At 38.6% G+C, this 124,212-nt stretch overlaps 1 protein-coding gene across 3 annotated transcripts; it reads left to right on the top strand.

Moving 5' to 3' along the window:
* Positions 1-47,891: 47,891 nt before the first annotated feature.
* ARHGAP28 (Rho GTPase activating protein 28) lies at positions 47,892-121,207 on the top strand. Of its 3 annotated transcripts, XM_061448765.1 has the most exons (16): positions 48,070-48,191; positions 73,800-74,127; positions 90,429-90,631; positions 95,195-95,412; positions 100,910-100,997; positions 102,978-103,135; positions 106,709-106,874; positions 106,989-107,080; positions 108,398-108,475; positions 111,526-111,688; positions 113,145-113,227; positions 114,498-114,695; positions 115,717-115,860; positions 117,721-117,875; positions 118,441-118,505; positions 120,474-121,207. In XM_061448765.1, the coding sequence occupies exons 3-16, from the start codon at positions 90,463-90,465 to the stop codon at positions 120,563-120,565; spliced, it is 1,869 nt and encodes a 622-aa protein (XP_061304749.1). In that variant the 5' UTR covers positions 48,070-48,191; positions 73,800-74,127; positions 90,429-90,462; the 3' UTR covers positions 120,566-121,207. The 3 variants fall into 3 exon arrangements, with proteins under 3 accessions (XP_061304748.1, XP_061304749.1, XP_061304750.1); XM_061448764.1 differs by lacking the exon at positions 73,800-74,127 and having other exon boundaries at positions 47,892-48,191; XM_061448766.1 differs by lacking the exons at positions 48,070-48,191; positions 73,800-74,127 and adding an exon at positions 60,991-61,132.
* Positions 121,208-124,212: the final 3,005 nt, after the last annotated feature.

Raw genomic sequence — 124,212 nt, forward strand, 5'->3', positions numbered from 1 at the left:
ATGTTCAGATGTAGTAAAGAGTCTATTTTAAACCTTGCATTTCCTATCTTGGCATAAATGACCAGAGTACAAAACTTACTACACTTTCATCTTGGTAGTATATTAGTGTTGTAAACTACTTGATTATATGCCATAAACTAATTGTTTGCGGAAATAGATATCAGTTTCTTAGTAAATGCGAATTCTAACCTTATGTATATTTCAATATTCAGTATTGTTTGTCGACTGTTTAGAGGAAAAAAATAACATCTTAGTACAATATTTACTTTGCAAATCATTAGTAGGTGCTAGAAAATACTAACGGTTATAATGAATGAAGGTTAAGAGATATGAATAATTATAATTCAATTTAATGGTGATTATGACTCAGGAAATGTGTATTCCAGGCAAATTGTAGGTTCTCTGTTTAATGATGCCTATGACAATAGAAAAAATTGTTATTACTTAGATAGCTCTGGAAAATGTAATGAGAATCTCATGCCTGGCAAAGAAATTACTCATCTCCTGTTGTTCACATTGTTTCTTTTTAGATGAAGAAAAAAAAATAATTCTCTTTGAATTTAGGTTACTTCATTTTCTACATTAAGTGGAAATAAAAATTGCAAGACCTGTTTTGTTTTCCTGTGAACATGGTATTCCATCTCCTACTTTGCACACTTGCAGTGAATAGAAGGAACTCAATATCATATCTACCAGCATGCAAAGCAAATTTTTTCCTTCATTTCTTGCGCTTTCTCCTTGCTAAGCTGGTAGCAAAGAATATTTAAAAATAAAAATAAAAATAAATAAATAAAAATCCCTAAACTTTCATTCTACAGCATTATTTCTACAGATTGAGTCATGTCCTTGAAACTGAGAAGTTACTTAGATTATTTTTACAATTAGTTGTTAGCTTAATTATTTACTTTTCAAATCAGTATTGATCTTACTGGAGTTTTGGAGTTTCTGATAAAGCCTTATTTATCTCCTTCACCCATACATGACATTCATAGGAATTTTGATGAGCTAGGGGACAACAAGGTACTCCAGCTCCCTTCTTTTCTGTGTGTTGCTCCTGTCAGTGTTTTCTGAACCTATATTAGGAAACAGATAAACTTAGCTGAACCTACTGCTATTAGGAGAGTTTTAGCAACCTCTTGCTTGGAGCTAGTCATTAAACTGAGGAAGATGTTGGTCACTTGGGAGGAATAACAACCTATGTTCATGTACCTATGTGCCTCAGTGCATAATAAAGCACTTTGCTTATAAAACCCTTCCATACATTTCCTCTACCTCTCAAGTGCAGGCAAAGCCATCTCTGAGACAGAAAGTCTCTAGCCTACATTAATGCTATTAAGTCATCCTGTCACTAATGGAAGAGGAACAGGCAAGCAAAAGCCTCTTCTGTTTTGTCACAAAAACACAGGCGCTGAGTATGCTGGTGGAAATTACCATAATTGCATATTCCTGAGCCAAGAATAATAGAAACTCTCCATTTTACATCACATATGACTTTAATATAAGCAGCTCAGGTTTCTGTAGGGCTTACACATTGTTTAGTCTCTGATAGAAAACTAGTACTTTAATTAGTAGAAAAATGCCAATCAGTTTTGTCGTAACATATTGCATGGCAAGTTAAATCAGGAAATTCAATGCTTCTACCTGAGAATACCAGTTTACTTTTTCATTATTTCTCTTGTTAATAAACTGGTGTTTGAATTAACCCTGTGTTCAATTAACAGTAATATCATGAAAGAGTCTTAGTAAAAGCAAGAAGCAAAAGAAGTACAGAATTAAAGGTCATATGTTTTCCAAATATAGGTACTTATATGTGAGTATAAGTGTCTGTTGTTAACATGTTTCTCAGAGACCATGAGTCCATGCACACATGCAAGGGCACTGAAAGATCTCTGCAGAATATTTTGCAACACGGAGTCCTATTAATCTAAGATAAAAGTTAATCACAGAACTATTTTGTAATGCTCACATTGCTCAACACAAATTCAACTCATCTTTAACCAGATTCAGAGAGTTTCTCGCCATTTTCTCTCTCCCTCTTTGACTCCAATGAGCACTGGAGGCTTTGGACACAGACAACGATCATAGCAGCTGTGCTACTAAGGGGCTGTTGATGCAAGCGTGGGCAAAGCAGACTAGCAGGAAGGCAGGTGGGAAAAGCATTAGTGTCAAGGCCGTTGAATGTGTGGGCTGTTAACTGCGCTGGCAGCAAGAAAAGGGTTGATTATAGAAAGGAGGAGGAAGGTTAGGGTTTAGATGTGGCCTGGGTTTTATCTTACAGCCTTAATGACAAACCATTTTACCCATAGCCTCTTCTTTAGGTACTCTTCTGCAAGGTTCATGTTGGTCATGTCTATGCATAGAACATCTTTACTGGTATTTTACTTCAGCCTACTGGTTTGTGTCCACCAGTTAGACCAGCAAAATCTTAAATTCTCACTCAGCCTCCTTCACTCAGTGACATCTCTACAAGCTACCCTGGCAAAACCCACACTGTTGCCAACACAAGCTGTCTTAATATTAGAAGAGTTTATTACAAGGGCAAAGGCAGGGCTGACCTCCCTGGTCCTACAACCACAGATGATTCAAGTGAGAAGGGAATTCTCACCACATCAGCCAAGGCAGAGGGGAGAGGAAAGATGAGAGAGAGGTCAGCCGAGTCAGCTAGCTGCTCACAGATGACAAGGTACCTGAGCAACTGCCTTTCTGCGACCCAAAGTACCTCCACAACAATATTATTTAGCATAGCTCATATTTACATGGCCTCTGTACCCATGATTTATAGGTGGTGGAAGAATGAGGAGTACAAAGAATTTTACTACAAGCCAGCGATAAATTTTTGACAGCAAACATAGACTTTGTTTGAGCTCTGATTATGGAGGACAGAGTTCCTATTAGTATATTCTCCTGAAAGGTAATGAGACATTCAGAATTATTTCTGCAGCCCATGCAGAACATTGGGATATCATGATTTTAAAATACCACTGCAAGAACTCCCTGGCAAGAAAGAAGTTATTTTCTTACCTTCTGAACCTCAGGGAAGCTAGAAAAACAAAAGCAGACACGTTTTCAAAGTGTAGGGATGCATCTCTGGTTAGGTCTCTCGCTGAAGCTGCTGCAGAACTGTGCTGCTTTCCTCACTCCTAGCCTGAAGCCCTCCCTGCAAAAACTTTGTTGAAGCTAAAGCAAAACTCACTAACTTCTGCTAAAGAATATAATTGCTAGAATAAATACGCTGCAATGCAAGTTTCTGAATGCTGTGTCTTAAATGTTCTTTTGCTTGGAGTGTGTCTTTATTATTAAAAATTGAGATTTTAGGTTTTCAATATAAAATTAAAACATGTAAAACGTTGTTTAAATTGCAAATTACATGCAGTGGGTCCAGCAGCACTCAGGAGGCCAAGGTTGCTGTGTGTAACTTCCGAAATTAAACCAGGAAGGAAATCTGCAGTTTAACCCTGAGAGAGAGCAAGACTGTGTCTGGGCCTTGGAAACGTGAGTTGGGTGGTTACAGCACTGCACTGAAAACAAGTGAAACCTTACATAGAGACCATTCTCCCTAAGAAACAAACTTTTTACTTCATAGAAAAGCTTCCTGTTAAACGTTGAGACAGAAACAATTCTGAGCTCAAAAACTTCTCTCTGTTAATGTCATTTTATATGAAATGACCATGTAGCTCCATATAATTAAAATGATTAATTGAAAGACAGATCATATTATGGTAGTGAATAAATAACCTTGATAGAAATATTATCATGCAAAAGGACATGTGGAAGATCATCATAATATTTTCTAGTATTTTCTGGTACGATAAGTCAGAGGTGGTCCTTAAGAAATTAAAGTGTTTCTGTAGGAGAAAAAAACTGCTGTCAACTGCACATGTAAGTTTTTCAGATAAGAACGGACATTTAGTGACAGTGACCAGATGGTATGTCAGCTACTAATGTATCTTTACCATTTCCTTGTAGTCTAAAATATTGCACCTTAATTTTTAATATTTAATCATAAGCATCTTGGATTTTTAAAGATAGATAAATAATTCAAATGTTATTGAAAGAACCTTGCACTGTAAACTACCCATAGCTTTTTTTCTGAACATTTTTTCTTTCCAATGGTATAGCATAAAAATGCCATTAATGGAGCGGTCAATGTAATTTTACTCACAGGATTTTTGAAGACCTGATTAAAACTCACCAGTCTTGGGGATTCATCCTCGATCATTCCAGATATTTAGATATATAAACAGTTATTTTGGTTCATAGAAAAAGTTAATAAAATACAATCCATTAATACTTGCCATTAGACTTCATGTCCTGTAAATCTAATGTTTATCTATCTGTGAGTAGATGTTATTCTGCATTTAAGCCTATTCAATAACCCCTTTTTAAATAGTTTTTGCAAGTAGTGCAAGGGGTTTAAATGTCAGTCAGCACACCTAAGCATATTGATAAACATGTATAAACTTATACATATATATATACACAATACATTACTGTGTCTTTGGTGTTTTGGCATACCACAGCAACGTTGAAGCAAGAGCCTGAGTGAAATGTAACTACAAAATAAGTAAAGACAGTTTAAATTAATAACTTAATTTCTTTGCTGGCTACTGAATATCCTTAGAAGTGACAGAAAATATTAGTAATCCATCCATCGGAAGAATGATCTCCTGCTTTGCTTCTTTCCCTGTCACTATAGACATCACTAAGCCCTGCAGAAATAGTCCTTGAAAGAGTTTTGTTATTAGTTATCTAAACTAAGTTGTTAGGACTAGATTGGTGTTATGCACACCGCTGCTCCAGATATGCTTAAAAAAAATCGCACTCTGTTTCATTATTTTATTGCACATTAATACATTGATTAAAAAAAACCCAAACATTTTCATCAGTCTGACCTCCTCTAGAGCACACTTCCTCTGTTCAGCAGAAAACCTGACTAACTTGCTGTTACATCAGGTTAAACTGTTGAAATGTCACATTGTTGAAATGTCAATAGGTCTTTCATTTGTTATGCAGTCTTTCTAAAATGGTTGGGTTTGAAAGTCCTTTAAGATGTGCATTCTTTCAGTACTGTAAATTAATTGATAATCTACTGAAGTTTTGTCAGTTACTGATACTTTGTGGGCAATTGTCATTAAAAACTACTAAGAATTTCCACCCCTTCTGTTAATTATTTGGACGCCTCTAGGCTAAATGACCATCTCTATTGCAGCTGTAACACTCAGAAGTTTTCCTCCTGATTGCCCCCGTGTAAAAGCAGTTCCTTAGTAAAGGAATAAAAAGGTGTATAACAATCAGTGGCACCTGTCTGTCATATAGAGCAGCTGATGTTTCCCTCTTGACTGCAACCTCCTGATTTGTGGAGTGCATGTCATTCACAGTTCCTGAGTTTGGAGCTTTAAAGGGTTTTTTTATGACAAATCTTTCCTGGAAAATGTTAGATTGAAAAGCACATATTCTACTAAAAACAATACTATACTTCTTACCTGCATATTCATATTTTTTAGAAAGGGCTTTTGTTTTAAGCAATCTATAGGTTTAAAAGGGGAATTGAGCCTACATTTAATTGACTGTTTTTTAATTGTTAAACTTGCACATATTTAGTTTTAATTTCCGGTGATCATCATGTATAATTCAGTGTGCCTTGCTCCTGAGTCAGTAACATCGATTTACTAATGACTGCATTATACAAGTTGTACCACATATAATTAGGAAATTCTGCCAGTTTGTTAGCACAGTGCTTTATATAAGCAGCACAGCACATTAAACTATCGAATTCCTCTTAGAGAACCCACCTAGAAATGTTTTATCTGATGTTACAATATTTATGACTGCAATAAGTAACTAGAGTGAGTCATTAAAACACTGTAGATTTCAAAGCTATGAATGCATTCACACTGCAAGGTATAAAATGTATATTCTGGAAGTTCTGAAAATTAAATGCACACTTCCTCTAAAATCATTTTTCTTCCGATTTTTAAATTGTTAGCAGTCGCAACTATAAAAGATCTATTAATCCTCTAATATGGGAAGGAAAGGGAAGGAATCCAGGTAAATGTCTGATGGAAGAAGGATTTTGTAAAAGAATGCATATTCTTTGTATAAGCTAAATAGATAGTTTCAAAACTTTTCCAAAACAGGAATTTTTTTATTTCTTTTTTTTTTTAAAAAATGGTCCAGACATAAGAACCTATAAGTATATTTAATTATATACCTTATTACACATAAGTGGTAAAATTGGTAAAATTTTCAGTCAACACTGTGGTCTGGACTCAGCAAAGATTAATCATGTGTATCTGCCTGGGCTATGAGTTAAGTCTATATAGTCAGTGTCATTTCTTTTAATAAGACATTTGTGGGTTTAAAATCAAGGTAAACCTGCTAATAGTATTGTTAAGGTCAATGGAGTTATCCCTGGGTTCAAGTAAAGTATTTGTTTCATGTGTTGGCTGAATCAGGTTCTGCATATGAAATCTGGTATGAAACTGAACTTATGTATACCTAAATAATCAGCATGTTTTGACAGTGTCTTTGGAGGGATTATGTCTATGTCAAAATTATTATGTATAGAAATTATTGTATTTTGGGGACATAAAAAAAAATACGCTTGTGTAGAAGAAGGAATGAGAAACTAGAGGGAAATAGAATTTTTAAACAAAGATTCCTCCAACTAGAAGTGGCCATTATAATGTAACAGACTTTTCTTTATAGGAAAAGTCTTCTCTTAAAAATATTTTTCTTATATTTTCTTCAAAAAAGTTTTTTTTCTTTTCGATAGTAAAATGCTATTGTCTTATTGCAGCTGTGTTTTCAGTTTGAGTATTCTACTATTCCTTAACCTTTTCTTAAAGACTTTGTTACTGCAGTTATGTGAGAATGTGAGCCCTTGTTTACTTAAAACTATGATTTATCCCTTACCATAAGAGCAAAAATCTTGTGAGTACTAATTTTAAGTAAAAAAAAAAATAAGGGGGGGGGAGATAACAAAAAGAACCTTTGTTTCTCTGGGGTTCTGCTATGAAGATAGCAGTATGGTCTCCTGTGCAGTAATGCGCACATTTGAGCAAGGGCAGAGGAAGATGGGCCTAGAAGAAACAGTGGAGAAAAAGGAAAAAGAAAGAAAGATTAAGAACTAGGCAAGGTGCAAGACTTTGGAGTCAATAAACAGAAGTGGTGCTTTAAACATTGCACTTCTCTCACAATTGCAAGGAAACTCATTTATTTAACAGATATGATGATAGCTGGTGTGGAGTGATATTCCTTACAACTCTGCTATGCACTTGAGTACATCCAAGGCAGAGCACATATTTCCTGGGAGCCTAAGCAGACTGTGCATAAGATATCGGAGCTATTAAAAATATCACTGTGCAAGCTGACTACAGCTTTATAGGCAAACTGACAGAACTGGCTCAAGACTTCACAGAAAATGTGGAAAGATATAAAGGCAGTCTTCACATCCTGACAAAAAGCAAGGGAAAAATCCAGTACTTCTGAGAATTTTTACCAAAGTAAATCAATTTCTCTGAAAAAAAGCCTTCTTTTTACGAAAGGCTGGACCCCAGAGGGAAAACTGAATCAGCACTGTAGATGTTGAAGTATGCGTGTTGTTTTGGATATCTGCTCCCAAGTTACTTACTGCAGGGCTGGTTATAAAATTTCCAATGTTATCCTTCCTCTTGAAGGGAAAGATGCATACAAACTGAATCTACACAGTAAGTTTCCTACCAGGGACATGCCAATTTCCGAATACAGGCCAAGCATCAATGCGAGAGATCTTTCAGTAAAAGTACTGAGTCTTTCCTGTAACCTAAGTGCTCGCTGGATACAATGAAATTGATTTGGTTCCAAGCTGGCATTTTCACAGCATTGTATTTAATTTAAACACAGTTTTCATCTCAGCTGTGCTACTCTGATCAGAGTCAGGTAATGACTTTTAAGAATGATCAAATTTCTCCTCCTCTTCATAAGACTAAATATGTTTGTAATTCTGATATACATATGAATGTTCTAAATCTATTTATTAAAATTATGTTATTCTTTTTATTAAAATCAGTATAGCTTTGTGGTTAATAAACAGCAAGAAGACTTGTCTTCTGAAGCAGTTTGGAATGCATCGATAAGCATATAGTTAATAATTAAAACTTACTGTGTAATTCAGAATTTTTACATTCCACAATGGGTCAAATAAACAGTCTGTCCCAAATCCACAGGAATAACCAGGGGAGCAAGTTGTATGGGCAGACCATCAGAAACAGCCTACAACCACAACAAACTGATCACCACCAAACAGTTTCAAGGTCAGTTCACATTTATAACAAAATGCCTTTCCAAAGAAAGAAAAAAAAAAGCTTATGTGTGTCCATTGCTAACAGGATGAGAGCTGGGAGAGGCAACCAGGCTCCTTCAAGGGAAGAATCATTACTCAAGATACAAAAGTGAAATCAAGCAGTGATGAAGCTTAGTAAAGTGTGACTGGGAAGCATGTAATTGAAGATAAAAACATTTTTATTTACATCCTGTTTTTACCTTACTTTAAAATTGTAATTTCTGCATCTGATTTTGCCTTAGTGGTTTTTTATAATAAAATATGCAAGAGAACACCAAAGGCGGTAGCCTTTCATTTCAATATAACCAAATCTCTTCTCATATGCCAGGAAGGACTTGCCTACGAAATAAAGTTCTGGGGAAACCTTACTCTCTCCAAGAAGCATTTCCTTCTTAACAGGTTTACTTTTTATAAAAACAAGCATATGGATTTATACCAAAAAAGCCATTTGCCTCAATATCCTGTCTTGGACAGTGATTGGTATTCTTAAGGAGGTATATATAAGATGGAAAATGCATAAAAGGTAATATTTCCCCTGGTACACCATCTCAGTTTCCAGAAATTAGGTAACGACTTCCTGAGCTGGATATCACATCTGGACCATCATTCTTCATCACAACTGATTAAACTACCACTAAAGAAATTGTCTGGCCCATTTCTGTTGAATCATGTTTTTCTTAGCATACAGGAATCGGTGCTTTGGAACACAAACAATTTGTAGCCTCACATACCTTTCTACTAATGTGAAAAAGATTCCACATGCAAAACAGTTCTTCCAATTCCTGTGCTATTTCATGCAGTCATGCAGAAAAAGAACTATATAAAAATAAGGGAGCCTGTGAAAAGGCAGACTGAAAGACAATTAAATACTTACAGGTGATGTGCATATTATATTGCAACAATAAAGGCTTAAATAGGGGGTGAAAAAAATGGCAAGGAAAAGAGTTTGTTAGAAGCAGAAAAATATCTTTCAAATTGCTGGAAACATGAATATTCAAACTAATATAACAAAGGGGATGATAGAAACTCAGGCATATCAAACAAAAAGAAAAATAAGGCAGACAAAACCAAAATTTGAAGCTAATAATTAGCAAAGAAAATAGAAACTAATACTAAATCCCTCAAACACATCAGGGGAAGAAACCCACACACTTTTAGCAGGGACAGCTGATGATCAGAATAAAAGGTTACACATTTTTTGCCTTTACATTCAGTGTAAAAAAATCCACCTCCATAACCTTCTTGGGTTGAGCTCAGCAAAGGGTCTGTCTGAAACAGAAGTGATTGTAGGAGGGAATATGGAACAACACACCACTAAAACACACCAGCAGGCCTGGATCATGTGTCCCAAATGCTCTAAGAGATCTCAGGGATGAAGCAGCTAAATTAATAACAGCATTATCTAAATTCTGCTCAAGACTCTCATGGCACCTGAATTCTAGAGTGTACCAAATGTGATATCGGCTATTTTTTAAAAGCTCCAGTGAGACCAAGAAAATTCTGACTTCTTTAGAGGGAAATTAGTACAAGTGCAAACAAAGTGTAGGATTATTGGATACCTTGAGAAATATGGCCTGCCTGAGGAAAATTAGCATGGCTTCAGGAAGGTGACTATTTACCAAGTACTTGATCAGTATTCATATGTCACAAAACTTCAATTCTCATTTGATTTTCTCCTAAGAAAAATCCTAAAAGAAAATAGACATAAACAAAATAAATTGAAATACTTCTCTTCCTTTACCTTTTCTGCTGATTGCTCTCACGCACCCTGGCCAGCACAAGCAGAGCTATCCTGCCTTCACTTGTGCTAAGATACCTGAGTCTTGCAGCTGGGGACACATCAAGAGCCTTCCTGTTTGTTTTGAGGTAAGCAACTCTTCAGCATTTTCCCTGCAATAAATCTCTATTAAAATTTAGGATTCTTAATTTATTGAGGACTCCTTACTGTATATAGGTTACATAGGTCACACATATATTTTTTCCCTACTTGTCTATACTCAGTGTTTCCTTTCAGACGGAATAGGCAAGAGAAAACTGGCAATGCATTATTTCAAAACATTAAAAGTTTATGTTATTACCCTTTAGTTGCATCAATCTACTCCTTCTTTCAATCAATCTGCCATTATAACATTATTTACTTACATTTATTATTCCTTCATTTAAGTAGCCAGTCTTCATGTTTAGTTGTCATTTTTTTGTCATTAATTTCCAGAGAAAATCAACTCTAGGTGCCAGCTTTTGGTTTTTTTTGGTTGGGTGTTTTGTTTGTTTGTTTGTTTATCCAGGAAATCACACTTAAGCTGTTGCAATTCCGCCTTACAATATTATTACCTCAGGTTTAAGAATACAGAATAACTATTCTTCATTTCTGCTTTCCTTAAGCATTCAGCTAGAGTGGGCAGCTATAGCTATGTTGCTTCCAGTCTGCAGCACCCCTCCAGCTGAACTACCCCGGGCAAGAGGAAACAGCTTGAAAGAATTCATAATTACGATCTGTTTGGCCTGTTAATGAAATGTTTTGCTTCTAGCTTCTTTAAAATTATATTTTCAGAAACAGCATGTTTTAGCTATGATTTTGAACATTTCAGGCCCAGTTTCTGTTGCTTTATTCTGAACAGTCTTGTGTCTTTCTGTGTCCGGGGCTGGAGCTGGCTATACTTTCCTGCCCAAAGCCCTTTCTTTTTCATAGGTATTATCCAGAGTGAGTTCCATCAATAAAAAGAAGCAGCAAAGATCTGCATCAGAACACAGCTGCTGTAAAGGGGCATCAGACCAGAGGACCTGACAGGTACTCAGGTGTGGAGTGAGGCTGAGGGGTATTGTCCCCAGATCATGCAGAAGCAAGAAAGAGAATTTTAAACAGGGTTTCTGCAGCCTTTCTACAAGAATCCCTCCTAAGAAACAGTAGGATATTGCAGTGGACACAGTGCCAGGAAGATTCATTGATCACTGGCCCAAAAGTTTAATAATACCATGACACTTACTAGTAGGATGTCTTTTTATATCAACTGGTGTTGCCAATTGATAAACACTAGCATCATTTCCCTTATCTAATCCTGAAAAAGGGAGATCAAACAGATTACACAGCCAACTTGAGGGACAATTCAGTGCTGCTAGAGAAAGAGGACAGGACATTTTTTGTTTCAAAACCAGGATTTTAAGATATTTTTTTGGTGATAATTTTAAGTCCTTATGAAAGCTCACATTGCCAAAAGCCCAGGGAATCCTGCATTTTATTTTCCTCTGTTGATTCACTAAATAGCTCAAAGGGAGCATATGTTCTTACTGCTTCTGTAACCCAGGAACATGTGGGTGGTTTCTCCCTTACCTCTGTTTCTCATAAAGCACAAGCTGCTAAAACAGCTTTGTTTCATCCTTCTGTTATCCTTCACCAGTACAAATTCACTTAATTGATATTTCCTGTAGTGGTTCTTATGCACTAAGAATCTTTATGAAATAACCATGTGGATTCCAAAAGGGATCCAAAACCATCTCAATATAATAAAAGTTCAAAAGTTCTTCACTGTATGCCTGATGTATGTTATGCAATTAATCACAGGTGAAAACTCCAGCTTGAATAGTAGAACCATAAAATGCAAAATCACTGTGAGGAACTACCAAAATGTTGTGGATTAAAACCACCACCTAAATTAGAATTATGGATGCTAACCCTCAGGTTTTTTTTGTTTAAAGGGAAGAATTTTGTTAGAGGGTAAAATGAACCAGACGATCATTAAAAGACAGATTATAGTAATGGGATTCAATGATAGTTGTTCTGAAAACAAGGAAAAGACATTTATAAATGATTCTCCAAGGTTGCATTTGTATGATTCATAAGAATGTAAGCAGACTTAGTTTTGTCCTATTATTTTTCTGCTCCAAAGCAGCTATCAGTAGATTTACATAAGCAAATTCTGCTGCAGGATACTTCAGTGACTGTCTAAGAAAAAACAGACGAGATGGCTTATTTGCCTCATTAAGTAGAAATCAGTATATCAGCTACAGCACAAACTTGCATCATCAAGTTCATCTGAGAGAATTTATATTTGCAGACATCTGAAAATTTCCAGTAGGTTCTTAAATGGGATTGCTTTATTTAAGCTCTTTTGTAGACCTCTGAAGTCAAGTTTCACCTTTATCAACCAAGACAGAAGTTGACTATTATATCTAGAAATAATTTATTTATAGATTCCAAAAATGGTCTTCCCAAAAGTCTTTAGAATATTTGAAGGAGATTGTTAGATTCTAGAAAATTTACAGTAAAAAAAAAATATGTTAAACGCTATAACAATAAATACTATTTCTAACTCCAAACCGCTTTTCTTAAGCATTTTTTCCTTCCTATATTGAAGATTAATATTGAATTACTTAATTTCATAACTCTTCATAGCTCATTTTGTAATTATCCACTTTGGGATCTTCAATATCTTTTTTCCTTCAGGAAGAATTTAGATTTTACAGACGACTTTACCACTTTTTATTGAAAAAAAAAAGTCTGTCCATCTTGGGTTAGTGTTGCTTATTATAGTTATGTCATTCTTATTTTTCTTAAATGATTCTGTGCTCTATTTCAAATATAGAATAATGCTGGAAGAGCTGTAGAATGGATTAAGTAGGATCAGACTGTTGAGACAAATATTGAGCATATAAATAATTACTCAGTCATTACTGCATCTGTGAATGTTGTACTTGTCTTTCAGTTTTGTCAGCCATAAAACCTTGACTAATAAAGTTGTCTGGTTGTTTCCCCAGCAAGAAACACCGCAACTTGACTTCCCCTATGGTCATTTTTGAGACCAGGAGATAATTCAATTCATCAACAGCCATTGTGACTTTATACAGACATAACCATATCCTTAACTTCTCCTTTTAGCACAATATTGCTTCAAAAGAGAACTTCAAAATTTTGTTGGCCCCAAGTTTTTGGCCCACACTTCCTCTCATGCCTGCAGGTCATGTCAATTCATTACCCACAAGAGAGCATAATATCACATCCAGAGCAGTCTTTCCCAGCTTTAGGACACAAATACTGCCAGCAGCCTCTTTTCTCTTCCTTGAGTTTTAGGGGGTAACACAAAGAAAAATTATTAGCTCAATGCATGCTCCAGAGCTAGTGCACCTTCTGAACTGTTATACCTGAGTTCTATAGATCCAGAAATTTGAGACTTAAAGTATTAAGTTGAAAAAAAACCCAGACTCAGAGGTATAAGCCAGAAAAAAGTGTAAGTTCCTTGTATAGTTATTGATATACTACTTGACAATAACCAGAAAAAGTCAATAATGAACATATCTATGCCAGTAAGGTACAAAAACTTACAGAATGAAAAATTTAAAAAAAAATTGTATCAATTCGTGAGTAGAAACATCTTAGGAAAATGCATGGGTTTTTCTCAAAATATAATTGTTGGATTCTAATAATGGACAGAAGAGTAATTCTTTGTAAGATCTTGCAGATTCCAGCTAAGAAGATGTGATCATTAGTATGCCAAGTTGTTGGTATGGCAGTGAGAGAGTTCTTATAGTTAATGCATCCCTGAGTCCCCTATGAAGATGCATTAGCTCCTACAGCTTGTAGAGAATATGATGATAGTTTAATATTTATGATTTTTTAAATTGCATTTTATATTTCACAGCAAATTACCTTGAGGCATCTATTCAACCATGTTAATTTACTCTCAGGTGTTCCAAATGTTTCACACAGTTCCACAGTAGAAGGGCAGGTGGTTGCTGACTTTTTTCTTTTTTTGCAAAATTATTTATTTTTACCAGGGATATTCCTGAATATTGTATATGGCTGTTGTATTTTTTTTTTACAGTAATACCCAATATATGTATTTATAATACCCAATACTTATTTCATGCCTGACCAATTTGATGGCCTTTCACACCTGACCAGTTTGGTGGCCTTCTACATCCTTGTCTCTAAATTGGACAGGCATCAATTTGATAGGTGGACCACTCAGTGGATAAATAACTGGCTGGATGGCTGCACACAGAGAGTTGTGGCCAATGGCTCAATGTCCAGCTGGAAACCAGTAACGAGTGGTGTCCCTCAGGGATCGGTGTTGAGAACGGTCTTGTTCAACATCTTTGTCGGTGACATGGACAGTGGGATTGAGTGCGCCCTCAGCAAGTTTGCCGATGACACCAAGCTGTGTGGTTCAGTTGATACGCTGGAGGGAAGGAATGCCATCCAGAGGGACCTCGACACGCTTGTGAGGTGGGATGATGCCAACCTTATGAAGTTTAACCAGGCCAGTGCAAGGTCCTACACCTGGGTCGGAGCAATCCCAGGCACAGCTACAGGTTGGGCACAGAAGAGATTCAGAGCAGCCCTGCGGAGAAGGACTTGGGGGTGTTGGTTGATGAGAAAATGAACATGAGACAGCTTCAGTGTGCGCTTGCAGCCCAGAAAGCCAACCGTATCCTGGGCTGCATCAAAAGGAGCGTGACCAGCAGGTCGAAGGAGGTGATGCTGCCCCTCTCCTCTGCTCTCGTGAGACCTCACCTGGAGTATTGTGTGCAGTTCTGGTGTCCTCAACATAAAAAGGACATGGAACTGTTGGAACAAGTCCAGAGGAGGGCCACGAGGATGATCATGGGACTGGAGCACCTCCCGTATGAAGACAGGCTGAGAAACTTGGTGCTGTTCAGCCTGGAGAAGAGAAGGCTGCATGGAGACCTCATAGCAGCCTTCCAGTACCTGAAGGGGGGTTATAGGGTTTGCTGGGAATGGACTATTCATTAGGGACTGTAGTAACAGGAGTAAGGGATAACAGGTTAAAACTTAAACAGGGGAAGTTTAGATTGCATATAAAGAAGAAATTTTTTCCTGTTAGGGTGGTAAGGCACTGAAATGAGTTACCCAGGGAGGCTGTGAATGCTCCATCCCTGGGGGTGTTCAAGGCCAGGTTGGACAGAGCCTTGGGTGGCATGGTTAATGTGAGGTGTCACTGCCCACGGCAGAGGGGTTGGAACTGGATGATCTTGAGGTCCTTTCCAACCCTAGCTATTCTATGGCTCTAGAGTGCAAAAGGTTTAAGTGCTCAAACTGCATCAGATTTTTCTGTAAATAAGCTTTATTTTTTGAGGGATTGTGATTAATGTTCAAAAAGCATAATTGTGTACATATTAGGATAAATGCCACAACTATAAAAAAGGTTCCCTAATTTGTCATGGATTTGACACTATTACACATTTTAATGGTCTGCATGGCAGGGTAAGATGAATTTCAAAGAAGAGTGAGAGTAAGAAAAATTTCAGATTGAGCCTGTAAGGGGTTTCAAGTAAGCCAGAAGGCAAAATTTGAGTTCAAAATGTTCTTATAATATTTTTCAGCAAGGAAATCACATTGCAGTAGGACTGCTTAGTTACACAAATGGAGACACAAAAAGGACTTCAAGAAAAAAGGCAATGTAGCTGGTTTGGAACATAAACTAAATTAGCAGTGTTATACTCTTGAAAGACATAGGGAGCTATCCTTTCACTCTTTTCTATCTGAGAAAAATCTTAGGTGAAATACTTCATCAAAGGCATGAACGAGCCAATCAAAATTCCTTTTGGATTTGTTACAAGTACTATTATTGGTTTTGTATTTTTATTATTGCAACACAGGAACTATTTTTTGTGCTATTGCGAAATCTGCCTGGCCAATGAAATGCATATACAGACAGCTATCAAGTCGGACCATTTTTTCGCAAGTGTGTCTGTACTATACGAGATGTGGCAGAATATTTTTACTTGTAGAACATGTCATGTTCAATAAGTCTTTGGGAATCAGGATGTAGGCAGCAGTGATGCTTCTTCACTTTTATGAACCATTCAAGCACTAAACTTGGACCAGTCAGTTGAGTCTAAGTTCAGATTTCTAGAAACAGTAGTTTATTTCTATCAAATATAGTTAATTTTATATGTGTTTATCTACACTCTCTTGTCTGATTAAAGGTGCATCAACACTTTTACACTGAGTGCATCACACATCACTGAGTGACCTGATGAGAATTCAGGTTCCATCATGATTTGGCACATTTGGCACACAATCCACACAGATTTGGCAATACTGGGGATTTTGGTCTTTTGAATAATTCTGTACCTAGGGGCCATGACAGTACTGATGCCTGCAGTGATTTTCCTGGCACGGACTGTATTCTCTTATTATCTGTGCCTCACAGAACTGCAGTTTTACCTTTTCTGCTTCCATCAGCAGTTGCCTGAGATTTCTCAGCTATATCACCTATTGCTCATCCTTTTATCTCCTCTTAAGCTGTCATTGCTCAAAATAAGTCTCTAATAGATAAGAGTGTGGTAGACTGATTTCTTAGACTGATTTTTAACTTCTTGCTTTCCTCTTGCTCACTGAAAAATCTTTCTCAATTCTTCAGTCTGTCTTTAGGGTTCCTAATTCATATTGTACCTGTTTTGCTGCAACTTCACTGTCTACTAGCACTTCAAGATCCGAATGATTGCTTTTTAATATATTTTATATCTAATAAAAATACCAAAGGAACTTCGTTTAAATGTAAAATACTTGAATAATATATGCAAAAATCTAGAATGTGAAAGCTGTCTTTCTAAATGCAAATCCTGTATTCTACTTAGATTTACTGAAGAGAATTCTCTTTCTGGGAGTTCTGTCACAGGAAATCAGAGATAATATTTAAACTGTAAGGTTTTGTTAAAGCCTGTGTGCATCACTCAGGCTTATTTTGTCTTTGCAAAAACAATCAGCTCTTCTATCTTCTCATTCATAAAGGTCTCTGCTTTCTCCTTTATCACAATTAGCATTTACTTTGCTGGTTGGAGGAAATTAAATTCTTGTTTGAGAAGGATCACTGGTGTACATTACATTTTAGGATTCAGAAACTATCAGTATATGTGGAATATGGCTTTTGCATATTGAACATGATTTTTTGGCATTTAAAGTAAACTCAGTTTCAACTGCCTTACTAAAACAGAAGTTTAATAACTTAAGAGCAGCAATGCAGCTGCATCTCCTGTTTAGGTAGTGATACTACTTAAAAATATATATTTGAACAGTAACACCTAATCTTACTGTTTTTATGTCCAGAACATTAAGTAATTTTTTTAAAACTTCTCTATTGTTTCCATAGTTAAAATATTATTTCCTTAGAATAATATTACATTGTACTTTTGTATACACTTTTAAATCCTATGGTTCTGCAATTAATGTTTGCTACATTTTGCATTACCCTTGACAGACCTGAATCATCATTGCATAGTTCCTTCAGCATTGATTTTAAGACTTAATGTCTGGAAAAATTTATCTTTTGCCCTTCTGAATAAACACAGGGTGATCCTGTGGCTCACTTCCTGACCCATCTAATGGAAATTTTGTCAATTCAGAAATCGTTCTTTTCAGCTGGGAAAAATTGCTCCTCTGGATGTACCTCTCTCTCCTGTCACTGACTTGGAGAAATAGCAACTAATTTAAAGCAGCTACACTGTTTTAGCAGAGCTAACCGACTTAATGCATCTATTGCCCCTCTGGATGTACTTCTGTCACTTACTTGGAGAAATAGCAGCTAACTTAAAGCAGCTACATCTTTATTTAAAATGAGATATCCTACATCCTAATATATCGCACCTGGAGAACTCAGGTAACATTTCTTAGATATTGTGTTTTCAAATGATGGTTTCTTATTTCTGCTGATTCTGTGGGTTTCAGTTAAGGTTAAACAAGCTTCCTTTTAACAGCACTCAGCTGAATGTAATCACACTTTGTAAATAAACCCAACTTAATCTTTCCTCCTTTCAAAAATGAGAAAAATGGGAACATTTCCGGCAAAAAGATTGTCATTTTTCAATCTGTTTTAAACATGTCGCTAGTGGAAGAGTTGTACAATTACCTAGGATACCATTGGTAATGTTGTACTTCATTATAAACATTAGATATACAATACGTTTTGGGACATCGTTACTTCTACTCTTACCTTAACAGATCTTTCTTTTTAATATATTTCCATGGTCAGTATTGGTCTGGATGTCTGTGCAGATTCAGCTCCGATATTTACCAAAGTGAGTACATTTTTGTTGGCATGGTTGCTCTCAGAGCATATTCTTCTGCTTCAAAGAAGGTAGCTACCCCTGGTGACTTATTGTTTAACACTATAAATGTCACACAGACCAGTTATTTATGTTTCTGTGTGAGTTTTATCTGTTTTTTTTTTTTAAATCAGCTTTTAAAAAGCCCGATTCTAAATATAGACAGTCCTATACTGAAAGGTGTACTTGTTTCAAAGACTGAAGTCCCAGAAATTATTTTTCTACTGAACAAGTATGTGTGCTCTACAGCAAAAATATAGTCTTACTACAAAGACCCTATAAGCCCTGTATGTGTGTCCAGTCTCCCATTCAACCAAAGATGGAAAGGGACCATCAAACATTCAGGCAGGATCAAACAGATATGCATCCTTACTTAAAACCTCAGAGATACTCCCAGATATTCTTACACTTCAGATAAAATTTAAACCAAATTCCGTGTGCCAAATGGCTGCAAGGAAACATGAACTAAACATGTTGTGTGGCCAGAAAGAGCTGGAATCTACAGCCAGTTTACTCCTGAAAAAATATGCTTTTTTGTTCTAAAGCAGAAAACTGAACAATATCACCTGTAGAATTTTCCATCTTCCTTTAGCCCCTTTTAGTTCCCTTTGGCTGCATCCAGCTCCATCATAGATCATGAAAAAGCATTTTGAAATCTGTCCAACATTGTTTAACTAAAAGATAAGCCATTTCCTTGCTAAAAAGAAGAAATATTTACCAGATGAAATTATGATGGTATGTGCACCATAACTACCTAAATAAATGCAATGACTTTAACAGTACTATTAAATTAACTAATCAAAGATAAAGATTTGATCTGCAAAAATCCAGAAAAAATTTTCTACCACACCCTTCTTAAAGTCCTATAAAAGAAAATTACCTTTAAATAAGACTTAAAATTTAACATGCTTTAAAGCGCAACAAATTCTGAACAGTAAGAAAATCTAACAAAATTTAACTCTAAGGTACAAACCTATTAGAAACACTGAGACATCAGATTAGTTGGATTTTATTACGGGCCACAAAGAGTTTATTGCCAGAGGTGAGACATTTCTTACAAAATTTTATCACTGTGAGGATATGAGTGCTTCTTATATGATCATCATTTTCTGAAACTTGTGAAGCTTTAAGTTTTTATTTATGCTTTGAGGAAGTGAATTGATATTTCTCCAGTTTTTCAAGGCATTTCAAAAGCTAAATACCGAAATTCTTTTTTGAATTCTGGGGAGAGAAACACTGGCATCTAATTTCTAAAATGACTTAAAATGTAAATATATAAAAACAGGAAAAGAAAACAGAAGCTCTGCTTCACAGAGCTTCACAGAGCACGATGATTAAGTATCATCCTGCAATGATACTTAACGAAGGATGAAACTTAGATGACAATTTCTGCAATTGACACCAGTTTCTTAAAGTAGCTGAACATTCAACTGAGTCATATGGGCACACAGTTGTTGTAAATCCATCCTGAAGTTGTGTTTACTGGAAAGAGGTGATCCTCACAGTTTTAAATTAATGCAGGGCTGTACATTTTAATCTCAAGTATCAGACTGACACTTTGCCTGTTAGTTACCTACCTCTGCTTTTTGATAGAAAGTTTGTAGCTTCCTGTAAAATCTTAGTAAAACTCTCTTTCTGGATGGGATTTTTTATAAGCTGAGTTTTATATAACTGTCTACAAATAACCTTAAAAACTAAGTATTTTTACATGCAGATTTTATGTAAAGTAGCTCTATATTGTGTATAGAATTTCAGCAAAAGAGAAAAAGCATCTACTGATGGACAGCAGTGTAACTGTATTATTCAAAACATCTCTGTGGGAAATTCCCAGCACATGCTTTTCTTCCTGACACAGTTGTTTTTTTAAGAGCCATGATCATTCTCTTGATTATCTAGCTTGTTATCCAAGTGTGAAGGAATAACATCAAACAGAAGTGATTCTGTGAACAAATCTACTTCCCAAAGCGCCTATGCCTCCTCCTGCAAATCTGCAGAATAAAATCAGAGCTTTTTCAATTGAACATCTGTCTACAAGAAAAGTTTTGAAAACACCCTGACACATCATCTGGCTTCTTTTGTAAAGATGCCACTGCTGTTTCCTCAATGATTACCCTGAATGATTTTCTTCTCAGGACTCAGCCTCACTTTTAAATGTCACTAGGATATCAAGTGCTTGATCAAGTTAAGAGCAGGACAGCTTGGGATCGCCATTTGTTAGTACCTGAGCTAATTCCTCTCAGAAATGTGCTGTTCAGCATAATTTGTTCTGGGATCAATTGGTTCCTGTAAATTAGGGTATGAATCACTTAATCGGGATACAGTACTTCTGAAAAACATTCTAGCAGTTTGGAAATCACATGCTGTGATTTTTAAGTGCCTGGAGTTGCTAATGCCATATTCAAATTTAATTGACACAGATACAGCTGTAAGATTCCATGTGACAGTATGTTTTTTTACAGCAGCCATAAATAACAGCCTATAGGTGGTAAAGTGAGGTACAAAGTAGAATTACACATACAATAATTAGTCCTGAGGTTCTGGGAATAAAAAAATAAAACACCAAAACCCTACCCTGTGTGAAACAGCAGACTATTTAATAGGTTTCTCAAAGTGAACATTGACCAAGTCTGTAAAAACTTTGGTGTCTTCCTACTTTCTCATCCTTTATCAACAACTTTTCCCTGTTATTATCTTTCTAGCTACCAAAAGTCAAAATAGACACAGTGTTGGTCTAAATCTAATTCTTTTGGTCAGAAGACAGACCCAGGATCAAAGAAACTCGAAGAGATCTAAGCGTTTGTATTGGACCAACTTAAGCCTTGGTTTGGCAGCAAGCTTTTGGACATCTGCTTCCTGGTCTACTGCCCTAATTTCACGTTTGCATGTTGAATTCAATGACAAAACTACTATTAACTTCAGATATACAAGAGCTAAAATAAAGTGGTATATGCAAACTAAATTGGGAATTAAAAATGAAGTATCAAGTTAAGCAACAGAAAAATAGCAGCCTTGGGGATTAACAGCTCCACTCACAGTAATCTAAGGAAGAAGAAATATCATATTCAGAATCTATTTCCTTATGACACTTTGCCAGAAAAAAGTTCCTATGATCGTTTGAATGATAGCGAGATTATGACTTCTTCATTTTTTACTGAAAAATAATCAAAATCAACTATGTTTGTTCTGAACTAATGCAGTTAAATGAGTTCTGAACATTCTCAAACAAATGAGTTTGTTCTGAACTAATGCAGATCTCAGACTGCTTTAACAAAAAGCATGATAGTGCTGGACAAGCCTGTATTCTGTGACTAAAAGGACCACGCTCTTCATTTGTCCTGTGTTGGTAGATCATGTGAATATATCAACATTCGGCGGATTCATTCACAGTGCACCTGTAAATATTGTCTCCTAGCGAAAAAAAATATCCCCCGCCTACATTATCTGTAAGCCAGATTCCCTTTGGGGGAGGTTGCTAAAATTCTTGTTGGTATTTCTGTGGAATTATGTTCTCCTAAAGCAAGCCCAGGAGTGCCAGCATGCTCACTCCAGCATGCTTGCTCAAGTGTGAATAGATCTTCAGTTTAGCTCTCTGTTTCTGAGATAGGAGACATTGCATTCATGCAAGAAATGACCTTATCAATCTTCTGTACTTGACATTATCTGTGCAAAGGGCAATAGAGGCCCTAAAATACCTCGTGCCTCTGGACAGCCCTGTCATCAGCTGTGGAGTGAGCCTGTTCTCACTGTTCTTCTTTGCTGTAGCTCTTTGAAAATGTTTAACCCATAATAGCTACAGCCATCCAATCTGGACCATACGTTCAGTAATGCTGCCTGCAGCCTCCTCACCTGCAGGTGCTCATCACAACCAGACATTCTCTGTGACAACGAAGCGGAGGGAAAATCATCTTCATCAAAGAAACTGCCATTTTCCCATCAAGATACTAACAAAAAATAGATCAAATCATTTTTTTCCCACAAATAGCTTAAAATGTATTCCTTAGCAGAAACTTGGATTAAACTTTGATCTCACTGGCATCAATCTGCATCTATTCTATTAACAGCCCTGGATTTACTTTTATGCATTGGGCCCTTGATATATTAAGATAGCCTTGAGCTAGCTTTCAGACTCTAATTAGGAAATCGCTGAAAGGGAAAAAATGTTTGTTATGATAAATACTGACAGAAATGTAGCTACACAAGCCAAGCACTCCCAGTGTAATAATACTACCCTCCTGCACCTCAGCCAAAAAGAAAGCTAATGCCAGACAGGGAAACAAAGGGGGATCAGGAGGCTCAGACAGAACAGGAACAGAAGGACCATTTGTCAAGCAGTGGCCTTTTTCTTAGTCAAAAAATTGGCTAAGATAAATCCTGATATGTAATAGATCTATAAAACAATTAGGGATGAAAGCTTTGAATGATCTAGGTCAGCTTCATAGTTCAATCACCTTATGGAATCTACTCATCACTGCAGTTTCTCCTCTGACTGCTGAAAATAAGAGCCAAGGATTTGTGCCCTGACTTTTGAAGTCTCACTCCTTGCCTCAGATATTCACAATTACCAAAAGTTGCAAAGGAAAGTGACGGAAACTCAAGTTGGTTTAGGAATAATGCCACAAAAGTTTATTTCTACTTTTTCAGAGTAGAATAATTTATTCCTCAGAGCATGGAGTTTATATTTTCTTTAGATTAGGTTTGGTTTTAGCCTATTTCTTTGGAGACAAGGTGTGTTGTAATCACATCTTTTATGTCAAACACCTTCCAATCGATTTGATCAATTGGCCAATTTAAGTGGGAGTGACGGAAGAATGAAAATCTTAAAGATAGCTAAATTCATACAAATTTCATCAAAACTGTCACCTGACTAGGGAATAGAAACCCAGTTCATGTTCCTTCTGAGCAAAAGTGTGAGTTAAACAGTCATCTCTTGTGTTTTGCCTCTCATGATCCAACCAACACATAAGCTGCCAACCAAGCTATGGCACATACCTCACAGACCACCAATGGAGAAAAGAGGGCAGCCAGAATTGATGAGAAATTCTGAGAATCCTCAGAAAATGTGAAGGAGGAGGATGGATCTGAAGACATTGAGGGCATCGGTAGGCAGATTTCTGAGGCTGAGGACATGAACCAGTGGGAAAGCAAGCTCAATAGTTTGATTGCCATAAAAAGTCACAGGGTAATAAGCCATAGGAAAAGATCAATGTCCATTCTGCTTTCAGTTCTGCCACAGCTCTGTTGGGTGTAATACCAGGGCAGTCATCTAATGAGCCAGTGCATCAGATTCCATAAAATAGGGATAAAATACTTACTCTACGGTTTATAGGGCCGTCATTCATTCTTGTTAGAAAAAGGCTTTGCAGCATTAAAAAACCTATAGAAGTGAAAGTATACATGTATGGAACAGAGAAGTGAATGTACATAGACATTATGCCACCCACTGAATGTAATGAATTAACACTAAACTGGGACCAGGGCTGATTTCTCATCAAAATTGACTCACTGAAAATCTCCACTTCAGATCAAGCATTTCTTTTTTGTGGGCCTTCTTGTTTTTCAGGTGTGGACCCTTGCCTGTGACCTCCTTTGACAGCTAGGCCTTTGAGATACAACTGAATGACACTGAAGCCAGCACAGATTTCTCAGAGACAGTTTATCCATCCATCTCATGATCCTCATACAGTGTTGGAATGTTTCTGCTTTACACACATGCTACTCACAAATGTCTAACTATAGCACTTTGTCTAAAAACAGAATCCAAATACGTACAGATAATTTAAAAAAGCAACAGGCATCTTGAAAGTAAAAAGTAACTCACCCTTCCTGAAAGGAATCTTTGAGGGTACAGCAGCTATACTTAGGAAGGAGACTCATGTTGTCTTGGCTGATATCAGTGACATTGTGAAAGCTGGGCCATTTGCTTCTCTTCTCCTTCTGTCCAAAGTTTTCCATGTCTGCATGGAAATTACTTCTTATGGATCCTAATTAAATTCATGCTTTACCTCTTGGCTTTTTCATGCAATGTTTGTCAACTTCAGTAGCCCTTACAAACCCATTGGCCATTCTGATTTGTGTAGGACATGTCTATACAATTTTCTAGATATTCTTCTCTCAGTAATCACAAATTAAAATATGATATCTGATTATTATATCCAAATTCGGGACAAGTCAAATCATTTCTTTCAGAAGCAATTTCTACATATGGATGTAGAGGCATTTAGGAGACAGTAGATGTCAGAGAAGCAACTCCAGGTTAAAATCATTAATTTAACTTAAAGTTCAAAATTCACTCCATAAGTTCACCAAAACATTGCATTTTGCTCCATCTTTCTGGTCAGTTCATTACATTTCTGATCTGATCATTGCTCATGCTTGGCAAAACCCCTTCCTTTTATGTTTGAAATACTTATAATGCTATCATAGGAGTATTAACAACACATAGGTTCTGACAACTGGGGTATAGAGAACCAGGCTTATACTACATCCTTATAGGCTTACCAAGTATGTTTGATATGGTAGCCACTGACAACTGTTGGCATGTTGTGTGGGTTGTAATTGAAGCTTTGTTAATAATTAGAGTAGTCCACTCTAGAGTGCTTCCCTGCAAATTTTTGAGATTCTGTGGGGCTCATACCTCATACTATTAGAACTGCCATAAATACCTTTGGTTGTCTTTCTAGCTCTCAAATTAGCAGCTGTTTTTCCCTTTCTAAAATGACCTTCTCCACTCCAGAAATACCAATACTTAAAATAGCAATATGGGTTAAAGAATTTAAATGCTTTACATTTTAATTTTTCCCTCTCAGTGGCAAGGGTGTCTCATCTAGAAAATTTGGTTTTGCTATGGCTTTCTAGTTCTTTCAGCACATTTGGAAAAGGTTGTCAGGTTGTCATTCTGGTACTTCAAGAAAGATCAAGTTAACAATGTAAGAAATCACTTCTGGTCTCAGAGCAATCTGATTCTAAATTCTTCCAAAATTATAAAATCAGAATAATTACATAAGGAATAATAAAGTCTGTAAAGGTTTGTCATCACTAATTCTTTTATAGGATGGGTAAGCTAAGTTAAATATATGGATCCCGTTAAACGTCAGATCACTTATTACAGAAGAATAATATTGTTACTTTAATTAATGCTTTCATCATAGTCACTATATTTCATTGGTCTCATTTTGTAGGTTATTCATATAATAACTTTTGTTCAGTTTGACAAAGTTATTTGATTGATCTCTCCTACATTCAGAGCCATCTGCCCACATTGTTATAAGCAGCAGGATAGCATAAATTGACCATTTGTTACTAAAACAAATGGGAAATACTGTGCTTTCATTATGTCCTTACACCTTACATGTATACTTCTGTCCTTTGCAAAATGCAGCATATTGGACTACTGTTCAGTATTCATTATGTTCAGATCAACTATTTCCATATTTTATTACAAGCTCAGGTTTCTTTTCAGCCCAGGGAAATTGAAAAGTGTATTAAGCTTAATATTTCATGCAAAACTAGATTATGTAATGGTTTCACATGTAAAGTAGGTGAACAGATGGATTTCTGTTCTTGTGAGATGAACTCGATTAAATTAGAACTGGATTTAGCTAGATTATATTACATGGTCCTAATAAGGTCATTTAGAAGTAGAAAAATTAAATAAAGAGGCATGAATACCCTCACAAAAATTTTATCAAAATCAGCTTTTTTTTTTCTGAAGAATAATTATTTCAACGTTCTAGCAAGAATCTATTTCTATTTCTTTCTAAGTAGGGATAAGAAAAGTTTAAGAATATATTCTGTGTTCAATAAGCTATCTTTTAATGTTAGAATTTTCTCCTGCAAGATGAATTTCTTCCAATTACTTTTCATACCCAATGTGACAGAGCATTAGCAGTTGCTTCTAAACAGATGTTTATATTTGTCACAGGTATTTCGACCCACAGTCAGCAGTAGCCAGACAGGTGTTTTGGGGAAAACCCACATCTGCTTCTCAGGCAGAGGTTAGTGCCTCCTGGCTGGCTAATGGCTGCTCCTCTCAGACAAGATCAGTATTAATGCTACATCTGGCGCTTCTCTTATGTTCCACTAGCTGCATTTAAAACTGAGCTACTTTCTACATCAGTAGGCTATTTTTGGTCAAATCCTTCAGCATTTTTTTCATGCACCATGTATTTGATGCATCACACTCCATTATACATCAACTGAGTTGTTCTGGTTAACATCAGCAAAATAAGAAACAGATTTAAATAGTTATGTAAATATATATATCTTTAACTAGAAATAAAAACACCTTTTGTCATTATTACTGTTCAGAATATTGACCTTAATAGGAAGAATAATAAACAAAAAAAATTATGCATGACAGACCATAAACAGTGATTTGTGTTGTTCAAAAGCTTAGACATTAATTTTTTCACACTACAGCAAGCAATGAACAAGCAGACAAGAACAGAAAACAATCCTGTACAAAGCAAAAGCTAATGTAAATCAGAGTGTATAGGCAGATAATATTAAGCTATTTGAAAAGATAACTATTTTCTAAAGTTAACTATTTTGTAAAGATAACTGTTTTCTAAAGCTATGGTCCATGGCCAAATGTTTCTCCCTTCATTTTGCTTTTAAAAAAACCTTCTAAAATCAGTGCTCTGAGTTTCAAAACTTATTCAGATATGCAAAAGGGGTATATAAAAGAAGAGCTCCAGATTACAAAGTACTGTTCGTGACTATTTCTCCAATAACTAAGTTCTGAAGTACCCAAATTCTACAGCTAAGCCTGGCAACACTGGTGGGACCTTTAGACAACCACAGCAAAACACATGAGAAATAGCAAAGTATACAAGAATTTTCTCTCTTCTAAGAAAGAAACAAGTAATATCGATATCTTTTAGAAGCAGAGCGAGCTCTTTTAGTTAACTTACAATAGAGAATTTAACAAGAAATTAAAACCAAATGTAAAAGGGAATTTTTATGTCAGTTTTATCTTTTTCCACTGGTGTTTTGGGGGATTTCTCTGTGGCAAGGAAATTCTGCTTTTTTTTTTTTTTTTGGTGTGTTTGAGAACATCATCAGGGGCAGAATTAATAGTTTAAGCATTAAAAAGCAAAGATAATATCTCCTCTCCCTTCCAAGAGCTCTTTCTCTTTTTTGTACTAAGTTCTTTAACCAGAACTACTTTCATAAGAACAGTGAGCTGAAAAATCCCTGTTATGCCAAGATTGATTTGTTCTTGTTTATAGAGTTTAATTTTGTTTTGGCTGGCTATTTTCATGAGGAGCTTGAAAATCAGATGTGAAAACAACGTTTTAAAGAAACTGTATCTATGTGAACACTTTTGTTTGCCAGCTTTTTGTGCCTTTGACATCTCATTGGTCTAATTTAGTAAAAGCTAATCAAGCCAAAATTTTTTGCACATTATTATAGTTTTTCAATAAGATCTCTGTGATTCCTCTGTTATAGACAATCAGATTTCAGGGGTTGTTGTTAAAATTTTTAAAGCTATTTCAAATATTCAGGGGGGTTCCATAAATTCAATTATTATACGTTTTCTTGTATTTTTTAAATGTATCCTCTCTTGTTACTTAAGCATCTGTTACAAAGAAGATAAGGAAAACCTAAATGTTAGGAAACACAAAATCAATCCTAACTTTCTTAATTCTTCCTCTTGAAGAGAAAACCAGAGGAATTCCAACTTTTTTCATGACTTGTTTTCTGCCTGTGGTAGCCTTTCTTGGAAATTATATCTGTCAGTCATTGCTGGACTCGAACATATAAGGTGGCAGGTTTTAATGCAGAAGGAGAACCTGAATATCATCACAGATAAATGTATTCATCAAAGGACAGAAAATCCATGGATTGCACAATAAAGTACTTCAGGTACTGACACTATTTTAATTTGTATCAAATTTCAGAAGAGAAGGAATGGGGTTAGGAAAGATCCTAGTAAAGTATGTCATTTCTGGGTACTGGAAAGGCGTAATCAAGCCTGTTAATGTTCCAGAGACAGATACTCCTTCTCCTTGTCAAGTCTGTAATCTACACGAATGCATCAGAGTATGGAAAAGATGAGAAACAGTAAGGTATAACATGTAAGATTTGTGGTATGTCATTCCACACATGTCTATATTATTCCCACAGGCTTTAGTGATTTTTTTTTTTTAGTTTTGTGGTTTTATCTCAGTTGCCAGTTTTAACTAAGTTCAGAAAACCTCATGAATTTACACCATCTAGAATGAGTGTGGTTTTTTATAACAGGGTTTAAAACGCTGTATGGGTGATGCACTGATTGAAAGCCAGTTCAGCTCCATGACCTGTAGCTGCATGGACCAGGGCTTGTGAATTCCCTTTTCAGGAGTGCCTGGAGACCCTGGAAGAGAGTAGCTAGGAAAAAACTCCCCTACACATTGAAGAAAGCAATCAGTGGAAAAGTACTTGACAGTTGGACGGGAACACTCTGTCCTAATTAATATAAATCTGGGTAGAAAGCAGAAACCAAACTATAGTCCACCACATAGAGCCTGTGCACATTCTGGTGGGAAAAATGCATGAGTAAATATCTTCTGCAGTTGACTTTTAGAGTCAGATTTCACATAGCACTTTGTCAACTCACGTGGTACCACGTTAGCTCCACAGCAGTCCATTGCAGTATAGAATAGTGAGCTGTGAACTTCTGCTGCCTTTTTTTTGGTATATGAATCAGAAATAGTAGCTCGTAAGACTAAACTAAGTAGAATTGTATAGGTGAATAAAAGTAATTGTGAGACCATAGTAAAACAAGAACATTAATAGAAGCATTAAGGAAAAAAAAAAAAATCCACACCAAAAAAACAGTTGTACCTGCCAAGAATGACGTGCTGAGCTTTTATCATTTTGCTTCAGCAAGGTATTTGGCACAGGAATGCTTAATGATAGTCAGTGTTGGTTTCTGGTTTATGTTTAACCTCTGAATGTGCTAACCAGGAATGTAGGGAATCATGCATGTTGAAATACAACTGAGCAGTTATGTGGGAGGGACTCTACAGAGTTGTGGTCATAAGGTGGAAAAATGATATGGGGTGTATTTTGCTGTGGAATTTTCCTTTAACACCATCCTGAAATATTATTCATCTATGCCATCACAAACAAACCTAAAAACTGCAGATGATGCTCAGGCAGCAGATTCTTAGCAACAACCGAGAATAGTGTATAAGATGGGTTAAGGTTTAACTCATCCTGAGCTCAGCCTAGCTCTGTTCCTTACTGCAGAAACACCATACACTGGGACTGTCATTCTAGCACTGTTAGATCAGTTGTGCAGGGCATCATTCAAATGCTGCCGTGGAGCAGCTGTGTCACTGCAGGACAGGACTAAGACCTCCCTTATGCTTTATGTTTTAATCAATGAATACACTTGGTTTATTTCCCTTTTATACATCAAAGGTTCCTCTAGCTGAAAAATAATTACATGAAGAGTTACTGTTTAATAATACTTTTTGTCTGTCACATAAGAAGGCTTCAAAGAAATAGTACATTTGAAAGTAGCAAATCATGCAGTTTTGTAAAACCAGCATTTGGTGAGATTCAACTGGGAATACTGAAGGAAAATAAAGAAGATTCAAGCACAAGGTCCATTTCAGGATTTTCTCAGTAATACCTCATTTATCTACCATAAACCCCTAACAAATTTCCTCCTCAGACGGATGAACTGTTAAGAGATGTAGCTTGGTGGGAGATTTGAAGGATGGAGGTTTTTTACTTCTGCTTTTTGTCTGTGTTACAATTGACAGAAGAATGTGTTATTAGACTCCTAGTACATTTCTTTCAGCTAAAACATCCTTGTGGAGCCCTCTGTGTTGTTTATATTTAAGATGATGCTTCAGCTCCCAGAACATCCTAATTTTGTACCTGGGCCAGAGAAAGACTTCATGGTGAAGCTGCTATTTATCGATGCAGTCTGATAATATTGTTTATAAAGTCAGATGACATGTTGTGAATACTGGTTTCAAGGACTGGTTAAAACTCTCAAGGTTATGGCCTCCTTGAATCTTTGAATTCCCAAATAGGAAGATTATTAAAAGAGCATGGTCAAGGTTAGTGGCCCCTAAAATTAGACCTTACAGCTGTGTTTTGATTCCACTGTGTGTGTGTGAACAGAGATCATTTGTGCATTTGGCCTCTGCACAATACAAGAAAGATCTTTCTTCCTTCACAGACTACCCTTCCCTTCAATAGAATGTAGGAACTTTAATGTACAGTATTTATATTATACATATATTCCCCTACCAGTTCATGTTGCATTTGAACTGATAACATAGCCATGTTATTCCTTGAGAAAGATTTTTTGCAGGCAGATAACCAAAACTCTTTTGTAATTTCAGATTTAGTTGATTATTTTCAGTTTAGTTTATGCTAAATGAGACTGTAAAAGGGCAACACATCCTATTGACATGAAACAATACTTCTAGATGCATTACCTCTAAACCCCAAAGAGATAAGTCATTCTGATACTTGTTGATCTTTATTTCTAATTTGAAAGTTTATATATCACTCTTCTGCTTTTACAGAATTTTCACTTTTCAAGAAGACATAAGGTGTCTTATAAATTAGTGTCTTCCAATGACCCTAATGCTGTATAAAAAGTGAGGGTCTGCTATGCTGCATCTGTTCCTTGCCTCCATTGTGCCCTCTCCAAGTCAAAATCCTTTATTTGGCAGTGGACGCCAGTGAGCTAGGACTGCACTGAGCAGACCCAGGCTAAAACAAGTAGTATTTGCTTGCAAAAGGGTACAGAATGACCTCTGCAGAGGATCTGACACCTCTCTTGATGACAGAGTCTAGCTGAACCATTCACACAGTGTGACATCCAAAAAACAACATTAATTAAAATGAGTGACTTAAAAATTTCAATTTTAAGCCAATAAAGTCACAATAAAGTGAATCTTACAATTACACACAGTGAATTTTATAAATGAAGAGGACAATCAAGTAGTAGTGTTTTTACTTCCATAAAGTGATTAGGCAGCTTGTTCACAGTATGGATAAGTGAAATTCTTTGAGGCAGCTGAAACCACTGTCAAGTTTTGGAAGTGTTCTGCTCTCAGAGCTGGTTAGCTTGAGGTCTGAAGTAGAGCACAATCAAGACCATGCTCCTGAAATCCTTGTAAGAGCTAAGCCACTGCTGCCACCTCAGCGCTTTGATACTCCTAGTTTTCCTAGAAGCCACCCACCAGCTATCCCTAGATTCCTGTATTCTGTGCCAAAGGAAAATAATGTGGCCAAACAGGATTTACCAGGCCAGTTTTACCTCTATTCAAATGTCAGGAGAATTCAAATTTTTATTTTCAGTGTACTTTCTCTTGGACATACTGTGGTTAAGAGAACTTTGGACTGCAGAAGTTTTAAAAACGTTTCAAAAGCAAGAACCTTGTGTGCAAATATGAGTATATATAAATATATGGTCTTTTTTTCCAAAGGTCAGAAATGTACATAGTCACGTGAGAGAAGGAAGTGGTAAAAGGCACCGGACTGGAACTCCAAGCTGGGTTCAGCTCCTGGCTCTGCTGCAGCTTGTGACTGCAGGCAGCTCTTACAGGTATAGTATTTCACTACCTCAGTGGGCTGTTACTAATTAATCTCTGTGGCTGAGGGCTGTGTTAGGAGGGATGAGAGGGAGAAGTTCCCTCTGTGAAGCCGCAGCTGTGTTGCTTTTTGTGTTCAAGGCACCTCTTTCAAAGTTGACACGGGTGTCTCCATACAGCTCTCCACAGGTAGTCCAGGCAATACCCTGATCCCTGGAGCTGAGCTTCACTCCTGCACTCTGTCAGCTACATTCATTGTAGTCATAAAATTATAATTTTAGACTATGAAAATCAGTTACAGGACTGTGAAAACCAGTCCTGGAGGGAAAGAAAAAGACCTCATGGTAGAAAAATGAGGGGATGGATTATTTTTCTCCAGCACATATGAATTCAATTTTGGAGAGAAATGAATCTCAGTCTGTAAGCACATGAGGAGACATCTGAGGAGTCAGAACAAAGGGTCTCTTCAATGATAATCAGTCATTCTATCAGCCCATGATTGTAGCAAAATGTTTCTGTTGTAAAACATTCGTCTGACACATGCTTGTAAACCTGCCAGAAAGGATATCCTACTTAAACAAAACAAACGTTAGCCTCAAAAGCAGGTTTTCAGTTCGATACCCCCGATTTTTTCATAACTTTTGTTTAGTTCATGCGAATGACTGGAAAGTACCATTAAATTGAACAACAACATAACTAAAGTTCCCATGGAATGCTTAAACAGAAACAATTACACCATCCATGACATGGCAGCCATCAGGTGAGGAGGCCCCCACAAGCCCAGCCAAGCTGTGCCCTGGAACAGCAGAGGAGAGAGCAGGGCTCATGCAAGCCCTTAAAGAGGGACACTGGTGAGGGGTTTCCCCCCTCCTTTAAAACCACTGTTTAAATTGTGCCTGATGGCCATAATTTACAGGGCTCCAAAAGTCTCTGGTTAACTCATTGCTGATGGAAGTACAGAGCTTTACTGTAAATGTGGAAGGTGTAGAAAAGGAACCGAAAGGTCACTGCGTGCTGGCAGGCACCAGGCAGCAGCAGAAGTGGAGTCAGTCTAGCTGGCCCTCTAGCTCAGGAGATCCAAACGCTGCATAGCTTCTGTGCAAGAACAGGCAATATTCCTAAGAAAAATGAAATTATTCCAGGGCAGTGTAAACTTAAGACATGCTTATGGTTAATGCAATTGAAAAAGGAGTTGGCAAGCCAGGACTTCCAGAATGTTATGAAAACAAAACAAAACAAAACCCATCTATATATTAAATTTGAATGTTGATTGCAATTTTTAAAAGAGAAAATTAGGAGATTACCGTGGGATTAAAAATAATAGAATTATTTAATATTTATTATGTTTTCATCATTTGTAGAGGAAATACAAAGCAAACTGCTTTCAGCTAGGAATCAGTCTTCAAAGTCAAAGAGGAAAGAATATATTCCATTATGTAGATAATGTAAGTGGTTAGTAGAACTTCACTGAATCAAGATGATACCCAGGAGCACTGGTAGGTCAGAGAAGAAAGAGAACCTTTGAACATACATTTTATTTTATTTTTATTTTGATATGAAGTTCACTAACTTACAGTTAGGTTCTTGTATAAAAAAATTATGATAGAAAATTTAAGGTCAATCGTCAAAAAGGTTACATGGAGATATATGATAAGAGACTGATTCAATGACTTTTGAAGTCTGTTTTAAGAATTTATTGAAAGCTATGTTAGAGAGCTCTCTGTTTGGGGGCTAAAGTTGCAAGACAGCCTATATTGAAGCAAAAGACTTCAACTTTAACTAACTTGTTGAAATTCTTTGAAGATATTACTGCCATGATAGATAAGGAGAATTCTAATTTAATTAGGTTTTCAGAAGATAGTTAGCATTTTTCTACATCAAAGATTACTGGATAAAAGGTGCAGAACAAAGGCTAAAAGCTTGTATAGGATAAAACTATCTCCTGCAGAAAAGAACAAAAGAAAATGATGCAGAGTTATTAGTAAAGAAGAGAAGAAGTTACTTCTTATGGAAGGGTTAGCTGAAGAATATGCTTTAAACATTCTAAAAATATTGAGGTATGATTAATTTGAAAAGGACTATTAAAAATTAATGGCCATGGTTTCTGACTGAGCATATTCACTTTGTCCCTCACAGTTAACATGAATTTACATGTCTCATGCAATGTTACAGAATTTTCCAAGTTGATTAAAGCCTGATGGCATAAGGAAAATTATAGATTTCTTGCAATATTCCTTCATCCTGACAGCGCTTAAGTGGGAAAATTAAGACTGATGGGTAAGCTCCATGCCATGCTAGTTAAAAATTATGGCCACAAGCAACTGGTTATTTAAAAGTTTATTAAACAGTTTTCATGCTAATCTAATTTGGCACAAGAATTTTAAAACTCAGTCGCAATGTGCATACAGCTATCAGATGAAAGCTCTGTGTTCACCGTCTGCATGGCCCTTTAAAACTACAGGCAAATAGATTAGAGCTTCCCCCAGGTTCAAAACTTAGAAGAAACTGGGAAATGTTTCCATCACAACTACTTTATGCCAAGAGTTTACGCAGTGCTAATGGAAAAAGTGCTGGAAATTAGAGACAAGTTCAGAATGTGTTAGAGGAGCAGAGTGAAAAAAAAGAAGGGAAGTTTGTTTCAGATAAACAAGGGCACAAAGAAAAGACTGGGCATATTGAGTTGGACAGGCACTTCCTGTACTTTTGCTGAACATTTCTCATGCTGCCTTTCTCTGTTTTCTAATCATACACTCCAGGTGAAAGGGCGTATGTTTCTCTTGTTTGTTTTTTTTCCATAAACGTGATGTTACTGCTCCAGCCCTTCCCTAAAAATTAAGTTAGTAGTATCTGACTCAAAAGCAACAACACACAATTCATCATTTGCGGCAGTCAGAAAGCTAATACTGGGAGCCATGCACCATTTTCGGAGGTTGCACCTCCCCTTTTGCAACTTTGCTGCTCTGTGAAGCATAACTCTACAAAGCTCTTTAGGGTATTACCTGCAATTTAAAATGGCACATATGTATCATAACTGTATTCCAATAGAATCAGTACATCATTTTCAGTAAGAAATCTCTGATCCTTTCTACAAACAAAGAAAAATCAGATGAATAGGCTTCTCTGAGAGAAAGGTGTTTTATTGATTGATTTGCTGGAAACAATCTCCCTTGGCTGGTGCAGTGACTGAAAAGTAAGAAAACCTTGGTAGCTACCCATAATCAGAAAGAAATATTTGAAATTATTTTCTTTAACTTGTTCTAACTGATTTTCATCACATAGGCTGCAATAATTTTGCAAGCCAAAGGAGTACACAGTTTTTAGGCACATAGTGAGAGCAAATAATGAAAGGGTGAATTATCAAAGTTTGAGGGCAAATTATGAAAAGGTCTGCAGCGCCAAGATTTGCTGTCAGTGCAGAGAAAGCCCTGTATGTGTTATACAGCAGACCACATTTGGATGGTTGCCCTCCTAGCTGCTGCGAGCACGAATACCCATTTTCATCAGCTTATGAAGGAAAAGTTGGCATCCATAGACGCCCATTACTAGAATGCAGGCGGCAGCACAGGAAATGCAGTAATGTTCAATCCTTTTCCTGTGTTTAAGTCCACATGTCCAGTGGCCTGTAGCATTTGCTGTATTCTCATTACCAGTTGTAAACACTGTGATGTTCTTTGCGGGGCACCAAACTGTCCTTTTCCTATTCGCCTGAAGAGAATCGCCTTGAACTAAATTCACCATTGAGACAAAATTAAGAACAAAACCAACAAAACAAATCAGCATCTTTGTCTATGAACCTTGAGAATTACTGGAAATGGAAGAGAGCCAAGAGCCTAGGTGGGTGGTCTAGCAAATGGCTGAAACTGTAGCTGAAGTTTAGGGTATCAAACCTTTGTACAAAGAAGCCTCTTTCAGAACAGTGCAGAATCACAGTCATAGTTCACAGCACCCATCCAAACCCAGCCATTATAAGGTAGGGCATTTGCTTTGCTTAACCATTTCTACTAACACTGTTTGCAGTGGCATAAATACAGAGTAATTCTATTTTGGTCAGAAAATTCTTAGCCCAGAGTAAAACTGTAGTGACATCAATATGAGACCACAAGGATCACAGTCTGCCAGTACACAGAATAGTTGTGATCCCACGTAGACAGTGTTTCGCAGGAGATGTCCAAAATTCATTATTAAACTTTCAAATCCTCAGAAGAGGGACAGTATTCAGTTTATTGCTAGCTCAAAGTCAGATTTGCTGAGTGTTTATAATCCAGATTACTCTCACAGACCAGGCTGGGCAAACCAGCTGGTAAATCTACCAGAAAAACATTGTGTACACCCTGGGTTTTCCAAAACACAGTTTTACAGTTTCATTTACAATGAACATCCCCAGCATCATGCAGCTCTCCTGACTTTGTTTCCATCACATTTTCCATTAATGCAATGCCCAAGATTAAGCAGATGGCTCTGCCTGAAAGAGTCTTTCCATCGACTGCCACAAGGGATATTGGAATCCCAAGCAGCAAGAGCCCAGGCTGCCTAAATGGGCAAGCCCAGGCTGACACCAGAGGATGGATCCAGACAGAGGAAAACTAAAGACTTGGCATCACACCAGGATCTGTTAATGCAAAGAACATCCAGGAAGCTGTTGCTGACATGAATGCAAGATTTAGGAATTTTTTTACTAGTAGGATGGTGACTGCAAGTTTGAGGTCTGTGTTCCTAAAGACAGAAGAGTGGACTGTCCCTGTGATGTGTTTTAGACATGTCTTCGTGCTGCAGTTGTTCCCCACAAACTGAAGCTATTTGCAAAAGACATTTATATTCCAAATGATTCTTGGTGTTTTCTAAAAGTGTTCAGAGGAAATTACTGGCTCTCTGACTGCCAGATGCCAGGGCATGGAAACAATAGGGGTCCATATTAAAAAAGGAAAAGGAACATTTCTTTTCAGGCAGCTTTCCGACTTACTACAAAATATTAAAAACTTCTTCCGTTACTCCAGAGTCTGAGTCTAATGATGTTCCTTGTGAGGGATAGGGATTTATTGTAACACCAGAGAAGCCAGGGCTTTTCAGACAAAAGTTCATTTGCTGTCTGCAAACAAAAAACACTCATTTTCAGCTTAACCTTCTCTTTCAGTTTTTTGCATTCTCTGCTCCTTGTTCCACGTATACTTCTAGGTAGAGCCCTTTCCTAATCTTTGAGTTTATCCCTAGATTTTTCTTTCAAGAAGTGGGTGGCATTTCAGTAGGCTGGGCTCACTTGCTCAGTCACAACAAAGGAAAATAAAAATAACCAGCTGAAAAACTGAAGTTTCTGGAATGTGTAATACTCAGCATTAAAATGACACAAAGTGGCTGACTCTTTATAGCTCTTGTTTTGAGAAAGAGAGGCACACTTTGGGCATTAGATACAATGGATCACCCAGGAAAATGCACGGCCTTGCATTCTGCGTGTTAAAGCCTTTTTGTTTGTTGCAGTACTAGTAATTTCCCAGGAAGATGTGGTTTAGTCAGAGTTTCAGTAATCTATTTCATGCAAACAAATGTTAGATTTGACATGCCAGTTTGGTTGCTGAGTAAAATCTATATTTGCTGTGATTGAGATTTATTTATACATCTTTGTCATTATGTCTTTGTTGAAACATGTATGCTCAGCATGATTATACAGGAAATGTGTTTTCAGTACAGTAACAGAATCTCAGTCTGAGACATTGAGGACAAAACAGTCCCAATTTACCAGTATCATTTTTTTTAATATGCTTCTCTCTCCTTATTTGAGTCATGCTGAACTACACTTAATAAATTATGAGTTTTCTAGTTTCTCTCTTTCTTGTCAAGCTTCACTTAATAGTATTTTTTTCTGGCTCAGTAGAAGGTAAGACAGATTGAATTGTCAGAGAACAGAACAAGTGGAAAGATCTAATTAAATTTCTGTTCACAAGAAATAAAAGAAAATTATGCTGCATATAGCACGCAGAAGACATACGCAAAGAGACAGCACTACTAGTAGCAGTCCAGAGATTTTTGATGCTGTGTTTAAAAGTAAGCCAAGCCTTACTGTGAGCCATGTGGGATGACAGCAGACAAAAGTCTTCTGCACAGGAGCACTGCAGTCTTGTAGTGCTACGAAAGTACATTTGATGAGCCAAGGTCGATCCCTGGATAGGACTGCACTCATGCTGTGTTTTGGTAAAGCTGTATGCAAATCCAAGATTTCATAAATTTAGAAGGCAAGATGTTTTCATGGACAAGATACACATTTATCCAGCACTTCCCCTAACAAAATGGCAAGTAGAGCCACAAAATGAATTCAAGGTGCTTCAAGGGTAACGGGTTAAAACTTAAACAGGGGAAGTTTAGATTGGATATAAGGAGGAAATTCTTTCTTGTGAGGGTGGTGAGGCACTGGAATGGGTTGCCCAGGGAGGTTGTGAATGCTCCATCCCTGGCAGTGTTCAAGACCAGGTTGGACAAGGCCTTGGGTGATATGATTTAGCATGAGGTGTCCCTGCCCATGGCAGCGGGGTTGGAACTAGATGATCTTAAGGTCCTTTCCAACCCTTACCATTCTATAATTCTATGATTCTATGAAGTGTTGCCACTGATCACTGGTGGACTAAAGTTCAAAGGTGAATATGGGAATGTGTTTTGCCTCCACTTATAGGTAAGGTCATGGTACCTTTCTACTTAATATCAGGAACCTGCTTGGACCAGACAAGTATGGTAAAGGCAAAAAGACACAGAACCACCATCATAAGTTTTCTTTTTTATTTCTAAGCTGCATCTCATCCCCAGGGTCTCCTGAGTTTATTCTCCAGTTCTAAAGGTACCAGAGAACAGACTCAAGTTTCCAAAAATAAAGTTCCAAAACAAATCTTTAGAACTTCATTTCTATGACTGAGACCTACACTTTTGTTTTGTTATAACTGCACAAATACACCATCATGAATTGGCCATAAACAGTTTTATTATACTGCTGCTTTTTCTTGGCTTCTTATATCACAATACCCCCAAATGAAAGTATTTAAATGATGACTATGAGTTGCGTTTGTTGTATCTCTTTGGGATACCAAAATTGCACTGGAAATAAAACCTAATCTTATATGGAACCTGTATTCTGTCCTGTTTTGTGCCTGTCCTAATCTACAGTAATTAATAAAAATCCATTCTGAGAACAGAGGATCATAAGAAATTACTTATAACATTTGTTTTGATTCATCTAGCCCAGTCCTCAGTCTCCAACAGCAGCAATAGGAGATGCTGGTTGGGAAGAGCACGTGAGCTGAGCCAACCTCTGCAGGCCCTTCTTCTCATACTACCCAGTACTCACAAGCCCTAGAGCAGGGACCAAGAGGGCACATTTCTGCCTATAGCCTTCAATAATCTTCCTGTATGATAGTTGCTTTGCAAAAACAGCTAGAGATTGCCCATGCTGTTTTGAGACTTAAACCTATAATCAAGTGTGACAACAAAGGTAGGATAAAAAAATGGTCAAAATGTGCAGTAGAGAAGTAAAGGAAAATGCTTCTGAAAAGATTCTGAGCTGATTCAGAAAAGCACAGTCACTGCAAAGAAAACACAAAAAACATTAAAAAAAAAAAAATGAAAAAGAAAATCTGAAATCTGAACTGAAGCCAAATAATAAATGCAATCCTGTGCATCCATTAAGGTACATTAATGCTGCTGCTTTCCCATCTGTCCCCTGAAGTTCCGAACCAAAAACGAGTCATCTGCAGTCTTGGCTTCCTCACTGTGTGAAAAATTCATCTTTCAAATTAATCTGGAGAAAATGGATCCATGGATTCATTTCATCCCTGGTGGGACTTTTTTTGTTTTAACAGGATTGCATACCATGGATTGGAGCCCACTGAGGCCATCAGTAAATTACATGTGAATAAAAACAAAACCCAAATGAAACAAATAAATAATAACTACATGCTATTTTTTTCCTCTAACAGAAATGCCTTTGGGATAACTGCAGTTTTTTTCCTGTTGTGTTGAGAAGGCTAGCAATTTACACTAATAAAATTGGCGCAATAACCCTGGGAATCCTTATTTTTCTATGAACAATGTACAATGACAAAATTTAATGCTCAGTTTTCATGTTCTCAAACTCCAATATGTCTTTCAACTATGAAACAAAATTCCTGGTGCCAGTATCACAGAGGGGAAGGCTCGTGCTTGACCTCGTTAAACAAAAAAATTGGAAATGTTCTTTGTAATCTCCTAAGTCAGTAATTCCCGGATACTTTATATTGCAAAATTCCCTTCTGTCACCATCCGATTATCATTCCTCATTTATCTCACTGTGGTGATGCAACCACCTACTTGGCACAGTGGCAAAATTTGTTTCTAGTGCTTCTAAAACATATTTAAGTTTATGGTGTTCCATGCCATACCATAAAAGTAGCCTAGATACATGTCTGCTAATATGCTTAGCAAAGATATGTTCATTTATGTGTTTCTGTTTAGGACCAATCTATATAATTTAATAGTCTCCATGGACATCCCAAAAAAACTAGCACATATCCTCTGCAGAGAATAAATTGCTAAGCAGCCAATTGCAGGGAAGATGTGTCGTTTCTATCTCTCACATCACGTTCTCCATATCTCCTCTTGTGGTACTCTTTATGTGGCTGAATAAATGTATTATCTTTCACTCATTGCTTTATAATAGTACTTTCCAAACTGTTGATTAATTAAGCTTGTACCTCACATATGATTAAGGCACAGGACTGTGAGTCAGGCAGGTTAGGTTCCCTCTATGGTTACATCACAGGCTGACTACATTTTCTGGGAAAATTAAGTTCAACGTCTCTGCTCCTACAACACAGAGAATTTGTACACAGATTAATGAAATACTTCTTTCCGACAGGTATGTTTAACTTAACAATGTTGTAAATGTAAACCTTTGATACTATGATTTCACAATGCAAATGACCATTAATAATTGTAAAATCCAGGGCTTTTCTCCTGCATATGTAATTATATGTAATTATTTAGGTATATCCAAATTGATTTATTTTTAATTTGAAAGTATTCTCTTATTACTGTTCATAAACTATAGAGGCCTTAGAATTAAGATTTAAATTTATAACAAACTTGTTATGTAAATTATAGCATTAAATTCCCTTATAGACATTTTAATTAAGTTTATTTGTACCTCCTCCTACTGAAAGTCTTTAGAGCTGGTGTAAGTCAATAAACATCTACTTACTTTTGTGACAAATCTAAATTTGAAGTTACTAACTTACAAAAATATATCTATTAAAATAGCAATATCACTCTTGAATAGAACTCAATTAATTTTGCAATGACTTACATTTTTTAACCAAAACTCAGAATGCAGAAGTTAACAAATTCCCATTCGCCACCATGGCAACTTTTGACTTTATTTAAAATTGAGAAATTAGTATTGCATCAAGTCCTCTGGTCAGCTCAGATGCTTGGCTGTACAGTGGTGGCAACATGCTCACAGCATTTCCAGAAATGGGTACTATGTGGAGTAGGTGGATAGATCCACTGTATACAGCTCAGGCCTACTACAGGTGGATAGATCCACTGTATACAGCTCAGGGCTACTACCTGAACATGTGCATCATTCTGTAACTTATCATGCAAAGATCACAAAGCTTATTTGTACCCTCATCCCTCTTCAGTATCCACACAGATATTTCAGGGAAGTTCTGAGATAGTGTTTGCATGACCAATACAAGAAAGACTCCTACGACCTCAATTACTACTTTATTGGTGTTATGGTAGTGTGAAGAAATAGCAGATAAGAAGAACAGTTTCTTCATTTTGCATGGGAAAGACAAACATTAATTTAGCAACCTCAGGAATTCAAGTCATCAAGCCACAGAATGCCGAAAAAGTTTGAAGATGTGAGCAATGCTTTTTTTGAGATACCCTCCTCTTCTTTTGATGGGGAGGAGAAATTGAGGTTTCTCTTGGGTGCAGTTGTGGGAAATCCAGTTAATGGTGCTATTGGACTTTGTAATTTTAAAAACCACAGCTCTTGCTTTTAAAAGGAGTAAAATTCAATCAATACAAGATAGCTGATATTGACATGTCTCTCATTATGTGCCCAATAAACAATGGTTCATGTTAACACCTCTCTACCTTGCTTCATCAATTTTTACGCATGTCCCTCAGAACACAGCTCAAAGTCTGATTCAATCAACAGAGCAGTGCTCTGGTGACTGTCTTGATTGGTACAACTTTCCTACACACTTGTGGTCTACTGCTGCTCCCTGGGAAACAGACTTGGTTACCAAATGGCAGGATGAAAGAAATCATTAGCAAAGTTACAGGGAAATACTGACTGTACCTTACACAAAGCCTTCTCTAGAAATGGAGTAGTTTACAGGTTAAAAATGTTACAAAAATACTGAATGTGAAGTCACTTATGACTGTAACAAGAAAGGCGCTAGTCTTTTCTTAATAATGTTGTCTTTAGATATCCTACCAAAGTGACACTGTAATAGCAGAGATAGATGCATAAGCCATTACCATGTTCAGAAAACTGCACTTTTTGTGTATATACATATATCCTAAGCAAATAAGTATATTGTAAATATACATATAGCTACTGGCTCCTGGAAAACAGTGTTTTTTAAAAGTATGCTGTTATAAAGCTCTGTCTGGTTGGCTTTTTATAGAGGAAACAATCTTTTTTTCTTTTTTATAACCCCAATTATATGATTTGGAATATATAAATACTTATAAATACATACAATATTAACATGAGGACTCAATTTCCCTGTAGAAATGCAAATGCCTAACTCATTTCTGCTGTTTCAGAGGCATCAGGATAGAGATACATGTATTGAAAACACCCATTGCTGTCTATCCCTGACAACTTTTCCCCTTGCATACCACAGAGACAAATTCCCATTTTCAGGTTGTGATTACAGAAACATTTCAGAGAAGCAACAAGCCTCTCCCAGTGCTACTTTTCCTAACTTAACCACATTACCACTCCTTCATGTAATTTTAACTTACTGCCTCAGAACGAAAAAACATACGTCAACATTCAGCTGTGGCTGTCAGCTGTCCCAGCTCAAGTGGTTAGATCAACACATCATATAGGAGCATGAAGCTAATGGATGAATGAAAGGATATAGGCTTTTTCTTAAAGTAAACCTCCAGAAAGCCCTATTGTGGCAGATAGATTAAGGAAGTTTCCTTTTCTGTACATAAGTAACATGGGAATAATAAATGGGTAGTCTAATCTGGGATAAGGAGAAGTAACTTTTGAACTCCTAGAAAATAAATGAGGGTCATTTCTAAGCAAGCAGCTACACACAGTTGCCTAAAAAATTTTATTCTATATTTTTCTATCTTTTTAAAAATAAAAGAACCCATAATAAATCACTCAATAAAAAATTGACCATATTAAAGTTCACCAAAATGAAGTTAAATTTGGCCTGCAACTGAAATATGTGAGGTTATATTTAACAAAGATGAATGTTTTGGTTTGTACTTTAATTGAAAACCTTTGAAAAACCACCAATTGCCACAATACGTGATTTCTCTTCTCTGCTTAAATAGCCTTGTTACTTAACCTCTCTGTAAAGGACAAGAAAAAGTTTTTTCATTGCTGTTCTTAATCTCAGTTTGAAAAGACAAAGAAAGTAGAATAATAAAGATTTTCCTTTAATTTTGTTTATTTTTTGGCTTATGAATCTTTCAATGTTCTAAAAGCAGTGGGTGTGTTTTGATGCTACGATGAATCTCACTCACTCATTCACACAGCTGCCCACATTGAGACACAAAAACACCTTACCTTTATAGTGGAAAAAAAAAAAAAAGACTGCAAACTTTCTGGCATCATAGGAATACAAAGCACCAAGGCTAAATCAAGCATTAGAAATTATCCTTCATGATGCATAAAATTATTTTAAAGCAAACAGACATGAAGCCACAGTGAAAAATTTTCTCGAAGCAAGAGTCAGCCCCCTTCTCAGACACTTTTTTCAGAGCAGTAGGAGATTCACACACTGCCATCCTTGACTTTTATGCCACGTTGTGTCACTCCTTGTTTTCAGCGTCCAGGTGCTTTTTGCCCATGCCAGCTCTTTGGTGTGGTGAGTCTTTCTGTTCCCAACCCCTCAAGCATCTTTCCATCCGAATGACAGATTAGAGAGAAACAAGAGATGCCCTTTTTTTTTTTTCACCAAAGTATGGAAAAAACATGGTGGTTCTGCCTTTAGTTTCTTTCACACAGATAGATACAAAATTTATTGCAAGAGCGATGAAGAAATTTAGATGCAGTACTAGGATGACATTTTTCTGTGTATTGCTCCACTCTATTTCCTTTGATTTAATCAGTGAAAAATGCTGAGTTTTACACAGCTTCTTTTAAAACTTAATCTAACCCAAGCTCACATTTAGCTGGTCCAAAATTAGCTTCAAAGATTTGTAAGTTCTGTCCAACTTTGTCCTGGTTAACTTAAGCTGGAAGCAAGCAATAAAATTCAATGCCCAGAAATTTTTGTGTGATTTGTAGTTCAAAGGGTAATTCTGCGCTTTCCAGGGCTCTTTCAGTCTACTCTTATAATATAGTGGTCCATGCCCCCACTGTCTCGGGACAAGAATCACTGGCTGACAAATCCCATTTCTCTCGGTGACAGCCCCCCTTGGACTTAACCAGAAAAGGCTGTCTAAAATCTATGTGAAAACATTACTCCTTCCTTTCCAAGCAATAAGCAATAAATCTGCTACACAGAGGTTGCCATCATGTGACTGCCACAGCAATTACCAATTAATATTATGTGAATGCATAAATATTGTTAACAACGACAATTCCTTTTTCATCTTAGTAAGCTTTAACTAGTGACTTTCTGTGTGTTTATACTTATTGTATATGGCTGTCACAGATACTCTTCAACAGAAGAGCTGAAGGTTTATTTCACTAAGTTATGTTTTTGGAATAAGAAGTTTTCACTTCAAGATCTTAAAGTCTGGGCCCACTGATCCATATATAAATAATTCTTTTGCCAAATTTGTGAAAGTGCAAAGCACTTCCCTTGGCACAAACACAATGGAAAATTTGAAAGCACAAGGTCCTTGCCTATCAAACCCAAGGGAGCTACTCACTGGCCACAGACTTCCCACAGACCCTTCTCTTGCTTTACCTGCACTTTAATGGTTGCCAGCAAAAGAATCCTCACAGTATTATTTCTCTCCAAAATGGCATTTCCAGAGTATTTGAAAGATCTACAGAGCTATCAATTTCCTGAAAAAAAAAACAACAATTAGAACTGTCATAGTCTTGAGTACTCCATGATCTAATGTTGAAGGGGATCCTGTAGGAACACAAGCATCTTGAATGAAATGTTTTCTTTAGAAACCAGGAGAATGATTTCTCCTTCTACTAACAGAATTGCACAGATGATAGAACTGAAGAGGAATACGGCATATGTTGTCTTGTACACTTTTCTTATGTCTGTATTACTCATCCAGTTAAAACATTGTTTAATGACTAAGGTATATCTCTAGTTGATGTAGGACCATTTTTGGTTCTCAATAATATGCAGATGTGTAACCCCAAGAGCCATTATGCATACAAACATTTTTAGCTTCCAGTATGATATGTGTATTTTGGCTGATTAATTTTCAAAATACCTATTTATACTTGTGCCAAATAGACTGCTACTTACATACAAGCCTCCAGTTTGCTCACCAGCACTTTATAAATCTCCAAATAAAATCTTACATGTTTATTTTTCTTAGAAAGTAAAACCCCTTTAATAAGTGTGGGCCTCCTTTCCTTATATGCATTTTACTATTGAGAGGATAACGTTATTCTTTCCTAAGTAATATTGGGGTTTGGGGTTTTTTATTATGGGAAGAGAGGAAATATATCTAAAACTTAAAATATATGGTATTTCTACCATGGGCTTTACCTACATATAGCTTAAAGCACATAACCATCTTTTTATTATCTGATGGTACTGGAAAAACCTAATGCTATGGTGCTAGGAAAGGGACAAGAAGACTTTCCTGGAGTTGCAGCCAATATTCTGTTCACACCCGATCTCCTGCTCCCTTTCTGGTAGTGTTTGGTGCCTTCTACTTCTTCAGGTTTTTCTTCAGGTGTTTAGTTCCTTGAAGTAAATTGTGGAGAATGCCCTTAAAGGATGTCAGCACATATTTTCTAACATATGTTTAGCATTTTTTGCTCTCAGTTTGATACATGAATTTTGGCTGAGTAATTTTCAAAATATCTATTTGCACTTGTGCCACATATAAATTTATATTTATAATTTACTTCCTCTCATCAGAGAATTGGGTACCCACCTTCTGGTCCAGGAGGGGAAGTAAAGCCTGGTAGGAAGGGCAGCATCCCCAGTCTTCCTGCAGCCAGTCATCAAGTTGGTTTCATTCAGGGCTCCACGGAGTTGGGATGTGAGATCCATGATGGCATCTATCCTAATTTCTCAGATCCTATTCCTTTCCTGAATACCCCAGTAATCACAGAGCACAGTGAGGTCTTCACTAGTTATTGCATTCAGCCTGGCCCTCAGTGGCAGCACAGTGGGATATAGTGCTGATGCTGTGGGCAGTAGGCGATGCTTCCAGAGTTAGCTTAGAGCCTTCTCCTTATTTTCTAACATAGGTACATGGCTACATGGTACCTCCCAGGGGGCCACTACGCTGCCATGGAAGCAACCACGATTTTAGCCTGGAGAACCTGGCTTTAAAATATTTAAGCCAGGTTATATTGACAGTGTAGCAGGAGCAAGGCTAGAGGCTCTGCAAGTTCAAATATTATGCTTCCTGGGTGTGTCTGACAAGAAGAGCTGCCAAGTGTACTGTTATCAGCATCCTATGCTGGGTAATTTAAAATTAACTTGGGCACTGCCTAACATGAGTTGCAGCAACATATTTGACTGAAGCTGTCATGTCCCTCCAGGCAGGATACCAAGTTCAGGGGAAGCTGAAGATGAGATGAATCATTTTTGTACCCTTCAAAACCTGAGATACTTCACCAGCTAGACAGATCAGCAATGTAATTTAGGCAACCCTATGGAAGCACTAGGGAGGGCAGCTTCACTCAACGGGGTTGTGAAAGGTGAGCCTGATCATTTTGCACAGTACCTGCAGTAGGGGTGCCGCCGGCAGCTGTGTCAAAGGTGCACATAGGGACATCCTTCCCACGATTTCACAGACAGGACAATAGCTTTCAGGAATAAGCATTTATCAAAATGCTTTTTTTAAAAAAAAAAACAAAAAAAAAGACAAACACTGAAGACATGGGAGAGCAAAATAAATGGGTGCGTGAGTTTTCTCACTTTGTCTGCAGAGTTTTCTCTGGATGTTACTTCAGAACTGGATCCTGGTATTTTTGCTTGCTGGTTTCCTTTTCAGTGAAAAACATTTAATTAGCAAAGACCAAGCTCAAGCGTGAAAAAATCTCAAGTGCCTCGGGGTGTATTTATTTATGTGATTGCTCCAGATGAACATGTTTTATATGATGTACAAATAATGCATTCGTTTCCCAGTGCCTTTCTAATTATGTACACAGTCACGCAAAATGAAAGCTTAATTTGATTTCAAGAGAAACAAATGCAGCTCCCTGCCACAGGAATGATCCAGCATGTAAGAAATCAAAGTTCCTGTTCCTTGATAATTTAAACAGGGCAGAGCCCACTCAGTTTCTGAATGTCTCATGTGAGCACCTTAAAGTCACTCCCTGCTCTGCCAAAGCACGTTTTGTGTTTGAGTAGCGCTCTCCACTTGTCCTGGTGTTTAACCAGCAAACGGTTTCACTTTGTTGAACTTATTTCAGGAGCAGCAATATTAAGAAATTCACTCTTAACGTCTTCCCAGTGGTTGTTCAGCGTCATGCAGGATTATCTCGGGTTTCTAGTTTCCTAGGAACATAGAAACTTCCCCGTTGGTTCTTTTGTGGGCGGTGTTTTTGAATGTATGCTAATTCAGCTTTGCTGACAGGGAGAGGAGCCGTGTCTCAGTTACACAGCTCTCCTGACAGCAAAGGGTGGTGAGAGGCTGCTACGGAGCCAGGCCATGCAGTCGTGCTTGTGACGGGACCGCTCAGCCTCCCATTGGGGCTTGTCAGCACCTCCCGGTCGCCTTTGTCACCAGCAGCGGGGCCGTCATGTGCCTATGATCATGGAGATGAAGGACTCAGGCAGCGTGGTCCTGACAGCCTACCATCCCCACAGCCAGGCCAGGATCCCGGGCATGGATCAGAGCTTTGTGCAGGACATCCCCCCCAGCCATTCGCCCACCAGCAGGTAAAACCTGAGGGATGGGGACCGGTGCCATGTCCTGACATTCTGCCGGAGTCAGTGGTGGGTTTTGCGGACTATGCCTGACAGAAAGTGCTTCCCTATCACTTGGCCACTTCACGAGCACTTTGTTTTCTCACTTTTCTTGCCTCCACCGGGAAAGTGATCCAGCCCAGGGCTGCTGGTCAGGACTGGGAGGGAGAAACATGAGTGCTTGTTTTCAAACTTGTAAATCAACAGCTCAGACTAGTTTCCTGCCCAAGATACTCAATAAGACGATCCCCAGGAAAAAAAAAAAAAGACAAAACACATGAATCAGACTTCTGCTCAGGTCATTTAGAACTGTATTACCAAAAGTGAGATGGCCGGAATGGCTGAGTCTGGCACTCATAAAGTTGATTCTGGCTTTAGTTTAGAGGATTATTTAATTCCTTCCCCATTCACCCACCAGGAGACCAGCCTTTGCCTTTTTTGTGAAACTGCAGTTGCTGCTTTGCTCACCCATATACACACAATGGGAAATTGCACTGTTAATTCCTTTGTGCTGCAGGAAACTAAGTATTGTCTTAATTAATGTAGCCATGTGCATGTTTACTTCCCTGCCCTGTAAGAATGCAAGCATTTGCACAGTTCAAAAATAGCAGTTTGGGCAATTTTATTGTTTTAGAAAATCTGACCTTTCTCCTAAACATACGTGTCTGGTTTTTGTGATTTTCTCCAAAAAAAAAGTGGTATGAAAGTTCATACTGTACAACGTTGAAGAAAGTAGGAAATGTTACTCTGTGGCTTGACAGAGAAATGAGAACTTAAGTCTGAGAAAACAGCAGATGACATTATCCTCAGGAATTAAATCTGTGTCTTCTCTTAATATAAATAATGATATTTACTTCAAAATGTTTATTTATAGCCGAATAGCTATTTTGTTTTCAGTGTCATTATTTAGGTTAGCCGCATCTTCCGGTTCTTTGTGTATTTCCCTGGCTGTCTCATAAAGATAACTCCTTTGTTCTGTTAAACAGTTGTTTGAAAGCAGTACAAAAATACACAGTTTCATGTTAAGAAAAGAAACACAGTCTGGGCTTTTAGATGCAGTAAGAATGGCATTTGCTACTCAAAACAGAGAGTGGTTTGGCATTGGGTTACTGGGCAGCATGTCATTTCTTCCCCAAGGAAGAATGCTAAACTCAATCTCCCTATAAGTCTGCGAGTAACGGATATGTGGTGTTTTGCTATTTTTCTTCTAGGTGTGCTAATTGTTTTAAAATGCTCTTGCAGTTTAAGCTCAGGTCTATGAGGGTTTAAATCACACACTTATCACCTAAGAAAAGCAGAAGTTCAAATAGCAGTTCCTGAGAGAAAAAAAAAAGAAAAGAGGATCCTCGCATTTTGATGAGGAACATGTTTTGGAAACTCCTGCCATGAGGCAAGGACATGTGTCTCTCTATATGCCTATGTGTCCATAAGATTTTGGTGCTGTCTCCCCTTTCTTGTCCTCAACTTCCTGCAGCTGTCTAATAGCAATAGCCAAGTTGTGCCATATGGGCAGTCAGTGACCGTCTGAGTTTCCAAAGCCTGTTCAAGAGGGGGATTTTATTAACTCAGCATGCAGTCCTATGGAATGCAGAATCCATGAAGGCAAATGCACTGAGTGTTTTAGCAAATGGTAAAATAGGCTCTGGCTTAATCCCTACTTCATCTTCTAAGAACTCTTTCCTGGATGGCATTTTCTGTATAGTTTCCTCTGCCGCCATCCTAATGCAAGAAGCTTTGCTATAGACTTTGGTGTTCCTTGATCCGTAGGGCAGTCACCTGCACTATGGCATGTTAACTCCTTGGCTCTCCAGGAAAATGATTCAAAAAAGCATGCAAAGAGCAGTGTTACCTATTGTTTGTTTGATATCAAAAGCAATGGGAACTCAGAGCCTGACTTTCCTCTGAAGTCTGTTGGGTTCAGTTAGATGCAGCTGTAATGAAGTCCATACTTCAGATATATATCTTTGAGAACAGAATCAGTCTTGGGTATTAGCCATCAATTTGATAAACTACTGACCAGTTCTTTCTCAGATTAGAAATCGAGATCTTTCATTTTCCTTCCTCTCCCCAAAACATTTCATTTGCTTTAGAGTGATGCTCCCTTTTTATCAGAAGAACAGCTCCACTCATCCAGAACCATGCTTGAATGTGAGTATCTCCCAGTTGTTTTCTCTCGCAAACACTTTCACTTTGGGAACCTTCTAAACGGAGGTTTCTCACAGAAAGGGGAAGCTAATGCTGCCTCAGCTCTGCTTCCCTCTATTTAAAAAGACACTGATAAAAAAGAAGGAAAGATTTAGGTAGCCATCATGAATGTCTAGACAAATGAGTAATCTTGAATACCCTTGCCAATCCAAGTACACAGCTTGAGATGCCCATGGACACTGAAGTTACACTAATAAAGAAACTTAGGTGCATCAGACCACTTGGATTCACATCCATCTGCAACTCCTGAAGGGCCAATGAGGCAGACATCCTGTGTGCATGTCTAAAACAAACCAGCAGCATTAGCATCAGCATGAAGCATAGGATCCGCAAGATTTTCATCCATATGCCCAGTGGGGGCACAGTGTATGTTATATGTTAGGGGATGGGCTTTAGAGCACATCAGGACTGGAGAAGATGTATTTTAGCTGCTCCAAATGGAAGATGCATCAGTGTGCAATGATGGAGAGTAAATTCATATGTGTAATAAAGGGGAGACTGGAATGAGAGTTTGACTACATAGTGATGCTGTCACAAATCTGCAAAGCAGAATTCTGGCTTCCAAATTTACTGTTGGATAATAAAAAGGTTAAAAAGAGGGACCACAAATTCCAGCTGGTCCCCACAACAAAAGAGCATCAGGGATGCTTCATTAATGCAACCAGCAAGTTCATTTTCCAGTTTTCTCATGGGACATTCAGGTCCCTTGACTTCACTTGACATCTGCTTTGAATGATTGCAATTGTTGGTAATATTTGTATTATCCATATCATTTTACTTACTATTTTTGAGAGCAAGCTGCTGGGGAGATTTCTGGTTTTTTTGCTTGTCATTCAGACTAACTCTATGGCATATAGTATATATGCACAGAGAGAGAGAGTAGCGGAAAAGATACCTGTGCTTGTGGCATTGCACTTTTTTTAATCCTGTTTATTACACCTCAGGTGTCACAGGCACCAGTACCAAACAGAATATCACCCGTTCAATACAGACACTGTCTCAGAGCAATGGTGAAAGTGCTGATTTAAGTTACAGAATGATCAACTTTCCTGTCCTCACTTCAAGGAATGAAGGACTTTGTAGTCATGCAGAAATACTGCTCCTGGATTATACAGAGGAAAAGCAGGGCCATGGCCATATGTCTTCCTCGCATCTCCTTTTCATCCTGCTAGGAGAAGCTAGGAGTTATTCCTGTGCTCGGAGGAAACAGGCATGACCTCTATGCCAAATGGCCAGTGAGCTCTCTAAGGTAATTATGCAATTAGGAGAGTACAAAGCATTCCTAAGTGAGTCATGCCCAAGATTCTTTGACTCAAGTATGAGAGCTGGTGAGTTTCTCAGTTTATTACTAGCAAATCTACTAACAAAGAACTTACACTGCACTGCAAATCATAGATATTTCCACTGTGATGAGTGTTTTAGACTTACATGTGCCTGAGATAAGAATCAGACGAAATAAAAAGCACGTTTACAGGCTCTGTTCCTGAAAAATGGTTTAGAGCAGCTTTTAAAGAGCACATCAAGCTTTTTATACATGGAATAAACATATTCATAGTTAATAGTCATGCAAAGAGAAGCATATATATTACCAAACCTGGGAGCTTTCTACATAGGTAAAGGACAAAGTGGATTTCAGCACCACTGAACAATGCAGCCAAGACCCTTTCTTAGCTTCTCCCCTAGACAGCAGCAAGCTTGGCACTTCCAGTTTTTTCATGAAAATGCCTTTCCAATCTCTTCATGTTCAGCATGTCTTCCAGCTCCTAGTGTCAAGGGTGACATTCAGGCAGACTTCACTAGAGTATCTGTACAATGGAGTAAAAAAAAAGAAAGAAAAGAAAATTTCTGAAGATTCTGTGTTGCCTTGAGTTACCTGCTGGTAGCTTCCAGGATCCCTGCTCTCCAAGAGTAAGACTTGCAAATTTGGGGCCAATAGCAAAGTCATTACACTGAACAAGTAACATGTTTTAAGCCATGGCAGGGATTCTTTCACAATATTTGTCCTCCCTTGCATGTCCTAAGTTACTGCAGGTATACGTCAGGGTGAGGTAGTGTCCTGAAATAACGACTGTATGCATGGAAGGAATACAACTGGAGGAGGGGCTTTTTTTGCACCAAACTTTGGCTTGTGACAAAAGGAGCTGTATGAGCATTTCAGGTCTTATCCCAACAGAAGCAGATTTTATCACACTGAAATACAGTCTGTATGCCCTGAGGCTGGGTGATCTGGGTTTAATTTCTGTCAGCACTGATTGAGTAGCTTCCCTGCTTGGTTGTATACAAGTGATGTCAAGAATGTCTTCTAAGTGGTGTAGGATAAACAACCTTAACTATTTTGGATGTTTATCTCACTCTACCATAAACTTCCTCAGAAGAAAAAAATAAAAATCTGGCTTTTCTACAGTAAATCTTGACACGGCTTGGGCCTCTTGCAGTAACTTGGACTCAAAACATATGAAATTAAAATTTTAAAATGTACTAAAAGTGATAAAAGAAAACCCCACAAAACAGTAGTCTAGGAAAAGATTGCATTGGCAGAGATTGAGCAATAAATACATTTTGTAGAAAAAAAGAACTTTTTATCATTTCTAGTAGATTTCTAGACTATGATTTTTAAAGTATACTTTTTAGATGTTAAGAATGGTAACTCTCAATAAAACATTTACCAGGAGGATGAATATAAATAAGTCAGACAATAGTAGACACGCTTTTCCTGTAGGTTTTAGAAATACCTACAGACTATCCTCTGGGAGTCTCATTGAGGAATGTAGTATTTATAGCCAGTTCCTCATGTTATGGTTGAAACTAAAGTTGGCTTCTCTGGTTTCTTTTTAGTTTGGTGCTCCTGCTGCTCTCCCTGGTACCTCCATATGTAGAGCTGATGGAAAACATCTGGCGCTGTCCCTTTGATCATTTTGTTTGGTTGAGCATTTAGCCAGCTGCCCTATTCATTTTTAACTAAGTCACTTATCTCTGGTTACACGAAGGTTGGAGCTGCCCACAAAAAAAAAGTAGGACCTGAGAGCCCTGCATGCCCTACACAGATACTTTCAGGTTGCATCTGGCAGTCTGACAGCGCTGGCATAACAAACTGCCAGGAATCAAGAACTGCAAAGTGTTATTTTTGCACAGGAGATCAAAATAATTCAGTGTAAATGTGTGGAAAATGCGCAGCAGTGGGAACTGCAAGACACAACCATGGAATACTAGCAAAATTCCTAACTAGAACAGTATCTGAAAAGCATCTGGTTAGGGCTGTACAAATATAGAATCACATCCTGAAATGAGTATCCATAGCAAACAATTAAGTTAACATCCTGGATTTTGGCTAACCACAGTACAGAAGCCACTTGGCCCACTGCTTCATCTGGCCAGACAGCCCAGCAGAGTAAGGCTAGCAGGCAGCACATCCACCATCAGGGTGGGACCATGCTCTGTGAAGCTCCCAGGTACCACTGTGGTGGGTGCCTTAAAAAGAGCACAGGAGATTAACCGGGAGAAGAGTATCGAGAGTCACATCCCAAGCTGGTGACTGAAGCCAGGCATCCTGTCTAGCCTTTTGGTGCCTTTGCCTGCCTCCTTTTTTCTCTCTCAGTGGAAACAGTCCCCATCATGGTCTTCCAAGTCCTACTATATGAGCCAGGGATTCAAAAGAGTGAGAAAAAAATGGAATGCAAGGGGGCAGGAGGAAGAGGAGAACAAAGGAGGACAGGATAAGGACCATCTTCGCAGGTATATGACTTGATTCTCCTCCTTGTGTGAGGATAAGAGGAGCTGGAGTGGGAAAACAAATGTCCCTCAAAGGATGTTGTGTGGTAGGGACATTTAGAGCTGACCCCAAGTCACACCAGACACATATAACAGTGAGTTTTGGAATAGCATTTAAGTGGTAATTTTGAAGTCAAAAGCTGAAATGGTCTAAAAGACAGATTGTTGGGAAAAGAGCCCTTATTACCCTGAAGGATTATTTTAGCAGAGGTCAGCAGAAGTGCTTAAATTGGCATCTCTTGTAATTAATGCAAGGGAAAGACTGATGATCTGTGTAGGATCCCTTGTCTCTGTAATTCATTTTTCCCCCTGCCTGTATCTGTTAATTTTCCAGACACTGCCAGGGTCTCTGAGGAGAGTAGAATAAACATTGGAGCAAGAATCCTATTATCATGCTGTTCATTTGAAGATGGTTATGTTTTCCTTTTTAGGATACTACATGTAATAGAATCATAGAATCATAGAATAGTTAGGATTGGAAAGGACCTTAAGATCATCTAGTTCCAACCCCCCTGCCTTGGGCAGGGACACCTTACACTAAATCATATCACCCAAGGCCTCATCCAACCTGGTCTTGAACACCCCCAGGGATGGAGCATTCACAACCTCCCTGGGCAACCCATTCCAGTGCCTCACCACCCTCACAGGAAAGAACTTCCTTCTTATATCCAACCTAAATTTCCCCTGTTTAAGTTTTAACCCGTTACCCCTTGGCCTGTCACTACAGTTCCTGATGAAGAGTCCCTCCCCAGCATCCCTATAGGCCCCCTTCAGATACTGGAAGGCTGCTATGAAGTCTCCACGCAGCCTTCTCTTCTCCAGGCTGAACAGCCCCAACTTCCTCAGCCTGTCTTCATATGGGAGGTGCTCCACTCCCCTGGTCATCCTCGTGGGCCTTCTCTAGACTTGTTCCAACAGTTCCATGTCCTTTTTATGCTGAGGACACCATACCTGGCTACTGTAAGCCTGTAGGATTTTCAGATGTGCAAATTCATCCAGTTTAGGGTGAACTTATGCTGGATGTTAGACAGAAGACTCAACAAAGGAGAGAGAAGTCTGCTACTAGGTGTTGCAATTATTTAATTTCCACCTGAGGACTACACAAACCTTTTATAACATCTCTTTGTGCAGAAGTTGCTCTGGGCATAAAATGAACAAAGTAATGCCTTAAGTCTTTTTGTGGATGGTAGAAGATCCCTACTAGTGCAGAGAGCCAGAGGGGAATATGTACTGAAAACCTGGTTTGGATATAGCAGTCCAGCTGGGCTGACATCACTTACCAGCTGAAGGACAAGTACAGCAAGAGGAAAGATGGGGGACTCTGTTTTAAACATCTGTAGGCGAAACCTCAGGACACCAGACATTAGGTCACTCTGCAATTTTCTACCAGAGATGGAAGCAGCTCTGGAGCTGTAATTCCTCATATTTTACTACAGCTAGTCAGAAAAATACTGGCTACCTTATGGACAGATTTGGTCAGAGAATAACAAATTTATACAAAGCCTGAATTTGACTCACTGAGTAGTATATGCCCCCCTACCTACACCCCTGCAAACATGGCACAGTCTGCAGTTATCCAGACACTGGGTTAGTCTATGCAAACTCCCCATCAGTTTATCTTTGTCTGTCTTGTAAAAGCTTAGAACAAAACATCATCCAAGATTATTTTCTGGCCCAGTGATAATCAAACCTAGAGGTCAAGAGAATCGAAAAGTGAGCATGTCAGATCCTTTTTAATGTTAACTTTAGTATGTGAGCAAGAATTGCATAGTTGCAGCATTCAATCTAACATGAAATGCTCTTTTTCATATTCTATTCTAAGAAATGAATAATAGATCCCACAATGGATCATCAAGTGGGATACAAGCCTTTTTCATACACGTGGACTGAGCTAATAGATACTTAGGTGTAGCAATAGAGGTCTTACCTCTAAATTTAGCAGAAATGTGGTTAAGCCATCAGAACTCAGGTCTTTTTGTCAATAACTTCGTTTACAGGGCATGATCTGATTATGCTGTCTCTTGTCTCAACACAGGCTTACTTCCTATATAATAGGATTCTTGCAGAGTAAGACATCATTATGAAGTCTTAGATAATTAAAACATAGCAGTGACTAGGCCTGTCTTCGTGTTGCAATACTTCCCTCCAGTATTCAAATATTTTGAAAACTCGAGTTATAAATATTTGTCTGGATGTACCAGAGACAACTATAAAATCCTTGCTGTAGTTACAGGTGAAACATGGAGCAGGGCGTTCTCTAAAGATATTTTGCAGGCTTGGCTGTCCTTGGCCATTTCTGGGCCAGATGGTGCCCATATCATGCATGTGCAAGGAAATGAAAGGAAGCAGTGAACTTATCCTGATGAACAGACAAGGGAAGCCTTTGTACTCAGGGAGCAGCAGGATTTCACACTGAAATTGCTCTTTTAGAAAGAGGGTGGGCAGAAGGAAGCAGAGACAGCTGCCCAAGCACAGGACAGGGGTCTTTTAAATATGTGAGTCTTTTAAATATTTCTAAATATGTGTCTTTAGTCTCCTGCTGAAACAATTGTGCCTTCCGTATGTAAGGTCCTTCTTAGATCTTCCACTCAGAGGATGCATTTCACCGTTATCCCCAGTGATCTGCTGCAATCCTTTGATGCTGCCTTGCTTGCTTCCCTCCTTTTCTCTTTCAATTAGCAAAAGCAATTAATCCACAAGTACTTAAGGACAGCATTATTGGAAATGTGAGGTGTCTGGAAATATTAACTTGTTCTTAAATGCATGTGTGCATGTACAATATGTACAAGTCCATAGATGCAACATGAAGCTTAAGGCTACCCACATGTTACTGGCAATTCACAGAGTATATGGCAAATATTAGAATTACTCAACCCACAAGTCAAATATTAACTAGAATCTTCTTCAAGCATTTTTGTTCAAGACATATGTTGCCTCTGACAAAGACTGGCAATCAAAAATAAGCAAACAAAGGAAGCTACTATGTCAATTTTTTTTAAAAGCCTACATGTTCTGTATTTAGGAAGCACACCACAGATTTTTGGGAAGGACATTGACTCTGCAGCTGGTTTGTGTGGTCAAGATGCATTTCATCTTTTGTGGACTTCATCTCTTATGGCTTTTGTTAATTACTGTATTTTTTTAATAAGATTTATAGGCCTGAAATTAAACTGTGCCACACTCAGAAATGCAGTAAGACCATGTAGACTAAACCAGCTTGCTTCGATCTACACTGAGCACAAGTAAATCTGCAGTTAATAACGTTATGTGTGATGCAACAATGAGTCACTGTAGTTTTAATAATCACCTATTTGTACAGGGAATTTATTGTCATAGGATGTCCTTAGAGGCTTCAGATTCAAACACTGGCCATGATACTCATGTGGGTAATGAGGATGTCTAAAATTATCACTGTTAGTGCTATCAAGAATTCTGAAAGCTACAATAAATTGCAATTTTCAGTTAACCTTCTCCTACTTACAAGGAGACTTACTGAAGCAAGAAGGAGGTCTTTTGCTTTTTTATTTAATTCATAGTCCTTTTTTTTTGCTTTCAGACACAAGACACTAAAATTTATGCACTATTAGTATTTAAGGCCCAGTTGTGATGCCTGTATTTTTATACCTATTGAAAAATCTGTATCACAGGCAAAAAGGAACCAAATAAAGCAATGAAAAAAAAAAAAAAGAGAAAAACAAAATTCAGTCTGACACCAGACAGCTTAACAACAAGGTAATAAATCCTTTGCTGTAGCAAATTTCACAATTACCATGTAATGATTACAACACAGGAATTCAGGGTATCTTTTCATGGGGTGGCCACAAGCAAATCTGACCTCTCTTTGCTTGTGTCCAGGAGTCATACAGCAATGTTAGCACAGCATTTTGCTCAAGCCATTAGGCAGGTGAAGCACTGCACTACCACAGCTATAGGGCTTCTGGCTCCAGGGGACCCTATGACCAGCCTGCTGACATGGCTGTAGGTGGAAACTTGAAGGCTGGAATTCAAAGTGTTTAGACTAATGCTTCAGGATTGATAAGGAAAAAAAAAAAAAAGGTATGTTTTTTCTCTGAACAGGCCATACTGCTGATTAATAGCTTAGGCTGGGTATTTTCAGGTCTAGGTACATAAAGCAAAGAGGCATGAAGGTATATATACTACATTTTTCTCAAACATTTTGCAGGCTGTAGGGGAAGATTTATCCAACTTACTTGAACCATAGCAGAGTATCTTATTCATTTGTGCAAATCAGATTCTTACCAGAGAGAAGGAGTAGTGCCTGTGATATTCAGTTAGAAAAGCTTACTGACAGTACTATGAAAGTATACATCATCTGAATTCCTGCAGACTCCAGAAAAAGAATCAAGAGTTCAGCAAGGATCCAGAATAAATACATTTAAAAAAGACTTAAAATTTTTATTAGTTTATATTTTTTCCCTAGCTTAGTTAATCCTTGTGGAGAGTAGAGTTTTAATTTTCCTAGAGAAGAAACCCTAAAATATCTTTTATTTCTTAAACAAGATATAGCTCAGTCAGCATCTGAATATCAGAATCTCTTTTCTAATTAAATCTCATCAGCTGGATCAGGAATATAATGATGTTCAGAGGCTGAATTGATCCACAATCAAACACTGTAAATAAGGTTCATAACCTTTTTCAGCTGTCAGCTCAGCCTTTGGTTTCTGAATCATTTCATGGCATTGATCCAGGGCTTCAGTTATGCTGAAAAAGACATTGACCACTGCATAAGCGGGTGGAAAAACATCATTCAGCAGTTAGCTGGGTCTATCTGCTGAAAGTATGTCTCTAATTCTGTGAAGGAGATGGTGTTACTAAGAACAGATTGGTCTCTGAGACTGCCTTGAACCCAGCCAGCTGTAGTTAAATCCTCAAAGGCTGACAAAGTGCATTCCTAATTATATCAGTGCAGTAGACAGCTAGATTAAGTTACCTCCTTTGAGACTATTGGTGATGAGTTTCCATCCCTGGGATAGATTTTATATTTCATCCAAACCAAAGGGAACCTCAGGCTGTGCAACAATAGAAATGAACCAAATGCTGAAAGGATATGTATCTGTAAGGCTACCCTAAAGCCCACCAAGAGTCACATCCCATGAATTCGCTGGACATATCAGTAGCAGTGACATTTGATAGGCAATATTTGGAGACTACAAATAAATTTAATCTTAGTATTGGATTAATCTCTGAAATTAAGTAAAGCAGTTTGCATCAGGTACCAGAAACAGCCAGGAAAATACTAGATAGCGGGAAGAGCTTTTCTGGTATCTTTACAGAAAATGCATATTTATGGCTTTGGCCATCTTTACAGGGTCTTACAACATTCACTGACGTCAATATACTTAACCAACTGGTATAGTTGAAGATAATAAACTAAGTATTTATTTGCCTGTGCTTTTCTGTGTTTTATGTTTAGTTAGGAACTTAATGTCACTTTTCCATCATTTGTGACAACCTGTAAAATGATTAATGCCTTAATATGTGGTTACAGCAAACCAACTTTAGCATCTTCTGAAAATCACTTCAAAGCAATGAGTAGGTCTCAGGGATAAACAATGAACAACACATACTTAAGTATGATAGGAGGAGTGACATATTCTTACAGCAGGGGAGGAAATGTCTTAATCTGCAGTATGAATTTTACCTTTGATAAAAAGAATTTGCTCACTTTGCAAAACTGCTGCTGTGCATTTTATGTTGGGAGACATAAGGTTTGCTTTAGCTAAATTTGCTGCAGCCATTGCCCTTTCTCACATTTAAACCATGCTACCTAAAGCCAGAGAGACAATGCAGTGCTCTGTACATGCTACCTGGAAAATCCTGTTTAGAATTATATGGCGTAATAAGCCGATCAGATAAGTCATGTCTGTAGCAAGGACATGCTTGTTTTAACTGTTGAACTGTGGAGGTTATAGAGAGTTGAATCTCTGGATTACAAATGTAGTTGACATCTCACCACATGTAAGGTCAGATCCAAAACCTCTTGGTGGCAGTAGGCTTTGGCCTTGCCTCTAAAGATCCATATGTCCTTTGGCATGTAGATGCAAGCAACTCTATATCCTTGATATATGTTGCAGTGTTACTTTGTAAGCATTTATCCTATTCACTCCATTCTTTCATTTAAAAACTTAAATTCCTCACAGGGATGAATTAGTTATTGAATTTCTCTGCATTTACATTTCTATTGAATCTATTTTGTGCACTTATTGGACTTTGGTAAAAAAAAAAAAACAAGCAATAAATTTAGCCAAAAGCTACTGAACTGCACAGGAAAGACAATTGAGTGGGGCAATTCTGCAATGGTTGCTCATGATGGAAAAATTTAGCAATTTCAATGGGATATTTTTCCTATCAGATTCCTCATAGTCAGTTTTCTGGACTGCCCTCAGAGAAATATACTTGCGGATGGAAATATTATCACAAGTTAGCACTGGACCCCAAAATCCAAACAAAACAATGAAGCAACACAGACTTTCCTTCCTATTCTGATTGCATCACTGGAACCACTGCCTAATAAATGGATTTTGTTTGAAAAAACTTCCTTCTGTATTTTTTTACAGTGCTGTGTGTCTGCATTCCTGTTCATTTCTATGCTTGTTTAGCTGAAATCACAATACAATGATGCAGATATGCGAACAATTATAAAAAATCAAATTGAGCAATGCTAACAGCTAAAAAATATTCTACATTACAACCTTCATGGGAATTGCTGTGCAGAAAACAAAAGAGCTGGCACAAAATCACGTATGTTTTTTTCCTTCATGTTATTTTGTCATTATGTAACTCCTAAGAAGTTTGCTCACTAGCAGACTTCAAATAACGGTGGACGGGCAGCAAAGCATGCAATGTTTGCGTCTCCGCTCCATGCACAGCTGTCCTCTGGCCAGCAGCTGGAAAGGAGGGGCTACATTTTAAGATATTCTGTAAGTATTAAGTTGTAGGATTTTCTTTCGTCTATCTGTGATATACTGATATTATTACGACTTTCTATGAGGGTTTTTTTTCAGTTTTGCTATGTGTCTTGAAGTTTTTGAGAAGGGCGAAGTATTTTCGCCTTTGCAGTTGATATTTACTTTCTAGGGATGAATTATTGAATTGATTCTAACCACAGGCATCAATTCAAATGAATAGAAGTATATCATTTTTAGGTGCCTAAGATAAGTTTGGCGGAAATTTATGCTATGTTATACATATTTTCAAAACTTACGGTATAACTAAAGATAAAATAAAATAACCCAGTACCAAACCAGAACCCTAACGATCATTAAAAGAATCTAAACATATTCAAGAGAAAACTCAAAATTTAAGGGTAAAGTGGCAATTAGTGAAGGAAATAGGAAGCACATAAAGTAAAAACTAGAACAAACCTAAAATATACTTTTATGACAACCGTGATTTCACATGAATGCCTTCGCTATTGTAGATGAGGTGGCTTTTTTTTTTGTATTTGCCCTGTCATTGACAAAAACTTGACTAATCATTCTCTGAAAATGAGAAATGCTTGACATCATTGGAAGAGATCTTGCTGAGTAGATACAGTCTTTTATTACTAAGTAGTAAAGTGAAAGGTAGATCAAAACCAGGCTGAAAGTAGATGAAAGATCATGCAAAATTCTTTAGCTGAAGCTTGTTCTCAACTTCTACATTGAGTTTTGATGTGGTGCTTTATTTAAATTGCTGATTTAATCATGCACTTGTTGAAATCAAAACTGTTGAAAAGTTCTGTAATCAGATTATGTGGAAAATAAAGTTTGTGACTAGAATATTAAATAGTGATTGTTGAAAAATACTGATTGTTGAAATCAAAATAGTTACTCAGAAGTCTAAACAAGTAACTGAACCACACTGATGTCACTAGGTATTTCAACAAAGAAAGCATAAGAAAATACATGCTCGTACCAGATATGATTAGAGAACTATTTTGAAAGGTCAAGTCTCTACATTTCTTTGATGCAACCACTGAAATGCCTAATTATTTATTACACTGTATTTGAGTTCTGAGTATTATCCTATACAATATGTCAATAGGAAAGTCCTGCTTCCCTGGAAATCACGATAAGAGGGTAGCTTCTTGGTTAGTTGTGACCTTGTGCTATTATCCAATGTTTGCCTAATTAAAAGGAAATTAATTTATTTTTCATGAAGAAACTAATCAGGTAACATTTTGAGTGGAAATTCTTGACTTATACACTTCTGTTGCATGCACCATAGAATTTAGTCTATTCGTAAGCACTTTGAAAACATTTTGATTGATGGGCTGCTTTTGACCCTTATGATAAGATAAATAATGACAGCAAATCTGTGCTTTCTTTGAGTTGCTGTGCTTGTCTAATATTCATTGGGCACAATGTTTGCTGGATCTGGTTCTCACATTATTATTCATACTCTGTTTCATGTAGAAATGTTCCATATCAAATTGTTGAATTGTACTTCTGTCACAGATGGACCCTTGGGGGAATTAATTGTGCTTTTGAATTGCTCAGGAAGGACAGACTCAGGTGTCTCCTATGCTTAACTGTGGGATGTGCTTGGGGGGTTTCTCATGATCCATTTCCCACCCCAGATCATTGTCTCAGAATGTTACAGTGAGGCCAGAAAGCTTTCCTTATCAGTTTTCTCTGCCTATGGCCAACATCTGTACAGAAAGTGTAGGAAAACCAAACAAAATAGCTGCCCAAGGAGGCATGTATCTCCTGGAGCTATGACAAGTGCATCTATGTCAGTATTTTCTGGAGAAAACTTTAGAGAAATAGTCAGGTCACATATATAAAATTGTTTAGTTTCAATTTGTTCCTTGTTTGGTCAAAATTTATTGTTAAATTCCCACCAAGACCGTAGGCATTGTCTCCAAACTACTTTGATTCCCTTCTAGTCTATTAGGTCTCAGAAACACAGGCAAATTGTGGTGACTTAACAAGCCACCACTTACACTGTGAACTTTGTAACTGTGCAGGGACCTTCTGTTAGCATGAGGCAAATAAAAAGTAACTAGGCTTTCATCACTTTTACGACAGAATATCTCTGAATTATGGTGTGGACCAAACATTCCCATGATCGTTGGTATATCTCAGTTGCCAACCAGGAACTTTTCCAGCAGTGGCAATAATATTATTTGTGTTAATTCTTAAAATTGTATGTATCTATCTGAAACTCTTCCTCCCAGACAAAAAGAGCTCCATATCTACACATAAGAAAGAAATTTCATTAGATGATATATAGATATGAGAAAAAGGGACATTAGTGCTTCCTCCACTGCCAACTTCTGGGAGAGGAAAAAGCATTTTTTAAATCCATGTATCTCAAAAGTTCTGGGCTACAGTGGTCAACTGTCAACTTCATAAACAAGACCACAATTTCAGGCATCCTCACTAAAATGATTATTGAGTGAAGCTTGATCTGTATCAGCCATTTCATTGCCATTTTTATTCATTGGCGCATCATCCACAGCACAAATAACTTCAAGAAAGAAAGCTCTTTGAGAACATGTGCTAAGTTAATCTAAACTTTTTTTCAATAGCCAGGAGAAGATTAATGCAGTCATGAAAACAAAGGCCTAGTGCTTCTGTCAGCTTCTTTTCCAGTTGCTTGAATGCTAAAATAATCACAGAAATTTCCTCTTAATTCTCACTGCACAACCCACACGCATGCACAGCTGCAGCACAAGTGACGGCTGCAGCCTGCAGAGGAGAAATCATAGAATCATAGAGTAGTTAGGGTTGGAAAGGACCTTAAGATGATCTAGTTCCAACCCCCCTGCCATGGGCAGGGACATCTCACACTAAACCATGTCACCCAAGGCTCTGTCCAACCTGGCCTTAAACATCGCCAGGGATGGAGCATTCACAACTTCCTTGGACAACCTGTTCCAGTGCCTCACCACCCTCACAGTAAAGAACTTCTTCCTTATGTCCAATCTAAACTTCCCCTAACCTGCCTGGCAGCTTGCTGCTTTGCTGTAATTCAGACTCAGAGACTGATACTTGAGCCTAGACTGCTCTGTCTTGAGATTCACCAGTGCCAGTAGCTCAGAGGCAGAGCCACGTGTCCCACTATGTCTCACCATGTCCTCTCTGAAGGAAAGCGGCTCCAGCTAGGACAGCTTCCAGCCAGGCAGCAGTCGGTTTCGAAAACATCCATGTAAAAGCTGGTGTCTGCACAAATCACAGACCTGAGGAAGTTCTGGAGATAGCTGTCACTGTGCTGGAAAGGAAGAAGTGGAAAGCCAGGAGCTTGTTTAAAAAAACAGAGCAGCAACTAGGGCTCTATTTTCTTCCTGCTGCTTTCTGTCAGGTGACCTAAGTGTATATATGAGCCCTGCATTGCAGTAGTCTCACTTCAGCTCAGTTGGAACCCAGTTTATGAACAGGCAGGGAGCTGTCTCCCATTGTACCTACTCAGCCATCCTACCTGCTCCCATTGCCATCCCAAAAGAAAGCAGAAGGCATTGGAATAACCTCTGACATAGGCACCAACACTCTCAAATGCAATGGCACAGTTGCCATACATGTTTGGGGAGCTCATTAGAGGACAGAGCCAGTGTTTTCCTTCCTTCAGCAGTTCCAAACTCCTGATGATCCTCATCCAAGCACAGCTTATAGAAGTTAAAAACAAGCAGCAGTTTTCTCAGCTCTTGCTTTAATTCCTTGTGTTTGAAAAGGTGATAAAGGGGCAATTTAAGTACATTGCACCCCTATCTCAGTGCACATATGGATTGTTTTATAGAAAAGACAAAGTGAGAAAGGAGGAAATAAGAGACAGGGGTTAAAATGCAAAGCAGAGAGCTTCTTAATATGGGAAAGCTAACATAATGCCATCTGGTTTCTGTCTGGTCCCTATTTGGAGCTTGATCCTGCTGGGTATTTAGTGCTCAGGCTGTTCCCTATGGCACTCTCCAGAGTACGCTTAACGTTGTTTTACTGGGTCGCGGCCAATGTGCTGAGCACCTCAAAGGAATCAGCCCTTGCTTAACTTTTCTGGTTTGTAGAAAAAAACCTTTCCAGCTCTGAGCTCTGGCACTTCTGACTGAGGTTTTTCCTTCCTTAACCCACTCCAAACCCCATATTTTTCCTTTTTTATTCTGAATAGTCAGTGCCAAGCAACATTAAGCCACCAGCTGGCCACTGTGGAAACTCTAGTATAGAACACGAGCCTCTGAGGAAACTCCAGGGCACAATATTTTAGCCTTAGCTGAGTTTCTGCCTGGACTTACTCAAGACTTTTGCCCAACCTTTTAAAAAGAAAAAAAAAAAATCTGTACAGCAGAACGGAGAGTGTGCAATATATCTTTGGGCATTGTCAGCATATATTCCAAAGGGATAATGGGCTATTAAATCAAATCAAAGAAATCCCTAGAAAACCAGGAGTCTCGGGGTGCCTGACAGCATGCACTGCATGAAACGCTTCGAGTCGATAACTCTAAACGCAGCTGTCACCATGATGTGCACCTTCCACTCACTCAACTTCCATCTCTTTCCAATTACAGTAAATCTTTGTGAAGAGTTGCTGTGAATTACAATTTCTAAGCCAATTCTCAAATTTTATAGCCAGATCTGTAACCAATCTGAAGACTATTAATGAGAAAGGGATTACGAAGCAAGCAGAGATACTTTCTGCCGTCATGGCAAATCTGCTCGAAGTTTTAGTTTCAGAGTCAGGCTGCCTAATTCCCCTATCAGCTGATCATTACCCAGTCTTGTAAAAATCCCTGAGGTGTGCACATTCACCAGGATATGGTCTCTCTGTGCTCCGTGCCCATTTGTGCATCCACACATGTATGTGTGTGTGTGCAGTGTTCTAATCACCTGTAGCGCATCTGCCGTGGAGCTGAAGTGCAGATACCCAGCATTTTAGCCGTATGGAAAGCAACACTCCACAGGAACACCGCCCCTTACCTTCCTCTTGCCCATTCTCCACTTCCCCACCAATAAAATTTTACCAGCATTGCAAACCTCCAGCCATCTTCAGAGAACTACTGTATTCTCTAAACAGCCTGCAAGAAAGAAAAACAAAAATAAAGAAAATATTTACCTCTTTTCCTCAGTTATAAAATCATCCTAGGGCCTGAAAGAGATGAAGTATATTCTTGGATCACTGATTACATTAAAGCTTTGTATGTCCAAACATATGTCCATGCCCTCTGAGGCTAGAAATAATTCTTTACTGGGCCAGAGTGCTATGTCTCACAGGACCCAAGATGGCAGCTTTAAAATTGACATGTAATTGAATATGGGAACAACTCTGCCTTTTTGTTATTATTGCTATGCTTTTCTTATGTCGTTAACTTTTGAGTTTATGTAGTGAAAAAGAAGCAATTCCATCTCTGAAATGTAAATCAGCATTTTCTGCCTGAACTGCAATCAGGACATGGACAAGGAGCACAGCGCACTGTATGGGCAGAGGTGGGCTGCAGGCTCTTGAGGGTAAACAGCACTTTTCAACATAACTGGTATAAAGCACAGCCCCCACAAGGCTTTTGGTTCTGATGTACACCTCCAATGCAGAATAAAAATAATAATATTAATAATAGTAATACTAATAATAGTAATGCAGACTGAAATTTCATGAGTCCTGTAAACAGGCCTCGATGTACACAGGAATTGGGCCAGGATACTGGATGCAGTGCTGCAGCTCTACCAGGATATAGCCCCATGGGATTTTCTGGCAGGTCTCTGGCACTCAAACCCCCAACACAATGCTGGTGAGTCAGGGAGTAAAGGGCATCTTCTTCAGATATCACTGCCTCCCCTTTAAAACATATGTTTTTTCCCATCTGCCACAACACACCACTAAGTTAATAACTTATGTCCTATGAGACATAAGTTGCCCTCTCAGTTCATAGGAACCTGCAGAAAAGCAGGAACTGGGGCCATGTGAAACACTATCCATAAGAGAACCCAAAGAGCACTGCCTGCAGTTGTGACATCTGGCAAAGGAGGCTGCTACTGCAGTTTTGACAGTGTGGCCATGAACACCTTTTTTGAAACACCATCTCTTATCAAATATCTTGCATTTTCTTTCCCTCTGATCCAGCACTTTCTATTAGTCGTAATCAGCCTTTTTCATGTCTTGCCAATGTCAGAAAATCCTTGCTGGTGAAAACACTGGCACTGGGGTCAGTACCAGTTTTTACAGGAACAGCAAGAGAGCTGAAGCACTTCAATGCAAGAGAGAGTGTTGCAAGAGGAAATAACTGTCAGATAATCATCTCACAGGAGTGTATGAAACCTGTGACATTGTCACATGGCTGGTGTCCTCAGTCTTTCCAGCTGGATCTGTGCAAGTGTGAGAGGTACTGAGAAAGAAAAGCTGGAAATGGCAGGTGATGGGTGTCTCTGAAGAAGTGATTTTCTGTCTGTCATCATTCATGAAAACCATAGGTCTAGGTAGATCTTGTTAGGACAGTGCTGTTGAAGCTAGAGATTTCTAAATATTGATAAAAGCCTTGATCTTGAAATCAAGCAGGAACCACATTCAGGCTTGTGAAGGCGTCTGCATTTGAAAAGGAGTATGCCTGTTTCCCAATCAGGTCAAAGAGCCTCTGGGGCCTGAGTCTCCACTACCTTGCAACCGCTGCATCCATTCAGACCTGCACGTATAAAGGCAAAAGACCACTTCCAGCAGTGCTAGTGAACTTGGTTCCTCAGGTGGCACAGGCATGATTTTGGCCATGCTGGGTGTGCCAAGGGCTGAACATGCTAGGCTTTAGGTCTCTGCACTGAAGCCAGGAGAAGGGTAACTGTGGTCTCAGCCACTGTCAGTCTCTTAATGCCATTTGTGGTGATCATAAACAGTAGTATTGCGTTTACTTCTGAGTGGGGTTGATGCTCTTCCTTCTTCTTTATCTCATGCTAGTATTTTCGAATTTCTCATGTTTTATTTTTTATGTTGAAATGTCTGTGATGGTTCACGGTGGAGTGGTTAAAAGGGATTCCTTCTTTTAAACTTGTTAATAAAATTTTCTTTTCTCCTACCCTCTTTTCTGCTGCACTGTACAAGACAAGCATCCCAAATTCCACCTGACTGCCAAACCCAGTTCTGCTTTCATGTCCAATAATTAATAAAATTTTAGACTAACCTAATATTTATGTTATACACGGTAATCAGATATGTCTTTGGCTTACGTATGTTTATGTTTAAAGGAATGAACTTTGGAGATTCAACATTTGTAATTGATTGAGCATATGCAGAGCCATAATTATGTAAAGAAAGTAAAAACTTCTTTTTTTCCTTTGTCTATTTGTGTCCAGCAGAACTTTCAGATGCAATGCCTTTTTAGTTAGGGATTTTTTTAAAGTATTTTACTGGAACGCATTCCATGATTTACAGTCCCCCTCAAGTAATATTGCTGATTAAATTAACATTACCTAATGGGTGAAGCTAGTAAGATATTTTGTTCAAATTAAATCCTCACCTTTAAGGAGAAGTGAACTGGTCGATAGACATTAGAAACTCAACATAAAAATCATCCTAGTTCTTAAAATAAAGGTTACTGGCCAAATATGAGTTTGGCAGTTACAGTTACTTTTAAAGTCACATTAGTGAAGAGCATCTGTTGACATAAAAATATCTCTGATACAGTGGTTTAGCTGTAGCTGGTTTAGGAGTGCTGCGTTAACATCCAAGGGAGGAGGGGGAATGAATGTCTTTCACTTGGCAATCAGTAAGCCAGGGATTTTACCCACTGCTTGGCTTTGTTTGGGTTTAGACAAAGTTCCTCTGTTTTTGCTCAAGCTGCAGTAATCCTTCAGCCCTTGATGTCGTGCATTCTGGGTTTTCTATATCTTTATGATAATCTTTGAACCCTCAACCCACATCATAGGTTATGAATATTCTTGTTTTGGATAAGAGAGGCAAGCAATCATTTTAAACTGCAGAAACCATACCCCTAACATTTCCCCGTGTGTCAAAGACATGCAGCAGCATCAGGGAGAAGAAGCAGTGGAAAGACCAGTTTGGAAAGGTGGTTTGGGCTGACAAAAAGCAGAATGGGGAAGGATCACTGAAAAAGATTACTTCTAAGGGTCAGAAATTCACTATTCTTGAAGGGTGGGTGATTCAAGCTCTTCAGGGCCACACCTGATTCAGGGTGTGAGAGTGGTCAGGATGTTGCTGAAGAGGAGCAAAGGCCAGAAATTGGAGCTGACAAATGTAGGAAACCATAATGTTACAGGCTATCAGCTCAGGTTCTTTTTTCCAAGTGAAAATGCATTGAAATTCAGAAATACTAGAAAGTAATTATTTTCTTCATCTTCTTGGCAGATGACTGACAGAGTTTGTTATTCATGTCCTCCTCACTCAGTGACTCTTCCGCCAGGCTGTTTTCTTTTTCATCTTAGCCTTCATGGTTTAGCTTTGAAAAACGATGGCTCTAACAGACAGTAAGTGTCTTCCCCATGGAACTGTACTTTAAATCCTTGGGATTAGGATAACTAATTTCTCGTAGTTTCTCTATGATATAGTTTAGTGCAAGAACAGAGGCTTTTGTTTGAGGTACCTATTAAGAGAATATTGCCAAAAGTCATGAGATGACTGCAAATTAAGGTGAGAAATACTCTTTCTCCAAAGATCAAAGAACCGCCAGAGAAAAACCTCTGTGTTTGTGGATTCAGCACAAAAATTGGCTCCCCAGTCAGACAGCTCCACATACAGCTTCCAGTGTACATATAGCCCTGGTTTGCAGTTATTGCTGCAAACGGGAACTGGAAAACAAGCTCAGTGCCTTCCTGATTAATTTACCAGTGGAGGAGGTTGTTTTCCACCAGGCAAGTTCATTTGTCAAGGTGACCTTCGCAGCCAGCACTGAGCGTTACTGCAGATAAAGAATGCCGCCTCAGCATATTTGTGAAACCCAGCTCAGCAGCGGGCCGCAGGCCTCCTGCAAGGCACAGGGGGGTTGCAAAACAAACCCCTTCCTACAGGCACTATGAGGAGAGGTTCTCCATTCCACAGTTCTCCTGTGTCGGCACTGGACATTTTGCAATCCTTCTTTTGTCATGCTCTGTAAACCCTCTTCCCTGCCTGACTGGTTTTATGTCTAAGTGGTCTTGAGGTTAAGTAGCTGCTTTTGAAAAATCCCTATTCTGTAAATTAATGGTCTCCTAGGCAGAGCTAAGACCACAATTAAATCTTAATCAATCATGGATGTAGGTAGGAAATTTCACAGATGCCCTGCCAAAACCCAGGCAGAAGAAACAGAGCTTCAGGGATCTTCTAAGAGAAGGTTTAATCTTTCATGTCATTGGAGGAGCTGATGTCAAGTCCATACTGCTCAGCCACAAACAACTATTTTCTTCCTATCTACATTGTTGTTTTCAAATACATCACTTATTAAGTTTTAGGGTATTGTATTTTTCTACCATGAAAACCAAGCCAAATTTGGTGCATGTGTGCTATAGGTATCCCAGTGTTAATGTAAAATCCAGCTTGGAGAAGGGCATCCAAGTTTTGTTCACTAACAGCTGGAATAGATCAATATATAGAGTCCCTGGAAATAGCAGTTATATTTCAGAAGAAACCACCATATGATTATGATCATGCCAATTTAATTTCTGTGGAATAATTAATCCAACGATAATTCTTCCAGTTCCTGTCTTGTAGTTTTATTTTCATGCTTGCCATATGACATCAGTTGGACAAGTCCTCAAAGCTATTCCCCAGCAGCAGTGACCTATTAAAACAGGCAACTGTATTTAAAAGTGGGAGCAAAACAAAACAAAAAAAAGGGATGTCTCTTTTTCAGGGAAAAAAAACATAAAAGTTTGGGTTCATCAGAAAAATCAACAGAGCAATTTTTTGATCCAAGAAAAAAAATACGCAAAAAGTCAGAAAAAGCTGAAACATTTCATTGCAACATCTTCTAAATGAACTGGTTTGTTTCTAATTTATGTGGATGTAATTTTCAAGAGAAAAGTAAACCAAATCTCTGACATCAAACTGTTTATTGTTCTGCACTTCTATAGGAGAAGAAAATGGCTTTGTTTCAGATTAAATGAAGATTTTGTTCAAATACTTGTTTGGCCAAAGCCCTGAAAAATCAGTAACTTACACAGCTAATTATTTATGACCAGTTCTTACATCCAGATGCTGTGAAAACCTTAAACATCTGTCTTATTGTAAGGAATCTATGTATTTCTGTAGTCATAAAATGGAGTCAACAGCAGGACTATCTTATGTCTCAGCATTTAACTTTAGAAAAAACATAGCATGAAAACGTGTCAGTATCTATCAGTTGTATGATGTTCAGTATATTTGCTGAAATATTTCATCATTATGTGCCATATGTGGAATTCAGAGCTACTTTCGTACAAAACATGAAACAGAATACTCAAATATGAATAAAGATGCCAGTGCAGGCAGAGCTATGTGTCATGCAAACCTTTGCTGGCTTCTATAGGACACCTGTGTATACGAGTTCACCGCTGTTCATTTTTCATAGGACAGCTGTGATTAGGGCTCACAGTTATGCTGGTGAGGGCAAAAAATATGTTTAAATGCATGTGCATATTTTATGGCAAGACTTTTAACTGAAAGGTTTGTTTAAAATGTAGGAAAAAAAATATTTCGGAGGTAAAATATGTTAAGCGCAAGGACACTTCAGACAGAAGGTCACAGTTCCTTTAATTTTAAGTGTACCTGATGCCCAGTGAGCACCTATCCACTTCCAGCATTTAACAGTTCTTTGGTGAGTCCCTCACTGTCTCGTCCTTGTATGGACAGAAGCGGGGACACCTCATCCATAAGTGAGCTGAATTGCTCTTTGGAGGTATAATCAGGAGTCCATGGTAATCAGGGTCATAACGCACACATTCCAGTTCAGCATCTCATGTTAGACAAAAGGATTGAGTTCTTACTGAAACACAGGGAGTGTTTTAATTGCTGACAGCAGCTAGAGGGAAGATACGCTTATTGTGAACTGCTGCAAGTAAGCTGACCTCCGTTTCCTCCCCTCCCTCCCTGACAGTGTTTTTCTATACCTTACAGGCAGCAAGCTGCAAGGGACTTGGGTTGCAAATGGGAACCTACCTTCACATTTCCCAAATGCGACAAAATCTCACCTTAATTCCCAGGAAAAGCTAAGTCACTGTTACCGAAACTTGTTTTAAGTAACAATTCTGGGAAAAGGTGATCCTAAAACTATATTTATCTGTTCAGATAAATCCTAGGATTAGGTAAAAAATTACTTTAATTTCTTCATACGACAGCCACTCAAGGAGAGTAATGGTGGCAGCAGAGTATTGCTTAAATAAAAAGAGGGAGAGGACATCCTTGAAGGAAGTAGGGAGGGTAGTCTCATGACTATTCAGCCTAGAGGTTGCCTCTGAATAACTGTAGGAAGCATCACTGTAGAAGTATTTAGATGTTATGGACTATTGTCACTATATCATTTCAGGCAAAGCAGCAGTAGCTGCTCAACAGTTTCTGGTCAGCACCACCATCAGCCAGATTTTTAGAATGAACAGCCCTGCAGTCCACTGCTAAATTCCTGAGCCACACTCTTCCCTGCAGTTCACCCTTTAAAGGGTGACCTACCAGTCCCTGAACAGCCCCACAGACAGTGGTAAATGTCCAGCAGATTTCAACATTTTCAAGGATTTATGTCACCTGAAAAGTTTCCCAGAAGAAATAGTAAGGTGATAGTAAGTCCAGTTTGAAACATAAAGCAAAGTTAACTTCCAGATGAACTGTAAAGCCAAACCGCTTCTGGTTTTGCTCTTTTCTGTCCCCTTAGGAAATCTGTGTCTGATTCAGGAAGTCCTTTTCCTTCTCTTTTCTTTTTTTCAGTTTTGGTTTTTTGGGGTTGTTTTTTTTTTCTTTCTCTGATTAAATAACAGGCTTTCTTTTCTCTTTATTCTGCTGAAGGGCTTTATCCATGTCTTTGGAGGAAGTGAAGTATATCAAAAAGCTTATAGCTGGAAAGTCAGTTTTTCCTCATGTATTTCAAGCTAGAGGAATGATGACAGGAATGCTGTTAATTGGAAACCAGTTTAAGCATTTCGATGGATAAACAAAAGTTTGTGGGGGGAATAAAGTTTGACCATATCATACCTTTTCCATACTTAAAAGTTATTTCTTAGGCTCATTTGATGACACTAACAGACTGTGGTAGGGAATATCTTGCACACACTCGTCCCCTAGCTGCAGCTCAAAATCATCCCCAAATTTCAAAACTTTATTTATCTTGTGGCCAAAACCCAGTTCTGAGCCACTGTTCATATGAAAGTTGGTGCATGCTTTCTTCAGCATTTGTCTAGGCCTCCCACTGATCATCCCACTGTAGGAAAAACAAGAAAGGCTTCCCCATAAATATTTGATTTCATAACAGCTGTACTCTGGCTCTCTTCTGTTTTCTCGCTGGCATTATGCTCTATGCTTCTGCTCTGGGTGGAGCAGCCATCTCTATGGAGAGAGAGCTCCTCATTAATTTGCATCTGGTCATTTATGATTTTTTTGTTCTATGCTAATGATAGTGTCTCATATCCCTTTAGCAGAAAACACATAAATTGGCTCTGTCTTTTTCTGAGCCACCCCACAGGGACCCTCCTGAGTTACAGTGCAGCCTAGTGCTGATTACTTTTTTATTTCTCCTCTTAGGAAAAGGATAAAAGGTTTAAGTTCTGACATAAACAGGAAAACACACTAAGAGGATTTATCCTGAAGGCATCTACTCTTTAAATAGTGATGGAGCAGTGTCAGTTCATTTCCCACAAGGGCCAGAAGCTCCACCGCTCTTTGTTCCCTCAGCCCTTGTATGACTAGAGGCAGAATATCCTATCACAGGCTGTCAGATAGCTCCCAGAATATGCAACTTGGTAATCATAGGCTGAGGAGGGACTAACTGCCACTAAGAGCATGAAGAAGTTGGGTTTCAGAAGGACTCTGCTCTTTAAAGGATAACACCCAGGCTTTATCCTGATCTGAGGTAAGACTTGCAGAATTTACTAAATCTGTGACTTCTCAGCATTCCAGACCCTGTTCCCTCCCTCTTGTTTTCTGAAACAAGGAGAGACAGGAGAGGGAGCAAGCTGTCAGAGTTATCACTTGTGGAATTTTCCAGCTTTACCAGGCAGGAAAGGGGGGAGCAAAAAAAAATAAATATCCACTGTAGAAAAACAACTGGACACCGTGCAAGTGAAAGCAACTGAAGGATGGTAATATGCATGCTTTATATTGACTCAAGCTGTATGAAAATACAGATCAAGAATCTATTAACATGAACCTGTTTAAGGTTTTCTTATCAAGGTGTGCTTCTGAGGTGTACTCAGTTATAAAACAATTTTTCCTCACAATTTATTCTGTTTAAAAAATGTGTTCTGCTGGAATAATGTTCCAGAGGGGACAGAATCTTCAAGTTGGATCAATCACAGTTTTTCACACATTTTTGCTTTCATTTGATTTGGGGTCAGAAATTAGCCTTTTTCAACTTTTGCCTTTTGATGTCATGTATTTATGTGCATTTCAGCTCAGTGTCATGATCAGACTCTAACTTGCACAAGTAGAGATTTATACAAACCTAGCTGTAAGGAAAGAAGAAACTTATATCATTCCGTGGGAGGAAAGTAGATCTGACAATGCTTCTACATTCACAAGTATGTCATCCAAACCTATACTTTTCAAATTGGACTCAAATCTGGCTTGGTTTTGTACTCTTGGCAGGCAGGGATTTGCACGTAGTGCAGGCTCTTTCTAATGTCTGCTTTCAGTTTGAAGGTGCATATGTCTGATAACCACACAGGTAAAAATCCAAGGCAGCAGGGGACTGGTGGTGATGAGCAGCTAAAATTGTTTACCTAGTAGTGAAAACTGGAGAAATTCAAAACATCTGGAAACTAGGACTTATCCACATTGTTCTGAGGAAACTGGAAGCTTGTTTATGTAGTCTAAATAAATGCAAACAATAGAGACCATCAATCCAGCACTCACGGACAGGCTCTCTTGTCCCTCACAGAGGAATTCCAGGGGATTCTCTGCCACTGGCAGGCTGGCGCGACGCTCACAGCTCTGCATCTCCAGAGAAAACATCAGGAGTGTCTGAGGAGTATCTTTTAGCAGTTCTTGCGCCATGGCAGTTTGCATACACTGAAATCGCCAGCACATCCTTTCCGGTTCCAAAGTCCCCTGCAGCAAAATACCATGGTCTAGGGTCATGACCGTCAGCAGAAATAATACTCCTTGCCTTCGGAAAAACTTCAAGGATTTCTTCCCCAGTTATTCCCTCTGTAGGGGCAGCATGAGGCCTATACTGGGAATCAAAGGGTCATCTGAAATGGTATCAGATGCTGCAGAGCAGCACAATATCATAATCATAGTCCAATATGATGAGTACATAATAGATTTTAATTGACTTTGGTGAGGATAAAAGAGCAAGTACTTTTGTTTTCCCTTGTCAAACACAAAGTCTTACTGAAAGGAAATCCAGGCAACTAATATCCCTGGAGATCTGACTTTTGCTACCTAGATTCTTAATTGATTTGTTTAGAAAAGACAATCAGATCAGGAGGATTATTGCAAAATTTCTACTGGACAGTTATACTCCTAGCACTAATAGAGTTTCTACAGCAAACACTGTGTCATTACAAGTCCCAGCAGTGCTCTGTAAGGATGGGGGATAGGGCTTTTTGTGTTTTGTGACTTGTTTTTCATATGAATGGAAGAATTCTGAGGGATCTCCCATTTCTGGATTTGCTTTTGTTTGTTCTCAGTCAAGGTGATCCCATCCATACAATGAAAAGACAGCTCACTTGGGTGTTAGGACTTTTTCAGGCAAGGCAATTACAAAGTGATTCTTAATTTGGAAAGTCTCTGTGAAACACAGATTTCTAGATAGCTAGAAAATCTCCACTACTGATGCTGTTTTAAGATAATGACTAAGTTGTGCTGAAAATAAACCTTGTAGATCTAAGCAATATCATATTTTCTTCAATTCTTTCAATTACTTTTTATTAGAAAGTCTTTTCAAATGTATTATTTTGGAAAACTTTAGGCAGCGAGTTGCAAGCAAGTGATTGTAATGATATAGCAGCCTCTTAATTTGACAGATCTTTCTCCCACCCAAATGATTCCAACTACTTTGAATAAAATCTGTTCCAATTTTATGTTGAAATACACTTCCATTAAGCAACCAATTAATGTTGGTCCCCTGGTTCATGCCATACAAAACATTCCATTTTATGTGTTATCTAGACTTTTTCACAAATGTTTTTATGAGGTTACTAAAATATTCCCTGCCTTTGTTCCCATCTATGCTGTGTATTCTTACATATATTTCAATATGAGTATGAATCTGTATATAAGTATAGTAATCTTCCCCTTAGGATATTCTGTATGTATGTCATAAAGGAAAAGGAGATTAACAGTACAATACAACACAAACAGGCTGACTTTATAGCAGTCTTGCAGAAACTCCTGCCAAGGAAAAGAATAAATAACAGCTATGTTAATCAAAGCCAAATTTAAGAGATAAGTCTTCAATTTAGGTGGTCAAAATCCCAGAAAACTGGACAAGCTTAATGCTCACAGAAAAAGAACAACTCTGAGGACAAAGACTGTAATGGTGTACAGTTAAGTTGAAGGCAAATTTTCAAAAGTGGTTCTGTAACGTAAAAGCCTAAGTCAAAACTGACTTCGCGTGCAGAATCATTTACTCTCCCTGTAAGTCCGTAGGGTTTGTGCTCCTGAATCCCTCAATCTGCTCTGAAAATGGGAGTTAGGTGACTTCTGACCTTAGTCCCTTTTGAGAGCATAATCTATAGTTGCCTGAAAGTCCAGAAAAGGTACTGGTCCAAGCAGTGGCTGAATACCAACCAAGGACACTAAAACCAAAGAACTAGAGGCACAAGCATGATTATTCCCCTGCTATAATGGAAAGCCATATGCCATCTCTGTTTTGTATTAAACTCGTGAAGATGTCTTAGCCTGTTCAAGATCCTGTGGAAGCATTTTGAATTAATCACAACTGACATAAATATAGCCCTTGACTGGAAAACTTCCAGACTGAGAGAGCTGCAACAGTTCAGCCAAGATGCATTATATCAAAAGCACGGATAAGTAATTTGGTGTCCTCGTGGGAAGGATAGCATTACAGCTTCACAACATTCATAAAGTGCCTGCACAGTGAAAGATCTAACACGATCATTAAAAGATGTATGAATGTCTGGTGAATCTTCACCCCCCATCAAGGATCATGGCTTTTATCTAGGCAGGAGCAGGAAGAAGAGCATGTATTCACGATGACAGAGAGCACAACAGCTTAGTCATACTCATTTGATGTGAGCATATGGACTTTCAAACATGATTTACTATGTTTGCATAGCAATATTAATTACTTTCTAGAGGGTATCCAGCCAAGAATATGTACAGGGTTGGCAAAGCTCAGTTAGAAACTTCAGCCAACCTCTGCAGGACTTACAGAAGATTAGCAGTTCAATTACTTATGGTGTACCATAGCTTTAAGTCACAAACTAACTCTTGTATATTTAACCCTCTTCAGTGGCAAAACGTAGAATCATAGAATAGTTAGGGTTGGAAAGGACCTTCAGATCATCTAGTTCCAACCCCCCTGCCGTCGGCAGGGACACCTTACACTAAATCATATCACCCAAGACCTTGTCCAACCTGGTCTTGAACACTGCTAGGGATGGAGCATTCACAACCTCCCTGGGCAACCTATTCCAGTGCCTCACCACCCTAACAGGAAAGAATTTCCTTCTTATATCCAACCTAAACTTCCCCTGTTTAAGTTTTAACCCGCTACCCCTTGTCCTGTCACTACAGTCTCTAATGAAGAGTCCCTCTCCAGCATCCCTATAGGCCCCCTTCAGATGCTGGAAGGCTGCTATGAGGTCTCCACACAGCCTTCTCTTCTCCAGGCTGAACAGCCCCAACTTCCTGAGCCTGTCTTCATACGGGAGGTGCTCCAGTCCCCTGATCATCCTTGTGGCCCTTCTCTGGACTTCTGTGTGATTTTAGAGATGTCACTTTACCTTCCTCTGTAACTCTTATTTGATGTCTCTGTAGTCCTGTTATGATGAATTAGCTCTTGCCCATATAGTTAATTAAATGCTACAGGGAGTGGTTGGGGTGTTTTAGTAGTTACCAAATTCTTGGTTCTGCTGTTATTATCCACCACATGATGATATGATATCTGGGTTTAGACTCCCAGCTGTGACTGAGGAGAACTCAACACAGCTTAAAGAGGCAATTCTCCAAAGTCCTCTTTCCATTGTCCCAACAAGACCTGGTGCAAATCCAGTTCTTAAAACAAGCCAAAGCAAACCAGTAAATGTCAAAATAGCCAAGAGTAATCCCTTCCTGTAATACATAACGTCTACAAAAAGGTGTTGTTGAACTCTCTAACATGGTTCTGGGCCATCTAAAGTTTCTACTTCCAGGGAGAAAGTGAATGGGCATTTTGTACCTATGTTTAGATGCTATGTTAAGAAGCTGAGATATCATCCCCCTATGTCTTCTGAGTCTTGAAGACTTCTTTCCGACAAGGGCTCATTTTCCTCAGAGGTTTTCAAGAGCTACATCCTACTCCTCTGACATCAATATTAAGACATTTAAATTTCCAAACCCTATGCAAAAGAGTCATTTGGCTGGCTTCAGCAGGGCTGCTTGTAGGATTCTGAATTTCTCACATCACTGAAGGACTCTAAACAAAGGCACTGTGTTTTATAAATATTAGTGGTCTCTGTAGCTCTAAGAGCTTCAGGAGCTGCAGTATATTTGAAAAGCTAGCTTTGAAATACTTGGCAAGCTGCTGCTTTCCTCAGAGTGCTCATAGATGAGTATTTCAGATAAACCTCAAAAATACTGTAAGTGGAAGAAATAAAAGTAGTTGAAGGAAAGCAGAAAGCTGCTGTACATCATGTAGTAGCATTCCCATTTAAGAGGTGATTTTTCTCATTCTGTTATTTGCCTTTTTTATGGGCATTGTAAAGAAGTGTAACTTAGTTAAATATATCCAGCTCTCACTGAAGTCCAAGTGGTTTGGAAGCATCACTGATTTATTTAGCTCTTTACGTAGAAAGGTCATGTTTTTCACAGGCACATAGTACAAACATTTGAACACAAATTCGAAAAATACCACTTGAAATTTAGGATGTTGCCTTGACAATTTCCATGAAGACGTTCTCTCCATTTCTTTAACATAAACCTAGAAATCACTTTAAGATCACAAAAACCTTTCATATGCCATTGATTGGAATTTTATAGCCAAAGTATAAGAAAATGCATTGTGGGGTTCTATTTTATCTTTCTCTCTTCATTCCTCTGTTAAAGACTTGAGAGTATAATAAACTAAATTTGATTTTGTGGTCCACTGTTTCCTCTCAAAATAGGAATGTCTGCTCTTTGGAGACCCATAATCTTCTAGCTGGTGTTCCCTGTCTGTTGTGTTTGTCTCCACCAGATTTTAGCTTTCACTCTTCATCTTCAGCTCTGCTCTGTCCTTTCTTACATGTCCCCATCATCACTGCTTTCATAGTGTTGTAAATCTATAGACTCTTCTGGCAACTCAAGAGGTTTCTGCCAACACATCTCTGTACTTAAGTTATAAATGAAAATTCTCTAGACCAATCCCTGATAGGAGTCTTCTATCAGCTTTTGCTTTAAATTCAGTTTTATGTTCACACAGTTATGATTGTATAGTTATTGATGTCCTGAATGGGAGAAGTTACCAAATAATACACCCTTATTTAATTTTAAAGTGAGTGAAATGTTCTAAAATTTTGACCAAAAAGAATATGAACTAATTACCAAGAAATCAGTTATTCATTTCTTCCTTCAAAACTGTAGGTCAAAAACCTATTCTATTATAGACTGCTTTTGAAGCTTGAAGGTGAAATGTGCACTGCATCATCAAAACTTCCATTGGTTCAGCAGTGCCAAGAGGATTTACTTCTGTTAATATTCCCTAGCTGTTTGAGATTTTTTTAGTAATTCATTTTTTTTTACAATGTAAAGTGCCCTGGTTGCTTGGACTCTGAGCTTTTTATAAATATTTAGAACTGGATGGAGAAAGCCGCTGGTGTGTGACTTCTTCTGATAAGGAAATATGATGACCAAAAGCTGTTGGAGAAACATGTGAGAATATGCCCATCATCTGCAGCCCCGTTCCCTCTCCCTGCATGTTAGGTCCCCCTGTGCCACACTGCTATCATCTCCTCTCTGCAGAAAGAGCCCTTATCAGCTTCCCTCCTTACTCCACCTCTATACAAGGCTTTCACCCAGTCCAGCAGCACCTGATTCAAATGGAAAAGGAAGGGAAAGAAGCAGAGCTCTGGGACAGCTGCAGATGGAGGTATGAATGTAGAAATAGAGGTAGAAATGAGGCCTCATGTTGCCTCAGGTCATCCAGAATAAAATCGCAGACTATTCAGAGCACTGAGTGAAGAGTTTCCATGTTGATGTACTTCCCATCAGTTTCCAGCTGATGTATAACCATTTTTCTTCAGGTAAAAATAGGAACATAGTGCTTTGAGATATTCTTCAAGATTCATCTACATTGCTTTATTCATTCCACATTCTTTATCTACACTGCTTTACTAAGCAGTCTCATTAACAAAGGAACAGTCTATTTAGCAAATTCGGGACTCTTTCCAAAGTAACTCATACAATCTTTACCAATGTGCTTGAGTGGCAAAAAATAGAATTATGTGCACATCTTGATTTGTATTTGGCTACAGCATTTTCCAGCAAATATTTCATTCCTTCTGGCTGATTCAGTACACCACAAAGTACAATACACCATGGAAAATGCACGCTGAGAGTTCAGAATTGCCTGAGAGCCAACCCAGAGCTGCCGAGAAAAAACTAAACAGTGAGAAGTACATTTGCCCGTGAAATTTTTGTGAGTTGCAATAACTTCAACATTAGCAGTGCCACAAAGAAGGGTGTTCTGAATTTGAACATAAGGGATAAATTAGGATAGTGGAGTTGCAGCAGTTTATTACTATCTGAGAATCTGATCCAGGATTTTTATAGTGACAGTGTGAAATTGCTCTCCACTCTATTGTAAGATTTAAGAGTTTCTTCAGTACCTAAGCATTTTTTTCAAGAAAATAGCTCTGTAAGATGTGTGTTTCTTAGCTTTAAAGGTTCAATGTGTTGCTTTACATTACTTCAGTCCAGTCCTGTGAATACTGTTAAGCACAATGTTAAAAATGTTTTCTTGTGAGTTGCAGTATAACCGATATCATTCCTGACTAAAACATAAATGAATACCTCAGAGAAATTAGATATTCACGTTTTGTAGCTCAGTCGTTGCCTTCCATATTAAAACATATTTAAAGGAAAACCCAGTAACTCATGAAAATAAGTGCTGCTTGCTTGCTTAGGTACTGAAGCCTTTGAAAAAAATGTAAGGGGTGGACTGGTGACATGTACTTAAAAGGATGCATTAATTATAGGAAGGAAGAACGTAACAGCTGGACTTCACTTGAAGCACAAAGAAAACTTCAAAGACATGCTTCATAACTTCAAGCTCCTATTTAGTTTACATGTTCACTCTCTAGAAGTATCTGCCTCCCTTCATTGATTAGGTCATGAGCTTAAAGAGCTTACACTTGTAATATGTGCAGATGCATTAGATGTCTTCCAGTCGATAGCAAGGTTCAGTTCTCTACGTTGGTACTTTAATTCAAAATGACTCAGTTTGTCTTTTGAAGTGTTTCAGAGAGAGAAAGTCATAAAAATATTGTGAGTGCCTTAATTATAATAGTCATGCTAGTTGAAAGGGTAACTCCTTTAGAATGATCTAAAATAAAAATAAGTGTATATCCTTCCACAATTACCAAATAAATGCATGCCATGTTAGAAGCTGTACTGAAATCTGTGGAAAGCTTGACCCCTTATGTTGCAGTATTTCATCATGTCTGATGAGAATTTCAATATTTCTTTTTCTCTAGAAAATCTAGTTTGTGCTTCTAGAGCCAAAAATCTTTTAGCACTGCCCAGTTTACATCCCCTGTGGGTATTATTTGGCTTGCTGCTTCTCTTGTTGATTGATTAAGCCTCACTGGTGCTCTCGAACCTGTGCATTTCCTGCAGTTTTAGCTGTATCCTGTTGTGCTATAAATAATGAGTCTGGCTAAGTGTGAGTTGCCGGAAAAGACTTATTGATTTTATTGTGAAAGAAGATTCAGGATTAGTCTGCACATTATCCTCCTCCTAACTTCCTTGGTGTTTGTAGTTGCACACACATGCATGCATAGTGGCCTGACTTACTCCAGTTAGCTTGAGACAATGCTGTCCCCAGGGAGTGCTTACAAAGCTGTTGCTTACCTTAGAAATGACACTGCCAGAGCAGTAGGAAACAAAAGAGAAATACAGCTTTTCCACTGCCTTTTGTGAGAACTTCCTCACTACTACAGATAGCTCTCTGAGGAGGGACTGAGTGAATGCAGTGAACATGACTAAACCTCATGCAGTACCTGAGTTTAAACAGGATCTAATGCATTTTTGCTTCCTTCTCTCCTTTCCATTTAAGTGACTCTGCTTCATCTTTGCTTGCTACTTTGTGTAAGGCACTAGATAGCTGTTTGCACCAAGCTGCTGAACAAAACACGTCTGCCTTGTGCTTACTGTGGGGTTTAGCTGAATAATTCATGCCAAGGCCTGGTAATGTTATGGCAGTAAATCCAGGGCTGCCATACATGGAATCAAAGAACACAGAATCAGCTAGGTTAGAAAAGACTTTTCAGATGCTCAAGTCCAACCTTTATCTCAGGACTGCCAAGACCACCACTAAACCCTGTCACTAAGGGCCTCATCTAAATGGTTTTTGAACACTTCCAGGGACAGCTATTCCATCAGTTCCCTGGGCAGCCTGTTCCAATGCCTGAGAACCCTCTCAGTGAAGAAATTTTTCCTAATATTCAGTCTAAACCTCGCCTGGTGCAGCTTTAGGTTGATTCCTTTCATCCTAGCACTTTTTGATTTCAAATTCAATTCAGGTGGAATTGGAACAGTTTGCCCTGGATCTCGGGGTTGCTCAGCTACCTAGTGATCTCTGTGGGTGACTGCCAGACAGCTGTAATTTTTGGAGGCATCTACTCAACCTGAGGATAAATTGTGCAGTGCAGGCAGAGTGAGGCATCCTCCTGGAGGCCTCCATCAGCACTGAGGCATAGGTACAGTGCCCTGTCACATCCAGTGGGTTCAATGGTCAGACACAAATCATTTGTACTGTACATGCACAATAGATCAAACATTTCCTGAAAACATGGGATTTCCTAAACCCGTAGTACATGGCCCATGTGTCTATGTTTCTTTCTGGAAAAGTTTGGTCTGCCCTAGGTACATCTATTTATTTCATATAAAAGCAATCAGACTTAACCAAAAAAACAAAACAACAAAATAATTTGTCACCTTCAGTAATAAAAATATGTTGGAAATGTTTAAGATGTTTACACTGGCTGCTAACAAAGAGCTTTTGCTTATTGTAGGCCACGTCTAGATGCTTCTTATCTTGCCCATAACCACTGAAAATTATGTTTAACATACTCTGCCATGATCTGCTGATGTCCTTAAGTCTTCAGCATTCAAAACTAGATTATCCTGCTTCCTCTTAATGCATATGAAAAGAATTCTTTTCCAATTCACTTGAAAAAAAAGTGGTTAACAGAATATACTCTTGTTAGTGCTAATCATTCGGGAATCCTTAGTGCCCTTTAGGAACAGCCTTGTTAGGAGGAAGAAGAAAAAATAGTTTCTTTCAGATTTTGACAGACACGCTGAAGCCATGTAGTGCACTGTCTCTGTCTCACTGGACCAGCCCTGGAGTGATGTGATTGCCTGTGTGGAGGAGAGGCCTGGGTCATGTCCCCAAAGGTCACTGTTGCCAGCAGGCAATACCTAAAGAGTATATTCCCTGCACTCCCCTAGCTCAAAGGGTCTGATTGTGGGAGCCCTCACACTGAAGCGAACAAACAGAGAGAGATTATTCTGCAATCTCCATGCTCAGCCACGGGGTGGTCACAATGTGGGCCTTGTTACAGATGGGAGACTTCCGTTCCACTTACGAAAAAGTTGTGGAAGAGAGAGCTGAAGAACCCAAGGTGAACTGCATTTCTAAATGCTGGCAGGTAGCACTGGTGTGTAAACTCCATAGCTGAATTTCCTATCTCCTGTTAGTACCTTGATGAATTGCTGAAATGTTACAAATAAATATATGATTCTCTTTTAATTCATTTAAATCTTTTAAGTCTTTAAACCTTAAGAGTCATTAAACAAGTTTGTAAAATAAATAGTTTACAGAAACATACTTTGTAGAATGCAAAAACGTGTAAAGTACTGAATTCCTGTGTTTTCAAGTCTAGCCAATACAGTAGGGTAATAGCTCAGCTTATTTTCAGACTCAGCTTCGTGAAAAGGAGCAATGAGATTCATATGATTTTGAAGTTCTGCTAGGCAACAGGATGAGAACATTATTAATGAAATAAAATCCTATTCTGCTTCTCACTCAAATACTCTGTTACCAGGAAGGCTAGGTGACATCTCTGTGAAACCAATCAGCATGATAGCTTAAATATTTGCTAGGATAGATCTTAGAGAAAGAACAGGGAAAATCTAGGATCCACTGCCTACGACTTGCCTAACATCTGCAAGATAGAAACAGAAGAGTGCAGAGGGAGTTGGGGGGATATTGTCTGAGATACACCCCTCTCTGTGAGCAGAAACCACCAAACATGAAAAGAAAGAAATGAGCAGACAACATCAGTGCGGGAATAGGGTCACCAGGAAGGAACCAGATTAGAAATTTGGGACAGGAGTGAACTGTGCACAGAAATGCCATTTCCAGTTACTGGGTTCTTCATTTGCCTGGAATTTGTATATGTTTTATAAAAAAAGAAGGAGAGAAATTGGTGCATGACTGATAGAGAATCATAGAATCATAGAATAGTTAGGGTTGGAAAGGACCTTAAGATCATCTAGTTCCAACCCCCCTGCCGTCGGCAGGGACACCTTACACTAAATCATATCACCCAAGGCCTCGTCCAACCTGGTCTTGAACACCCCCAGGGATGGAGCGTTCACAACCTCCCTGGGCAACCTATTCCAGTGCCTCACCACCCTAACAGGAAAGAATTTCCTCCTCATATCCAATCTAAACTTCCCCTGTTTAAGTTTTAACCCGTTACCCCTTGTCCTATCACTACAGTCTCTAATGAAGAGTCCCTCCCCAGCATCCCTCTATGCCCCCTTCAGATACTGGAAGGCTGCTATGAGGTCTCCACACAGCCTTCTCTTCTCCAGGCTGAACAGCCCCAACTTCCTGAGCCTGTCTTCATATGGGAGGTGCTCCAGTCCCCTGATCATCCTCGTGGCCCTTCTCTGGACTTGTTAAAACAGTTCCATGTCCTTTTTATGTTGAAGACACCAGAATTGCACACAATACTCCAGGTGAGAATTTCTAACAAGTCAGAATAGAGAAAAATAGAATTCTTAATAGAGAGAAATGTCTTTTTTTTTCTGCTGTCGATGTAAGCTACCATCCCCTTTTTTACATTTGGGAAGAGCTGAGCAAGTGGCTATACTGATAGAATGATTGCAATATGAAAGGTGAATTGTAGTCCTAAAATGACCAGGACAATTTGACTCCTTCATCTTCCCCGTTCCTATAAATGTGTCTAATCGTGTTGATGCAGGTTCAGGACCCACTGAATGAAGTGAAACATAATGACCCACAAGAGTAAGATGTCCTGTCTCTCTGTGTAAGCAAGGATTAAATAGTGGTTTTAATCTCAGGATGGCTTTGTTGCTTGCATTTGTTCTATGAATTCTTTACTACCCATTACTTAATTAAGCTGAAAACACAAGCCTGGTTTTATCATTACTCAGCCTGTGAGCAATCATTAGGCGTCACTAGGCCAGCTCTTCATGTGGTTTTACAAACCTTTACTTCAGGATAGGGTAAGAATTGCTTATTGGATTTGGCTTGCCTATCCTGAAATCAATGTGTGCTGTCAGATCTCGAGTAGCACACTTCTGCACAATGTGTGCACTATAAAATATAGGTTCAGTAAGCCTGCTTTGCTGTTCATTTCATCAGCATTGTAAACATATGCCAGGGCAAACCCAGAGTCACACACAGCTGAATCAGCCTCCCTCTGCACCATGGAAATACCCTGCTTTCTGGCAAAAATCTTTCCACAGAAAGCTTTCTACGTCATATCATCATGTTTGTCCTTACTGGAGCTCTTTAACCCTTTCTCCTGTGATCAATATCCAGTAATACAGAAGTTCTCTGATGACATTGGCCCTTGTAATATACTTTTCCTTTCTTCCTTTTTCTTTTCTTTTTTCAGGGTTTTGGGTTTGGGTCTGTTTGCCTTTTTTTTTTTGGTCCATTTCACTCTGAAAGCTATTTCATCTCATTCAGTGGAGAAGTCTGTAATTTTTACCTGGTTCTTTACATTTCATCCTCCTCTCCCAGCATTTTCCATCTAGGAAGCCAGGATCTGAGATCCCTCCTGTGTTTAATTTAGTCAGCTTTTCAGATTAGCTCACCACTGCCTGTGTGTGTGAGGGAGCAAATGAAACAGAGCATCAGCTTCATGACTGCTACTTGCCAATAAGATTGGGGTTCAACTTTTCTGTAAGAACAACAGATTCAGCTTAGTGAAAACATTTTATTCTTGTAAGCATCTGTACAGACAATGAGAAAAAGAGAAAACAAGCCAGAAAGTCTTGAGGGTGAAACAGCATTGGAAACAGAGGTTTGCTACAAGAGCCCCAGGTGACAGGCAACCTGGGCTTGCCAAGCTATTTCTGAGACAGGCAGGCAGCTTGCTGAGTCAGTGCTCATTCAGTGTCCTTCAAGAATGAATTAAAAGCAATGAAGAATATGCTTTGCTTCCTTGGAAGGATTTTTTGCCTTTTTTTTTTCCTGAAACTGTTTTGAGCAGCTTTGGCTGAAGGAAATGGAGACAACTGCCATTATCACATAAAAGCAAGACCACTTCCTCCAGGACAAAAGCCACAGGTATATGGGTCAATACGGCAGCTGGAGGTCTTTTCAGACATGTGGGTTTTTAATAGGCAGACTCAGAATAATTGCAGAAGGTTTGTACCAGACCACCTGGAAGCAAGCTTCAGCTGTTTACCAATAAGGATAAGGCACCTCTGCCTAACCTTTCTTGTTACAGGAATTTTACACAGCTTGATTCAATCCAGGCTGCGATAACAAAGCCTCATATATGAGGCTCTCAGAAGACTTTGTTCAGCGGATTTTCCAAATAAGCGCCATACTTTTAATATTGTCATAAATTCACATTAATTACCCAAGAACCTTAGACGTATTTCATAAAGCTGGTTGTCACAGCAGTTGTTGCCATGATACGTGATCTGTTTTGCATTTAGCTTTTTGGTATGGTAATATTACAAAATAGCAGGCTCACTGTGGGGACAAAAGAAACAACCCACCAAGACTCTTTCTTCCTAATATGGTGAAATAAAAGCCTTGGTTTGAGCTGGCTGAAATGCTGATGGAGTCAAAGCCCAAGGATCAGTCTGGTATGGTGTGTGAAGAGCACAGGGGTCATGGTCAAGATTCACACTGGGAGGGCAGGAAATGTTTAAATTCTCTGACCATGACTAAACGATGGGAGTCAGGGATGCTATCAGGGAAAAAGCCGTCTTCTCATCTCAGCAAGTGTTTGGTTCCAGACTGGCGAGAGCATTCCTTCCTGTGCTTGCTGGTGTGGCAGCTCTCAGATGTGCTATATAGCAGATGTAGGGACTGATTTTTCACAAAGGTTTGTACTGAACAGGGATATGAATTGCTCAATAGGCAGCAGCATGGGGGTCTCAGGCGGAGCCCCAGTCTGAAGAGGAGGATGACGAGGGACAGGCTGCAGCTGGAGGATAGGCACCAGCACTAGCAGTACAGTGCCCACTGAGAAGGGGCCCCAGATGCCATTGGAGTGCCAGGAAGTTTTGCCTTTTTCCTTGTTTGTGTTCACTATCACCTTTAAAACAAAAGAGCACAGCTTGCACAGCAGTAAGCAATTGGCTGTTTCCCCCATCACACCAGCTCCTAGCCAAAAAGATTAAGTTTTCTGGCTTCTTCTTAGGGGTTCTGCTTCTGCTGGTTAAAATCTCTGCTTGGGGACACTTGGTATAGTATTAACTGATTATATTTAAGTCCTGTGAGACCTGTTTTTTGTTTTTTCTTTGCTGATGATGATGCAGTGAAGAGAGATAGGTGAATCCATTAAAAAAAAAACCAAACTAAAACAAACAAAACAGAGGCAAAAAAATCCAGATACATAATGTCAGTAATTATAATTTATCAGGTACCACAGTCATTTGAACTAAAGCTGACTGAAACACTCGCGTCTCCCCAGGGAGAGAGCTACATGGAAAGCACTTAAATAGCTTTAACCACACTTGTGTCACAAATTCCTTTCAGATTTGGTTACAGTGGCTTGTTCTAATTAAAACAGTAACAGTTTCAGTGTTATGTTTAAAAGTAAACAATTATTTGCTGTTGTTGAGGACAAAGAGGATAGAAACACTGAAAATAGTACTTCTTTTGACATGTGTCTCTACAGCACCATAGTCCATTTTCTTCTGTTGAAATATTGTCACCATCAAAAAGCATTGTTTCCCAGCAGCTGACCAAGAGCACAATGGTAGGTTCAGCAACTGAATCATTTGTGTTTTTCTTACCTTGATGTGCAATAGGATGTCATTAATTCTGCTACCAGGAAGAAGGGCAAAAAGCAACGAAAAGTACTACCTTGTGTTCAAAAAGAGGCAAGTGCCTGAGCTTTGACTTTCTAAAGCACGGATAATGATCGCGGCTGGATTTTTTGTGCTCCATTGTTTCCACCACAGCTCTCCAACCTGGGGCTCAGACCTAACCCAGAAGGAATTGCCTGGGACTACCCAGACAAAGCACAGAGCCTCCAGGAGTCTCAAGACAGCAGCTAGCCCTTTGCTGACAAGAGAGGATTCAGCAGAGGCAGCAGCATGAAGGGGGAGAAACATGTCCAGTCAGCTTTATTAAATAATATGTTTATACATCCATTATGAAAACTTTGACAAGGAGGGAAATACTGAAAAGGAAGCATCTATTTTTTTAGTGGAGTAAAAGTGATGCCTGTGGTTTTAAACAAAGGCCTGTTGGCAGGATGATGCCATAAAGAAAAGGAAGAGAAAGGGAAACTGTGCTTGAATTAAGTCAGATAAGTGAAGGCCAGAAAACCTTATGACAGAATTTTCCGTTAATTCCTGTAATCTAGCTCTCTGCCATAATTATGTTACCTCCTAACACCTTCTACAAATATTATTGTGGTTATTATTACTGTTTACTGTAACTATTGTAATTATATTTACAAAAGCTGCTTACAATATTACAGTCATAGTAATGTGAAAGAGCAAAGTCAGGCAAGACTTTCATGGTGGGTGTTTTGTAAGACTTTGAACGAATGTATATAACTGCTTTCTAGCGGCAAGAATTTACACGGGAAAAAAATGAGAATAAAGGAGTAAGGAACAAACTTCTTTTTGATTCAATCACTGTACTGAATCATAACTTGAAATTTGATTTTTAGTGAATTCATAGGTTTTTTGAACCTGTGATGGAAACCCCTTGTTTGGCCTAAAACATACTTCATTTCAAAGACGTATTTTGTTAAGATTTCTTTTAACATAATTTAATTCAAGGAAAAAATGAATACTTTTTAATGGCTTTTCAAATAAAATGTAATTATTCTTCTGAATTAAAATATTTCATGTTTCTAATTCTTTTTTGGAGCCAAGATGAGTTTGTAAAATATTTAAAGGTTCCCGAGTCTGATTATTTTTCCCCAAATAAGTTTGCACTAAAGCATTTCAGCCAATAAGCAAACAGGAAGAGATAGAAAGAGAAACTGAGGCACAAAGAATTTAAAATACTTTTCCAGTGTCTCATCAGGTGGGTATCAGTGTTAGAAATAGAAATTGCATCTCGTGAGTCCCCCTCCAGGTGTGTAAAACACTAAAGGGCATTAAAGAGGTAAATCATTAGATTAGATTGAAAATAAATTTCCAACCATAACTATTATGAGCAGCAGAAATCATGGTGACCACAGGAACTGTGCACTTTGCCTCCTGGATCTTGTTCCCTGCTCCTTTGCACAGTCACTGGTGAAGCCTTAATTGTGTGCTCTGTGTGCATGGTACAAGTTAACCTGACAGAGAGACATTTTTAATTTCATTTCTCTCTCTTTTCAGAAAGTCTTTCTCTCGTTGTCGAAGAATTAACAGGATGCTTTCCAATGAGTCAGCACCTCCTCCTGCATTCAGTCGCTCCAACTCACAGGCCTCCATGGACAGCACCTCCATGGAGGACTTCTGGTGCGAAGTTGAGAGCATCAAGGAGAGCAGTGAAGATGGATCTGACGAAGCAACACTCTTGGAGTTCAAACCTGCTGATGGTGAGCACACAAACAGCGCTTCTTCCTCACACCTTGGCTTTGACTTGTTTCTTTAGTCATGCCCTGATCTCCCTTGCTGTGTTTCCCAGTATGAGCAGAAGTGCTAGGCTGTGTCTATGGTCACCATAGCTCCACTCCTGAACATCATGGTAAATCTACAAGATGTCACTGTAAAGAAACAATAATTCAGTCTGGTTCATGCACTGGGGCTGGTAATTGACTTCTGAAGTAAGTTTTTTTGTATTGATCTTATTTGTGCTTCAAGAGGATAGATATGGTGTAAGAACAAAGAAGCACTAAATGAAAACTTCATCTCCAGCATTAAATAAACTAAACCAAAAGATATAAAAGGGCCGGGCCACAAAGTTCTTTTAGTGTACTGGAATTTTAAATTTTTTACCTTTTGGTTTGATGTATAAGTTATGAAATTCTTGAAGCAAGTTTTAGTTAGATATCATTTGGTGCTATCAGAAATTTAATAACTGCCCGTTTGAGATTGCTCCATTCAAATATAATTCAAAGAGATATTAGAGATAAGTCTGAGTATATGGATGCCTACATTATTCAGACTCCCCACTTGTCAAAATTTATTCATCACTTACACGAATTATGCTGAAGGTATTACGATTTCATTCTGTTACCTTAATGTTTTCCCCCATCCTTTTTCGTAATATATTTGGAAAGACGTGTAATAGCCTGCACTAGCTTGTTGCAATGCAACTTTGGGTTAGATTATTTGATAGCATCTAGAACAGCAGTTCTTATTTTTTCCAGTTATGACCCCACTTACAAATGCATTATATTGTGCAACACAAAATACCAGGTGTTACTATATGATGAAAACAAGGTCACGACCCACCAATAACTTCTTCAACACTTTTGTGCAACACAGCCACTAGTCTGGTAACTACTGATCTAGGGATAGATTTTGAAACAATGGTGTGTTCTTTCTACACAATTATTAGCATGAGTGACAATGTATTTTTCTTACCTTGGTGTGCAACGGGATGTCATTAATTCTGCTACCAGAGAGAAAACTTTATTAAGCAACCAAATATGTAATCATAACCAGTTATGATAAGTATCCCTCACAGAGATACCTAGCTCCAACTATATACTGTTTCCATGGGGAATACCTCCCACTTGCTGGTTCCCAGTAGGGGTCTCCTAGAAGCAAAAGAAGACATTTGTTTACCAGAAGTCTTGGACTGCAATGAGGGTTATGGTCTGGCAGCTTAAATCCAAACTGCATTTCTTTGTGCTGGCACATGGTTTCAAATAAAAATAGGCAGAGGTGTAACACTGAAACTTTATGGTTATTGTTATGGGAAGGCAGAAGAGCAATCTGCCTCAATCAGTTTGACCTTGTTGGGAAAATTCCTGTCTGATCGTACTCTTTAGCTTGGAGACCCCAGAAAGAAATTGTGAACCTCTCAGTGTCCCCTTCATACAATTGTCACTGTAAACTGGGTGTCCCTGAATTGTCTTCAGGGCTGAGGGAATGTCACATATCTGTGAGTTGCTAAGGTGGGTAAGTTAGTAGGACAAGGCAATACAGGAGCCCATTTTCCATGTGCTCAGAAACTTTTCCATCAGTTTCATCACTCCTGAGCTAAATCTTCACAACACTGCAAATTCTGGTGCAGTCCCATGTTACCCTTTGTCTAGTGACATCTCATTACACTGCACTGATTTTTAACCCTCTGTCCTGAACTGAAAATGAGACAGCAAGGTAAACTGCAATACATCTCCACAAGTCATTTATGGTCATATTGTTGTTTCAAACACATATATATTGTATACACACACATAAAATCAGGCAGTGCTTGTCCTAGTTACTAACCTCAGGCATACATTCAGTCTGGGATAATAAATCTCACAAATAATAGTGAGTAGTTCTATTAAGCTCCTAATAGGATAATACTCCTTACTGAGGATCAAAACACTGCAAATCATTGTGGAAGTCCTCAAAGCAAAATAAAAGCAAATATTCACCACCCTTTTATGATGTCTTTGAGAGGAAGAGATGCAGAATCCTTAAGAAGGAAGCCAAAGGGTGATAGCAGCCAGGCATCACTGATATTGTCAAAGCCACAGTGTTGTTTTATGCTGGACCACATGTGTAAGAGGAAGACATCAGCACACTTACTCTGTTGACATTAGTAACTATGGACAAGAAAGGTCAGATCACAGCAAGTAATACAAGGGATGGAAATGTAAGGGAAGAGGAAGTCATGGAATATTTAAGATGGCAGTGATATGCAGAACTGCTTTAAAACTTGGTGTTACAAGGCTGCAATGCTGTGAGTTACTTGAGGTTATAACTGACAAATTCAAAGAAAGGCACGTGTCTTTCCTAGCAAGGAAAGACATCAGAGGAAAAGAGACTTACCAGCTAGAGGGTAGCTCTGTTTGTCTTGCATATCTGGCAATATCAAGACCCTGCTGTATAAGTAGCTACCACTATAAAAACAGTGTTTTGTAAAACAACATGGGGGGAGGGGTTGTCCTTTTTTAAACCTATGCATCATAAAATTCTGAGGGTTTTAAATGCAGGAATTCCTTCTCTTTAACAGTTTTGCTTCTCTGTTTGTTGCGATTCCTTGGTCTATTTTTTGTGAGGGGTTGGAACAGGAAAAAGGCAAAAGCCAGAGAAAACAAGTTGCCGGGGTGGCTGGTAGGCATACAGAATTTCATGTCTGCTTTACTATTTTTCATAGAATCATGAAAGCCAAGTTTGATTAAAAACTCAATTCTTGGGAAGAATATGTCAGGACAAAAGCCAAAATGAGACTGAAACATGAATGGATGCGGCTAGAACAACAGCACACAGAAATAAAACCTTGTTAGAAAGAAGGGAGAGGATGGCAGAAGAACCCTTGGTTCAAGGCTTACAAAGAAGGGAAAGGAACAAACTGTCATCATATCTGTGGATACAGAAAGGATTGGAGCATAGACAAGTTGTTTCAGGGGATACAGGGCCTGTTATACCCCTGTCTAACACAAAGCAGGGTGCAGAGAAGCAGATACCTTTGTAGAGCTTTGTAAACAGACAAGGCAGTTAACAACAAAGTCAGTGATTGTACATGTAAGATGATTTCACTTGTCCCTATGGTCCAGTCCTGTAATTTTCTTTTGTGTATCTAACTGCCAAAGTGCAGCAAACTGGTATCTATCAATCTGCCTGCATTCTGATGTCAAGAAGAGGCAATAAAGGGAGAGTGGAAATGCCAGCCTACCATTAAGACCAGTGCTGGGACAAGAACAATAAGTGCATTGACTAGTTGTTTTATAGGCCATGCTGCAAATTAGTCTATTTCCTGTCTGACATGTTTGTTTGTAATACCTCTTCTTTAGTCAAGGCTGGAATGCAATTATTGTCTTGTCTCAACCAGCATATTGTTGAGCTGGGATTGTCCAGAGAACTAAAACAAAAGCTCCTATAATGAAGAGAAATTTTAAAATACTATGATTGATTACTTTTAAAAGCAGACAAAAAAGCAGTTATAGCAAAATTTAAAATTACTGAATTATTTAGAGACGGTACATCAGGAGCTTCTCTCTGTCCTATGTTGACATTTAATGTAACAGGTTTGTAGCTGAAGCCCTTTATTGGCTTTGCATGGCAAGGTTTTGGTGGCAGGGAGGGGGCTGCAGGTGTGGTTCCATGAGTAGATGCCAGAAGCTTCCCCTATGTCCGATAGAGTAAGGAAAGAAAATGCTTTTCTACACTGTGTATAATCTCACTATGGAACCAACTGCAGTATTGAACCAGTAGAGAAACAAGTATTGAACAGGATCAAAGAAGATACTAGTCACTAATCAAGATATCAAGAATTGCTGGGGTGTAGAATATTAAACAGTTTTTAATTTTTTGGAAATCAGAATGATATCTAGGATAGCTACTTTTGCATCTTCCACCCCTAGCTGGCCTCTGATACCTACCCCTAACTGGTGCTTGCTTTTTAGTGAGCAGCTCCAGCTCTTACTCATCTTGTTCAAAACAGGCTATTGGACCAGGTGGACATCACATTTCTCTCAGTGTGGCATTTTCACTAGGTGTCTGATGAACAGCTGACTCTCTGCCATGTCAAATATTATCTTTAATGTGCAAATATATTATTCTGTTGTATACATCACTTCAGCATTTTTGTGTATTTTAATTGGAATACCAATTTAATTTCCACTTGCCAAATGGCTTACTGGTAAAACATGGTATAAAAGGTAACTGAGGAGATTTATGTTCTTGAATGAGGGGTTAGTTTTACCCTGCCATGTCAGATTAGTTACTCTCCTGCCTTCTTCACACAAACATGTTGATGCACAGGTTAAAAGTTCCTCTTCTGTTCTTTTCCTAAGCCTCTCTTGTGCAGACACTGCCAAACTGAAAATTGACAGTATGTTGAAAAAACTAAATTTGCTTACACTTGTGGCCTAAGAAAGATTGGAATTGGAGTCTTCTTGAGGTAAAGGCTAAGGCAGCAGTCTATCATGCCACCACCCTTCCCTCAGTCCCCTCTTCCCCCCTTACCAGGCCTGGTAACGCACTGTCTTCCTCCGCAGAAGGGGAGTTGGAGGCAGAATGGCTGCAAGATGTAGGTTTATCTACATTGATCTCGGGAGCTGAAGAGGAAGATGGCCAGGCCCTGCTGTCCACTCTGACCCGAACTCAAGCTGCTGCCGTACAGAAGAGGTACAACACCTACACTCAGACCCTGAGGAAGAAGAATAAGCACACAGTCCGGGATGTGCGAGATATCTTTGGCACCAGTGACTCCTCTGTAAGTAGCTAATGCATCCTACCAAATGCCTTTGAGCTTGATTTATATGCACTTTGCAAGTAGCTCATCAAAGCTTCTACCAGACAGGAACACCTTTTCTGCCAACAATGTATGGACAGCCAGTAGCAGTTTCCAACACTAAGTCCAGACTTTTAATGTTGTATTTCCTACATTTTGAGAGGAAAGGAAGAAACCAAAAAATAAGTGGTGCAGTTTTGCAGCTAACCTGTAACATAATGTGGCATTTGTTGCCAGCCTTCCTCCTGCAATCTCCTATCAAGACTAACATTTACTCCCTTATTTTTTGGAAATTGGTGAGTTACTCTTGGCAGCTATTCAAATTTTTGCTGGCTTCTGGGGACACATGCTATTTACTCAGCAGTCTCAATGGTGAAGTAAAACTTCTCTAATGAAGCAACTGGGCTTCAAATATGCATAAGCAATTAAACCCCTGCCAGCATGATTGCAATTTGTACACTGACAGTTACATTTCACATACATAGCAAATGAAAATCTATTAACTGTTAATTTGCTTCATGGCCTCAGAAATGAGCATTGCCTCTGATGTTTTCACCCGCTTTCCCCTGATGATCCCTACACATCTTGATTTTTGTGAATGCATTCAACTCTGTGAATTTAGTCCAGTGTACAAAAATTGCACGCACGACCTTACGTATGTTACTCATGATATCCTAAATGGGAGTCACCAGTAAACTCACCTTTGAAATTAATATTAAAATTCTTGCCACTACAAAATTCCATGAATTTTTTTTCATTATGAAATTGTATTGTCTTTTTTTATTTGTCCTACCTTCTCCTCAAAGTTTGCATCCTGGATAAATTTAAAATTTGGGAAACAAAATTGTAGCTGCATATTTATATTAAATTTGCAAAGATATAATGGTTGAGGAGGTAACTTACTGTCTCCAATTTACATATCTGGGCTATTTTGAACCTCTTGCACATATCCCACAAATGTATCTAGAAGCATCCAGTAGTTTTCTGTGGGCAGACTTTCTTGCATGAGAAATCATCAGGCATGTTTGCATGATCATTGAGAAGCTGATGGCACTTCTTATTAGATTAGAACACTTCTCCTGATTCAAGTATCTGTAAACCTTAATGTGTTTAAAAATTCAAATAATTATAAAAAAGCTTAAGTTTCCTAATAAATTTCAATCAGCCAAATAATACCAGTTCTCTCAGACGGGCACATTATTGATCTGGTTTTCACCAGCTTATTTTTCAACTCTTGTTTCTTACTTGCTAAAGGAATCAGAAGCTTCAAAACCATCACCCTTCAAATCACTGTTTTATCTCCTCTGAAATTCAGTTCACTTAATAGTTCTGTACTGTGAAAGCCTGAAAGACCACATAACTAATTAGGACATCTAATTCTTTTTCCCACAAAAATATGCAGTTCTGCAGGGTGCTTACCTAAATGTTAAACACAGATACACAAACACAGCTGCAAAGCACACCATCACCTCCCTGCAATGGGCTGTGAAACAGTTGGTATTTTTAAAAGCCTGAAAGGTTCCCAGCACATTCCCACTATTGCTCCTATCTCTGCTGCTTATTATGGGATTTAGAAACTTTGTCCTAATTATCAGCTCCTCAGGGACAAACACACTACAAGGGGGTTCTGCCCTGACCTGAGGGTTTCTAAGCTGTTCTTTGTAAAGGGGTATCAGCTGAAGCAGTCCCTCGGCTCTCTTGCCTCTTTGGGCATGGCACTGCAGCTGTTGGTGAATCACTTTGGGAAAGCAATCCACATTAAAAACAACCCAGCTAAAAAATAAGAGCGTCAGGGAACAGGGAGGGGCACATCTTTTCAGCACAGCTGCTGAAGAGAGGCTGGTAAAAAGCCTGCTTGAAATGATATGCAGGAGTTTTGCTTTCTCATCCTGCTTTTTAGTTGGGAAGGGGAGAAGCACATCTGCTGCCAATAGCAAAACAGCTCTAATTGTTTCACATAACTCTATAATCCTCCCCATTAGGAGGATGGATTTACAACTTCTCAACAACCTAAGCGTTGCAGGAGCCTAGAGGAATGGATCAGAGGATGGATTACTCTCTTGTGTGGCTAATGATGAGAGAAAAGGTGATTAGCTCACTAGGGTCACCTGAGATGAGATTTAGGGGACACTGAAGAATAGTTGTCATCCAGTGAGGGGAGGATGAGAGACTTGCCCTATTTTCTTCTCTCTGCTCTGGAAAACACCTGCCTACTAGATGTTTGCTATTGCTACCTCTGTGTGGGTCAACATAGAGCAAAAGGTACTTTTCCCTCATCCTGCCTTGAAGTTCATCCTCTCAGAGCAGGAGTGGTCCCTCAACAGCCCAAATGGATTGAAATGAAAGGAAATTAAGACATATTTCACTTTTTTTTTTCTTTTTTTGTGGGTTTGGGTTTGCCCATCTTGGAAAGGTGCTGTGATCCCTGGGGCAAAATGCAGCACCTGTAGTACCTTGCCTCCCCAAGACTGATGCCTTGGTGGAGTAGCATGCCCCAGTGGAGATGCCTCTGGTCTGCTTGAGACAAGCCTACACAAAGCAGGCTTAAAAGCCAGCCACGGAGATTTTTTTAATCGCTGTGGCCTGATTTTCCTTACTGCTGGTACCCTGCTGCTTCCATCAAAAGCTATTGGCTTTGCTAGTCCTCAAAGGCTAGAAAAATCAACAGCAGAATATAAATGGGGGGTGAAACATTGATTTTATTATTGGAGGGAGGAAATGAAACATTGCACTCATTAACAGCCCAATCATGTACGTTGTGATCAGCCAAAACTCTGCAAGAGTTGGAGGAGCACTTCACTTGAGCAATGCATGAGGAAATCATGTCCTAATTAAAGAAGAATCACTAACTAACCCAGAGCTATTTGCATGAATAGGTATTTGTGATGACAGTACTTAGAAATATGAAAATATCCAAACCATGAGCAACTTGTATCCTGACCAGAGCCGTAAGGCTATCCTTCTCTGTCTTTATTTTATTTTACTTAACTGCAGGACTGCTGATAGAATTTGATTGCTTTGGTGCTCCAACGATTTTGTTTTGCATCCTCTACAATAAGGATAGCTACTGAAGAGCTGTCTACTTGATTTCCATCTTTTTCTTGCTCTTCTGGTTTCCTCTTCCAATTGGAAATTCCTGTGTATATTGTGCAAGTAAAGACTGGGCTCACTTTTAGTACTGGATAATGAGAACTGTCTAATGAAACACTTTCAGTCAGAAATCAGGATATGAGGAGTCTTCCCTTTGCTGAAGCCCCAGCCAAATGAATAAAGCTGTTCCAATTTAAAGACATAATTTGACTCTTTGCCTTTCACATTCATTAAGACACAAGCTTCCAAAGATTTTTAATCTTTTTTACCGAAGAAATAATCTGGATCTTTAAAATTCATGCATTAAAATGGTTTTATTCCCAGTCTTTGCTTTCTTTTTATCATATTATCATAAGATCAAAAAAAAAATCCCCCCAAACGGGGAGGAGGGGGGTCCTGTTTGGAAGAGATTTTCACAAAAGAGACATAGATTTGGCTTCTTTATACACTCTCACTGTGGAGGCTGGGAAATGAGACCAAGAATAGCTACCCCTGATACTGTATATGGTTCACGTTATTCAATTGCCACAAGCTAAAGCAGGCTGCAGACTGTTGCAAGCACTGCTGGGTGGTGGAGCAGAGTTGTACTGTCAGCTCCCCTCTGCCAGCTTCACCATGCTTAACACAACCTGGTTACTGCAGCTGCTTCACTATTGATTTCATCTGTATAACAAGGCTGGAAGGATTTCCTCCTTAATAAACTTGACTCACTGCAAATCTATTCTGAATACTGTTCACAGGGTCAGGCATTTTGAGCAGTGAAAGTACATCAGCCAGTTGCTACCATTAATTTCTCCATCTGGACCTTAAGCAGCAGAGTAATTACTTCTATGTTTGATTTTCCCAAATTGCTGAGGCTGGTTTAACCATCCCCTCCACTTCCATATTCTCACCTGAAATTTGTAATGCTTTTTTTATTGTCCTAAAACCTTTTGTGTAAATGTTATAGGATTTTATCTCAAAAGCATCCTACAGTTCTCCTTTTAGAAAAATCAATGGTCCTTACAGTCTTCTGGCAAAGGAAGTCCACGTGACTCAAATCCTGTTTGCTATCAAGTTTGTGGACCATTGAATGGACTGTCTCAAGAGAAATTTTATTCGTTACATTTGACTTTGTTACCCAAATAGCTCAGAGGATAAGACTGAATAAAACAACTGCAACATTATTTCAGGCTTCCAATTGGAAGAGCTGCCTGTCTTTTGAATATCTGACATTTTATAGCAGCCTGAATGTTGCTCCTGTGCATTGGCTACAAGTGGGGAAGACAAAATTTCTGCCCTGAGGCATTGCTGCTTGTTGATAAACAGCCAATTTAGCAATTTAAAGAGCAATTTAAAGAGCAGCTATTGGGGGATAATGGGGCCAGGTTCAGATGGAAAGCTGGAGCATCTCCAACGGGGGGGGGGGGGACGGGACGGGACACGACGAGACGACACTAGAGAGAGGGTGAGCCAGGAGATTTACAAAGGGGTAGCTCCAAGGGCTCCCATCAGGCTTCAGAGGACAAAAGTGGAAATACGAAACTGGTTTGGGACATAGCTATTTTCACTGAGTATCCTTCAGAGCATTTTTTAAATTCCTGGCTTTGTTGTTTTTTTTCTACCCAAGAAAATGCAGATGAGCTGCTACTGCCCTGTGTACACATAAACACTCAGATTTGTCTTTATGAGTCCCAGAACCACACAGAACAAGGGCATAACTCTGCTGCCAAGAAGAGGTGGCAGTGCTTCAAAGTCATCCCCTGGGTTTCTGAGCCCCTTTTCTGCTGTACCACACACACTTCCCCCATTTTCATACAGTGCAGAATGATTTCTGGAGTGGAAAGAAACTAACTGGACTATGGAAAAGGTTAGGGTTTTTTTTTCCTGAAACTTTTTTTGCAGCTCACTCATAAAGCGTTAGCATATAACCTATGGGAGGACATCCATCCAACAATTTGTTGGTGTCCAAATCCTGAAAGGCAGCGATCAACTTGATTTCTGACAGGTGCTTGGAAGCAGCGGATATGCAACATGTGTCAGAGAGCCCTCAAAAAGATTTGTTGCCAAAATGATTAAAAGCAGGATGGATTACAATTTGACAAGGACCTTTCACTTAGTACAATTATGTACAGCAATTTACTTGGCTAATTTCAGTCATTATATAGGACAAGACTCATTAGCTACAGTGAGCTGCAATATTACTGACCTCAACATAATCCAAATCTATGCAGCATAGAGAAGATTAATTCTCAGGCTTGGCTATGAAAAATGTACTCTGGAGAATCACAACAGGTTGTTTAAATTTGGCAAAGGAGTGTAACCTGAGAATGATTGCTTGAACTGTAGCAGTTTCTGTCCATAGACGTTTACCTTCACTGCAGTCTGATCGTTTTTCCTTGCCTATCAGCCCACATTTGAGACAGTTCCAGTGTCACCAGTTCCTTCTAATGGTATCCAGCTTCCTGGGCAGAAGCCAGTTTGGAAATCAGTTAGCTGTGAGTATGCCAACATGTAACCAGTGTTCACTTCCTCCTAGGAAAATGATAGACAGAAAACCTTTTGTGGTTCAGAGGTTAGTCCCCTCTTTTATGTTGCTGCATGTATCTCCTTAAAATCGTTGTCAGCTTATTGTCATGCAGGAACTAAAGTTTCTCATTCAACAGCAGTGTTGTACAGACACAGACTGCTGCCCTTGAGGCATCAGTGTCCAAAAAGTACTGATCATTGCAAGGCTGTGAATGTAAAAATAACCTCTAAAAATATGGTCCAGAATTTGTCCAAAATATGACAGCAGTGTATTTTCTTTTTGCAAATCATGACAAGAAAGGTGCATATTTCTTTGACATTTCTTCTCCAGTACTGCAGAAACTGTAGTATTAGATATTTATAATTTTTCTGCTTCTGCCTTATTATTCTGATCTACTAATGGTGTTATTTTGGACATCCGTTAAACACTTTGCTCCGACAGTGGCTGGCAGTGCCAATGAAAATGATTGCTCTGCTCTGCTCAGTGTCTGTATAACTGCTAGCAGCCTTCCATGGGAATACGGAAGGCTTGTTTTGAAAGCCCTTCCCGTCACCGCTGTTCAGAGCTTAACTAAATGGATATTAATAGAATCATAGAATAGTAGAACAGTTTGGGTTGGAAAGGACCTTAAGATCATCGAGTTCCAACCCCTCTGAGTTTCTAAACCAGAACCTTAGATGCTTACCTGTATTGCCACAAACATTTTCCTTGGTTGCAAAAGCTGCCCTGCTGAGACCTCTGCACCTCAAAAAGTTATATTAGAACAGCCAGGGAACCAAATGGCCAGGGTACCATGGACTGTCTATGGTCCCAGGTCCATGGGACCACAAGAGAGATGGTACCACAAGAGAGATGGAAAACGTCTTAAACAGCTTGGCCAATAGGTAACATCTAAGGCTGTAGTTTAGAAGCCAGGAGGCACTTACTAAAACAGAGCTTTTTCATGCCAAAATGGCAAAACAGTGTTGCAAAATTTTAAGTCCCTGTATCTGTAAATACAATGATTCAAAAATCATGGGGCATGCACTTGTTTACAAAACATGTCATGATTTTTAATTCACTTTCTGATTTCCATGGCTTGTGAATGCACCTGGGTCATGTTAGTAAACTCTGCACTCCTGGGGGCTGAAATTTTACTTCACTTCCAATGAAAATTATGATTCAGTTCCAATTTGGACTTTAAGGAAAACCAAAAATTTGTCACAAGATGTGAGAGATCAGTCATAAAAGTTGGCAACACTGGAACTCACATGTGTTATCATACTTCAGACTTCATCAGAATAGCGTATTTCTGTGCTTGATTTTACTGATTTCAAAAATTTTCCTCTGGAATCTACTAATTTCAGGAGGTGACAAAACCAGAGTAAAGCAGTAAGTCTTTTCGCAATATCTGCCAGAAATTCCAGTAGTAAAGTGTTTTACAAACTGGAAGTCTGTACATTGTATCCTGTTTTGGTGCTACAAACCTAAATTAGCAACTGTGAATAATACACATACGTGAGCATATAAAATATATGCACAATGTCTTATAATTGTACGTAAGTCAACAGTAACCTAAGAAACCATGTCAACAGTATTTTTATTTCAGGAACTCTTATTTTTAATTGTTCATTAGACAAGTGCCACCACAGTTTGCTGGCCTGGGTAGACAAGGATGGAGTATAAAAACTTGATAATTCCTGATAAACAGGAAGTTCCAGCTTGACTATCTTTCTCACGAAAAGAAACAAGTTAAATAATCTAAAATGAAAATAGGGATTTTATTTCTAAGGGGTTATTTCCTCCAGACAAAACAGGAACATGCTGTGGTTTAAACTGAAATTCCTCTTTGAAGAACTTCCTTTATTACTTTCTCAAGATTTTTGTCATCTTGCTTCACTTTTTTAATGTCTCTGTACTAAATGCAGGCATACATTCAGCATTCACATAAAATTTCCCTTATTTTCAGCTAATAGCTGTCTAGACTGTGGACTAGATAAAGGCAGCCCATCCGTAACAGAGGAGCTCTCCTATGAGGTTTCTTTCTCAGAATCCATTACAGTTCTTCCAAAAACCCAAGAATGGCCAAAAAACCAGAGGTTCAAAAAGGAAGACTCTGCTTTGCCTGTAAGTTTGTTCTCAACATATTTCAATTGTTTTCTTTAATGCAGTAATTTCCTGCTTTATATCCCCAGCACATTGGAGTCTGTTAAGACATTAGCTGGAGTTTGCTCTGTGTGATTTATAGAGACTGCTTGCTGTGCCTGCCTACCACTTCTGACTGATTCCCAGAGAGGCACCAAAGTTAATCTGGATATTGAAGCTTGGTTTTGACTTGAACTTGTCTTGAACCAGATGAATATGTGTAGCTCAGTCCACAAATACTGCATCATCTACACATTTTTCACAAAGAAATAAAGACCAGTTACTGCCACTAAAACTAGCAATCATTTTCATTACTGGCCTGTACTCTTACTTTATTCCCCCCCAGATTATCTGCCTTTGTTAATGCATAGATTTAAAATCGCTTCACAGATGAAGGCAGGAAAGCAAGCCTTAGTCCTGCAGCAGTACTGATTGTCTGCAGTCATTATTCAGTGCAATTACACTATAGGAGATAATACATGAATAGTTAAAGGAAAGTTTATCACACCATACCATATCATATCATCCAACCAGACATACACTGAGCAGTTGTGTCATTATCTGGAATTATTTCATGAAGCCAAGGAAGTCAGTTTTCTGTTTCCATCAGCCCTCACAGCTTCCATTACTGAAAACTGGAGCATTAGGTTTGTGCTTTCAGATACCATCATTTCAGTGAAATGTATGAAATAGCTGTAAATTACTTGGAAGCATTTCCTGAATGTTATAATGTCCTGAGGTCCTGAACTAATCTGAAATGGTTGCTATCCACACAGACGTTTAATTCTCTAAGAATTATCCGTTTGTCCATCTCAGGCACCACCAAGGAAGAATAACCGGAGATGCAGAAGTAAGCTCCTGTGTTGAAAGGAGGGATAAAACACCAAATAGATTATGACTGGTGTAAAATTCCTGTGCTTTACTGTGTCTGAGTTTTGTGTAGTGGGGATAATTTGGTGTCCTGTGAAGAGTAAGGATATCTCTGCATTCATCATGATTTTGGCAAAACAAAGGTTCCTCCTTGCTCCATGTAATAGCAAACCTAGGACCACAGCCTTCACTGCAGCACACACGTACAGATTGTTCTCTGCAGCAGCTTGGACAATTTCCAGTTGATATAGCAGGGAAACTGATGACAAACAGGGAAAGAAGATTCCACATTGATTATCATGGACTTGTGAGATGCATAATTAGTTAATATTAGAAAAGGACAGTATTGTGCTGTAAATGAACTATTCTGCATGCAGGACATCATTTTGTGTGCTTGGAAGAGTGCATGAGAGATATGCCAGGTCGTCACAGACAGTTTCTGAATAAAGTCAAGAATTGCAGCTGTTGACATTGGCATTTATCCTGCTTCACATGCTGTCACTATCATATCAGTTTTTTACTACACGGCTCTGAGAGCAACAGGCCCCAGCAAAAAAAATCACTTCTTGTTACACAGAATGCCAGTCACCTATACTCTGAAGGACTGTATCTCTTTCCTCAAGGTGGGCCAATGAGGCCAGACTGAAGTCTACACAACAACATACTTTCTCCAGAGCAGGTCTGACACAGTAATGTAATCAGCTTCATGGATGGCATATACTGAGAGGTACAGAAATAGACCATATATACCATAAAATACAGTGTCTCCTGCAGCTCCCAGAAGACCAAACTCAACATCACTGTCCTCGTATGTTTGCATGTAATTTTGCCAACATGGGACTATGATCAACATGACTTAATTGAAGATATTAGAGAACTAAGAGTCAGTAAGCATTTCAGGCCCATCTTACGATAATGCATAGTTCCATATAGAAACAACATATCACACGATATTAGACATGATCCTTAGCCAAAATGCTAGTAATCTAATTTCAGAATATCTTGGCCTCCTTCACTACTGCATATTGTGACTGTTCGTAAGAAAAATCACAGGAAAATTGTGACACAAGACAGAAGAAAGTGGCCCAACCCCAAACCTTGTGTTAACACTGCATCACATCATTATGACCCTAGGAGTCAACCAGCCACCATGGAAAATTGTTGTAGCTAAACTTTGTAATTGGGTTTGGACTGTTTGTCATTTTTTCTTGGCAGACATACTTTTTCTCTTTCACCTTAGAAAATATATGTGATTTTTTCTTATTTTCAAGAGTATTTATTGTGCTTTGACCGCTTTTTTGCATCACTGGAACTAAAATGCATAAATATTCTTTAGTATTTTATGTGTCTTCAGAAGAGCACCCTCTGTGTAGCTTTTGTTACGTTAAGTCTCAGCGTAAAAGTCACAGTGGAATTGCTGCATTCTAGGGAGGGAAGATTCTAGTCTAAAATGCCCCAGACAGCATGTAAATTAATTATTCCATCCCCTACACTCTTTCTCCCCTAGTTATGATTAATCTTTATTGAAAGAGCATGTACACTGTGATTTAGGAAGTCCTAACCTCCATGATCTAGATGTCCTTTGTCCTCTCTTTTTTCTTAATCTGTGTGACTGGCTTCATCTAAAAATGACCTATTGAGTGAAAATTTGTTTTAAAAAGGGAGGACTGGGCTGAAATCTCCCAAAGCAAAACATTATTAAAGGCTGTGTTTCCACTCAGTTCCCTAAAGGGAGGAGATGATTTGTAATGTTATTTATTTATACCTCTGTCAATTACTGGTTTAAATTACAATTAAACTGAAAAAACATACAATACTAAAGATCCACAGTTCTCTGAAAAGCATTGGGGTTTAGTATAACTTTGTTATTATGTCTAACAATTATGTCAAAAACTGATGGGTGTTTGTTCTTTTTGACATTTGTATAAATGCTTCTGTCATGAATCAACATTCCTGTGTCTGGTCCGCAACACTGCAGTTTCTAAAATATGTAGACATCTTCACATGTCCCCAAATTACTAAGTATCATTTAGTTCAAGCCTACTGAATAAATTATTTCTTAGCTACTGGGAGTCCTGTTTCTAAGCCTAAATGCTTCTTGAGTAATTAAAACTACCAGCAAATGGCAGGTTGGCATCAGGACTAAGTGATTTTGCTTCTGGGTTTTTCCTCAGATCTTTAGTTTGAACTCTCCTGTAATACCTCATTAATTAATAGTAATATGCAAAGCAGACACAGATTCATTACACACGCACACACAATTGATACACAACCATTTCCATGATGAAATGTGTCAGCTACTTCAACAGCATTCAAAGACGCTCTGGGGGAGGCAGAAAGAGAGAAAAATGTTACATCCTGCTGAAATTGGGCAAAGTTTAAGTAGCACACAGCTCATTTGTCCCAGCTGGAGTACAGGCAATGAGGTTAATATTACTGCCCCAGCACCATTTACTAGTCAAACTTCAAGGGAACATGATAAGCAAGAAGCTCAATTTTATGTTTCAGATGGATGCAAGTTATAGCAGCATACTGGGCCAATAGACTGTATTGTAGTTCAACTCTTTGGTATTATCCGTCTACCCTAGTATTACTACCTATCACATACTGTTATCTCTTTCAAAAGAAAAATATCACTTCCTGTCATTTTTGTGCAAATAAAGATGCAACCCATCTCTACTGTAGAAATTCATTGTACGGAAAAGCCGGTTTGGACTGACAGAAGTTGGAGACCTCTCTCCTGAAGACATGAAGAAGATCCGCTATCTCTCCCTGATTGAGCTAACTGCTTTCTACGATGCGCTGGGTGTGGAGCTGAAGAGGAACCGTGCAGAGAGGGTGCGGGGACGAGGTATCGTGCTGTGGCATCCCCATGGTGGCCCCCTGGGTGCTGCTCAACATTGCAAAGAAGACATGTACGAGGCTGTGTTTCCTGTTTTTCACCTTTGTTGTTATTATTTTTAAGAAAATGGCCTGTTTGGAGTCCCTCTCACTGTACTGCTGGAGAATGATCAAAAGAAGGTTCCTGGAATAAAAGTTCCCCTCATCTTCCAAAAAGTGAGTGTAACTCAACCTGCTCTGCCACCAAGATTTGCTTTTCCATTGTTTGCATTGACACTTAAAAAGAGTCATCAGATAAATGAAGATGCAGGCTTTACAGAGTTGGTGTCTGCAGGTTGTCTGTGTGTGTGTTGTGGATTGAAAACCTTGTGGCAAGAAGACAGAATTTGCTCCTTTTGTGTGTTTTATCTGTGGTGGGGACCCCTTTCAATTTCTGTAATTACATCATACCGTACAGGAAACCTCAGGAAACATATATCTGGCTTTCTGTTTCCCTTTCTCATTAAAGAGCCATGCAAAATTGTGTCTGTGTGCAGAAGAAGCAGAGGTGAGTTGTCTCAGGTGTTTTACTTTCACATGACCTTAAACTGTAGGTATAGCTTAGCTACTATTTCCAGAATGAAAGTAGTATCTTCTCACTGAGATTTGCATTACAAGATGTCATTTATGTAAGTCATTTGACAATACAATGACATCCAGTGTCTGTCTTGGAGGTACACAAACACAAGCACACATACAATTACACATGATATCGAAATGACAACAAATTTCCCTGCAAATACTGACAAAAGAGAAAGTGGTGTGGAGTGTCAGGGGAAAGACTGACATGACATGACTTTGCAATCAGCTCTCCTGTCAAGATACCATGGGAAATTAGAAGGATCCAAAAGCTGGGACAGGAAGCAGAGGTGGTGATGAAAACCCAGAGCTGTATGAATAAATGCTAGGAAATGATTTTTTTGTTGTTGTTGTTCTAAATTACATTAAAGCAAAGCATATTTATTTTTTTAATAAAGAAAGTGGAAAGCCTATTCCTCTATTCACAAAAATTTCAAAATAAAATATCCTGGGATCATTTTCTAATCTGAGTTCTCAGTTCCCAGAAATGTATGTTATCTATAGACCTTTCCATTGTGCTCCTTGAGGAAAAACTTAAACATTCCTCAGAGGTTAATTTTCTCTCAAAACACTATTGTGTTTTACCCAGTGTATCTGCCCTTTTATAAATACGTTTATGTATTAATTGTTCTGTAGCAGTGCCAAATCTCAAATCAAGGACAGAGGGGCCTGTTGCATTATTGGTTTTCCGTACTCTGCATACTCTGTATTTCAGGGTCAGGAATATGAAGAAACAATTAGGAAGGTTTATTCACATGAGCTGGCTTGTTTTCATTAGCAAATTATATAGAAATATATATTCTATCTATATAGAAATATATCTTCTTCAAATTAGTTCCAAGGATACCTAGATTGATAGGTAGTATTTTTAACTGCTTCTGAGTATTTTCCTGGCGTTTGTTGGTTCTTTTTTAGTTGCTGCTCAAGCTTGAGGAAACAGGTTTAGAAACTGAAGGAATTCTACGCGTTCCTGGATCTGCCTCCAGAGTCAAGGTACATGCTTGTGCCAGTTTTCTGTCTCCTGGACCATAGACTCTATGTAAAACAATACAGCACACACAAATTCACACTGCACAAAAATACGGATTTGTGTAGCTCAGCATTTCTATTCCTACCAGTGAAAGGTCATTTTGGTTCCTGGGAACCAATAAATCACAGAACTTGTGATCTATTGCTTTGTATTTGTTAATGCTCTACATAAAGCACAGACTTGACATTGAATGCCGTTTTGCTCCAGTAAACACTGAGGGATCCTTTCAGTTTATATCTATCGTCCGAAACTGCTGTGATCTTATCTCTGTTTTAATTTATTTCATAAATCCAGAGTTACTAAACCGAGTGTATTTGAGATAAAGATCTTATTCTATGTCAGTTTAACCTTTATGCCATTTTATTTCTCATTTATCATCTGTGATCTTACAATTTCATGTTCCAAGTGAGAGAAACTTGGCCTGCTTCACTGTTTGGCAGCCTAAAGTACTGCATTTTCACAAGCTATTTGCAGACTACGAACACAGGAAAGTTGGTACCCAATAACTTATTGTGGTGCAGTAATGCTTGCAATTGTTTCTGTAGACTAACTTGATTCCAGGAGCTGGAAGCCTTTGGCAGAGGCAAATTAGGAAAACAAGCTTCTTACAGTTTATCCAGCTCCCACTTTCTCACCCTCAGGAAGGCTAGTCCTGTTTTCTGAGGCAGGAAGTCTCTGCATTCTGGCAGCCACACAAATGTTGGGGATTGCTAAACGTTGATAGGCTGGGGATCTTCAAAATGACTGATCAAGGAAAAGCAGCATTACATGAAACACCAAGGATAGGCAGTAGCTTACAGCTCCCTTTGACTCTGGATTGAGGAAAGCACCCAGCACCTTGCTAAGTGCTATATCTTGCCAAAGGGAGCTCCTAATTTGGCCTATGCTTTTCAGCTTCCTCATTTTTTCCTACAAATTCTTAAAGCATTATTTCACACAATCTCAACTTTTTCCAACGTCTCCGGGGAGATTACACAGCAGGGCTGTGCTCTAATTAAATTACTTTTGTATTCCTTGCATATACTGCACTGTGTCTTGTTCACTTCTTATTGACAGCCTATACCCAGGGAGCTGCTGTGAGATATGACTTTATATGTATACTGGGTAGTAAGTTAAAGTGCCCATATGAAAGCTTTAAATTGTTTGAGTTTTGGCTTCACTTAAGTCTGTCCAACAAGCCAACAAGCGAGAGAGGGTTTTTTTCAAAGCAGATCCAGATTTCATTCTTCAAAGCCTTCGTACATTATTATGACATTAGGATTTGAGAGCATTCCAATATCATTTCAGTCTTGTTTGGAGAAAGAAAAGTCATATGGAAGTGATTAAAGGTTACTCTTCTATAAAACAAAGAATAGAAGAAATAAATACAAGTTTTCCTCTGTAATCTAGTTTGTAACAACAGCTCCAGTGAACCAAAAATGTATGACAGTCTAATGTAGGATCAGTCACATTTAAAAAAAATTGAAAAAAGATGTTTTAAAAGTACTTAGCTGCATATGGGGGAGGGGGAGAGTATCAAATGTACATATGTGCTTGCCCTGTGGATATATATATTATATAAAATGCTTATGTTTCAAATATCTTGCTTTCTGTTCCTATGGCTTTTCCCCAGTTCTCAGCAGAAAAATGTGGGGTAGTTTTTCTGTCCTCTTGTGCTTTTGATGAGGGGAGGATTTCTATTCCACATTTTCCAGTCAGTTACCAAGAGAGAATTTAATCCAGGTGTTTGTATGGATTATGTGAAAAGGCTGCAAATATAAAGGAAGCTGAGATAGCCAGATTACAACCAGTAAAATGTGATAGTAAGAATGAGATTGTAACATTATATACCAAATCCTGAATGACTTTCTATTTCCTTTTGTGCCAACCATTCCACTTAATTATGTGTGACCATATTTGATATGTAATTTCCTTCCATTCATGTGAGACATGGTAAATGGAATTCATTTTTAGAAGCTTTTCTGTCTGAAAGGACTAAATTTTCTTGCATAATATTAAGGTACATTTGACAAAAACATGATCTGAAACCTGAACATTACCTACAGCAGCAACAAACTTTCTATGGATAAGGCAGTGTTTGGCCAGTAATAACTCTGAAAGCTGCATTATTTATGGATGTCCTTATAATACAATTTCATCTTTCAAGCTTATTAACCCAACAAATTTTTGAGGAGCTTGTATTTACAAACAGTGATCTGAGTTTGAAGCTAAATTCTGCTCCTATTAGGAACCTCACTGAGTACTTTTTCCAATTCACACACGTGTATGAAACACTGATTAGTTACCCTCCAGAACTAAGTAGACCTCTGTTACAGATCAAGATGCTAACATTGGAGAACAAGAGTTTGAAATGGGCACCAAAATGGTATAATCTGTTGTCTTAGTTCTCTTACTCTCTTGTGGTTTTGGGGTGCATGTATGTATTAAGTGGTAGTTTTCTGACAGTAATGGTTTGATACTTTTATTTAGTGATCAAATCTAATTATAGCTAACCTGAAAGAAAACATCCTTCTAAAGCCAGGAAGACCTGGATTTAAAGCCATTTGTTCAGGACCCATGGACTCATATGCCAGCAGACTATCTAGCAAACTCACTGGCACTGAAGAAGAAATGTCACTCCTCTGTGACTTAGAGGTCAAGACACCTGGAGAGTGTTTTAAAACAAACAAAAAAAACATTTATGCTAAAAATCCCATTTAATTGAATGTTTTGTTACTCCATCTAAGATAGTGCACAAAATTGTCTTGCTTTAAAATTGTTTAAATGGGTTGCCAGCAGAAATGTAACTATAGCAAACCAAATTTAGCCTTGGTTGCAAAGTATCCCAAGGAACCTGACTTGTTAACCTGTTCTGAACTCCATGCAGCTGTACTTAGACCATAGTGATTTAGGGCTACTTTAATTGAATTGCAATGTAAACCTGCCTGTTGTTTGTAATGGGATTTCTGAAGTGATCTCAAACTGCCAGGTCAGAAGCAATGATTAAAGGTCAGATGTTCCTTTTATCTTTCAGAATCTCCATCAAGAACTTGAGGCAAAATTTTATGAAGACACTTTTGACTGGGACCAAGTACGAAATAATGATGCAGCAGGACTGCTGAAAATGTTTATAAGAGAACTCCCAAGCCCACTTTTCACAGTAGAATATCTGCCTGCTTTCATCACACTAGTCGAAAGTATGTGGAAATGGAGTTGGTATTGACTCATCTAGATAAAATGCTATAGTAGACATTACACCTTTTTCTCTCTCTGAAGTAGAGAGAAAAAAAAAGTGTATTTTTTTCTCTCTCTGCAGTAGAGAGTACGTTGCTTAAATATTTAAGTTTTCTGCAAGTTTTCCTTTTCAAATGGAAAATAGTCTGCATTTAGCTAATAGCATAGATTCATGTGAATGCCATAACAGTTTAATGAAAGACTGGAAACCTCTGAGCAAACAACAGCTGAGGAATGACTTTCATGTTTAGACCCTGATTCTCACGAAATATAGATTTCACAAATGAAAATTTTGTAAGGTAAAGTCAAGTCACTGCCCTTTAGCTGATATTCTGTTGGATCTGTTGTCTTTCTCTGAAGGTTTGTGCTGAGGTCAGAATATCTGTGCAAAGATACGTGTGATCACAGAAAACGTCAGGCAGTTGGGTTTTGTTTTCAGTGTACATACAGCCTCTCATTCCCAGTACATTTTGTTCATTTCCTCTCCAGGAAGAATGCAGTAGTACCTTGGCATGCCTATTGATTTCATTGTAAGTTCCCTTGAGCTAGGACAGAGTAAAACTATCAGGATGGTAAATTTATTATGCAAATCAGTACAGAAAACTAACAACCTGGTTGCAGCCAAGTTTTCGGTGTCTCCATGAGATAGTTTAAAACACACAGGAGGTAACCCGTTCTGTAACCTTCACATACCTGAGTGTGTTCCTTGTGAGCCCCAGGCTGCATGCAGTCACTGTCACTTAGCGGTTTGTAGGAGAAGACTAAACAGGAGGTGTCTGCTTTACTCCCTACCACAGACATGCTGTCCATATCTCGCAATCTATCTCCAAAACTCTCAGTCATTCTGAGTGGAAGCAAATGACAGAGCTTTTCTTCCCATCTTCTTCACCCTAGCTTTTCTAGTGAGCATTGCAAAACAACAGTATATACTAATTGTGAAAACATGACGGCATTTGTAACTGACAAAGCTCTATATTTATCTAGAGTGCTAGATTTGCGACAAATACCTTTTAAGCTGTAAGCAATTAATCTCCACTCCAATGGCACAAGCTTTCATCAAATTACTCAATAACATTAGTCTGAAAATTCTCTGAAAACAAGTTTCCATTTCAGTTTGAAAGGGGGAAAACACTTGTTCCACATTTGTGGCATATTCTGACCATCATATCAAAGAGAAACTGTCTAGTACTGAGAACTACTGGCTCCTTGCCAATAGAAAGCCTTGTCACCCCTCATGATAAAGACCCAATATGATGAGGGAAAACCCACTCATTGAATGGATTTTATATTTGGAAAATGGACCTAAACATGCTGGTCTCAACCAGGCAGTGTTTGCTGCATTTCTAGAACTGCTGACCAACACAGTTTTTAGAAACTTGCAACAGGGATTTCAAAAATATTAATTATTCATATTCTTAGAAATCTCCAAGATCAAGTTACAGCTACAAGCTTTGCATCTGTTGATCATGCTGCTTCCTGAGGCCAATAGAGACACAGCCAAGGTAAGCTCTTAATTTGCTACCACCTGCCATCTGTGGTGCTTTTGATTTTAAATGACACTTTTGTTTTTCCTAACAGTCAGAGGTCAGACACTGCACTGTGAAATGATTTATCTGTGAGTTTTGTCATTTCCTTGGAAAGAATTGGGGGGAAAAAAGTAAAAATCATGGGTTGGGATAAAATCAGCTTAATAGGACAGAAAAGGAAGGAACAATAATAATAATAATGATATAATAGAATTAGAATATACAAGTGATGCACGATACAGTTTCTCACCACTTGCTGATCAATGCCCAGCCAGTTCCCAAGCAGAGGCTCCCGGCCAGGTTTCCCCCAGTTTATATGCTGAGCACGTCACCATATGGCATGGAACATACCTTTGGCCAGTTTGGGTTGGCCGTCCTGGCTGTGTCCCCTCCCAGTTTCTTATGCCCTCCCCCAGCCTCCTTGCTAGCAGGGCATGAGAAGCTGAAAAGTCCTTGACTTAGGGTAAGCACTGCTCAGCAACAACTTATATCGTCAGCGTGTTATCAACATTATGCTTATACTAAATCTGAAACACATCAATGGACCAGCTACTAGGAAGAAAATTAACTCTATCCCAGCTGAAACCAGGACAGTGTTGTAAAAGGACTCATTGGCAGAGCCCACCTCTAACCCCAGCTGCAATCCATCCTATTCAGTCAACTCAAGTGAAATTCTAAATAAAACATCCAAAAAGAAAATTTCTCCTTTGTCAAGAATTGACGTCAATGAGCAACCACTGAGCCCTTTCTGCTTTCATTATCCCAGAATAAAAGTCTGGGGGCTGCTGGCAGAAAATCTTCATATTATATCACATATGGGACTGGTGTACATTTGAAGAGAGGCTGATCACCCTGGTGATTGTAATATAAAAAGCCTTGACCGGATACATCAAAATGGGAACCTTGAAGTCTATGAAGAAATTAACTGTTCAATCATAATACTTGTTCCTCTCCTACAGGATTCAGAGCCTTAGTGCAGACACTGTACTTGACTTATATATTTTAGATTATGCTCTAAGTGATAGATAATTTATTAGTGTATATTTTCATAACACTATTCTTCTATGATTGACACAGATGGTTGTGCCAGCAAATATCAGTAAACCAAATTAGAACGCAAAACCCCCTAAATTTCATCTCCAAGTGCAACTATAACAGCTTTCGAGCCAAGCATGTTTTATGTTTGCAAATGCTGCGTTTAAGAAATGTTTTGTGAGACTCAGAATAAAAAGTGTTGTTTTTCCAGGCCTTTCTTCAGTTCCTGAAGAAGGTGGTTGCTAATGAAGGAAAAAATAAAATGAATTTGTGGAACGTTTCTATGATTGTTGCACCAAACCTCTTCATCTACAAAGGGAAACGGGCAAACCAACAAGAAATGCAAGCAGCTGCCACTACAGCACATGTTGTGCGGCTTTTAATTCGGTACCAGGACATCCTGTGGACAGTGAGTAATGCTGGTTCCCTCTTTATGGCTCCAATACAGAGAAGTGTTTTGTTCTGCATAAATAAGAGTAAACTGATCTTCCTATAAGAAAGTTAGCTATTCTTTGAAAACTGGATGAGATATCTAGAATGAGATAGGGTGACAGAACCTCTGGACAGAGATTTACTTCACCTAAGACATTCATTTTAGCACAAATTGCCCTATGGAGGTACCTATCCTGCACCATTTTTTATACAGAAGAATGCACAGGAGAATGATTTAATCTAGATGTCTAGGTGAGATGTCTAAACATTACAGCAGTCTTCCAGTACCTTAAGGGGACCTGCAAGAGTGCTGAAGAGGGACTTTTTACAGTGCATGTAGGGACAGGACAAGGGGCAGTGGTTTTAAACTGATTTAGTTGGATATAAGGAAGAAATTCTTTACTGTGAGGGTGATGAGACACTGGAACAGGTTGCCCAGAGAAGTTGTGGATGCCCCATCCCTGGAAGTGTTTAAGGCCACGCTAGATGGGGCTTTGAGCAATCTGGTCTAGTGGAAGGTGTCCCTGCCCATGGCAGGGCGGGAGGAAGTAGGTGATCTTTAAGGTCCATTCCAAGCCAAACCATTCTTTGATTCTGTGAATGAGATTAAATGACTGCTTAAAATACAGTCCATAATAATATGGGCTAAAAGTGTGTCCTGCCTGCTGGACTTCAGAAGGTTGGCATGAAGATGACAGTCTTGGCTCCTTTCCTCCAAACAGAGGGAGGGTATGATGGGTATTGCAAAGACTACCTCATAATAAAGTTCCTATAACTGCAAATATCACTAAAAGTTTCACATGGTATAAAAGATGATCTACAGTTTCACCAAAGGAATAACTGGGTTAATTGTTAGAGGGACCTCCTAATCACATGTACTGTCTGGGAATGAATAGAGTTTTCACTGCTGAAATTTTGATGCCTTTCTAAAGCCCCAACACTAGTTTTACGGGGAGAAAAATTACTGTATATTCTTAGTCCTGGTTTCCTCCATGTAGGTCCCATCCTTCTTGATTTCCCAAGTGAGAAAAATGAATGAAGCAGCAATGAACAACAGCAAAAGGCAGCTGATGTTTGACAAAGGAGTAAGAAAACTTCTGAGGAGAAAAACCATGGAACGGGAGAGACCTGAAAGACCAGAGGTGTGGTAAAAACTTATCAAGTGTAGTTTTAACCAGCCTCCCTCCTTTCTTACCTCATAAAAGCTTCTGGAGGTGGGGGGGAGGAAATTTTGACATACAAAATAAGCTGATTTGGGAGCTAGCTTGAAATCCGAGTTTCCAGCCCAACATCCTGGTAAGACAAAGCTTTGGGAATTGATTGAGAAAATGTGGGAAAGGCAGAATTATTTCCAGTTTGCCTAACAGACATCAAAACTGGGACTAAATCTTAAATGCCTAAGTGGTTTTTTTACTGAAATAGTCAGAGCAGAGAGGTGAATACTTTTGAGGACTTCAAGAGCTCTAGGTGCAGTTCAGACTTCGGGAAGTCTGACACAAAAAATCTTCCTTTGGAGGTCTTAAAGCCACCAACTTTTCTCTACTGCCTAGGTATGTAGTTTAGGAACTTGCTTGGGGAATTGCTACTTCAATACACCTAAAAGCAACTTATATATTAGGTGTAACATACAATTTGGGCAACAAAGCAGGTTGCGTACACATGCACAACATATACACTCCCTGTAACAGCTTATATGTAATTTTTCCATGCGGTATCTAACCTTTAATAACCCAGAGAGAAAGTATTTAGAATCTTCCATGCAGGTTTAAAAGAACTAGTCAAGGTCTCTATAGTTATTGAAGAATAGTCTTGAGGAGCAACAGAAAAAAGAAATTGAGAAAGAATGATACAAGTGATTACAAACAATAGAGAAGAAGCCACTTAATACAGACAACAGAGAAAATGCAGAAGGGAGTGTCTGAGGAAAAAATTAAAAGAAATCCTATGTATGAATTGTGAATCCATGCTAATCCAGCTTTTTGGAGAATTTATTCATCAGTACTGACTGAAATATATTGTGGGTAGGACACACATTCATGCTGCAGATGGAGAGAGAGATGTTTGTTTAAAATTGTGGTGTAGACTACTGTGTTTCAAAACTGTATTCACCCTGGAACGAATACAGTGAGAGTTTCTGAGGATAGTCAATTACTGCAGTCATTGCACCTTTGGGAAGAGAAGTTCATTGATCGAAATTGGCTTTGCATCTAATAAAAACAAGAGTAGCCATCTCAGGTAGCTGAAATATGAAGGGTAAATTGGAGGCGAACTCCGTTTGGATAACTAAGTTGAATTCTGAGAGCACTTAACACAATCCCCAGGTCTCAGACGTTCTAAATCACACAGGGACAGAGACTGGAGAGACCATTGTGCTCTGCTCAGCATGGTATTAACTGGATTAGAACCGGAATGCAAATCTTGCTAATTGATTTATCTGCCATTAATCATGGAAGAGTGCATAAACTTCATAGATGATCATTTGAACCCTATTCAAGGTCAAATTTCAAATTAACAGAAACCATATGGTACTTTGATATTTTACTGTACATACACTTCGATCTAGTTCAAGCCGTAGGAAGCAGAAACAAAGAGCTGGATCTTCATGTCCCAGGAGAATCTCATCTTTGAAAGGAAGAGTAGATATTGCTAATAATTTTTATGTATTTTTAAATAGGCAGTTGGTTCACTGACCAATGTGAACAGAAATTATTTTTAAAATGTCAGATAACAACTTAATATTACTGTAAGCAGTTAAAATTTAAGGGCTTTACTTTGTTCTATGTGCATTTATGGCATACTTACCAAAAAATTTGATCTTTGTGTTGTATTTTGCTACACCGTACCTACAAATTTGCATCTGTGTGACTATAAATATGTTTTTTGAATAATCGAGTCCAGGGCAGTGATTTTTGCAAGCAAACTCAAAAAGAATTGCAGACTGTTTCTGAATGGACCAAAAGCAGTATTTGCCTTAGACTTACTCTACTGAATATTGTTTTTAGGGAGCTGTCACTTTTCCCCCATACCTGCAGTCTGACATACCTGAGGGGGTGATAAGAGTTTATGCTCCACTGCATTCAAAAGTCTCTATGGCAATTCAACTCAACAGCCAAACAAAAGCCAAAGACATCCTGGCTCGATTCCACTGTGAAAACAGGTGGGTAAACCAGAACGTTTTGTTTTTCCTGAACAATAATATCAGAACCATTAATGAATAGATTGTTCCCTTTTCAAATGCTTATTGTGCTATTGAACTTTTTTTCTAATCTAAAATTGATAATTTATGGTTATGTTGGTCAAAGAAACTATAACCATTGACTTTATTCTTCATATTGTACCTAATATTTGGCTCCTATAGAAAATCAATCTGCCCTCTGTTATGACACTACTAAAAATATACCTTCTATAGATTCGCTCCATAGAGAACCCAGAGGGATTGTCTTACATCTGCCCATAAAATGTTAAAACTTTTTGTCACCAAGTAATTCTGTTCTTTAAATAAATAATATGAAATAAATAACAGAAGGTTTATGTAACTGCAACACAGTAATCTATCTCTATAGCAGATTCAGTATTCCGAAGTGCTGCGTTTGGTAGAAGTCCATTCTTTTGATAAGTAAGTTCACAGGGGCAAAAATACCAATTTTTAGCTTACTAGAGACGGCAGCTGATAAAGCAGTGGTTATAAGAGAAAGACAAACTAAAGTTTTTTTCCATCTTAGCCACGGATCATCACAGAACATGAGAGGCCAGATCCAAAGTTTACATGAAATTGGAGGAAATATAGGTACGTCTTCATTTTGAAAATTCAATTTGGAATGTCCGTAGCCTCCTTAATGTCCTCAGGCAGTGCTATTTTCACACAGCTGGGTTTCTCCTATCCTCCAGTCCATCTGCGGGAAAGAAGCCTGACCCAAAAGGTGTCAAAATCAATATAACAATTTCTTCTGACTCCAGTGTGATTGGAGGGGCACCCTACAGGGGATAGTGACCTGATGGCTGATCTCAGCAGGACCCCTTACAGTCTTGCCAAATTCATCTGACCTTTCGCTTTCCTCTCTTACTCTCATAACTGAGAATTTTTCCATGGTTAAGAGACCCTCAGTCGTCTTCTTGCAAGCACATTCCACCTCGCTGTCAAGCCTTTTCCCAAGACCTATTTCTTCCTTTCTGTATTTAAGTGTTAACCTCCCCCAAAGAAAAAACACAGAATTGAGAATTCAGCCCCTGCATATATTTGTGTAATATACTCATACTAATCCATGTGCTTTATTTAGATTGTAAATTCCTTGCAGATTTTGTCTTCTTCCGTGTTTCATGCAGTGATATTTTTGTAATAACAACATAGGCTTGCCACACAAGTTTCTGGCCTAAAGGTCAAAACCCAGATTTTAATTCGATATTGCACAGTCCTGACTCTCTTCTTTCTCCTTTCATACTAAAACTCTGGATGCTCTGTTGGAGTCTTTTGTCAACTGTCTGATTAGATTATGCCTTAATTCTTCTAGATTCAGTTCTAAACAGTTTCTATAAAATCATCATGAAATATCACAGCCTTGCTTCAGCAGCAGTCCAGAAGAAAACTCTTTATTACTGAAGGTATACAAAGCTAAATTTGATTAGTTATTTGTTTTGCCTGGCTAAAGAGGATAGCCAACCAATGCTAAAATAGGAGATCCTAAAAGCCGTGTGAAACTATCCTGAGTATTCCCACCATGCTCTTTCCAAAACCTAGACTTTTAATTTTCATCTTCATTTAAAATTATTTTTATAGTCCTAGATCTTTCAGGGTACCTTAGGCTACTGATTATGCATTAATTCATTTATATTGCTTTCATCTGAGTAAAATCATTAGGACCCAAGTGACCTTGTAAGTAACTGCACAAGAATTTTACCATAATCCTTTGTGTCACCGCAGTGTACCCTCCCCAGTTAAATGGCTCTATCACCCAGTGTAAATGCAATATAAGTCCAACAAATCAACTTAACTCAAGAATTTATTGTCTTACTACTCAATTAAGTAATAAAGTAATTAAGAGGCACCAAATGCCTCTTCCCCTCTGCCTGCAAAGGCAGTAGGGGCTCCCCAACCACCCAACTCTTATTCCCAGTCACCACCTCGCAAAATCCTCAAATGGTGATACTTAGGAGGACTTTTATTTTTTAACCAGAAAAACAGCAACTGCTGTAGTCCCAGTATTTCTTTGCAAGACCCTAGCTGGATGGGAACACATAGTTTACAGAACTACTTTTTCAGAATTTAAAAATGGTGTAGAAATGAAGTCAGAGAGTTGCAATTCCAGCTCAGTAAATCCAAAGAAATACCTCCCCCCCCCCCATACTGTGGCACTTACAGTAACAGTGTTGTTAATGCTTCTAAAGAAGCCACAATGTTTGTTCACCATTTGAGTAAATGTCTTGTCCATAACTCAGTTTAATGCAGGACATCTTGCCTGGAAGTGAAACTGAATTCATGACTCTCAGTGAGTAAAATCAGTCACAAATTTACCAAAGCCCCTGCCTGTATCCAGGCGAGATATTAGCGGGTCACACTGAACTAGGCTGCCTATGTACAAGTCAAAGATGTATTCAAGGACATTTTAACACCATTCATCCCTGCCCATGGCAGGGGGGTTGGAACTAGATGATCTTAAGGTCCTTTACAACCCAAACTGTTCTGTGATTCTATGATCATTTCCCATATACTAACATGCTCAGAATATGCTAAGATTCATGCTGTGGATTCCCGTTTCAGGTCAACACTGTTTGGATCCAGACGCACACATGTTAGATGTTTACCGTGCAAACCCTCAGGCAGAATGGGTGATAAAACCAAAAGCAAGCTGAAGCACAAGCCTGTGGTGTACTGGACAAAAGCCAAATGGGCAAGAGTGATGCCTGTCATTTTAAGAAGCTCTTGCCAGAGACAAAACAAAATGGTAGCTACAGAACATCATTCCTTCCTACCGTACTGTCCAACTGATGGTCACCATTTTTGGTATGAGCAATATCACTCCAACTTCTGGGCCATCAGAAAATGTCATATCAGTTACACTTTCATACAGATTACATTTGTGCCAGTTAGCCCAGGAATTAAGGAGGACAGACCAAGGTACGGTGCACAGAAAACAACCGGAGTTGTTTGTTTCCTGACCTGATGTTAGAACTTGAATTTTGTGAGAATCCAGTAGCATCCAAGGGTGTATGAAACACTACAGACCACAGTGTAACACAGAAGTGTCACTGAGATGTTGAAGAGAAGAAGGTATCTGTCAAGCATTGAAGAGAGGCACTCGACCTGCAGCAGTGCCAAGACATGGCTGTGTGACAAAATCAAACCTTTCTACTGGAAGTAAACCTGTACAGTCTGCATTATTGCAATATTTGTCTCTCAGTCAGTCCTCATGAATACCTGACGCTGGGGGAGGAGGGAAGCAGGAGGAAGAAGTACTGCATAAACAGCTATACAGCTCCATGTATGTTCACCATGTACCAGTCTTCCAAAACTGTCTGTCTGGATCACATTACTGTGTGCAATTGTAGCTCCACAAAACATTTTATCCTTCCTTCCCCTGTGACATACACAGGGTTTGGGAGACAAATGCTGGGTGAGAAGGGCATATTCCCCTGACTCTATCTTTTATTTGATAGTCTCAAATTTAAGCCTGTGTAATGCCATAATAATATGATATGTGTTAACGGTGCCACTTACAGCCATCACCTTTTTTGTTAAACATTATAGTTTCTTAATTTGTAACCTATTTTTCTTTTGTTTATTTTAGCTTTAAGATGTAAGCAACTTTTATACTATTCAGCCGCACTGAAATGAGAGATCTTTGTCTGGATCTTGTAAAATACAGCATAGAGAATAAAAAGCTTCCAATAAGCAGAGGGATTTAACACCCTCATTTAACATTTACAAACTGGGGCTTTAAAACTACAGCCAAACTAGGCCCAGTTGTGCTGGGGGTTTTACAAATACATAGCAAATAGCAGCTCTTTTTACAGATGGCGTGTAGTCTATGAAAACACATAGGCTGGAGAAAGAACAGTGGGCCACAACTGCATTGGGAATGAAGCATAGCAAATGTAAGACAGTATGCCTAGTCTGTAGCCAAGTCTGTAGCCAGTCACAAGGGTGAGCACTATTCTTCACCTAACCCTTTTGTTCTGGATTATACTTTTACAGAACTGAAGCATGTTTGCTCAGTAAGGAAATCACAGGTCTCTGGAAAACGACAAGTATTTTTTTCATCTTTGTCTTATGCAGAAAATGGGAACTGATGCCTTCAACTGCACTGCAGTGCTTGTCACTGGGTGACGATATTGCACAATGAACTCACTCAGAGTCTCAGCAGCGGGTTTTGCTCCTCACCTGGACACACATATCAGGCAGAAGCTAGTGCTCTGTTTACCAGGTAACAAAATAAAAGCAGTCTGAACCAAGTCCTCCAGGTGAACATAAAGTACACTGTCCTGAAGAGTGATGCTCTGCTGCAGCTGTGCTACGAAGGCTTGCACATTCTAGAAATACTACTTCTGGTTCAAAGCATTCTCCAGTAGATAACTTTCACTGTTAGTGTTCAGTGTGAGAAAGCAACACTGAATCAGTAATTTTACCAGCAACAATAATGTCTACAGAGGGCAGATCCAATCTCTCTTCCTTACTATAAAATTTTGCATCATCATTTCATTTCTTTAAAATACTGTAATTTTTAACTTACTTTTTTTTTTCCCCTTAACACTAACAGAGGCATATCTGCAGCCAGGAAAAGATTGGGGCAGTGGCATTATAAAATACACTGCTTACTTTGACAACTATTTATTTTAAGTATATGAGAAACAGTAGATCTGTGGTTTGCTCATAGAACTAAGCATAAAGGTTTTGTCAAGTGCTTTGTTCTTGATTCCCTTTAGTTCCCTCTGGGGAAATGAACAACTCTTTCTACTATGCTGCCCTTTACTCTTAGGTATAAAATGGGACTAGTACTTCCCTTATAAAGATAAAATGAGAATTAGTTGAGTTAAATTCTGCTCTCAGATGCAGCCAAACAATTCCCTGAGCAGATCAGAAGTTATAAACACATCCAAGAAGGACAAACTCAGAAAAGGGACTTTATGTGGAAAGTGCTTTGAATTTGACAAGCATCATATAAATGCTAAGCATAATTGTACCTATAGCCAACAAAAAAGCTTCTATGACTACACAGAAAGCCTAAACATTAACTAAAGAATTTGAAGTGTCATAGCAAACGAGAACCTTCTACAATACTTTCAGACAGATACGCTGACCTCCTCAGTCTTGCCCACTCACTTCACTCCATGTTCGCAATGGCTGTGTAAGGGAAAGTACAATGCACCCATGTGTTCACACCATAACTTGCTCAGCATGTTCTGGACCCTGAAATTAGGACTTCGGAATTATTTCTGAAGTAGATCCCACTGTATTCTGTATGGGATACAAGGGGCTTTTGGAAGACTTCCACCTTTTACCACTTTGCAACTTAGGAAAGCCAAATTTGATGTCATGGAATCCATCCCATGAACATTTGTTTTACGCTAAAATTGCCTATAACTGTATAAGACATGCATATTAGCAGATGAACTAGATTCTACGTACAATGCCCTGAATAATACAGCACGGTCAAATACCTGCTGTCTTTGAAACAGAATGGCAAAATACTCTTTTGATACAAATGGACCTAATGACCCATGTGTACTGTGGTTAATACTGTTACACATTAAGTTGTTTTGTGTTGTTATGGTGCACTAACTTGATTTAATATATCACGGACAAACTGAACAATCTCTGTGACACTTCTGAATATGAGGTCTCAAATTTAGGCCTTATAGTTTCAAAATGCTAGTGGAGGCAGTGGGAATTTTGTTCCTCTAACAGCAGTTGAAGTCAAAACAAAGTTATAATAGGATTGTCATCTAACAAAAAGCAACATACATGCATATTAATAAGAAAGTGGTAGCAAGCAGTTTTCAGCAAACTCCAAAGATGCCTCAACCACTTTTGTACTCCACGGTTCTGCAAAGACAGCATTTTGCATATCAACAGAGAGAGGGAGAATGTATTGCAAGGAGGAGGTGTTGGAAAAAGACTGGAATGCTCTAACCTCTTTATGCATCTAATGTCATTAGAATGTCTGTGTGTGCGCAAATGTGTCTGTGTCTGCGTATAATATTAACTACCTCACTCTACATTTTCCAGGAAAAATATTTTGGCATAGAGGTTTACTATTCCAAAACTTTCTATTATTAAGTTCACCACTCCACTAGACCTATACATTGATAAAATGTTTCTCCTTCTATGAAAAAAGATTTGGAAACCACAAAGAAAGACATATTTCAAGGATATGGATGAAATTTTATCCAAAACATGTTGCCTCAATTACTGCGTGTAATATGAACCTTATGAGATCAGATCTTGAGGTTAATAGACAAAATACATACTGTGTTTCAATTTTTATTTTTCAATGGCTTTC

The sequence above is a fragment of the Pezoporus flaviventris genome, unplaced genomic scaffold (genome assembly GCF_033815535.1).
Source record: "Pezoporus flaviventris isolate CSIRO_AGI_PZ_B2104156 unplaced genomic scaffold, CSIRO_AGI_Pfla_v1 ptg000007l, whole genome shotgun sequence".
NCBI lineage: Eukaryota > Metazoa > Chordata > Aves > Psittaciformes > Psittacidae > Pezoporus > Pezoporus flaviventris.

Excerpts from the sequence above, each read along its gene's own strand:
- ARHGAP28 (XM_061448764.1), top strand. The coding sequence starts at position 48,061 with ATGATCATGGAGATGAAGGACTCAGGCAGCGTGGTCCTGACAGCCTAC. Across the intron at positions 48,192-90,428 it reads AGCCATTCGCCCACCAGCAG|AAAGTCTTTCTCTCGTTGTC; the intron begins GTAAAACCTGAG and ends CTCTCTTTTCAG. Across the intron at positions 113,228-114,497 it reads CCAATAGAGACACAGCCAAG|GCCTTTCTTCAGTTCCTGAA; the intron begins GTAAGCTCTTAA and ends TTGTTTTTCCAG.